The sequence below is a fragment of the Antedon mediterranea genome, chromosome 1, assembly GCF_964355755.1.
Source record: "Antedon mediterranea chromosome 1, ecAntMedi1.1, whole genome shotgun sequence".
NCBI classification, from domain to species: domain Eukaryota; kingdom Metazoa; phylum Echinodermata; class Crinoidea; order Comatulida; family Antedonidae; genus Antedon; species Antedon mediterranea.
The window spans coordinates 32,619,903-32,764,081 of NC_092670.1; the positions used below are offsets into that span (position 1 = coordinate 32,619,903).

Below are 144,179 nucleotides of genomic sequence, written 5' to 3' on the forward strand. Positions count from 1 at the left end.
CTGCGAACAAAATTCCGGGAAAGAAAGAAGAATAAGATAGAAAAAAAAAAAAAAGAAAAAAAAAAAAGATCCTGACAATAACAAGAGGTTATCCGCCAAGTGCGGATAACCAAAAAAAGATCCTGACAATAACAAGGGGTTATCCGCCAAGTGCGGATAACCAATAATAATACTAATATACGTGGTGTACCGCAAACTTTATAACATCATTATCCTCCAACACAAAGAATTGAATTGTCTTGATAAAAGTATAGGAAATTATAATAAATTACCGCCACTCTGGATTTAGGGAGCTGGCGTCGGAAACAGGGTAAACATCGGCCCTTATGATTCTCAAAATGATCTTTCACATGAGAAATGTATTAAGCAGATCGTGTCACTTACGCGCATTAATAGAAATTGTTACCAGGTGGCGCTTCAATTTCCTAGATTGCAGGATGTTCCGGTTCATTGATGGTTGAAGCCAGCTCCGGGTGATACATACTCCGTATCTATATATAAATTATTAACATACCTTATGCAACTGAATCATGCTACTGGGACCACAGAACCGGAAAGTCCTTTAACGTTTTCGTAATTAATGTTGAGACAATATTATATTTTTCATTTTCTTTATTGTAATTTCAACACAAGTCAACTTTAAAAATCGTCAAGATAATTGTGAAATGCAGAGGAAAAAATATAGTATCATAATTCTCAGAAACATTGCATATTCATTATCTTTGTTTTACCATTGTAAAAATGATGAATTAATAACTAATAAATATATGCATTTAATTTTACATTGGCTAGGTTTAGAGACATTATATAAGCCTACCATGCCTAATTACAATAAAAATATGATGAGTTGAAATGTACATAGATAATATACGGACAATAAACTAAAATTAATCTTTACATTAGGCCTATACTATGTGTCAAAACACTTACTAATATTTTATCTTTATTACTAATAATTTTGGTCCAACAAAAACCAATTTTGATTTGTAAATATAAATAGGCCTACATTCTACACATTTTAGCTTTTTGAAAAATATTCTTGTGAAACCCATTTAAAAATAGTGCCACGTTGAACAACAAATACATTAATATATATTATCCTGTTAAATTAATCAATCAAGTAATCTAAGCAGTGATTTTGTTTAGTACAGTAGCTCTCTAAATCTATTTTTTTATGATTAAGCAACAATCATTTTTAAATACATCGTTACATGGCTCAGGTTATTTCAAACACAACCAGAGTGTACTGCAATTGTTACAACATGGACCTACTGTATAAAGAGTCCATGGTTACACACAGCACACTTCCTTTAAATGTGTTAAATTTCAAACACATTTATAAAATTAAATGTTTGCTACATTTTTTAAATGTTTATATTTCATTCTAATTTTTAAATCACGGACAATATATATAAAGTATCATTTTCATTTTTTACCTTATAATTATAAGTATGTATAATTATACATAAGCAATTTAAATGTCCACTAGTATTCATAGCATAAATTAAAATTAAGCATAATAATTCAGTTTACATTTTGCTACTTGTTACCAGATTTACAACGTTTAGGTCAAGTATTTTTTCTTTAAATTTCTATATTCTTACATCACCAATGGAACCTAGTCTTAAGTAGTAGAATGTGGGCAGCATAAATGTGGTATGTTGGTAGATTACATGTTATGAATATGGCATGTAAGCAGTACATGTGGTATGACATGATATAAGTAGCCATTATTTACCATGACTGTGTGTAATGTAAAGTACCACATATATATGGTGTGTAAAAGTAGCACTTATATACTACAGTGGCATGTAAATAGCACTTATACAAATATGGCACATATACTACTAATGTGAGATGTAAGTAGCACTTATGGTAGCATGTAAATAGCACTTACATACTATAAATGTAGCATGTAAATAGCACTTACATACTATAAATGTGGCACAAAATAGCACTTATATACCACAAATGTGACATGTAAGTAACACTTATATTAGCATGTAAATAGCACTTACATACTATAAATGTGGCATGTAAATAGCACTTATATACTACAAATGTGGCACAAAATAGCACTTATATACCACAAATGTGACATGTAAGTAACACTTATATTAGCATGTAAATAGCACTTACATACTCCAAATGTGGCATGTAAGTAGCACTTTTATACTACAAATATAGTATGTTAGTAGCATGAAAGTGGCATGTACGTATCATGAAAGTGGCATGTAAGTATCATTTACGTGGCATGAATATGGCACGCAAGAACTGTAGTTACCATTTCCAATTATATTAGTTTCAAAATCTGTTTACGCTTTTACATAAGCAAATAACAAGGCTCCTCCAAGAATAACTGCTGGGACACCAAACTTCCAGTAATTATGAAGATTTCCATTTGATTGCGATACACCACTGTATGGTATGTGACCTTTCTTCGTACTACAACCTTAAATATTAAGTACATAGATAATAATAGTTGAGTAGATAGTGAGTAATGGATATGGTGTGTCCATTGGGGAACACACCGGTTATAAAATGTCAATATTTCTTGATTCAACAAATCACATCAACACTAACTGCCACTTGGAACCCTAATTTCAGTCCTTAAGACCAATTTAAACAGACGAGAGTTAATGGTAATAAGTAGAAATCATAATTGTAGAATCTGGGGTGCGGACAGGCAGTGCGGAAAAGATACAGATTTTATGTGGTACAAGCTACATACTTTTCCAGTTACCATTACCTCTCGTCGAAATAAATATTATGCAAATTAGGTAAGCTGGACAAACATAGAAAACTTCTACAAGGCGTAAGAAAAACAAAAGCAATTTGAAAAGGATGAATGAAATAAAAAATAGAAAAAAAACCTAAGTAAAGTTAAAAAGGACACACTACTGAAGCTAGAAAAAAGGTTAGATGATTTGGAAAATTGATCTAGGCAAAATAACATAGTTCTATGGGGTGTGCCTGAAGGCTTGGAAAACTTCTTTATTTATTTTTAGATATCCTTAAATCGTTTAAAAAAAATGATAAATATATATAAGTTGAAGTCGAGCGCGTCATAGCCCTATGGGAAAATTATCCTGTGCTCCAGCCGCTTCCAGGTCAACACCATAACCAATTCATGTAAAACTCCTTTGGTACACAGACACAGATATTTGAACATTTAGAATTTCTTTAAATGGTGCTCAACTTTTAGAATTACCGTTAAAATTTTAATGTACCTCTTCAAGTTTATAAATAAAGTTAAATGTTTATTATTACAAAAATATTAAGTTTAATGTTAGCCCTTGATCCTTATATTTCTTTTAAGTTTTTATAAAGTTGTTTCTTTCTTATTTAATTATTGTTGTTAGACCAAATATCCATTGACTAATTTATTTTTGTGACAGGAGTAAAACTTTGACAATTTAAGAGATAGCTATTTTTTGGGTCCTTTTCATATATTGTATTGTATATTGTGAATAAAGAATGATTACTATATTCTTTCAATTTTAGTGGCTGCAAAAGAAGAATTATTATTGTTTAATGTTGATATAAGGTTTACGGTACACCACGTATGTAGTTCTGAAAAGACAGAATGCTTTCTCACTCATTTTCATTTTTTCATTTCATTTTATTTATTCGACACAATCAACACAAATATGCACCATGACATGTGAGTGTCCGCAACCCTCCCCCCCCCCCAAGGATGATTGGAGCATATTGATTGCAAAAGTCGAGTACCGCAACAGTTTTTTTTCACAACTACGTATGTGGTGTACCGCAACATTTGATTTCACCGTGCAAACCTTCAAACAAGTGTGCAGAGGGTTAGAAATTAGTGATAAATTGTAAAGGTTGCCCTGTTTAGAAAATTGAACCTAAAACTCCATAAACCGTATTATGTAAGTTAATATTAATGAAAGACCCATTCCCTATAAACGTTTTGTAAAAATAATGCATATATATTACTTTAAAAACATTAAACCAGGTCATTCAAAGAAACAATGTACTACGTAAGTAGCTCGCCGTAAATATCGTCTCGTGGACGGTCTTTAGGCGTAGCCCAGCTAGGCTTAATTTTGCAGACATAGCTGGTAAACAGAAGTAACGTACTGTACGAACATCGTACGCTAGCTATTGCGACCTTAAATTAGAACTTAAAAAACATAGGGAATGGGACTTAGCTTAGCCTTCAAGACACCAAACAAAAATTTACTTTACCACATACAGTAGAGTATCCAGAATGTTATCAGAGCAAACACTCTTTAACTAAAAGGCATGACAGAGTAGTACCTGTGCAACAACATTACTTTTTTTAATAAATGAAGCAATTTTGTTAATAATAGTAGGCCTATAAATACATGTTTATCATTTTTAGATAGCCCAGTTGCTTCAATTCTGTCCCTTGCTCAGTTCTTGTATACTCCTCAGAACATGTGCTGTATGCCTCATGCCTTCTAGCCTTTCTGGCCATCCTCATTTGTAAACACACTTAGTTATTCTTAAATGATTTGTCTGCAACTTATTAAAAACATTGCTCGTTAGAGTAGCCAGGCTAAGTTGTAGGCCTAGTTAGCAATTGAAACTGAGCCTGGCCAGGTCTTGAAATAAAAACAAATATTTTGGCCTTATTTCTTCCAACAATTGTATGACAGCAGCTGGTGAGTCATCTCCCCTCCCACCTCCCCACACACACAAACAAAAAAACACAACCCTTTTTTATAATACCAAGGGTATGACAGGAGGTAGATTTGGGGCTTGTTTGCAACACTGGAATTGGCGACTTGGACATTTTAAACATGGCAGAACATGCATGATACTATCTCAAATGCAGAAAACGAAAAACTAGATTTTGATATTTGTTGAGAGATTAAATTTCTAACCCTGCCCATAGTGTAAAATAGTTGTAAAGCAACATGGATTACCTTTAAGAGCTTCTAATCCACCAGATGGCTTCCATACAGGTTTTCTCTTCGCTCCTTTGGCACGTTGTTGCTCAAGGAACTCATCCCAACGTGGCAGATCTTTCTTCAAAAGAATCTGCATGTGGTTCCAAAATCTGAAAAAAAAAACAAAAAAACATTGTTAACTTAATGTGAATAATGTGAGTTTAAAACCTTCTCGTTCTTAATCTAATCTAAGGTTGGCATAACAGTGCAACAGATGCTATGCGATCAGTTCAGTGGGTTCCGATTTCAGTAAGTTTAAGGATATCTAGACCTACATTTTTTTTACCTAATTTAAGGGCACACACTACATTTACGATTAGCGTACGCAATGTCTACTCAAGACGAATAGCGTAACGGATGATGATGATGATGACACTACATTTTATGTAAAAATAAAAACTATATGGACCTATTGCGATATATTTTCCGTCTTTAAACGGTTAAAAATGTGAAAAATAAGTAGATTCTAATAATGTTAACGGCCTGCTATAAATCCCAACATGCATCGTGCACAGATTGATATTTTCATATTGTGATGTAATGCACCCACTTCGACCAATCGCGTGAAAGGGTAAACAAATAAAAGGACCATAGAACAGCGAAAATACCAGGTCTTCCCCAATTTGTATTAATGGATTCTGCCAAAGAAAAAAAGACAAATAATTCAATGAGACAACGTCAGACTAGGCCTATAGCTAGCGTACAATGTTACCGCTCTTTACCAACTAATCAAGGTCAACAATTGCAGGTCTAGTGTCTTTAAAATAGCATGCCTCATTTGCCGTTCACTTTAGTTCCGCACCTAGTTACTGAAGAGATTTACTTTCTAAATGGAATGTAGGTTGCAGTACACATCCTAGTATCAGTGATATTTAACAGTCCCACAAACTAAATGAAAGACATTAGCTGACCACTCATTTTCCGTTGCTGGACCAAGAAGCTTGAACAATTTGCCAAATTACATTAAACATTTGGATGACTATAAAATTATCATAGAAATGGGCGGTATATAAATGTTAATCTTAGGCAAGATTGCTATGCTGTGGGCATGAAGATAATCCTGTGCCACAGAAATTGCACAGTAAATCTACTAGTTCTACTAAGCTGAAATGAAAAGAAACAGGGACACTCAGTAAAAGTTTCAATTTTACCAAATAACAAAAAGAAATGATAGTTACAGATAATGGAAAGTATCCGGTTCACGAGAGATTCGATTGTTGAATCCGATGTAGAGGTTGTCCCAAAACAGACCATGTACAACAGTCTCTCGATGAACACCCATTCGATTCTTCATCTAAAATAAATTAATAATTAAAACCAACTATCAGTTTCAATTGTTTACATGGCCGTTTGTGTAAACACTAGTACAAAGATTCCAAAAAGAAATAAAAGTTTAACATTTAGAATAGTGACTGGGCTTTTGCATCGAGACGGTAGATGAAATACAAAACATTCATCTGGGCGTGTATAAGCTAAGTACAATAGGACCTTTATTTTATGTACGGTACGGGACCAAATGACTACGTAAAACATGGGATTTGTAAAATCAAGATTGCTTAAATTGACCCCCAAATACATATGATCATAGCTAAAAAGGCAGACGTAATTGCCTACTTTACTTGCTGCATGCTAACTAATCTAGGCCTAGCTAGATATGAGGCCTAGCTGTGAGGCCTAACTATAAAAGTATATGCAGGCTGTGTGATGTTTAAATTAAGTGTTATAAATAAAAAATTAATGTTCTTGCTTTTTCTATCAGTAAAAACAGTCGCTGCTGTAGGAGGAATGCCTGTATGTGGCATGCGTTTGTTGCTAAATTGCGCCTCAATGTAAGAAAATAACACTATTTATGCCGAGTCAAATGGTCGAGCGGTTAAGGCAGGGGCGCTGTTTACCGTACCTAAAGAGCCAACAACATCGGCAAGGGTTCGAGGTCGACTCGCTCCTAGTTCTGGTGGTGGAACAAGTCTTCTCGGATAAGGACTATAAACCGTAGGTCCAGTGTACACAGTTATAACTTGTGTGCACTTTAAAGAACACAGTTCATTATTCGAAAAGAGTAGGGGGTTACCCCGGTGAACTAGTTCGCAAAATAGCCCCTGTATCAGGGGATTACCACCTATCTGATAGGACAGTGATTAATTCACTATTGGTAATCCTTGGCCACATTGCCTAAAGACATAAAAAAAAAAAAAAAAAAAAAATTACTTAAAATTATGACGTCATCGGTCATTTTATGCGTACGTAAAATCCAGGGAATGTAAAATCATGGTATGTAAAACAGAGGTTCTAATGTATATACCATTCTGTTCCATTATCGGGGACTATATTTTGGCTGCAATGTTTGATCTGATAGACGGAGCAAAGTTTATGCCACCATTTTGAAACTTTTCAACAATAAAAAAAACTTACTTCAAGGTAGCTATGCTCTCGTTGTGGTCTTTCTGTTGGATATGTTGGTTTTCTACCATTAAAATCAACAAGAAAATTATAACCACCTTCGATTGGTTCAAAATTATCGTCCGTCTCAATCATCTGAAAAAAAAAAAAAAATTTAAGTTTTTTCACCAAACACTCTTGATTAAGACTAAATCTTGCTTTCCACAATATAATCAAATGTATCCAACATTCCTGAACTGTGATTGGTTGGAAATGGATATAAATATGCAGCAACAAACTCACCCTTTTCAATCCGCCTAGTGAAAAATTGTATCACATAGTAGAAAAGAATATGGGACCTTTGGTAATTTAAATTTTCTGCTATATAAGCCAAAAGTATTACGTCTTCAACATTATGATGCTGTACTCGAGCTGTTTGACCGGGTTTCAGCCATTAAAAACAATTATTGCAGGAGATAAGTAAATGTGAAGCATCCTCATATTATTGTGTGCGGGTATTTTTCAAGATGGACATCCATTGGAAAGTGTATACCACAATCGGAAAACACCCCCATTTGGGGAAAATTGTTGAACCTAAATTCGTTTTCATTGTCAATAACTAATTATCTATATTATTATTATTATTATAACGCAATTTCATTAGTAAACAGGGCTACATCAGGTGGTTAAAATCAGTACCGAAAGTATGAACCAACTTTATGTACCATCGAGTAAAAATTCTAGAAGTAACGCACAATTTATCGAATTTTGACCTTACGTAAATTTATATATAGATATGATAATACTGCAAAATATATATAACAAATAACAATTACAGGGTGGGAAAACACACGCCCATGCTTACTGTGGTCATAAGAAAAAATTATGGTAGTAGTATGTGTCAATATTTGAATGACAGAACATGGGATTGGCAAGCAAGCTTGTCAATGAGCCACAACTTACCCTAATGACAAGGTTATATTCGTTAAAGCCTGTCCAATTATAATAAAATTGAATCCACTCTGGGTATGCGAAAATTTCGTTGTCATAATTCTTGTTGATTTCATTTACATACAGGTCAAAATCCCATCTGAATAAAACACAACAAATATTCATAACAATAATGCTACATTACACATATATTATATGAGTGCAAAATAATTTCATGAAGTGAAAATACCCTCATGAAATTATTTATTCTATTGCACGAATACAATATACAAATACAGTATTTACCAGGCTGACGGGGCATGGTTACCAATATAGCTCAAGGTGGTCTGGAGACTAATACTATATCCGAGGGATAGTATATCTCTAGATCACTGAGGGCTATATTTTTACCATGCCATGATGAAAGTCTAGTAAATATTTCTTTTATATACGGTACCATCAGATAAGAGTGAAATTACTTAATCTCACTCTTGCATGGTACCACACAATACGACTGTAGGCTAGGCCAATGCGAATGCACAACATGGACTTAGTTGGAGTAGGCCTAACTAGTAGTGCCACAGTTTTGCTGTGAAGAATCAAACAACAACAAAAAGGCCTACAGCACTCCTGCTTTTTTTGACAGGCTAAGCCAAGACCTAAATTATTTGAAAAGGCAGGTTGTTCTTCAAACATGATCAGTCCACAGCCTAGCCTGATGTCATGTATGAAAATGTTATCAAAATGCTTGGTAAATTGTACATTAATTCTACTACAAATAGAAATATGTGTTGGGGATGGAGGCCTGTATTCAATATCCCCTTGAATAAATGCCCCCTCAGGGGGCATTTATTCAAGGGGATGTTTATTCAAAGTGGGGAATTTATTTGAATATAAAGAAAGTAGGCCTATATAAAATAAATGCTAGCTACATACCTGTCTTTCATTACTTTGGTACCTTCCTTTGGGTAAGTCACATAATCACTGAAATTTGTAAAAATAATAAGGGTATAAAGCTCTGTCTAAACTATCAAACTAGTTTGAAAAAAAAAAGTGTGATGTGCCCAAATATGGTAGTGATATGATCATATTTGTCATCATGTCCATATTTGGACACATCACATTTTGTTGTCGCATAAAGTTTCATAGTGTAGACTGAAATTTTAACAATTCCTTCCTATGATTATGAATATTTTAGGAAGACCTGGGGTTTATAGGTAGCCTGGAAAGCAGTACAAACTGTACTACTACAACTGTATCTACTGTTTTAAATAGTAAAAGTTACATTAAATTGTGTGGCTATTCTCGGATATTAATTTTCATGTCAAATCACTATCATATTTGGGCATATCACTATCATATTTGGGAACATCACTTTTTTTTGGTTAAAATAGTTTGATAGTGTAGACAAATATCTGACTGGCTACTACTACTCCGAAGTGCCGAAGAAGACCAAGATGTTTCCTAATGAAGCTTTTGATTTGCAACAAACAACCACCTGTACATTGCGGTAGATCGTCACCTGTATTTTTACCCTTTTTACGATATTTTAATGACTATGTTTTTATTATTATTATTTCTATTTTAAGATGTTGACAATTAGTGTTTTTTTTTCTGTTTTTACATTGTTATCTATGACAATTTCCAGCAATGTGTCAAACGGCCAACTAAAATTAAAAAGTAGTGAATTGCCATAAACAGACAAAAATGGAAAAAAATTGTGGAAAGAATGTCGGAAGACGGAAAACGTTAAGAAGCAGTCCATTACCTGTCACCCGTGATAGCTTTTGCTAAATCAAGTACGGATCCTGGTTCAGGGGTCCAGGTATTAATCTCAGGGGAGTACTGCTTGATTAGATTATTCAAAGTAGCGGGTCCATTTTTGAAATTTGTTTCTTTGACGTATCTGAAAAAAAGGTTTATTTGAAAGATAAAAATTAGCGACAAAAAGACATTACAAAAGCTCTGTTTACAAAATGTATATTTACTCTTTAAATAGCACTCTCTCTATTGAATATTTCAATTTTTGTAAACTGTTTTGTTTTTATGTAAAAAAACTATATGACATGTTTATGAATTTAAATGTATTTTATTTATAACCGTTATTAATAACCTTATTGGTTGCATAGTATTTCCTTGAAATAAAATAAATAAAAAAAATTATTTTACATAAAATATTTATTTTTTCTTCAGTATAAAATATTACAATTTACAATGCTTTTGGTTTGGATCAAATAAATGTTCTTTGTGATTCTCGATTATCGATTTGGTTTCAGTTTCTGCTCTTAATTTATTCATTATTTTAAGGGATCATGTAAAAAATATTCTACTAGAGTATAAACTACATTTTTTACTGATATGAATTTTTATGTTAGGTTGCTTATTTACGTAGAATTTTACGTTACTATAGTCAATGCAATACCATCAACAAATCTTGCTAGATAATTGCACAAACAGGAAAAGAGTGAACACAATTTAGTAACTACAGATTAGAATAGTTTCGACATGGTCCCTAAATAGAAATAAAGTAAATACTTACTTGTCTGATGGATGTGCTTCCACAAAGTATCCAGCAAAAGGGCAGTAAATCTTAGGAGCAACATCTCTCACCACTTGAGTCTTATAATACAGTAGTTTCTTGCGTTCGTTCTTAACAAACTTTGCTTTCCATTCCTCTGAAATATGTAATTTTTCATGTGAGGTGATCGTAAAATCAAAATGATTCTGGGTATGATCATGGTATGATCAACTAGCGTTCCTGTTCTCAACAGAACAGAACATCTATTCATAGAAGCAATTTTTCTTTTGATTTTTTAAAATCAGTTTTGTTAAGGTTTTTCACATTTCAGCTTGTAAATTACTTTTAAATTGGTAATAACATTTACACAATTTATATTAATTTATTTTTTATTAAAGTAGCTGTAAACTAAAGTCATAATATCCAAACAGGTTCAAGTTTTTCCAAGACCATAGTTCTAGTGTTAAGCTCTGTGTACACTTATTAAACTTTATGTGACAAAAAAATGTGATAGGCCCATATATGGACAAAATGATGTTATATCACTACCATATTTGAGCATATCACTACTATATTTGGTTGGCACATCACACTTGTTGATAGTGTAGACAAAGTTTTAGAACAGGTCTTCTCGAATAACTACTTAAAATGGAGGTCCACTACATATACTGTATATGGTTTATGTGCCCTCCTAACGAACCCAGGAAATCTATGAGTAGAGGATATCCCAATTATGGGGCCTGCTGTATCTGGTTCAACCTCACCTAATCCCAGTATAGCTTCTTTTGAGCTGTAATAGGGATTATCAAACCACGAAACAAGAATAGTTGAACATTATCATCTTCCTGTAATGTGCAGAACGTGTGAGTCAATTTCAGCTTGAGCTCAAAACTTTGATTTGATTTTGGTCTTATATTATTATATAGTTATTTATTATATTATAGTTTATTCTTCTGTTCTAATTTCCTTTTACTTTGATAACCGCTGAACAAATGTTTTTGAATTTGGGACAGATATCTGTTTGTCATAATATCATTATAGCAAACACAGCAATTAGAACATTTATTGAACAGTAGGGGTTATCTCAATTACGGGGCCTGCTGTATCTGGTTCTCCCACACCTAATCCCAACATATGCTGAACTACAGATGAATGAAGTCAATAAAGAATTGATTATTATTATTCAAGTAAATTAGTAATTTGTAGGTTGTAATTTAATACTAACCGTCATAAGAAAAAAAGAAAAAAAAGAAAATTTCTGCCTAGGGTAAATAAGTGATTGACTTGCCTAAAATGAACCGTTTGCTGTCACGTTGTATAAACAAAATGAGGGGAAATTTAACTGACAGCAAATTTTTTTAAATTGTTAAGTCTTGATTAAATATTATCCTGTACTTTACAGGAAACAAAGATTACCATGGCAAATAGTTGTTGAATACATTTCAGAGATTTATTTCAAAGTAAAGAGTAAATAACAAGAGTTCACTGATTTTATTTTATGCATTTAATATAGCCTAAAAATGCTGAACAAAAGCAATGTGTTGCTGTTTAGGAGCTACAGGCTATTGCATTATCATATAACTTGTAGCATGTATTTTTTGCTAAGAAAATATCTAAAATAATAGAATTCTTTTTATTTTGTTTATTCAACAAAAATTGCCTGAAACCAAAAAATGCAAATGTAATAATAATAATAACTCCCCCAGGGCTACAGTATATTATAAGCATAAACCATTGTTAGAGAATGTTAAAAGCTTATAGAGGAATAAGAGAATTGTTTTCCTTTTGTTTATTAAGCATAAAATCTCTGAAGCATAGCCTAAAAACAGTAAATGCTATTGTGTATGTATGCATACATTGTCATTACAATACAATGTTGACCCAGTTGCTGAGAAATTTCAAAAATAATATGGTAATACAATCTAGTACAGTATGAGAACAATTGTTTGTATTATGTTGGCAATTACAATGGCTATTGTTAGATGCCACAGAGAATGTTTAATTATAAAGCATCAACCTTGATAATGGAATAATCCGCCTGTACATATCTGTAAAAATTATGAGACATTTAGTCAAGTCAAATTTAAAAATCTTGTATAACTTTTATTGTACAAAGTTTTAAAGCTTTTTTACTTTATTTTTCTTGTATTTTTTCAAATATGGACGTCTCAGGAGACCAGTACTTTTATTGAAGTAGCTATTCCAGAAAGATTTGTATTGTATTGTATCTATAATGATGTGCTCTAAAAAGGGTTTCAGTGAAAGTTCACATTGAGGTTCTGTAAAATTTAAAGTCCGGAATTTAATTTTTATTTATTACTGTACCGACAACAGCTATAACATAACATTTTCCACACCTATTCTTTTGGTTCCGTCTTGTCTGCAATAGCAGAAATAAAGTCTCCTAATCCCTCCAAACACCAGAGGGTGCTAAATAATCATGTTACCCCAATGGTAAAAACCAAATAAACGTGTATTTCAATCGCCGTACGAACACGGTCATAGTTGCACAGCTTCTTATCATTGGACACATGTGATATAATCATACATGTGATATAATCATAAATGTGTATACTCGTCTTGTCATGCAGGTTCAAAACTTGTGGCTTAGCTAACCATACTCCACCATATTGACACTGGATTGTGTAATAGCCATAGCTGCCTGAATTTCTGCACGTAAACCTTACATTATACAATGATTGACAATGTAATATGATTCCATGTTCTACTAATCATATAGACAAACTGACATGCAACAGATAAATGGTAATATTAAACATACCACATGCTATGGTTTTGTATACCTAACACAATATAAACAAAGTAATCAAAATAAAAGTGTGTGGTATATGATGTTGTTAAGGATGTGTGAGTAGGACTTATACGATGTTTGGAAACTATGACAGCAAATAAGTGTGGGGTCAGTGGCGGATCTAGGATCTGACGAGGGGGGGTGGCCACGAAAGTGGCGGTCGAGGTGCATTGCACCGAGCGGGGGTAGGTTTGGAAGGGGGTGTCCCCCTACCGAGCCTCAGAAAATTTTGAAAAAATAGATGCCTATACACTGTTTAATAGGCTAGAGCAACTGTTTCCATCACATTTAATAACAATTTACTGTTACATAATGTAAATTTAAATAAATCCTTCCCAAATACTGTACGGGTCTTTTTTTCGACGAACTAATAATAAACTTTGATCAAAAAACACTTTAAACGAAATGAACATTTGGTAATGCGGTATTCCAAAAATGCCTCGATAGCGAATGTTGTGTTGTGTACCATGTTTTGGTGGTCTGTTAACCTCCGATATATACCGTACAGCCGGGTGAATAACTCAATGTAATTTAGTATACAATGATTGCAGTAATCGCCGTGTCTATAACACAAATCAATAAAACGCCAAATACGTCACACACTTTTTTTCGGCCGTGTACATACAAGACATTTCATGTTTATTGTATGCCTATGAAATAATAAAAGAACACAATGGGTCTTGTTTATTTTAATCTTTTATACTGCATACCATTATTATATAAAAAAATCTTCATACGCGAGAAAAAAGTTCACGATATTACACTCCACTCAGGGGTGTAAATATACCACGCTAACGCTTGCAGACACGGAGGGCCAAGGCGTTAATTAAAACTGAAATGGAAAATGGTGGATTTTTGGAGCGCAACTAATGACATCAGCATTTACACGAGGCACGAGCTAGGCAAGTGATGCTGCTGGTAGTAGAGGAGTGCGTGTGTTTTGAAAATAACTCAGTTGTGGGTATTTTCCGAAGATTTTATATCGCGTTTTCTTTTTAAACTCTTGAATTCATAAATATTAATTACATTCTTAGCTCTTTCACAATGTAGGCCTATTTACACAACTAATGCTAACATTAGCTCTAGGCCTAGGCTACTCTTCTTAATTAAAAAAAAGTCAGGTGAGTCGAATCCACGTCTAGCGACAGTCGTGGGTATGTTGCATCTTTTTTTTTTTTTTGGAGAATTAAGGGGGGTGGCTAGCCCCACCCCCTAGCTCTGCCACTGGGGGTATGATGAGGAGTATATGAGTAGAATTTTTATCTATAGACATCCTGTAATATGTACAGTGGAGGTGTGACAAGGGCTTGATGATTTTATATATTACTGTATGTGTACAATTCCCTTCATGGCCTGACCCCTGACTATTTGTGTAATTTGGTCTCAAAATACTACTTGGGTAGACAAGGACTTAATTTAAAATCAATGAATAAACTAGGGCTATATTAGCACACTTTTTATAAGCAGGGCCTTCAATTTTCAATTCAATCAAGCGGTGAATTTTTATGGATGAAATAGATAATTAAAAACTTCTAATTCAGATAGTAGATAGTGTAAAAAAGCACACAATACTTTTATTTGACACAGCAGAGCTATATTAATATAATATTTATTAATGAAGTTTTATGCATTTCTATTGAATCCAGATGTGTTTCAAAATCTTACTCCTGATATTAATTATAACATCTTAACCAACATCAATTGGTAATACTAATCAAATATTTATTTTAATTATTGATCGAATATATGAAATATCATAGACAAGCTGGGGTTTAAAAACCAGCTGGCACAGTACTATGTGCTTCCGCTGTATGTAAGAATAATAATGATTAATATAATTAAAGATATTGATATATTACGAACTAATTAATTTAATCATCCTTAGTTTGTGTTATTTAATAAAAGTACTTTTCCTGCCATGCATGGTAATGTTGTGTATACTTTACAAGGAATTTGTAAAGTCAAATGGTCTGAACGCCACTCCTTAAAGCCTCTTTTCTTGTCGACACTATAATTGCCGATTGTTTTTTTTTTTATCTTGTGTGGGTTCGTCCCACTTTTATTATAGTTCTCTGTTATAAATATAATAATATATGCACATTTATATATTTTTCTCTTATTTATAAGGTACATTGCTCAAAAAATACATATCTTTTAAACAGTATAAACATAGGCTAAGATTATTTTGATGTTAAAAAGAAACCACATTTACATTCATTTACATTTTTAAAAATACAATAGTTAAAATATATAGATGGCAATATGATCAAGTGTAGGAGATGTAGGCCTAGGCATACTACTATCTCTATATTGATGGTTCTTTGTTCTCAGTACTATTTATTTATTTTTATTTCAATATGACATGAATAGGAAAAAGTTCACCTAATAGACAATAAAGCAACTAGAATCATATTGAGGATCTATACTAGAAGAATAAATTATTCTTGTCACGTATAAGACCCTTTTCAAATCCTAGTCCAAATAGCATTTGGACTAGTCTGAAGACTTAGACCACAGCTACTTTCCGGAACATCATTTTATAGTCGTTTTGGCTAGACAGGGCCTAGCTTTGACCGCGCTGTGATGCAACAAAAATAAATGTAGTCAGCACTCAGCAGCATTTTTCCATCAATTATGTGACGTAATGTACTGTTCTTGCGTTTTAATGTTGTGATATCCATAGAGTTTAACTGGATTCAACTCTATTGTCAACGATCGCGACTTGTAGCGGAGCAAGGGTTACTGATAGTTAGATATTAATGTGCCATCAAGTAGAAGAAATACTCAACGGCATGTGACACAGAATTAACCAATGAAATTGCAAGGATACATTCATTTGTGTTATAAATATGAAAAAGTTAACTTACCTGTATATTTTCCACCCGAGAAAGTCATAGGAAAGCCAGAGGCACCACCAGCAAAGTCACTCATCATTACATCCACATTGTGTGGAAGTTTACCACCATTTGGATTCGTACAATCCACTGTATTTAAAATCAGATGACCTGTACAAACCGAATAAATATTATTTACAATCAAAGCTTCTATCATATAAAATATTTTATCATCTAAAGCTCTGTCTACACTATCAAACTGGTTCCAAATATGGTAGTGACATACCAAAATATGGTAGTGATATGACATCATGCTGTACAGGAAAACTAAATCCCCTAAAAATATGTGTAGTAAACTACAAGAAGAAGGATGTGAATATAGAAAAAGATAAAATTTTAGTCCCAGAAGCCCACCTCCAAACTTTGATCAAACGGTGCCAGAAAATAGATATATATAAAGGGACTAGTGCTGTTCCGCCATACCACGCCGAGAGTGTTATAGAGTTGCTATCCAATCGAGTTTGAACAATACCATGAAAGCCCCAGTGGTCTAATGGTGATAAAATCTGCATATATCAGGTAAAATGTTTTGGGTTCGAACTCGGTTGGGGCGACTTTTTCCTCATTCTCACAAATTTCCTCATCTTATCGTTTCAAATTAATTAATACATTTTCCGTATATCCCAGGCGGTTTTAATTTGTTCTATGCCTATGGTGTTTTATGTATATTATAAAATGGTTACTATTTGAAAGCATAAAAAAAAAAGATTTTACTTATACCTTTATAATCTATGAGAAGGCAAGTATCCATATCAGGGTGAACCCCATCCATCATAATCATAAATCGCAAATCCTTGTTGACCTGTGATAATAGAAGATTGTATATTGTAATTGTAGTTTTGTGTCAGGGAGTTGAGTAGATGTTTTGCCCTACTCTGACGTAATTTGTACTTTATACTAAGTACATTTGAGAATACTTGCGAAAAAATTCGCAAGTAGTTCTCGGGTGGGACTCGAACCCACGACCTCCAGATCACTAGCCTGGCGTTCATACCTCTAGACCACCGAGCTTGCGCTGATGGCTAGTGGTTAGATTCGAGCCCAAGTAAGCAGTGGGTACTGCACCAAAAGGATTGTTGGAAATGAATATGTTTCAAGAAATGAATATGTTAAGAAATGAATGTTTCCAGAAATGAATATGTTACGAAATGTCATTATGAAATGAATATATTTTAGTAAAAAAGACTAAAAAGAAACTATTTTTTCCTCCCAAAAAATTATAACCACAAATATAAACCAAAATGCCTAAAAAACTGAGGAGACATTTTCAATTTATAATGTAATAACAGGGAAGAGTTAAATTTTTAACTCTTCCCTGGTAATAATAACCAGAAAACCAGTAGGTTAAGGAGATAATAGAATTTGGAAAGATCAATAGAGTAAACATGAATACCACTACTGAATGGTATGAAAAACAAACATTTGATAAATCATAGTATCCCATTAACTGTTATTTTAACGTAGGTACAGGAGAGAAGAGGATTTGAACAGATCAATAGAGTAAACAAAGTTAAAACCATAGTACACAGTAAGAAAATACACTTGACATAAACTACAAGCATATAGCTTAGAAGTCATTTTACAGTAGGTTATGGAGACAATAGAATTTGGATAGATCGATAGAGTATACATGTAAAGTAAATGAATACTACTACAATACTCAGTATAATAGGAAACGTAACTTGTGAAAAACAAACATTTATTAAGCAAAGTCGTTCATAAGTTAATTTACAGTATTAAGGAGACAAATATTATACTCTTCTAGCATATTTGCTAACTAAATCAATATCTGTCATTCCTTGAATGATGTCATGTTTAACGACGTTAAATGTCCTGCTGTGTTACGTCTGCCCACAATAGCAGGTTCATACTGTACCATAACATCTACAGTAACTCCTAAATATTCCTTAACCTAACCTAATCCAAACCTCAACAAATTAAAATTGAATTATTAAAATGTTATAATTTTACGAAGGGGCTGCATCTACGCCTATATAGCATCCGCTATGGCTTTTGATAAGAGATTAATGTGTTATTATATTGGTGAATTGTATGGTCAGATGGCTGCATGGGTCTTGCAATGTCATGCAGTCGCAAAGGCTAGGGTTCGAAAGCCCATTGGTATCATTTTTTAAAAACTCACCACCTTCCCAATTGACCATCTTTTCTCACCATTTTCCTAGAAGGATATTTCGAGAGCCAGAGGCCCGGTCTTCTCAATAGGCGTAGATATAGCGAATATAGCATGTAGATTGCATCTACACCTAGGCGTAGACGTAGCCACTGCGTTAATTTTATTATTTTTAAGCAATTGTTTTTCTTACTTCATGCCAGGATCCAAACTCAAGTACGTTGATGTTGTTGAGTTGCACTCCGCTGTCCTCTAGTTTACAGAACACTGGCATAGATGTATTGCCAACATAGATGGGAATATTTGGGTTCTTCTCAGATAGAAGCTTTAAGGTTGGATAACTGATGGAAAAGATATGAAAAATATAATATAACAAATACACATATCACTTATTGTTGACAATGAAAAGCTATTTCATTCATGGCCTTGCACCGAGGTACATCGACAATGTTCTTACTCCACAATCCTCTTGTCGCAGTCTTTGTTCCAATTCTCAGAATTGTCTTGTTCCTGCTAAAGTGAAGACCATCTCATATGGTCACCGTGCATTATCTTATGCAGTTCCTATGCTTTGGAATTCTCTTCCAAAATGCATTAAAGATGCAGAGTCGGTGGCTCGTTTTACGAGGCTTCTTAAGATATACTTTTTAATAAAGCATATTAAGCCCCCTTTCTCCTTTACCATGCCACCTAGATTGTTTTAGATCTAGTTTAAGTAGGGCAGGACGCACCCGAGTCCGGGATGACCGAGACACAACTGGTGCTGACCACTGAGGTTCAATTAGACCGATGATCCCTGGTAAGCGACAAAGGCGTATCCCCTTACTTCGGTTTGGATTTTTTTTTGCCATGGTTGAAATCCCTTTTATCGTATTAATTTATGTACAGCGCTTAGAGGTTTCACAACATTAGGCAATATATAAATCCAGGATATTATTATTATTATTATTATTGAAATGGCAGAATGTTATTTGAACCATTCAACAAAATAAATTTTGTTTATTATCCTATATACAATTACAAAATGGTGCAGATGGCCTGCTTGATGTACTGTAATACACTATATTCATTTGATAACCTCCGAGAGAATATCAATGTTATATTACAAAAAAAACAAGAGATTTCCATGTAAAAAGAAGTGTATTTAACAAAAAAATTCAATTTGTACTGTTGCTTTGTTGCCAATGTTTACTTACACAATTGAATTCATTCAGTTATTCATGGCGAGTGTAATGTAATCAGTCAAAGATACACCAACGCATTGTAATCTATAGTACAAATATTGAACTTTGAATAAAATTGATTTAAGACACGTAATAGCAATAGTACACAGAGAGTACAAATAGGCCAAAAGCTTAAAAGAATAATTCCATCCAGTTTACTAGTCATTCTAAACCAATTTTTTGTTTCTGTGAGAATTTATTTAAAGATATATTATTTTTAAATTTTTGTTGTTGAATACGCCATTTTAATAATGTCACAGAGTCATATTCACTTTGACCAAAAATTGGATTGAAAACCGTAATTTAAAGCAAAAAATAGTCAAATTAGCTGCCTGCCAGCCAATAGGTTTCTGGTGAATTTAACTGTTAATTTTGTTTTTTTATTAAAGTGAAAACATTTTTTTTTCTATGGAAGTGAATAACTTCAAATAACTACAAAATTGCCTATTCAAAGTCCAATTATTTTTTTCATTTTTCAAGTTTTTGGGGGACAATACATCTTTAAAGTTATTGTCCCCCAAATAATGTAAAGCTTTTTTTTTTAATATGCCATTTTAATGTCACGTCTTTAGTTATTCACTTTGACAAAAAATTGGCCTGGAAAACATTATTTATCTGAAAAAACTGTAATTTAAAAAAAAAACATTATAGAAAATATTAAAATTGTATTTCAGACAATGGGGTTTCAGTGGCGGATCTAGGATCTGACGAGGGGGAGGCTCCCCCTCCCGAGCCTCAGAAAGTTTTTGAAAAAATAGATGCTTACACACTGTTTAATAGGCTAGAGCAACTGTTTCTATCACATTTAATAACAAATGTTACATAATGTAAATTTAATTAAATCCTTCCTAAATACTGTACATATCTTTTTCGACGAACTTGATAAATAATAAATATTTGATCGAAAAACACTTCAAACGAAATGAACATTTGGTAAATGCGGTACTCCGAAAATGCCTCGATAGTGCATGTGTTAGTGTACTGTGTTTTGGTGGTCTGTTATTTGTTAACCTCAGATATACCCTACAGCCGGGTGAATAACTCAATGTAATTTAGTATACAATTGCAGTAATCGCCGTGTCTATTATAACACAAATCAATAAAACGACAAATACGCCACTTTTTTTCGGCCGTGTACATACAAGACATTTCATGTATATTCTATGCCTATGAAATAATAAAAGAATACCATATTTCTAGTTTATTTTTATCGTTTATACTGCATACCATTATTATATAAAAAACATTCATACGCGAGAAAAAAGTTCACGATAATACACTCCACTCTGTACAGGGGTGTAAATATACCACGCTAACGCTTGCACACACACGGACCAGGTAGGGTGGTAATTAACGTTAACTGAAAATGGGGAATTTTTGGAGAGTGATGACATCAGCATTCACACGAGGAGCGCGAGCTAGACAAACGTGACGCTGGTAGTTAGGGAGTGCGTGTGTTTTGAAAATAACTCAGTTGTGGGCCCGGTTGTGGGTATTTTCCAAAGATTTTAAAATCGTGTGTTCTTTTTAAACTCTTAAATTCATAAATAGTAATTAAACTCTTAACTGCGTCAAATCCACGTCTAACTAGCGAAGGTCGCGGGTTGGTTGCATCTTTTTTTTTTTTGAATTAAGGGGGGTGGCTAGCCACCCTATTCACCACCCCCCTCCCCCCTAGATCTGCCACTGGGTTTTAGTTAAATTTAACCTTTTATGTTGTCATTATTTTGGTTTCTATGGAAGGGAAGTGAATAATTCTTTTAAAATTGCAAAATGGCCTTCACAGTCTGACCTCATTAACCTTCATGTTTCTTGGGATTCAATATTTTTTTAAGGCTCAGCATTTTCTACTTTTAGCAGACATCTTTAACAACTATATACATTTGGTACTGCTGTATGTTCAAGTCTGATTGGATAAGGCTGAATATTAAAAAGCCTATAGTTATCATACTGTTTAATAACACAGGATCAAACAATGGAAATTGCATGGCTAATTAGACATTATAATAATAATCTGGATATTAAACATGCATATTAGATTTTATTGATTGTTTGTTTGTTCAAAATTGACTATTGGACTACAAAATGAGATAAAACGGTCTATACGTCACACCCATTCAAAAGATTAGGAAGATCAATCCATACAACAGGTGCCCAACATTATGAAACAAATTTGTCCGCGCATAAGTGTTGCTGTGGTCTTAAGTCAACAGTCTGAAGACACTACAATTTGAATTAGGAACATCTATAATAATTTACTAAATATTGGATTTAGAATGATGATTTCATATCTGAAAGTGCAATATGTTCAGATTGTTCCAAAACAAAAGACATACCAATAGTGCATTCATTTAATATTACTATAAAACTGTACTATTTCCCCTCTCACCCTCCTGAAATAAAAAAACACAACATATGCCACACTTAAACAGCATCTGGCATATGCCATTGTTATACTACAATTTATAGGATGCTGATGCCAGAAATTACAAAGGAAACAACATTATATATTAACAACCTCTATGGTTTGCCAACACTTTATAAAAATTCTTGGTATTAAATTTTTGCAGCCTGGGACCTCTGGCAAAGTGTGCTTACAAAACAAGAATATGAAATATTTTCTTACTTTAAATGATCTGAATGTAGATGACTTATATAGATAAGGTCAGCTTTAGCCAGTTGGTCAAGCCAGTCGGCAGGAGGCTCATGCATCAACCACCAACCGCGAGCAAACGCTGGACCGGTCAACCATGGATCTGTGAAAAAGACTGTGTTTTGGAACTCAATTCTCATACAGGCATGAGTGAAGTACGTAATCTGAAAAAGAGAAGAGATTATTAAAGATATATTATCCCCCTAAAATCCTCCATTTTTTGTTGAATATGCCATTTTAATGTCATGTAATAGTTATTCACACAAAAAACTGGATTGAAAAAAAAAATTATTTACTTGAAATAAATGTAATTTAAATTAAAAAATTTTGTCTGTCAAACAATGGTTTTTGGTTAAAATTAACCATTTCGTTTGTCTTTTTATAAGTGAAATAATATTTTTTTTTTTTACAGAAGTGAATAACTTGATAAAACTGAAAATTGCCAATTTAAAGACTGATTTTATTTAAACTTCATTTTTCATGTTTTTGGGGACAATACATCTTTAAGCATTATTTAATTATATACATTTAATTATACTACTATTGGTATGTGAACAATTAAATTTAATTATCGACAGTTTTCTGGTATAATACAATGGTGTGTTGATATGTGCCAAAAAAAGAGCCAAAACCATATTATATTATAAAAACAATTTAAAACAGGGAAGTTTCTAGTGGAATAACTCACCTTCACTTCTCCAGGTACAATTGGCTGCATGTCACGTTTATTGGTTTCCCACGGTTGAGGTGGTTTTAATTCTGTCAAGGTCAAACAGCCATCATCATCTATTTCAGTAACTGTAAAGGGCAGAAAAAACGATTGTTGCACCTTTGTTTAACAAGCACGAATGTGCGATATTCGGGGTACAGCAAAAGAAGCTGTAATGACGTCATAAGACCGGATGTGACGTCACATACACATCAATAACCTCGCTGCCAAATACGGCTATATGGTACCATCTTCGAGACGTCATATGGCTGCATCCGGTTTGAAATTAAAAAATCCGGCTCTATAACTTTGAGGAGGACATGTCTCTATAGCAGATTCATGGCAAATCCCAACTCAATACTACAACGAATAAGGGAGGAGTAGTACTTTATAAATTGCACTTTTTACTCAATAGTGTCGGATGGAGGAGAAGATGAGAGAGTCCTAGATTCGGGTACCCCAACCCAAGTAAAAAGCATAATAGTGGCTCATTTAAACAGGGTGGGTTAAGCAATTTCAGGACCACAGATTAGTGATTTGCATCACTATTCAATCCCTTTTTCAATAGCCTTCTATTAACCGAAGTGAGTAATACAGAATTAAATGTAGAAAATAAGGCAAAGTCTCAATACTAGGCACTCACTATCAGTATTCTTGAGAAACTAGCCATCAAAGTGATTATGATTATGTTGAAAAATCACAAAATTTAATTTACAGCACAGAAATTACACACAGGCATGGAATAAATTCTACACAGCCTGGTGATATACTAAAATTTAATCAATTAATTTGAAATGATAAAGATGAGAAATCTGCAAGATTCGAACCAGGAACTTTCTACTTGATATGCAGACGTCCTAATTAGACAACTGGGCCTTCATTGAAATTGTCCAAATTTGATTGGATAGACTCTCTTTGACACTCTCGTTAGAGGAGATTCCAGATCTTCGTTAAGGAACAAAACCGGATTGTGGTGGCGCTGCTTTACGCAGCTTCATCTTTGTCTAGTCTGTTTCTCGCTACAGCTACATCTCCATAATGTAAAAAAAAACCTACCAAGTTGATCTTGCCTAAAACTGTCTGGAGGGTTGACGTAACGCATTGTACTAGGGTCCAGCTTCCATCCATGCTTTGTACATTTTAAAACACTGAAAACAAGAATGATGAATGCCTTAATTACAAATGATGGGGAAGGGGATTTGAAAAAAAAAAACACCATTTATCAGACATTGCAGATATTTGGAAGCTCTTTATTCCAAGGAGTTGGAAAAATTGGATTTTGTCAAATAGGGGTACAGTATGCTAACAAACCCAATTGGTTTGGCAGTGATATAGCCACGAGTAAAAAAAGTGGCCTAGTTTTCGCAAGAAAAGGGAAAATCTCTGTTCAAACCACTGGGTTATCAAAGGCCAGCATCCAGAGAAAGGAAAAACCAAAAGGAAGGGAAAGCTCTAACAACTGTAAAACATATTTCTATCGCTGCAGTATAGAAATACTGTTTAAAGAGCTTTTGAGAATACTGTATTTCAAGAACTTTAAGAAGGCAAGGGTGATAAGAACATTAGGAAGTAACAGTGAATGGTACAGTAGATGAAAAGATGACTTGAAAGCTCTTAAAATAAAATTGATGGTTAGTTCCTCCCTGAGCCTCCAATAGTACTGCCAATATGACTGTATTTGTCAATTGTATGACCCACTATACGACCCCCAGGAGAGGTGGGTCATTTGTCTGATGTGCATCATATCTGCGAATACCATGACGCACATGTGCATCAAAAATATTACTTAACTTAAGGTGACTGAGATACACCCATTTTGACGCACTGTGACCATGTTGATTTTGATATGGTGTGTAGTAAAGTGATGGACATTGACACACCATTGTTCATTAATGTGATGTACCATTTAGGTTTTTTGACTACATGGGTTCGTATAGTGGTTCATATAATTGACAAGTGCATTACATATTATGCTTTACCAGTTACTACTGTCTTCAATATCCTTGATAAAAGTTCCTCCTTGATGTTTACAAACATTCTTACAGGCTGTAAATTCATCAGAATCACGGAATATTATGTATTTTTCATTTTCGGACTTGTTTATCAAAGTCACACCTTCTTCAATCCGAGACGTCTCGGTTCGAGACAACTTCATTAACTCGACACGTATCTGTTCCATATTTCTTTGTCTTTCCTTTTATATTTCAGAATGTAATCTTAAAAGAAAAAAGTTTTAAATTACATTGGAAAGAACAATATAACTCAATTAATGACTAAGGATATTAATAGCATGTACTTTACATCATTTTATATTGTTGTGAAAGGGGTCTGATGCTTGATGCACACACTGTACTATAAACTGTATTACCCTAAAGAGGTACTGGACATTGAATCTTTGTAGTGGTCTCAATTAAGGGCATATGACCGATTGGGCCACCGACAAGTTGAGCCGCCGAAAATTTCTATGAAACGCCCAGTCCGTTTACGACATTTTGCTTAGTATTTAGAGTGGTGTCCTAGTACATAAGTTCATGGTCTTTATTAGGTTTATTGTGTCATAAAAATAAATAATATATAATTACATACAGTACTATAACTTTGTTGGTTTGAACCGCCATAACAACACAAAAAAGGAAAGTAGTCTATTTAATAATTTAATTGTTTTTAATCTTTCAAGCTAAAAATGCAGTGCACTCCATAATATTTTTCTCGCGTGTAGGCCTACCACGAAAAGTCACATTGTCTCTCAGGACTAATAGAGTATTGATATTCTTCGAATGAGGTTAAATAATAATTATTTTGTTACAATGTTATTAATTATTAAAATGTTAATTAATTTTACTAAAAAAAAGTGATTTTATGTAATTATTTCTTTAACCGAAAAATGGAGTAGGCCTAGTTCATACAACGGTTCACTCATACAACATGTTTACGTCATTTTTGGCTAAAAACGATCATTTTCGGTGATGTTTTAGGAATCTACAAGTCAGATTTTCATTTGTAAATATTCCTTTAATTGTAATATTTAATATTAGGGAGTTTTCGCAACCTTACGAATACGTCACTCACACATTTGTGAAATTTTTGAGCTGATCCCCATTTCATATTCGTAAAACGTATTCGTGTTGACGAATATCACCTGTCATATTCGTAACAAAACGAGTATAGTTTTTAGTCGCGTGGAAGCGACTTTATAGTTCACTATGTCGGTCGGTCGGTCTGTCTGTCGGTCCGGTATAACTATGCGTTTTATCGCTTTCTGACCTTATCTTGATATCAGTTTAATCTAGCTAAGTCAATTTTTCACAGTATATTCCTTATGGCCAGGAATCGATGTGGTTATGTTTTCACGGTGCGCAATAAAAAATTACGCGGTCTACGCACGATTTAACGAAATCACGTTTGTAATCATATCTTCACAACCATAAATCACAATTAAATAAAATTTGGTACTCATAAATTTCAGGGCATAAATCATCATATGGCAATACAATTACGTGCGTAGCGCATGTAACGCATGCGTACGCGCGCTTAAAATTTTCAAAATTTATTTTCGAAATAAAAAAAAATGAAATAAGAGTACGTTTCAGGCAATTTTAAGCGTTTACAAAATTGCTATGAGTCACAAAGCCACAAAGTTACGCGCGCACGCGCATTTAAAATTTTAAAATGCGCAAAATTCATTTTTAATCAACTTTCTACGCGTTTCTTGTCATTTTGAGCATGTCAAAAATTCCCATACGCGCGCAAATTTTTACGCGCGTGGTGCGCACGTAGCGTTAAATACATACTTTTTTCGCGTGATTTATGTTTTTGCAGCCTTTTCTAATAATTTTACCATCTTTTAAACAATTTCGACTTAAAATTACGTCATACGAGCACGTCGAATTGGATAATTTGCGCACGTTTTTGATGAAAAAGTTAAAAAATTCGTCAAAATTATGCCTTTTCAGTCGCGTGGACGCGACTATAGTTCACTATGTTGGTCGGTCTGTCTGTCGGTCCGGTATCATTATGCATTGTAGCACGCGACTTAATGGCTGTTGGCCTTGTTGATCTATTTTGCACATTTTGCATTTGAATCAGGAATGATTCATGATTATAATATAATTATACTTTTATTGAAATGAAAGTAATTTACTAAAGTAATTTACTAAAGTAATTTACTGAAACTAGAGGGTGAGCTCGCTTCGCTCGCTCCCCCTCTAGGAAGTGTAGACGATGGTTTTCGGAATGATAATGTTATCCTTATACGTTTTCTGTCGGTTACCATTATTGAAAATGCTTGACATTCGTAAAACTAAACTACTTTGTTTCACAGTGTTTTAGATGATTAATAACATTTTAAAGTACAGTTTTTATTGTTTGGTAGGGCCCTTTGGGGAGGCGGAGGTCATTTGAGGGAGGTGCTTATTCGAGGAATATATGTTAAATTTTGTAGTTTTAATAATATGGTAACATTTATAATCAAATGAAATCCTCTAATAGATATGAAAAGTGCTAAAAAAGAATAACAAATGCTTGGTAAATTGTAGATAACAGTGCGGTGAATTCTACTACAAATAGTACCGTATAATTGTGTTGTTATAAATATGTGGATGGACGTTTATTAGATAGTTGGGTTGGGGGGGGGGGGGGTTTATTATTCAAAGTGATGTTTATTGGAGAGGCGTTTATTCAAATGAATACCATCCTAATAATTATTAATACATTATCTAATTTAATCATCTTTTGAAACTAACTGCCGTGACAGAGTGGGCCCAAGAAAGAAGACATTATGGTACGGTTTGCAACATGGGCAGACATCTCGGTCCTAACGGGACACAGGAAGATAGCCTACAGTTATTCCTGCAAGCTTACTCAATAAAACTAGGCTATCGGGATTTCACTCAAAAAATGTCTTATCATCAAATCTCCCTATGTAATTTTATAATACTATTCCCCACAATATATTCTGATTCTTTATGGCGTATAGTTAATTTGATCTATATTAATTTGCAGTATAATTCCTATTATTTAACTACTGTACCTTCACACACGCGAGGTATGTTTTAAAATAAACCAAAAACTGAAATGGCTATGATTAATGGTCAACTTAAGCTCCAGTCCTAATATATATCTGATTTTCTTTTCCGTCTTCCAAAGGGACACTGTATTGATTGATGGAAAGTGCCTGTTTCCAGTCACCTTTAGGGTCAAATCTATTATTTTAACTGCTCCCTTGTGTATAAAAGAGAGAAAATATTTGAAACCAGGTTGTTGCAAGGTGAACTTATCTTAAACCCGGAAATTACTTTGACTGGGAAGAATTGAAATTGAGATGAAAATCTAATGTTGAAATCATAAATTGTGTTAAAAAACTCTTTATAATATCTTCCTAAGATAGAAATATGGAACAATAGCGTCGCTGTGAACACTAATGTTATCAAATCTACGTTTCGCGGTACATCTCAGATAGATAAGGTAGGTATCCAAGGCGGAGATTTGTACCGAAGTTTTTCCATTGTGCTCGCCTATGTCAGAATTAACCATAATTTATATATAGATGCCAGGTCAATTTTGATAAATAGCAGTTTTTAAAGTCCTCACTTGCTTTGATGTTATGTTAGGCCTAGGCAGCCAAGCAACACAGATCTGCGCTTCGCTCAAATTTACCGCAGTTATATTTTGGACGGCGCCCTCAATATTTTGTTGCCAAGCGAAACATATTTTTACTGGCTTACGAAAAAGGAATACGTGTGCGTGACGTATTCGTTTTCGTAATCGTAAGATTACGAAAACTCCCTAATAATACTAAAAACGTGATATATAAACTTTTGAATATAGGCCTACATCGTTATCCTTAATAATATAGATAGAAACAAGCCGGCGAAAGTTAGCATTTGGCGTTTCATAGAAAATAACGTTTTTCTGGCGGCGGCTCAACTTGGCCTAGGCTAGGCCTAATCACAATGATGTGTGCTTTTTGAAAATAATTTAAAACATGCAAGTTTCTGAAAGGATTGCACTGTTTTTAAAGTTTCATCTCATCGTAAGCCGACAAGGAATAGGAATAGCGTACGTATTTACCTAAAACTACGAGGCTAACCATACCTCCCTTGGCTAACCGGATCAACTGCCGTTTTGGCTCCGGAGTTTTTTTTAGGGTTATTCCATTATTAAAGTGGGGGTGTGTGGTTATGAATATTGTGTGCAGGTACGTCAATAGAAATGACATTGAGAGCCCTCTTCTGTCAGTTGACTGGTTCCCGGTCTACCGCCTTGTAATTGACTTAATCATGATCGAATTCCAACAACTTAAGAATATACAAAATGTTTACATAATTATATAACAATGTAGACCTATCTAATAATGTTTTTACTTTTTTGCAGATAAAGGAAGATTATCAATAAAATAAAATGATAAAAATTCCAGGCATTTAATATACGGTTTACTGATAAAATATAATGTACCAATGAAATAAACCTGGTGTTCTGAAACATATTTTAATAACTTTTGCCGGCCTAGCGCCTTTGTGTATCTAAATCTATCTAAATAATTAAGTTAGTACAGTATTAACAAATAAAGGGTTAGGGTTATGTATAATAAAATGATAGAAATGAGGCATTATCTAATAATGTTTTTATTGATTTTTTTTCAGATTTTTATAGTTTTAAAATTCAAGTACCGTTTTATAGCGTTATGTATCCTGTAAATGCTAACCTAAAAACGTTATCTGAATGTTTCTTTTTACGTTATAGAAATGTAATAAAATAACGGTTATTAGTGAACCTAAACATTAACCAAACACTAACGTTAGAAAACCACTATGTGATTGCTGGACTGCCACAATAGAACAATAGACCTAGGTATGTTAAACAAAGAAATCACGTCAAAGCAGGGTGGAGACGGAATTTGAAGACAAAGGCGTTCTATACAAATGCAAATCTGGTGGTGGAATACAACACGATCAATGCTGACAGAAATTCACGTAAACTCTGCAGTAAAAAAAATGTATTAACATTATTTGCGTATTAAATCACTATATAAAAGCTTGTTTAATTAATATACTGTACAATAATAACCGTACTATGATTTTCTTTTTTAACCTGTTTTGAACGTCTCTTTTATCTACTACAAGGAATAATTTCGCCAGTGTGGCATAGCAAAAAAGCTATACAAAACAACCTTATTGCTACACATTTCGAAAATTGTGTAGCAAAAATACAATACAAAACTATGTTTCCCGACTAAATCAGTTTGATTAGCAATTTTGCTAAAATTTTGAAATGAAATTTTTCACTGTACTACAGACTCCCACTTGTAATTTTAATGCTAGTCGATATATGATTTCTATACTGTACTTACTGTTTATTACAGCTCATACATAGTTGCTATTCTCTTGAGGCTCAAGACGACCAAATAGACAGTTTGATATCCAAGTACAACTTGTAACTAGAATTTAATTCGTCACTTTGACGAATTATAGGTGATCATTTTTATCATTTTATTGACATTCATATTTTTTAAACATGCACCTACGTTAACATACAATCGGAAAATGTTGATGTATGCCATCCTATTATACGCTTATAGTGCTGAGTTGTGCCTAAGTATATGCCATATACAATATGTACAGTATTTACTGTACTGTTCGTATATCTATATACAGTGTAGCATAGGTGAAATTACGGGACCCACATCATGTTCTAATTTTTTGGTATGATGACGTTGTCAAAATAAACTTGAAGATAACAATATCGAAAGATAATGAATTGAGTAATAAAATATAACAATTGGAAGAAAATTTGGCACGTAGAAGGGCGGTGCGCGCTATTTAAAAATTGTATAACTTTTACGAAAGCGATGAAAAAAATACTTTTTAACTTCAACTGGCCATACGGTAACGTCACAACATCCGATAGGCTTAATTTTTATATGAATTAATATAAGCTTCGCTTGACGACGTTACATAAATGTCAAAATGTTAACATAGTTCACAAAATGTTATGTTTGCAAGTTTCGTTGCGGATAACCAATAAAGATTTGATACAATAACAATAGGTGATCATTTTATTGTAAATGATCACCTAATTATGAATATTAAATTCCTGCTTCCAGACGACGTCACACTTGGGTTTAATCAGACCTTAAAAAACCTAGTATTCGATTTTCTTTACCAAAATGATTATATATTGTACCGTTACTACTGTATTATTCCAACACGTAATTGCTATTCTCTCTCTCTCTTTTATTTCTAGGCGTTTTTTAAAGATAAATCAGTCCTTAAAAACCTAGCTATTTTGGTTTGAAATAATCATAACCTATTGTACCGTTATGTTGATTTGTTAAACAGTACAGTACATAAAATTTCATTAAATTCAATCTTCAATTTGAATGAAAAAGCTAAACGGTAGTGTTTCAAATTTTGAGTTTAAAAAAAAATGGTTGGAAAGAATAAATATTAATAAAATATATGTAATCAGGTTAAGAAACAAAAACCGCTGTAGCATAGTTTTACTTTTTTTTATCGCTGCACAAAGGTGTCTCATTGAAGCTTACAATATTACATAATAAAGCATATAACAATATCACTCATGCCGACATGGAGCTATGTATACAAACTAAAATATGGCACAGCGTTCTCGATTTGATTTTACTGCGATTTAAACCAAGGACCATGCTGCCGAAGATAGGACCACATTTGTTTAATGGATTTGATGACTACCTGGACTTTTTCCAACGAAGGGGTCTTTATCCAACTGCCAAGGATTGCTCGTACTGTAATGTACCAATGTACATGTCTACTCGTAACCGTAAGTGTTCTCATCATTAATTATTATAATTACATTTAAAAAGCGTAATTTAAATATTTATAACCTGTACCATTATATGTATACTTATGTCTTTATTATAACCTGCATTTTATGTGCAATTATTTAGTAATTTTATGTACCATTTATTCAGTTACTGTAATGTAAGTTAAGTAATTAATTAATTGTAAGTAAATAATGATGTAATTTAATAAAAAATATTTATATTATTGAAATGAATTTCTAAATAAAAATACATTGTCAATTTAATTTTGTTGTTGTTATGTTTGGTTTATTTTTTGCTATCCTATGTATTATGATAATTTTGCTATTCTATGTATTAGAATATTTATATATAACATATCAAAATCTTTTAATAAAGAAACTAAACAAAATTTGTAAAAAGTATACATGAATGATTTGCATTTGTATAGAACGCTTTGGTCTTAAAATTCCATCTCCACCCTGCTTTGATGTGATTTCTTTGTTTAACATGCCTAGGTCTATTGTTCCATTGTGGCAGTCCAGCAAACACATAGTGGTTTTCTAATGTTAGTGTTTGGTTAATGTTTAGGTTCACTAATAACCGTTATTTTGTTACATTTCTATAACGTAAAAAGAAACATTCAGATAACGTTTTTAGGTTAGCATTTACAGGATACATAACGCTATAAAAACGGTACTTGAATTTTAAAACTATAAAAAACTGGAAAAAAAATCAATAAAAAAATTATTAGATAATGCCTCATTTCTATCATTTTATTATACATAACCCTAACCCTTTATTTGTTAATACTGTACTAACTTAATTATTTAGATAGATTTAGATACACAAAGGCGCTAGGCCGGCAAAAGTTATTAAAATATGTTTCAGAACACCAGGTTTATTTCATTGGTACATTATATTTTATCAGTAAACCGTATATTAAATGCCTGGAATTTTTATCATTTTATTTTATTGATGATCCTCCTTTATATATTCTTAAGTTGTTGGAATTCGATCATGATTAAGTCAATTACAAGGCGGTAGACCGGGAACCAGTCAACTGACAGAAGAGGGCTCTCAATGTCATTTCTATTGACGTACCTGCACACAATATTCATAACCACACACCCCCACTTTAATAATGGAATAACCCTAAAAAAACCTCCGGAGCCAAAACGGCAGTTGATCCGGCTAACCTAAATTACGCCGCCTACTAGGACTAAGCCTAGGCTACTACACTACGTACGACGCCCCGGCAAGGTTTACAGGAGGCATGTCTGTCTATATGAGCAGGGGCTCCGCGCTAACCTTTTATACTCTCTCTCTGCCTAGCTAGCTAGCCTACACTATCACTACCCGGGCCTAGCTAGTAGGCTATAGCTTATGCTAGGTAGGCCTAGCATTTTTGGGGGCATTTTATTATCAAAGTGTAACAAAAAAAATTATTTTGTTCGGAAATAATAATAATGAACCGAACTTTGACTATTAGGCCTAGGCCCTAGGCCTACTAGCCAACAAACCTTTTATACATCAAACACACTTCTCCCCCGATCTTCCCAGGCCCACTGAGTGCATGCACACCACACACAATGATCGAACGACGAATGATTGACAGCAAAGATAGTGTAGTATAAAATATAGGAAGATGTTACACTTCCTATTCGATCAATGCACAAAAAAAAGCAAGATCGACAAGTTACATGGAGCTAAATTTAAAGGGCGCCTCGCACGTCGAGTAGGAATACGGAAGGTTATTGTATAGGAAATAGGCTGTATAACAGAAGAATAAATGACTGTAAAATTAAGATTTAAATTAACTTTTTTTAAATTATTATTTACATTTATTTGTTTATCATAATAATCAATCGCTTGTGATTGGTCAAAACACTTGCGTTTCTAGTAATATGAAAACGAAATTAAAGTACAAACGGGGTAGGCATACAAACGGAAATAGAATTAAGTTTGTAGGTATTGATGAATAGGTTTGGAGGTGGGAATGTGCCGGCCGGAATGAGGCAAATGACCGGATATGCAAAATCGCCACAAAAAAAATGTATATTCCCCATAAGAGGTGGTGGAAGTTGTACAAAGTGCTCTGAATACTATTTAAATGTGGCGTTTGATAACTCGTCGTTAGAGTGTTTCAGGAGACTCTATGTTAATTCCGAAGAAGTGGTAGTAGATTGGTCCGATGACGTCGCCTTTACTGCAATAAAGATCCCAATTATTACATGATAATTATACGAATTTGACAAAAAAATAAACGTTTTGGAATAAATAGGCCTACATGCAGCGCAATCGACGGATATCCAGACCTTTGTGGATCATTGTCCCAGTAAAAAATTCGAGATATAGTATTAGTGCAGTTGTTTTTGCAACTTCTTGCAACAGGGAGACCAAGAGTTATCTGTGTTGACAGGAGGGGGGTGGAGAGGAACCAAAAACTCTTTGATAAGTCTCATTCAAATGATCGCGATGTCAATGCGTGGTACTGATAACAGTTATCAAAATGCATAACTTTTACTAATCCCTCACTATATTCTATTGTTATTGTAAAGAGTGTGCATTGTCAGATTTGTTTGTTTGTTTGTTTTATCTTTATACTGGGTGACCTCTTCAGTCAAAGACTGATCTCCCAGAGAGCCCAGTTGGTGATCAGTGGCTGTGATGTACTAATACACCGGGGTAACCCCTACTCGTCTCGAAAGATGTAGGCCTACTAGGTTCTTTAAAGTGCACACGAGCAAGTTGTGTATACTGGACCTACGGTTTTTAGTCCTTATCCGAGAAGACTCGTTCTACCAGCAGAACCATAGAGTGAGTGAGCCTCGAACCCCTGCCGATGTTATGGCTACGTGATTACGGTTCCACTGTCTTAACCGCTCGGCCACTCACTCAGATCAATTCAACTTTTATTAATCTCTATCAATGGTACAATAATGTCTTTTGCTGTTAACTTGTTGTTTTTGTCTGCACCAGAAGGAGGGTACTCACATAGTGACTTAGTCACTTTTCTACAATCCGCCAGACTGGTGTCAGTTTTCCTGTGTTTGTATTCTTTATTGTATTATATGTTTTATATGTCTTCTGGAAAAATAAATAAAATGAATTGAATTGAATACAATTACACAATACAAAGTTACAACCAGAGGATCTTGCAAAGAAGACATTTCTTGTCACACAAGCCCCATAAACGAAAAGTGCATTTGTACATAATTATAATATAAAAGTAAATAAGGTCCAAGCCCGTAGCCAGGATTTTTAAAGGGGGTTCTTTTTTCCCCAAAAGGCCCCTCTTATGGGAATTACCTCCGGTGGTGTAACCAGCTTATATGATTAAATATCAAACGATCAAAACACCAATGATATTGGTCACCAGCCACAAGAGCACCCCCTCTCCTAAGAGTTTTCTGCCCCAGGATCTTTGCCTCGTCATGGTTGGGGAAAGGGTAAGAAAAATTGGAAAAGATAGAGCGCTACAGTGGCGGTCGCAGACTCGCAGGACTATTTTAAGAGAATTGCCCAAAGACTCCAGTGCTGTAGACAATGAGTATTTGAGCAAGATAATTGTTAAATGACACCCCTACATGGTACTCTCGCACGTAAAATTCATAATAAATTGCACCTCTAGTTCGACGGAAATGTCACTCACTCACTAGCAAACAGAGGATCGTAGCATAAATTAATGTTATTCGACCGGTAATAAAACATACGCGACTAACAATAGGCCTATAGGATAACATTCTTGTTTTCGTTCAATGCGAAAATTCACGGGGAAGTTCCCGATGAAGGTACTTCTGGTACGGTATTACATTCTAATAACTGTACTCAATTATTGTAAATTTATTAGCAATTAATAATTGAAAAAAGTTATACAAAAAATCCGAAGCTGCTGCTGCTATAAATATATTGCGCAAAACGTTAAATTGTGTTATTTTCAATTAAATGCTAAATAAAGTCAGATGTTAAAACTACAATTTCAAAAATTCATTTTTTATTTATCTACTATAAACTTTAAAAAAGTGTTGTTTAAACCACACTCCAAAATAAAACAAAGACAATTATGATATGACATTTGCAGAAAGAAGCAAACGTTGCTCTGCTACCGGTATAACGTACACGGTTCAAATTTCGGAACTTCCATAAATTACTACGGAAATTCGGCCTAATATTTACGGACGTATGGAAGTGAAGATAAATAGGGCACTACACGCATCGGAAAAAAACTATACGCACAATTATGATTTGGCCTAAAAATTGGCCTTAGATTATGGAAAACCCCCGGCAAAACGCAATAATTATGGACAAATCGATTATCAGCCTTGGTAATATGCCTGATATTTAAAAGGAATGAATATAAGCTATATTTTTGTTTTGTCGCAAAGTTCATATGTGAATGCTTGATCCATTAAGAGGTAATCTGTGATAGTTTGTATTGCTTGTATTATAACACAAGTTCATTTTGGATTTTCAGTAAATTACCAATGGTTTATTTAAAGTCAACACACTGTAACTAATCCCTCACTATTCAATCAAAAATTATTATACTACCATTGTGGATTGCGTGATATCAAAATGGATTGATTTAAAACGTAACAAAGATACGACCTTGTCTGGTATTTATGCAGTGATGAAGCGGAGGATTGTTTTTCCGACATTACGCTTTCCACAAAGTTTTTGTAGCGTTCCATTTAAAATAATTTTTGTTACAAAGAAATATTTTGGCTGTGAAGGTCGCCAGACTTACTTCTTTTACCAAAAAGCTAACAACAAAACATTGAACAATGATAAAATGCCGTAAAACTCTGTAACTACTTTATGACTAAGTCTATCAAGTTCCGAGTTTGCTCAGCTACCGACGCGGTATAATAATTCTCTGTTAATTCTGAAATTCGCTCTAATTACGGACGTATACGGAAATGAAGATAAACTGGGTACTACACGGAAAAATAAAACTATATACGCAAAACTATGATTTGGCCTTAAATTATGGAAAAACGCAATAATTATGAACAAATTGACGACCCATATGATGGGTTTTTCCCGAACACAGTGTGTGTTGGCCTCCTTTCGTACCTCTCATCAAGAGAGAGAGATACATCTCCCTGCTCTCTGACGCGCGCACTACAAGAAACTAGTCAATCAGAAATTTGATCTGCGTATGCTCAGAAACTTATCTACTTTTATAAAAATATCTGTGCGCGGTATAGTAGGCCTATTGGTAACTGCTGTGCCAATTTACAAATATTCTCTTTCAGACTGGACTTCTATAACGTATAAATATGGATATTGTATACGAAGAAATGGGACTCAATTTTAATTTAGTGGCAGAAACAACATTTAGTATGAAATTAAGGGTGTTGCCCTGGCCACTAAGGCAACACCACTGGGTCCTCTCCTGCGCTAGATGCTTGGAAATTAGTGTTATTGAAAATATCAGGATGTTTGGTAGAAAATATTCCTGATACTGTACACCGCACCGCGGCACCATACCAAACTGTTGCTGTTCGTATAATACACTAGATATCAGCCAGTAATCTAACCTTCTATATGTATTTTTACGTCGCCAAGTAAATTGGGTTTTTGTTTCATGACTTATTCTCCAAATATCACAGAGCTTTGATTTATTATTATTATAGTACTATATTGTTGAAAAATGTATTGCGTGATATCAAAATGGATTGATGTAAAACTTAACAAAGACAACGATCTTGTCTGGTATTCATGCACTGATGAAGCGGAGGATTGTTTTTGTAGCGTTCCATTTCAAATAATTTTTGTTACAAAGAAATATTTTGGTTGTGAAGGTCGCTAAATTCGTTGGCGCCAGACTTACTTCTTTTACCAACAATAAGCTAACAACAAAACATTGAACAATGATAAAATGCCGTAAAACTCTGTAACTACTTTATGACTAAGTCTATCAAGTTCCGAGTTTGCTCAGCTACCGACGCGGTATAGGCTTAATTCTCTGTTAATTCTGAAATTCGGCCTAATATATTACGGACGTATACACGGAAATGAAGATAAACTGGGTACTACACGGAAAAATAAAACTATACGCAAAACTATGATTTGACCTTAAATTATGGGAAAACACAAGAAACTAGTCAATTAGAAATTTGTTCTGCGTATCCTCAGAAACTTATCTGTGCGCGGTATAGTAGGCCTATTGGTGACTGCTGTGCCAATTTACAAATAATCTCTTTCAGACTGGACTTCTATAACGTATAAATATGGATATTGTATACGAAGAAATGGGACTCAATTTTAATTTAGTGGCAGAAACAACATTTAGTATGAAATTAAGGGTGTTGCCCTGGCCACTAAGGCAACACCCCTGGGTAGGCTCCCCTGCGCTAGATGCTTGGAAATTAGTGTTATTGAAAATATCAGGATGTTTGGTAGAAAATATGCCTGATACTGTACACCGCACCGCGGCACCATACCAATCTGTTGCTGTCCGACATGACTGTGCCCTACACACACCTGGCATATTTTCAGTTCATCACGTCTCCTTGTGTTTTCGAGGAAATCATGACCCCCAACCCCCATCCGGGGGTGGGGGCTGCAGGATAGTTACAGTCCAACAGTATAAAACAAGAAATAAGGCCATGGCCTAACTTGGCTGGGAGCATTGGACAATTAGGTCTACTTGACCTGGCTGGGCTAGCTAAAGTAGGTAGGGGATAGCCTAGTAGGCCTAACAAATCGGACAGAAAATGTGGAGTTATTTACATGTATTTGACTAATACAGTACAAATATAACAACATATAGCAAAATAGTCAACAAAATATTGATAATAAAATACAATCATTTTGAAGTTAATATTGTGCCTTAAAAAGGGTTATTTGATTGTCAATTGGCTGTGTTTACAAACGGCTGCCAAACACGCTATGCCGGCTATGGGCAAAGATAGTGTAGTAGCAAAGAATATATATCACAAGAATGAGTAATCCGCGATTTTCTCTGTAACAGTAATATTGTCCATGTGGTAGGGCGCCGCCATAAGTGTGGATGTATCTGGGATGTATACAACTTTTTGTGAAGGTTTCACTAATCAAATGCTGGACCACCGGAGTATTTTCCGATGATAAAAATGTTATCAACTACATGCCAACATCATGTTAAATACTATTTGAATATTTAATTGTTCGTTTTATGCAATTTATTTAGTAAAAACTGCCGTATAAACAGTTTGATTTATCAACCGGGCGCTACGATAGCGTGACCGGGCGTGTTGGTGTTTACGCGTTTTCACGAAGGATAGTTTAATAATATTCCTATATTTAACTTGTTTCTGGTAAAACAAATAAATGTTAATGACATTTAACATTTTCTCCTATTAATAACATGTTCTTTTATACTAATTTATATCATAAAAACAATACTTAATTTACCGGGCGTACAGTACTACACGGCAATGGTACAGAATAGGCCGTGCTGAGTAATATTCGTTGATTTTTGGTGTTGCTGTGTTAGGCCTTTTTTGTGAACTAACTTAGCATGTTAGTAAATAATTGTCTGTAAAAGTGAATAAACACTAGTTTGTTAATAAATATGTATTATAAAATAGTTTACAATTGCAAAAACTATCATCATAATTCTATTTAATGTGACATGTATCATGTCTATTAAATAAAGTCTTATTTAGTATGTATACATCCACCCTTATGAGGGCGGGCATCACTCACTGGAGCTCTCTGTTACAAATTTCTCATGCAAAAATCGCGGAATACTCATTCTTGTGATATATATTCTTTGGTAGTAGGAAGATGTTACACTTCCTATTCGTTCAATGCAAATAAAAGCGAGACAACATGGAGCTAAATTTAAAGGGCGCCTCGCACGTCGAGTAGGGATACGGAAGGAAATGTATAGGAAATAGGCTATTATTATAACAGAAGAATAATATGACTGTAAAATTAAGATTTAATACGAATTAATATATAAATTATTTAATTAATTTATAGAAAGTGCAAATGAATCATATTTTTATGTTTTGGAATACAAATTTGTGTTTCAATTACTTGGAATTGTTTAGGTACCTGGAATATCTACCATATTTTATTTCTTTTATTTTAATGTTTTTATTTGCAAATCAACTTAACTTTTTAAAAATTATTATTTACATTTAATTGTTTATCATTGGACAGAGATAGAGAATTTAATACCTAGCTTTAGAAACACTTTTTATCAGAGTGAATAAATATATTAGGGGCCTATTACTGTAGTGGTAATAATAATAGGCCTACAATGTGTATGCCTATATAAGACAAGTTCCATTTCCTCTGAAATATGGTGTAAGAAGCATTTTTGGGTAGAAGCTGGGATCCACTTCATTTAGGATATTTCGACCTCGCTGATTACGAATATGGCGGATCCCAAGCAAAATTTGCATAATTAAAAATGGCGGCCATTTTTTATAATTACCCTATATCTCGAGAACCACTAGTCACAGATAATTAATTTTGGTCTCAAAATGTTTTAAATATATGTTTTTATATTCACTTTAATGACACATTTTCTCAAAAAATGGATGCAAGTCTTATTTCTGACAGTTTGACCTTTGACCTTGATTTATCGTATCTCAGTAACCAATAATCGGAGAGACATGAAATAGGGCTCAAATTGTTCAGAAACTATACATTCATATTTATTATAATGAAATGTTTTTACAAAAAATGGCCGATTCTACAACTATTGACCTTTCAACTATTAGTCAAATATAATAATATTATAACTTTGAAAATTGTGGAAAACATGTGTGTTTCTATCCAGTTTAATGGCACATTTTATACAAGAATGGCCGATAGTATGGTTATTGACCTTTAAACTACAGCATAGGCCTACTGTATACTAAATCTATATTATAAGTGAGAGAGTTTGTCTGTCTGTTTGTTTGTTTGTTCGTTATACACATTTTTGTTACTGCACATAATCTTACATATGGGGTATCAAAATGACCACAATTGTACCGGGAATGTTCTAAGCTATATTTCAACATCATCCGCCACCTAGGATCCAAGTTAGGGACCAAAATGTGGTCAAAACCCCCACTTTCGATGTTTGTTCGTTATACAAATTTCTGTTTCTGCACGTAAACATACGTATGGGGTATCAAAATGATGGAAATTGTACCCGGAAGGTTTTAAACTACATTTTAAAAAATTCTCCCGACTCCTGGGGTTTTTGTGGGAGGGGTGGGGGGGGGGGGGTGGTTGTGTGGTGGTTTGTGATGTCATTTTTGCTAGGGCTCGGGGTTGTAGGCTATCGAATTGTAAAATTATACTACAAAAGTTTTACAGTATTTGAATTATCCTCAGCATGGCGTTTGGGGAAATATAGATATAGATATACATATTTTATTCATTAAACAATATGACACCTATTCAATTACACATTTAGCAAAGTACTTTAACCATATCCAACTATTTATTGGTCTCTTGGATTGCCTCATTACAGACATCCATACCTGTGTGAACATACACATGTTGTTTACTGTTACTGTGTTCAACTACATCACCAATCCTCCAAGGAAAAAAACGTACATTGTGGGAGAGTGGGGTTGGGAGATAGGGTTTGGGAGTTTGGTTTCAGGAGAGAGTAGGGATTTTGCTTACACCAGAATTGTGGTTGGAAACTGTTAAAGTATTTAATCATCCCTGGGAAGCGGATGGGAGTTTGGGGTGGGGATGTGCATGTAGGCCTACCATGACCGAAACTGTATTTGGAATGTTTTAAACTACACTGAAAACTGCCACTGAGGGATTATGGGTTGGGAGTGATAATAATATAAATTGTACTGGAACCGGCTTCAACACATCACCCAGTGTATCTGGGGTGTGTTTTTTGTAGGGGGAGGAGGAGCGAAAATACTAGCGTAATGAAGTAGCCTATATGATTGGATTGTACTAGGAAAAGTTACTAAATTTGAACTGTCCAGGAAAGGAGTTAAGGTTTGTTGATGGTGGCTGGGGTGGTGAAAGGAGAAAGAAGGCTGGGTGCCCGCAGTATCTAAATTACAAATTTTAATTATCAGGCAATATGACACCTATTCATTTACACAATTTACAACGTACTACAACCATTATTAGATCCATCGTAGCTATGAATACTTCTCTCAATTCGAAGCTTAGGTTGAATTGAATTTGTCCATCACTGGGAAGAATTTGTTTTTAAGAAAGAGTATGGGGTGTTATTGAGGGGTGGATGTTGGTGAGTATAGACAGATACTGGCGTCGGGTGTTATGTACTGAGAAGGCTGTAAACTAATTTTGAAACCCGCCCTGGGGCGGGTATAATTGCTAGTATAATATAATTGCATAACTATGAAATTATTTATACACAATAATAATTAGTAAAATTATAAGATTCACTGCCATCAAATATGATGTGTTATGATTTATATAGATTAAAAAAAAAAATTGAACACGCAAGTTACATTTGTTGAAATTTGAAGTTTGAAATTACCTGCCATCAATATGATGGATTATGATTATAGATTTAAAAAAGAATTTGAACACGTCAGCTACATTTGGAAATTTGGAAATTACCTGCCATCAATATGATGGATTGTGATTGTATAGTACCTGCCATCAATATGATGGATTATGATTATAGATTTAAAAAAGAATTTGAACACGTCAGCTAAATTTGGAAATTTGGAAATTACCTTTCATCAATATGATGGATTATGATTGTATAGGTTTGAAAGAAAATGTGAACACGTAAGCTACATTTGGAATGAACAAGGGCATCAGTTTTGATCATTCATGCAAAGGTTTCCGTCATCTTTAGCGTTGTTACAGCGGCATAAAGTTGTACATAGTAGTTTTGACTTCTTGCACCTACATCTATTGTTGGTTATGCATCGTGTCTTGCATCCACAATAAATCATCTCTAACGAAGCAGCAGGAATAGCTTCATTTTTCAGAAGCACTGGTTGAAGTTTACCATTAGATAGCTCCCAACCAAAAACTGTTGGTGATGGCAAATGCTGGATTGCCGATACAGTTTTTTTCAATACGAGTGCTTTTGGAAGTGTGCTCTTTTTATGCTGGTGCACTGCATCACTTTCTATTGACTATGTCCTACTACACTATCTTTGCTAGGGTGTCACGAAACCTAAGATCACAAAAGCTAAGACCCCCTAAGACCTAAGATCACGAAACCTAAGACCCAAAACCTAAGATTACAAATTCTACTATATACGACAGATTAAAAACAATAATTGTTTATCTATACACAATTTTAAACATAGTATGCTTCTTTTATTAATGCTTTTACCATAAATTTAATTACAAGCAACAACATCAAAAGCAGAAATATAAACTCACAATTTTTTCGCCCGTTGAGTTTATACCTTTGTTTCACAACAAATAAACTGGACCGTTTGTTTGTTGATATTTTACTTCATTGTGTTGGTTTCAGGAGGTGTTTTTTTCCATTTCTCATCTGCATTGTATTTTGACTCCTAATTAATTCAACTAACTTTATTCTGAATACCATACCTTTGGAATTAGGCCTCATAAGTACTTTTATGAAAGAGATTCACATAAAGAGTAACAAATAAATACTTGGAATTATTTGTAAATAAAAATGTGTGATTTTACAGACGTGTTTCTTGCACTCTCGCCTACTCAACTTTCAATATTTTCGTTTCTATGGAGCGCCAAAAGAGCAACAATAGAGAGTTAAAAACTCGATGAAATGAGTCTACATTTAATGCATTTATTAGTGAAATGCACATTTAATTTGTTCAATATATTTTGTCAATTTGTCAATAAAAATTCTGTAATATGTTACTGCTGATACTTTTCTATTTTCAAAGAATATTAATCGATCTTAAAATCAGCATCATTACTTACACTAGGCCTAGTCATAAGGGCTACCTAAAGGGATATGATGAATTTGTCGATTTTATTCTTAAAGTTAACAAAACCGTCGTGTAAAGTATCAACAGTAACATTTTATTTGTATTAACAGTGACAAAATATATTGAATTGAACAAGATTTTCACCAAAAAAATTAGTTAAATAGATGGATTCCACCACATAGTTTTTTGCCGTCTATTAATGTTGCTCTTTTGGCGTTCCATAGAAACAAAATATTGAACATAGAGTATATGCGAAATTCGCATGAGAAAAACGTCTTTAAAGATTGCTTGAAAAAATTGTCGTTGTCATATAGCCGGGTGAATATCCGACCTAATTGCGTTGCGTCCAGGGGTGGCGCCAGGATCTTCCCGACGCGGGGGCTACATTCCCCGACGAGGGGGCTATGCGAGCGAAGCGAGCATCACTAGGCTGGGGGCCAGGGGGCCGCCAAGGGCCCCCGGTGGGGGTCCAGGGGGCGAAGCCCCAGGAAGCAACGCGTTCTAGCGTCATTTGAGGTCATTTTAATCAGATTTAGGGTAGCCATTTTTTCCATTTTTTATAATGCATAAATAAAATACTGCGTGCAAAAAAACGATGCGCGATGACTGTTTCAATCCATATTTTTCAATTTAAAAAATAAAAGTTCAAAGAAAATTTAGAAAAATAGAGTTGGAGGTCCCGGAAATTGAACTTATTATACTTCAAAACATGAAACAAAATATATAAGTCCTTATCATGGTTGTGACTGAGCTAAGAAATGTTTGAAAAATAGAGATGTTAGGTCCCGGAAAATGCACTTCTTGTACTTCGAAATATGACCAGCTTTATTGTTGGGGCTGAGCTAAGAAACTGTTTAAAACTAGAGCTGCAGGTCTTCAAAAAATAGCATTTTATACTTTGGAAACATCAGGCCTAGAGGCTTAAAAAACGCAAGCGTAGACCTTTTTCAGTCGGGGAAATAAGTTTATTCCTCCCAAGTGTATGCGTGCGTACCATCTGGACTTCCGAGTGGTGAGAAATTCATGACATACAGGACATTGAAAATGTAATAACTTAGCTATAATAAGATGTTGGCTAAGCGAAAATGGCATGTTTTTTTGTTTAGTAATGGATGAAAAATTTATTTTAGGTGCCCCACGGTAAAGAAGGTTACTTGTAAATTAAAAAATTGGTGAACATACGAACAATTAACATAATTCGTTTTTGCTGCTGTAGTGTAGCGTACGTCGACGCAGTACACGACGTAACCGTCAGTAAACTTCGCCTGGAAAATAACTACAGTACACATTTTGGTCCCTGGATGGAACATAATATCACGCGTCTCGACCCAACGTTGAACGATTCGTACAAAGGGATACCGACAGACAAGTGCGAACCTAGCTATTGTTTAGGAGTAAGTTAGATCGCTGGCAATAATGAATGCATATAAAGTGCATAATATCACTCTGACGTACTCTCACGGTCAATGAAACGTCGCGGTTTTCTAGGCGCTGAAGCTAGCTACGAAGTGAACGCGAACGCTTTTTACTGTATATTATAATTTATTCCCCGACAAAAAGTACCCGTGTTCCCTTCGGTAACCGTCGGTAAACTTCGCCTGGAAAATAACTACATTACACATTTTGGTCCCTGGATGGAACTTGATATCACGCGTGTTGACCCAACGTTGAACGATTCGTACAAAGGGATACCGCCAGACAAGTGCGTACCTAGCTAATGTTTAGTAGTAAGTTAGATCGCTGGCAATAAATGAATGCATAAAAGTGCATAATAGCCCTCTGACGTACTCTCACGGTCAATGGAACGTGGTTTTCTAGGCGCTGAAGCTATATGAAGTGAACGCGAACATTTTTTACTGTATATTATATTCCCCGACAAAAAGTACCCGTGTTCCCCGACGGGGGGGCTAGGCTCCCCGACGAGGGGGCTAGAGCCCCCGTAGCCCCCCCGCTGGCGCCACCACTGGTTGCGTCACCAGCTTTGTGTCAGGGATGGACATTCCTTATTAACTGACGACCAGGGCGAAACATATTCATCACGATCACCACGCTTACTTGCAACTTAAGCCAGACTCTAGCCACAATTTAGATTAGTTCCTTATATGTATTTCAAGCTTTATTTGGTATTCAGCCAAGTGGGGTGAAAAACTAAATTGCTGCTAGCTATCGGTGTGTATAATTAGTTTAACAATAATTGCTATAAATGAATGGGATTGCTTGATAAAAATAGATTTAATATAATGTTAACCAATAAAGCATGACTGTTTGCGAACTCTTAGTATAAAATGAATTGTTTAGGCCTACAAAAGAACGTTCAATGCACGCAAGAGAGGACATTATTATCGAGAGCAATATGAATGAGTACTTGATCTTTTCATCCGGCTTATAAAATAACTTCCAACCGAAAGAATAGTATAGCCTTGACCTAATAACAATAGAATTTCAATACTGTATAATGAATTCTATACAGAGGTATATGCGAACATTATTATTATTATAGATTTTTTTGCAAAAAAATCTGTCCAGTAGTTCAAAAGTTATGTTAAAATATCTAATTTTTCTGAGATATCCTTGTGGCTTTTCTAATTATTACACACACCCCACTGCTCAAATGCATGTTGGCTATTCCAAACTTGCTGGCTAGTCTGAAGATAGTACAGTTGGTAGGGATTCTCATAGAGATATTTTCAATATAATATATCTATGGTATTCTCAATGTGTACACATAAGTAATTAAATAACTCCTAATATTAATATAGTAAAAAGCTAATATATTAACAAAGTAAATAACAAAATAAAGAATTAGCTATAATTATAACACATTTAAAATGAATGCCTTTTATAATTAGTTACCTAAAGTAACTTTACTCCACTTTTTTTACATATAATATAATAATTATTTGGAAGCTACACTTTTGAAACAGTGGCACACTTCTTGAATGAAGGTGCGTCCAGAGTAAGTAAAATAAATAAATATTATTTAACAATAGGCCTATTAGTACAAGGAAACATACTGGAGTCAACTTATTTGACAAAACAACGCATTTCAATTGGGCAATTTACATGTTGAAAATTAATCAAAATATTCATTAAGCACCTGATATAATTACAATTTTCACTTGAATGTGTTTTTATTATTCTGTGCCTGCTAATTTTTTAAATAGACAATATAATGAACAAAGAACAGAATCCAATAAACATTAAAGGAAATGAACTACAGACCTATTGTTAATTGTAGACTCCTATGAAAAGAAGTTTGAAGAACAATAGGCATATGGGTGAAACCATTAATATACAGGATATAATAGACGATATCAGTAATGTGTAAATGTACTGGTGGTGTAAAGAAAGGGTAAAACAAAAAGAGATGTCCTTTGATTTGTTAAATCTAGGCCAGTAGGTAGGTCTGTTACCATGTTTGTTTAAAACAATCAGGACTGACGATGGACAGCCAGGCCCATAAATAAAATAGGAAGAGGCTTAGGCCATCTATATAGACCTAACCGCAAAATAATCAATTAAACTCCTAAAAATCAATTTAACACTAATAAACTGAACTTAAATAATCTTTTCTATATCAGTAAAATCGTGCGTGAACTAGTCAAAGCCCTAAAAACTAGGGCCTGTCGCGTTGGCCCGATCTTGGTAGCAGGCTACTTATCCATGTGTGGTATTGGTGTAACATAGTTGACATTTCGTTGGCGATTTTCAGGTTCACGCAATGTCAAATAAAACAGTGTAGTTTTGAAAAGAATTGATGTTAGTCTTATACCATGGAGAAAACTTATTTCTCCATGCTTATACTAATACTAAATTAATTAGATTATTTTACGGAAAATATATTTTTATTAAAATTATAATTTTAATCGCAGAAAATAAATTTTGGGGAGTATAATATAATTGAAAAGCCTGATTGATAACAAAATAATTTCATCATCTTTTATTTTAACCTCGTGACATGCGATCGTGTTTTGAAACTAGGGTGGGTGTTTTCCAAAGTTATTTTAAGTGTGCATATATTGCTCACCACCGGCATATGTGCTTATTTTTTTGAAATACTTAATAATAGATAAAATACATTTTAATATATAATAATATAAAATAAATATTATATAATATAATTTTTATTTATATGAATTTTATTGCGTATTTATTTTAAAATACGCAAATATGCCTCTATTATTAGTCACAAAGGACAAGGAAGCCTGTAGACCGGGCGCCCGGAAGATTTATTCATGTGAAAAGATACAAAAGGTTTGATGATGTAGTTAGGTGCGTATTAGGGCGAGATACAATATTCGATATTGCTGCCGGGTCACAGCCTGTACATGGGGCCTGTGGGGATCATAACATAGGGGAGTAAAAATGCATTTATTCATGTGAAGCGATACAAGGATAAACTTTTTTGGATATCATTCGCAGTGGGCTACTAATGATTACATCACCAATGACAGCAACTTTATCCTGTACGGGGCGCCAAACAGCAACATTTTAGGGCCACACCCAAATGGGTTTATTCATGTGAAGCGATACAAGGTTGAACCTTTTTTTAATGGCAGCAGTACATATTGGGGATGACAAAAACACCAATGACAGCAACTTTATCCTGTACATAAGCTCAGACAGCAGCCCTAAAGGTCCGTAGATTCCCCCTATTCGGTTATATACTCGGCGCGTATGTCGTCTTATGGCGTTCAGCTGAGTTCGAAATACGTGATACGGACTCGGACTGACAATAAAAACACAGCAGAATGATAAAACAATAAATAAAGAGAGCAGTTGTTTCCTGTACCAAATCATCAAACATCAAACTCTTAGGAACTCGCCCAAAATGGGTTTATCCATGAAGTATGAATCGTTTTTTCTTTCTTTCTCTCTTTTTTGCTCCATTCGTGATCAACAATGTCGATAATACAAACACATTTACGATAACGAGTGACTTTTATTTTATAATTGAAATATATCTTTATTTTGGAACACCAACAAAAACACTTAAAAATAACCAACAGCAGATTTGTATTTTAGGGTAACATTTTGAACAATCAATATTATATCAAAATCATTATTTCGATCAAAATAATATAATTTAAGAATATTTATATATATAATATATATAGAATAATTACACTCATAATGATTGTCACCGGTACCTATTAGTGTACATTATTATTATAACTCGATTTAAATATTGTTTTAATTACACACTAGACACTAGTGATATGTCTATATGAAAAAAGGCAACGAAATCTAAATTTGCAACATTTTTTAACATAACATAACATAATAGTAAAGTAAATAATAGTTCGAATTCAACATAATCACTTAGAGAATTGGTAAGGTATAGATTAGACTATCGATTGCACACTATTACTAAGGAAAAAGTAACCGTTTTCATGTGAATTAGACTGATAAAAACCAACAAAAAACTTAATCTGCCAACATTTTTAAACGTCGTTACTTGTCCATAATGGATCGACTACTGTATCGATTATTGCACATTATTTTACTGCCCAACTGCCCAAGTCAAATTTAAAATTGTTACATTAATAACACTGGACCAAATTAAATATCGTTACTTATCTCCAACTGAACCCAGGTCGAATATTTTGACAACGAGCAAAGACATCGAGTTTACTGGCTGTATGCATTAAATAACTAAATATTGTACATTCCTCATATTGCATTACTAGCTGAACAGAAAACACGATATAATAAAACCAATAGGGGCTATTGGATTTTTTTTTACATGATTTGTTATTTAATGCATACAGCCAGTAACCTCGATGTCTTTGCTCAATGTGCTTTTACAGTGTGTCGGTAGTTACACTGCATGTAAAATATTCGACCTGGGTTCAGTTAGAGAAAAATAATGTGCAATAATCAATACAGTAGTCGATCCATTGTGGATAAGTAACGATATTTAATTTTGTCCAGTATTATTAATGTTGCCTTTTATCAGATATCACTGTATAATGTTAGTACAGTAACAATTTTAAATTTGACTTCGGCAGTTATAGTAAAATAATGTGCAATAATCGATACAGTAGTCGATCCATTATGGATAAGTAACGATATTTAATTTGGTTCTGAGTATGTTGCATTTTATCAGATATCACTGTATAATGTTAGTACAGTAACAATTTTAAAATTGACTTGGGCAGTTATAGTAAAATAATGTGCAATAATCGATACAGTAGTCGATCCATTATGGTTAAGTAACGATATTTAATTTGGTCCTGAGTATGTTGCATTTTATCAGATATCACTGTATAAATGTTAGTACAGTAACAATTTTAAATTTGACTTTGGCAGTTATAGTAAAATAATGTGCAGTAATCAATACAGTAGTCGATCCATTATGGATAAGTAACGATATTTAATTCGATTCAGTTTGTTGCGTTTTATCAGATATCACTTTCTTATGTTAGTTAGTAAATAATGTGCAATAACCAATACAGTAGTCCAAGAAAGAAAGTAGTCGATCAATTGTCGATAAGTAACGATATTTAATTTGGTTTAGTATTATTAATATAGTATTTAGTATAATTAATGTTGCCTTTTATCAGATATCACTGTCTAATATTAGTACAGTAACAATTAAAAATTTGACTTTGTTTCAGTTAAAGCAAAACAATGTGCAGTAATCGATAAAGTAGTCGATCCATTATGGACAAGTAACGATGTTTAAAATGTTGGCAGATTAAGTTATTTGTTGGTTTTTATCAGTCTAATTCACATGAAAACGGTTACTTTTTTAAAATTTAAATTGAATTAAAAATACAGTAATAGTGTGCAATCGATAGTCTAATCTATACCTTACCAATTCTCTAAGTGATTATGTTGAATTCGAACTATTATTTACTTTACTATTATGTTATGTTATGTAAAAAATGTTGCAAATTTAGATTTCGTTGCCTTTTTTCATATAGACATATCACTAGTGTCTAGTGTGTAATTAAAACAATATTTAAATCGAGTTATAATAATAATGCAAAATAATCGGTACCGGTGTCGATCATTATGAGTGTAATTATTAATTAGTTTATCTGAAAAATATTCTTAAATTATATTATTTTGTGTTGTGAAATAATGATTTTGATATAATATTGATTGTTCAAAATGATACCCTAAAATACAAATCTGCTGTTGGTTATTTTAAGTGTTTTTGTTGGTGTTATTTATTAATCCAAAATAAAGATATATTTCAATTATAAATAAAAGTCACTCGTTATCGTAAATGTGTTTGTATTATCAACATTGTTGATCACGAATGGAGCCTCGGGCTGCTGTGTACCGGAAAAGTGAAAAAAAAAAACCATTTTTTCACAAATGATTACACACTTCATGGATACACCCATTTTGGGCGAGTTCCTAAGAGTTTGATGTTTGATGATTTGGTACAGGAAACAACTGCTCTCTTTATTTATTGTTTTAGCATTCTACTGTGTATTTATTGTCAGTCCGAGTCCGTATCACGACGTATTTCTAACTCAGCTGAACGCCATTAGACGGCATACGCGCCGAGTATATAGCCGAATAGGGGGAAACTGCGGACCTTTAGGGCTGCTGTCTGAGCTTATGTACAGGATAAAGTTGCTGTCATTTGTCATCCCCAATATATACTGCTGCCATTAAAAAAAGATTCAACCTTGTATCGCTTCACATGAATAAACCCATTTGGGCGTGGCACTAAAATGTTGCTGTTTGGCGCCCCGTACAGGATAAAGTTGCTGTCATTGGTGATGTAATCATTAGTAGCCCACTGCGAATGATATCCAAAAAAGTTTATCCTTGTATCGCTTCACATAAATAAATGCATTTTTACTCCCCTATGTTATGATCCCCACAGGCCCTATGTACAAGCTGTGACCCGGCAGCAATGTCGAATATTGCATCTCGCCCTAATACGCACCTAACTAGGCCTACATCATCAAACCTTTTGTATCTTTTCACATGAATAAATCTTCCGGGCGCCCGGTCTACTGGGTCAAAAACATATTCACACGTCGTCCACGATAAACACATTTTAAATTTAAAACAAAACGTAGTAATTATTGTAATTTTGAATTGGTATAGGTCACATCTTTAAAATATAAGTTTCCTATTAATTATCTTCTAATGAATTATTATTAAAATACAGTATACATGTCACATGTCGCCCTGCCAAACTAAACTTTATGAAAGGAGCTTTGCGCTGGCGTCTGTAAACTCTCCAGAGTCAGGAGAGTTAGCCTGCTAAACTTTACATTGGAAGAATAGGGATGGAGCTTTGCGTCCACAAACTCTCCAGAGTCACGAGAGAGAGTTAGCCTGCTAAACTTTACCGGAAGTCGATCGTTTCGCCTGAACGGTTTTCTATTCAAAGCATACAGGCAAGCATTGCACTGGTAGGTGGGGGGAAGACAACAGACAGAACAGCATTCGTGTTCTAAGGTCTTGGCTCTAAGAAAATTAAATACTTTTCTAAGTTTCAAAATACTTTATATTTGATGGATTTTTACAAATCAAAGATAAATTTGTATGTTTTAAATACTTTTGAACACATTTATCTTGTTTAAAGTGATGAAATATGTTTCTGAAAAAAGTTAGGATATGCTGAAAAAACTTGTAGTACACATTTTATCAGTTGATTAATCTATTATGTAAACAATGCTAATTACTTGTGCAAATAAAGTATAGCAGGATACCTGCTATAATTTAGCAATTTTGACTGGTGACTCTACTTGTAATGAACAATAGAATTTCAACATATGAATTCTATACAGAGGTATATGCGAACATTGCAGTTAAAGTAATCAGAATGATGAACGAATTTCTATTTTCTAAGTAAGCTATTAGGCCTATATTTCAGTAAAACATTTTTGATTAAGTGTAGGCCTACATAAATTAAATACGGTATGCAGAAATTACTAATTATTCAAGTTTACATAGTATTTGTTTTTGTTTTGCTATAAAAAATCGATTATTTATTGGTTAAGTGTAGGCCTATATAAATTAAAAAAGGTATGCAGAAATTACAAAAAATATTATTCAAGTTTACCTAGCTTATAAAATTACTTCCAACCGAAAGATCAATAGAATTTGAAATCTATTAACAACACATTGAATTCTATACAGAGGTATATGCGAACATTGCAGATAAGTAATCAGATTGATGCAGCGAATTTCGGTTTACTACTTAGTAAACGTTTGTTCAAAGTTAAAATTTCACATTCAAAGGGTTAACATTTTTTGATAAAGAGAAGTTTGCAAAGAATAAGAAAGACAAATACGACAAAACCTTGTGTGTCTGGTTAGTTGCAATAAAAGCATGCATGTTAATATATCATAAGAATGTTGAACACTTTGTGAAGGAATAAATTTTATTTCATGAAATTAATTGTTTATGAGGAAAAGAAGTTGGCAAAGAATACGTTGTAAAATATGACAAAGCCTTATGCGTGGTTGGTTGCAATAAAAGTATGCATGTTATATCCTATATTATCAATTCCTGGAGAAATTGTTTTCTCTTTTTGTTTTGTCTGTTTTTATATGGATGCACTATCCCAAATAAAGGAAATTAAATGAATGAATAAAGTAGGCAATGGGGATTCACCAGTTTAAATCTTGTTTTTTATTTCAGTATTCATTTATTCATGTTGTGTTCAACAGTAAAACATAGTAGGCTTACATGATTTGGAATTATTTTCGTTTGTTCAAAGTTAAAAATTCACATAAAAATGAGTTAAAACGTTTATCATTTATTGATAAAGAGAAGAGAAGATCTGGAAGAGAATATTTGTAAATTGGCAGAATGCTCAGCAGTCACGTACCAATATAGGCCTATCCGCGCACAGATAAGTTTCGTGTGCAGATAAGTTTCTGAGCATGCGCACAATGAATTTCTGATTGACTAGTTGCTTGTGGTGGTGCGCGCGTCATGAGAGCAGAAAGATGTATCTCTCTCCTGATGAGAATAATTTATTGTAATCTATAAGTATTGGTACTTAAAATAACTATTTTAAATTCAGTTTGCAGTATTTATACAATAGAAAGGAGGCCAACACACACTGTGTTCGGGAAAATCCCGTCATATGTGTCGTCGATTTGTTCATAATTATTGAGTTTTTTCCGTAATTTATTCCACAAACCATAATTTTGCGTATAGTTTTGTATTTCCATGTAGTACCCTATTTATCTTCATTTCCGTATACGTCCGTAGTATTACGCCGGTAGCAGAGCATATGTTGCTTCTTTCTTCTGCATATTTGCTATCATTATTTTTTTTGTTTTATATTTATTATTTATTGTACAGTTTATAGTAGATAAATGAAAATGAATTTTGGAAATTGTAGCTTTAATTAACTGTTGTTTATTTAGCATTTATTTCAAAATAATACATTTTAACGTTTTCCTCAATATTTATAGCAGCAGATTCATATTTTTTTGTCTAACTTGTTTATATCATTATTTGATAATAATGATTAATTTACATTTATTAATAGTTATTAGAATGTATTACCGTAGTACCAGAAGTACCTTCATCATTCGCACCGATTGAACGCAAACAATGCCATCATATTTTTAATCGCGTGTGTTTAGGGAGGCGGGTCCGGACCCGGATCTTGATAGTCATGAAGTAGTTACAGAGTTGCAGGGGATTTGTTATCATTGTTAAATGTTTTGTTGCTACTAGCTTTGTGAAAATTAGTAAAAGATGTAATGCTGGCGCCAATGAATTTAACGACATTCAGAACCAAAATATTTCTTTGTAAAAAAATTAATTTTAAATGGAACATTACAAACATAATCATCCGCTTCATTACTGCATGGATAGCTAATAATCAGACTAAAACGTATCATTCTTAAGTTAGTATCATTATTTATACCACGTAATTCATTTTCAACAATATAAAAGTATAATAATATAATTTTAATTAAATGGTGAGGGATTAGTTGAATTTGGATAAACCATTGGTAGGCCTATAACATTTTTCAATTTAATAAAAATCCAAAATGAACTTGCTGTTATAATACAAAAAAAATTATTAAAGCTCAGGTACAGGCATGAATTTTAAATATAATATCTGGTTAATTGTACATAAATCAAATACTTGTAACAGAAATCATGACAAAAAAACATGAATTTCCCTTTATATGGTCAAATACAAAGTTTGGCATAATTCTGCCATAAAACCAGGAAGTAGTTTTTCAAAACTTCGGGTAAATGTCACTTAACCTCCTACTGTGACATGTGTTTATATAAGTCCAACTTTGATAGACAGGTCGTTAAACCTTTTGATCATCACCGACTTCTGCTAGTTTTTGCCTGACCATTGACCTTGCAATACTGAAGAATGTACCTTTTCCTAATCAATCAATTACAAGAGAGCTAATAAAATCACAGGGGTATAAAAGGATTTAGGTCATTAATCACCTGCTTAGTTGATTTATCTGATAAGGATTTTGACCAAAAAGTTATAATGGGTGTTTGCGAACTCTTAGTATAAAATGAATTGTTTAGGCCTACAAAAGAACGTTCAATGCACGCAAGAGAGGACATTATTATCGAGAGCAATATGAATGAGTACTTGATCTTTTCATCCGGCTTATAAAATAACTTCCAACCGAAAGAATAGTATAGCCTTGACCTAATAACAATAGAATTTCAATACTGTATAATGAATTCTATACAGAGGTATATGCGAACATTGCAGTTAAAGACCCCTTCCCTGCAATTTTGGACGTTTTTTGGAAAATAATACATATATATCACTTTAAAAACATTAAACCATGTCATTCCTTGTCTTAAATGTACGTTTTATGGTAAATTATGATAAAAAGTGAGAAACAATACACTACCTAAGTAGCTCGCGGCGATCGACCTCTCGTGGACGGTCTTAGGCCTAGCCTAGCTAGGCTTAGTTTTGTAGGCCTAGCTGGTAAACATTGGTAACGTACGAACATCGTACGCGAGCTATATACATTCATCTATTAGCATTCGAATGCTAGGCTAGCATTCGAATGCTAGGCTAGCATTCGAATGCTAGCCTAGCATTCACCTACTAGCATTCGAATGCTAGGCTAAGGCTTCCAGATTTAGCATTCGAATGCTAGTATAGCATTCAACTAGTAGCATTCGAATGCTACTTTTAGCATTCGAATGCTAGTGCTACCATTCACATGCTTAGCTCATTTACATAATTCGGCTCCCTGGAAGGCTTAGCGAAGGCTTAGCGAAGGCTTAGTGAATGCTAAGAAGCATTCGAAGGAAGGCTTAGTGAAGGCTTAGCGAAGGCTTAGTGAATGCTAAGAAGCATTCGAATGCTAAATTCAGTCATTGAATGCTTATATACCACTAGTATTCGAATGCTAAGTATAGCCCTTCGAATGCCAATAATAGCATTCCAGGAGTAGCATTAGAATGCTTTGTGAATGGTAAGCGAAGGCATTCAGCTTTGGCAAGGGTAATCAGATTGATGCAGCAAATTTCGGTTTACTAAGTAAGCTTAGTAAACGTTTGTTCAAAGTTAAAATTTCACATTCAAAGGGTTAACATTTTTTGATAAAGAGAAGTTGGCAAAGAATAAGAAAGACAAATACGACAAAACCTTGTGTGTCTGGTTAGTTGCAATAAAAGCATGCATGTTAATATATCATAAAAATGTTGAACACTTTGTGAAGGAATAAATGTTATTCATGAAATCAATTGTTTATGAGGAAAAGAAGTTGGCAAAGAATACGTTGTAAAATATGACAAAGCCTTATGCGTGGTTGGTTGCAATAAAAGTATGCATGTTATATCCTATTGTTAATTCCTGGAGAAATTGTTTTCTCTTTTTGTCTTGTCTGTTTTTATATGGATGCACTATCCCAAATAAAGGAAATTAAATGAATGAATAATGTAGGCAATGGGGATTCACCAGTTTAAATCTTATTTTTTATTCAGTATTCATTTATTCATGGTCAACAGTAAAACATAGTACATGATTTGGAATTATTTTCGTTTGTTCAAAGTTAAAAATTCACATACTAAATGAGTTAAAAAGTTTATCATTTATTGATAAAGAGAAGTAGGCAAAAAATAAGAAAGACAAATATGAGATATGATGATATAACATGAAACATGCATGTTATATCATAAGAATGTTAAACACTTTGTAAAGGAATAATGTTATTTCATGAAATTAATTGTTTATGGCGAAAAGAAGTTTGCAAAGAATACGTTGTAAAATATGACAAAACCTTATGTGTGATTGGTTGCAATAAAAGTATGCATGTTATATCTTAAGAATGTTGAACACTTTGTAAAGGAATAAATGTTATTTCATGAAATTAATTTTTTATGAAGAAAAGTTGGCAAATAATAAGTTATAAAATATGACCAACACCTTATGCGTGGTTGGTTGTAATAAAAATGTGCATGTTATATCATAAGAATGGTAAATACTTTGTGAAGGAATACCCGTAAATGTTATTTCATGAAATTAATTGTTGGCAAAGAATACGTTGTAAAATATGACAATAAAAGCATGCATTAAGTCTCATTTCATCGTATACATTATCAAAATATGTACAGTACATGTTATAGAAGTCCAGTCTGGAAGAGAATATTTGTAAATTGGCAGAATGCTCAGCAGTCACGTACTAATATAGGCCTATCCGCGCACAGATAAGTTTCGTGAAGATAAGTTTCTGAGCATGCGCACAATGAATTTCTGATTGACTAGTTGCTTGTGGTGGTGCGCGCGTCATGAGAGCAGAAAGATGTATCTCTCTCCTGATGAGAATAATTGATTATAATCTATAAGTATTGGTACTTAAAATAACTATTTTTAATTCATCGTATATTATGAAGTTTGCAGTATTTATACAATAGAAAGGAGGCCAACACACACTGTGTTCCGGAAAATCCCGTCATATGTGTCGTCGATTTGTTCATAATTATTGAGTTTTTTCCGTAATTTATTCCACAAACCATAATTTTGCGTATAGTTTTGTATTTCCATGTAGTACCCTATTTATCTTCATTTCCGTATACGTCCGTAATATTACGCCGGTAGCAGAGCAAATGTTGCTTCTTTCTTCTGCATATTTGCTATCATTATTTTCTTTGTTTTATATTTATTATTTATTGTACAGTTTATAGTAGATAAATGAAAATGAATTTTGGAAATTGTGGCCTTAATTAACTGTTGTTTATTTAGCATTTATTTCAAAATAATACAATTTAACGTTTTCCTCAATATTTATAGCAGCAGATTCATATTTTTTTGTCTAACTTGTTTATATCATTATTTGATAATAATGATTAATTTACATTTATTAATAGTTATTAGAATGTATTACCGTACCAGAAGTACCTTCATCATTCGCATTGATTGAACGCAAACAATGCCATCATATTTTTAATCGCGTGTGTTTAGGGAGGCGTTCCATAGGTCCGGGCCCGGATCTTGATAGTCATGAAGTAGTTACAGAGTTGCAGGGGATTTGTTATCATTGTTAAATGTTTTGTTGCTAGCTTTGTGAAAATTAGTAAAAGATGTAATGATTTTAATTTATTTAACGACATTCAGAACCAAAATATTTCTTTGTAAAAAAATTACTGCATGGATAGCTAATAATCAGACTAAAACGTATCCTTCTTAAGTTACTATCATTATTCATACCACGTAATCTATTTTCAACAATATAATAGTATAATAATATAATTGTAATTGAATGGTGAGCGATTAGTTGAATTTGGATAAACCATTGGTAGGCCTATAACATTTTTCAATTTAATAAAAATCCAAAATGAACTTGCTGTTATAATACAAATAAAATTATTAAAGCTCAGGTACAGGCATGAATTTTAAATATAATATCTGGTTAATTGTACATAAATCAAATACTTGTAACAGAAATCATGACAAAAAAACATGAATTTCCCTTAATATGGTCAAATACAAAATTTGGCATAATTCTTCCATAAAACCAGGAAGACTTTTTTCAGTAGTTAGGTAGTTTAACCTAATGTAATAACATTTCTGGTGACTCCCTAGAAGGTGAAAAAAGATAGTGGATATACGGTGGATAATAAAAATCTGAAGTTGAATAAAAATACCAGAAATGTAAAATTCAAGTTATATTACCTATATTTAGTCATCTGATAACATTTTTTACCACACCGTTTATTTTTCATAGCTTTTTAAAATGCCTCTCTCTTTACAAAATTACAAAAGAATAGAGATTTTACTGTGTAATTTGAACTGATAAGAAAGTGCTTATTTTTAACAAGCTCGTGTAACACAAATAAAATCCTAAAAATTATGAAACATAGGGGAAACTATAGATCGCTAATTATTGGAATTTATGATTAATAGAAATGTTTTTCCCGCACCTGGCCTTTAAAAGAAACGCTACACATTAGAAATATATGTCGGTCAATAAACTTCTGACTACGACTAAATCAGCTACTAAAAATGTATTCGTGTGGTTTTATTTCATCTTTGGCTTGTTCACATTACTTCCCCCTCCTCTCACAATGAACAGCAGTACAGATCTTCCCTAACTGTGGTCATGTGTGTTGCCTACTACGTAATTCACAAATTGCTCAGTAGCAGTGTTACTGTTACTAGCGCCATCACAGATTACCTTTAATGGATCAAGCATCCATTCACACATGAACTTTGCGTCAAATAAAAATGCATCGAAAAACGAAATATAGTCTATTCATTCCTTTTATTAGGCATATTGCCAGGGCTAATTTTAATAATCGTTTGTCCTTAATTATTGCGTTTTGCCGGGGGTTTTCCGATCCATTTAAGGCCAAATCATAATTTTGTTAATATTGTTTTGTATTTCCGATGCTTGTCGTACCACCTTAATTATCTTCATTTCCGTACGTCCGTAAATATTAGGCCGAATTTCCGTAGTACTATGGACGTTCCGAAATTAGAACCGTGATATACCGGTAGCAGAGCAAAGTTGTTTGTTTCTTTCTGCCAATTTCTTATCATTAATGGAGTGTGGTTTAAACAACAATTTTGTACAGTCTATAGTGGAAATTGTGGTTTAACATCTGACTTTATTTAGCATTTAATTTAAAATCGTTTTGCTCAATAAATTTATAGCAGCAGCTTCATATTTTTGTATAACTTTTTTTTAAATTATTGATAATTAATTGGCATTAATTGATTACAGTTATTAGAATTTAATACCGTACAAGAAGTACCTTCATCAGGGACTTTCCCGCTACGTTCGCATTGAATTGAAAAAAATGTTATCTTACTGTTAGTCCCGTATGTTTTATTACCAGTGGAATAATATAGGCTACAATTAAATTCTCTGTTTGCTAGCGCACCAAGATTGACATTCCGGCGAACTAGAAGTGCAATTTATCATGAATTTAATACATGCGAGAGTACCATTTGATTGAGGCCATCTAGGGTGTCATTTAACAGTTTACTTCGCCACAGGCCCCTGGCTCAAATACTCACTGTATACAGCCCTGAACACTTTGGGCAACCCTCTTAAAATAGTCCTGCGACCCTCCCTGAAATCTCTATTCTTTTGAACACAATGTTGTAAATATTTTTTTTTAAAAATATGAAAAATAAACGGTGTGGTAAAAAATGTTATCGGATGACTAAATGTAATTTGAAGTTTACGTTCCTGGTATTTTTATTCAACTTCATAGTTTTATTTTCATGCTGTAGCAAACATTATCGACCGATATCCACTATCTTTTTCCACCATTCTAGGGAGTCAGACATTTTATTACATTAGGTTAAACTACTAAACTACCTAAAAAATGTCTTCCTGATTTTTTTTTTTGCGGTATTTGTATACAGACAACCAAAACAGCTCAGCCATGGTTTACACTAGGACGCAACGATAGCAAGCACAACACAAGCGAGTTTAGGAGCACAGTAAGGACGCAACGATAGCAAGCACAACACAAGCGAGTTTAGGAGCACAGTAAGGACGCAACGATAGCAAGCACAACACAAGCGAGTTTAGGAGCACAGTAAACACAAGGGTATCTCTGGTGATTGGTCAATTACGCAATTTTACCAATGACAACCAACGGGTTATTCAATTCTGGCTTGTAATTGGTCAACTCGCTTGTAGCATTGCTACGTCCTTTATTTTGGACAAGAAATATGACCAATAACGAAGCGATGGACCGTCTGAACTGCTTGTGATTGGTCAACTCACTCAACTATCCTTTGTAAGTCCTTAGTGTAACACCAGTTTCTAAAGTTTTTAGTATTATAAAATATAAACTTTCTGCTTAACGATGTATTGTTCCTCAAAAACATGAAAAATGAAGATTAATTAAATCAGATTTTGAATAGGTTATTTTGTAGTTTAATAAAGTTAATCACTTCAGTAGAAAAAAAAACTAAAATAATAATGTTTTCACTTATAAAATCAAAAATCCATTGGCTGGCAGCCAATTTAGCCATTTTTTTTGCTTTAAATTACATTTTTTCAGGTAAATACATTTTTTTTTCCGATTTAATTTTTGGTCAAAGTGGATAACTATTATGTTACATTAAAATAGAATGTTAAAAAAAATTGTTTAAGAATTTTTTTCAGGGAGACAATAACATCTTTAACCATTAGCGAAAAATAGAAGTCATTGTCAGTGTTTGTGACGTGCAAAGGTTTGTATTTTATAATAAACATTTAAAAAAATGGATCTTACCCTTTAAAAGACACCGCCGATTTTGTAGATGTGACGCGAGACAAAATCCCCACCACGCTGCAGAGCTTCCGAATTTAGAGAAGTTTTTTTAAATGAAAGTGATCGGCGGATCAAACAGGTCATTTTGAACATGGATTAAAGAATTCTTTAATCCATGTTTTGAATTACATCACGTTATGCTCCAATAACTTTTGCCACCAACCACTAAAATTAGATAGAGGGCGCTAGTTAATAATATATAAAGAGTTGTGACTTTAAATGGAGTAGAAGCCATGTATGGAGTTGAGTCAATATAAAAAATAACAATTTGTTTAAAGGTTTTTGTTGAAATTATAAAATTACTGCGAACATGATTTTAAATAACAAAAATAGCAATTTCGGAATGGCTCTGGCTGTGCGCTCCTAATGCATTGTTTTTAAATTTTGTTGTTAAAAATCATGTTCGCAGTAACTGATTTCGTTTTTATCTTAACAAAAACATTTAAACAAATTGATTGTTTTGATATTAAATTCGATATTTAAAGCCTTGTGAATGTTATACATTTTTACAGCAAATTACTCGACACCATACTCTACATAACCATAGCTGGACACAAAGATGTGACTTTTTAAAATCCGTGAACGCAATGCCGTAACTCTTTATATATATTTCTCTGATTATAAATATCACCATTTATTTTATTTTATGTCTTTAGGCAATGTGGCCAAGGATTACCAATAGTGAATTAATCACTGTCCTATCAGATAGGTGGTAATCCCCCTGATACAGGGGCTATTGTGTGAACCAGTTCACCGGGGTAACCCCCTACTCTTTTTCGAATAATGAACTGGGTTCTTTAAAGTATACACAGGTTATAACTGTGTACACTGGACCTACGGTTTATAGTCCTTATCCGAGAAGACTTGTTCCACCACCAGAACTAGGAGCGAGTTGGCCTGGAACCCTTGCCGATGTTGTTGTTGGCTCTTTAGGTACGGTAAACGGCGCCCCTGCCTTAACCGCTCGGCCATCCATCGGCTGTGAATAAACAGTAAGCAGCATTACATCATCAATATTTTGTTAACCATTTGTGGCACAAGTTATGTTTAAACAAGAAATATTTCTTACAAAAAACGCTGCTCGCTTATTGATGTAACAGTTTTAAAGATATATTGTCCTCTAAAAAAATATTTTTTATTTCAAATTTGTTTTTGAATGTGTCATTTTATTGTCACATAATAGTTATTTTACCTGAAAAAATGTAATTTAAAGCAAAAAAATACTTAAATTGTCTGTCAGACAATGGTTTTGAGTTATAATTAAACGTTTCTTTTCTCTTTTTATATGTGAATAAATTAAAATTTTTATATGAAACACAGAATCAATTTCTGTCACTTTAGTTTATTTTATTGCTAAGGTCAAGTCTGGGTGTCACTTCATCACGTCTAGATACTTCAAGTGTGAAGTATCATATTACAAAAAAAAAACTTCAATGGACTGTTTTGATAATAATTCAATGATTATCTGACAGCGAATTACAGTATTATATAATATCATGGGACTCATAAATACCAGAAATGCTTTGGGATTTGTCATTCTACTGTTTTCCCAGACGTTTTTTGGGTCCAGCAGCTGGTACCCATAAATTAAATTCAAGAATCCTTTTTAGCAAAAACATCAGTGTCTAGTACAATAACTGCTGCTTGCTTTCAGTTGATAACGGGATGTAGCGGGCTAAAACAGCAGCGTGAAAAAAGCTCAAATACAAATTGAAGTGATTTATTCCAGGAGTTTTTTTCCAAACGATGTACTATGGGTGGCGTTTATTTGAAGAGGCCGTTTATCCGAAGAGGCTGTTTATTGGAATAAATATGGTAACTATTAATATTATACTAGTAATTGTAACAGTTCTCTAGTTAATAATGGTACTTTCTTTTCTCGTCGTTCCTTCTCTTGTCACTCTTTTTTCGCTTCTTTCTCTCTCTCTTTGGTGACGAGCATGAATCACTGTCTGATTTATACTCCCGTCGCAATGTCCTATAATGTTTATCATTCTTATTCTGCTTGTGACCAAGATCTCTATCTTCATTACTTCTAGGTTTCTTACTCTCATCCTCGGTTTTGTAGTTTTTTCTTTTCTTTAATTTTCTCCTTTCTTCGGAATCTGTACTATCATGATACTCGTGTTTATGTTTTCTTTTCTTTTTTGTTCTTTTTTCATCCTCTTCAGAAGAACTGTCGCTTGTTTCTACTCTAACTTTCTTCTTCTTCTTCTTTTTTTTCTTTGAACTGAAACAAAAAAGTGTTATTTCCAATAGGGTTGGTGAAATTCAGTCCAAAATACGCAGAATTTTTTCCAAAATACGTCAACTAGAGGGCGCTATACTAAATACAAAATACGTCAACTTGAGTTATCCAACTTAAAACAACTTTTGTAGCGCTATTAATTTTCTACAATAAGAAAGTTATCCGACATACCCTCCAACTTGAAGGCACAGTTTTCCAAAATACGCAAATTTTCCCAAAAAAATATTTGAACCTTCAAAACGCGAGGCTGTTTTAAAAACTACTATAAAGGATTGTATCTTCAACATTGAAAAGATGAACCATTTTGGTAAGTTTTAAGTTCAGTTTGTATCATATTAGATAATAGTTCTTGTAGTACGGTAGTCCATTGGCAATATATCAATATTTGTTGTATGTTAGGATCTTCTGCTTGATATGCAGATGTGCTAACCATTAGACCACTGGCGCTTTCATGGTATAGTTCAAACCCGCTCTGATAGCGACTCTTTATATTCTCGGCGTGGTACTGCGGAAAAGCACGAGTCCCTTAATTGTATGCACGCGCACCAGAGATCAAATTGATACGCCCCATCTTATATATATATATATTATTTATTGTGAAAAATTAAGGTGCAGTTGTGACTCTAAACTAGTCACATCTTTTTTCCCCCTCTCGAATTCATCATTTTATTTCAGGTATTTTTAAACAATTAAACACCCTAAAGTAAATGTAATCATATGTATATAATATAATATAAAAACATTTTTATTTTGCCGTTTTGGCGTAAAAAACGATTACTTACTACTTATATAACCAAATATTAATATTATTTTAAACATTTTAACACTAATGGGTTTTAATTATTATTACTTACTTTTCATCAAGATTGAAGATGATATTATAGTTCAGTTTGAGGATCATAATAATGTTACATTTAGATCTCTCTCGCTTAGCCGAACCATTTTGAACTTTAACTGTTTTAACTATGGCTATTTTGCCGTTTTCGTGAAAAAAAAAAATAATTACTTTACTTCTTCTAACTAATTATTGATATTATTTTAATTACAATACCATATTCTTGTTATTATTATATATTATATGAAATAACTATTATGTTAGATTTCAGATAAGGTGACTTGTATTATACCATAAGTACATTAAATTGAAAGCGATGTTGGGCTGTCGAGCTCGGGAAAAATATCAATTTTGTAGATCACCAAATATATAACACATCACCTATGACTATACTATGCGTTTTTGTAGCCGGTTTATGCCTCATTTCTAGCTACGTCTGGCAATGCAATCGTACATCGTTCAGACATTATTATATTATAGGCACTGTCTATTGACTGATGTTGGCACATATTTGTTTTTATTCAGTAATAAATGATTACATTGAAAAATAATAATTGGCTACTATATGACATTTTATTTACAAAAAATTCTGCCTTCCAATAATTTCATTTATAACTAAAATGTACTTGTTTGTTTTACATTAAATTGTAATTTTACCTTACACTCTCAATATGACACATTTGGAAAGGCTCTCGTATTTTGGAAAAATACTAGTGGTCCCAAATTGACGTATTTTGGACAAATCGCGTATTTTGGATAATTTATAGCGCCCTCAAGTTGACGTATTTTGGAAAATTACAAGCGGTTCCAAATTGACGTATTTTAGAAAATGAATAGCGCGCTCACGTTAACGTATTTTGGACAATTCGCATATTTTGGAAAATGAATAGCGCCCTCAAGTCGACGTATTTTGGAAAGACTCGCGTATTTTGGATTAGTATAGCGCCCTCAACTTGACGTATTTTGGAAAAAATTCTGCGTATTTTGGATTAATGTTCACCAACCACACTCGTTATTTCTGACAATGATTTTATGGTTTGAATTATTTTGTTTATATTATGATGAAGATTATATTATATTTGATTATGCCATTTCTGTGACATAAAATGTTTTTACCTTTTGCTTTCAGATGTTCTTTTCTTCAACTTATTTTGAGACTCCATGTCAAATTTCTAATTGAAAAATAAAATATATATACATACTTTATAAATGACTATGCACTACAGTATTAGTATTAGAAGAAGTACTGTATAAATGATGCATTCATTTACAATATACAATTTGAATGTACACTTGTAAAACAGGAGCTGAACATTCAAATTTCTAGTGTTATTTTAGTATGACAGGATGGGTAAACCAAGATTCTTTTAGCTATTTTGTCATACATTTATATAATTTATTACTTTTTAAAATAGTCATCCAATAGTAATTCTTTAAAATTTAAGTTAAAAAAACATATTCTATTGTAATTAGTTCAATCATATACCCCTTTCACACCAACTATAATTCAGTATGTGCCCAAATATGGTAGTGATACGCCCAAATATGGTAGTGATATGCCCAAATATGGTATTGATATGACATCATTGAGACCATTATGGAGTGATCTCCGGAGACAACCCGGGGTTTATGACCATTCAAAACGTTAAGAAACTCCGGAGATACCCCTTTCACACCAAACTCCGGAGTGATCTCCGCCGGAGACAACCCAGGGTTTATGACCATTCAAAACGTTGAGAAACTCTGGAGATACCCCTTTCACACCAAACTCCAGAGTGATCTCCGCCGGAGACAACCCGGAGTTTATGACCATTCAAAACGTTGAGAAACTCCCGGAGATACCCCTTTCACACCAAACTCCAGAGTGATCTCCGGAGACAACCCGGAGTTTATGACCATTCAAAACGTTGAGAAACTCCGGAGATACCCCTTTCACACCAAACTCCAGAGTGATCTCCGCCGGAGACAACCCGGAGTTTATGACCATTCAAAACGTTAAGAAACTCTGGAGATACCCCTTTCACACCAAACTCCAGAGTGATCTCCGGAGACAACCCAGGGTTTATGACCATTCAAAACGTTGAGAAACTCTGGAGATACCCCTTTCACACCAACCTAGAAACACCGGGGTTTATAAAATAAAATTGTAAATGTCGCCCTCTATTTTGTTTGTTTACATAGCGACAATCATTAGAATCATTTTAATTAACAATATTTTTAATTTAATAATACTTTCAAAAGTCTCAAAAGTAATATGTTTTATTGATACTACTTATTATTTTCTAGACCCGCTATATAGTATTTTGAAATAAAACTAAAGCAATGAGTGATTGTGTGAGGATGACCTTTTGACCTAAAACTCCGGAGTTTTGATGTTGGTACCTTTCACACCAAAACACTGGGGTGTCCCCGCAGTTCGCTCTCCAAAGAATGTTCAGCTGTTCAACCCCGCAGTTTTAAACTCCGGAGTTGCTTGATTTTACCTTTCACACCAAAACTCCGGAGTTTTGCTTTTTGTGTGAAAGGGGTAGAGAAAATGTAATGTTTTTATTTACTTGTTTTTTAATTGTAAGGAGTTTAATTTAGTTAAGTTAATATTTAAAGAGGGCCCCTGGATGTCAACTAGAAGGGTTACCCTTTCTAAATAAAGTGTAAAAAAAAAAAAAAATCATAATCATCATGATTAAATTTATTGTATAGTCTATGCCAAAGTCAATAACTTGGACATGATGGTAATATACTTACAGGATTATCAATTGCTTCAGTATTTGTTTGCTTTGGTGGAGCTTGGCCACTGTGAAAAAAGAAATACACTTATTATTGAAATATAGATGTTTGCAAATACTGTACTGTTTTTAATGACCAAGCACACACACCACTTATGCTGTGGCCCAAATGACCACGAAGTAGGCCCTACATGTCAGTGGGGTAAAAAATTTGGTCCCGCAATGTGAAGCAATCCTTGAATGAGCATAATTATGGTAAGTGCAGAAGATAGTCGACCTATTTCCGAAATATTATTATTACTGAAACTAACCTCTAAATATTTCTATTAAGAAACCAGGCATTAACCTAAACTTCATATCCATTCAGCTAGAACTGGCTTGCAGAAACCTACAGACATAACTTATTTCATTTACGTCCATTCTTACAGGCACACTATTCAAGATTCCAGTCATATTATATTTGGACATATTATTATTAAAATATTTTTAGATATTTATTTATTTAAAAGCCCTGTTTAAAGTTATTGCCAAGAAATACAGGTACATATTCATTGACAGACAGATCAAGCAGAAATTTATATTGTGAAATCTGTCATCATGTGAACTGTACAATATACAAATTGTGGAGTTGTAGCTTTGTGGTTAACATGCTTGCATCCAATCCAAAGGTCTAGGGTTCAATCCTGACATAGTGCGGGGTTGTAACTCACAATCTCTTTCAACTCCACTCACTTTAAGCCTTACAAATTATAAGCAAACAAATTATAAAAAAGGTTTATCCATCCTATAATTGGTGAGTTGCTCACTGTTGGATGCGTATGAAAAAATATATAAACACAACAGGCATACAACATGAATTCTAAACCACTTTGTGATATATTGAAATTTAATTAATTAATTTGAAACGATAATGATGAGGAAATCTGTGAGAATGACTCCTGAGAAAATGAACCTGAAACCTTCTGCTTGATGATCGAATATATAATAATTTCTGCAATAAAACACATATACTTACAGAGCAATCATCATAGCTTCCTTCTCGGCATTTTTGACAGAATTAAATTCTTTCTTTAATTTGGACTCTTTTTCATTTTTATCTTTCGCATACCATGTAAGGTCCTTTCCTTCTTGCCATCGGCCCACTGGTGCTTTCACAGAATGTCCTACAAAACAATGTTCATTGTCTATCATCATTATTATTAAATAACATATTCCTAATAAACTGTAATTAGCAATACAAAAGTTGAAAATACATGAAATTAGCTAATCAAATTTGAGTGGCGTGTATTTTCATCACTAAAATAATCAACTACAGCGCATCTTAATTTAATCAACCTAACCCCTATTATTAATTGTACTCAAGTAATGGGTCAGTTGAAAACTAAACCAACTGTGGTTTATTTATTGAATTCTATTTTTAAAAACATTATTATTCTCCCAAATTAATTAAATGCAATTCTATCTTAATTATTACACTTTCTGATTCTATTATGATTCAAATTTTCGATTGATCACTAGGCCTAGGTAGGCCTATATTAAATAAATATATACTGTATTAATATATATTTTTTTTTAACCCTACTACTACTACTAGGCCTACTTACTCTAGCCTGATGATACTTATTAAAATGTTTAGGCCTACTTCTACTAGTATAGGGAACTATAGCCTATTATAAGTATTATTATTAGTAATACAGGTACTAGCCTAAGGGGATATGACCGGTTGGGCCGCCGACAAGTTGAGCCGCCGGTGATTTCTATGAAACGCCCAGTGCATGCGTCTTTTACGACATTTTGCGTAGTGATTAGGGTGGTGTCCTAGTCTAGCAGGACCTAGTACATAAGTTCATGGTCTTGGTTTATTGTGTCATGAAAATAAATAATATATAATTACATATTACAATTAACAACACAGCAAAGGAAAGTAGTAATATTTAATAATTTAATTGTTTTTAATCTTTCGAGGAAAAAATTCAGTGCACTCATAATTTTTCTTGTGTGTAGGCCTACCACGTAAAGTCACGTTGTCTCTCAGGACTAATTAATAGAGTATTAACATTCTTCGAATGAGGTTAAATAAATATTATTTTTTATTTATTATAACTTTTAATATCATATTTTATTGAATTTTACAATGTTAATACACAAAATATTTTACTAAAAAACGTGATTTTATGTAATTATTTTACAGAAAAATGGAGTAGGCCTAGTTCATACAACTGCCGACTGAGGGGCAACATGTTTACGTCATTTTTGGCTAAAAACGATCAATTTCGGTGATGTTTTATATTTTGGAATCTACAAGCCAGATTTTCATAATTATTTCTTTAATTATAATATTTAATAATAATATACTAAAAACCATGATATATAAACTGTTGAATGTACATCATTATCCCTAATATAAATACTTTAGAACGAGCACCGGCGAAAGTTAGCATTTGGCGTTCCATAAAAATTAACGTTTTTCTGGCGGCGGCTCAACTTGGCCTAAGCCTAAAGGGCCTATAGCTAGTACAGTAGGCTACTAACCTACTACTACTACTACTACTAGGCCTAGCCTATTTAGGCCCTTTAGTAGTAGTACTATATTAAATTAGCATCTGAAGTTGGTCCAAATATCACTCGAGGCTCAACTTTTAAATTAAAGAAACCTAGATGGAACTCAACTAAACGGAATAATTTTTTTGATATAGAGTAATTAACAAGTGAAACTCGCTGCCCGAATCTGTTGTCAATAGCAAGAGTGTAAATTCATTCAAAAACAAACTTGACAAATACACACACATACACACATATGAGAGAAGAGGCTCCCTACGAGTTTAAAAACTCATTGCCTCTTAACTTTACGAAAGGTAAGAATTACTAAAGGTAAGATTAGTTTAGTTTAGTTTAGTTATAATGGGAAATTTTAGGCGAATGCCTTTTTAACCCCATATCAACTATATTGTGTCGATGCGATTCTTGAAGGTGTTAGTGGTCTCAGAATTAACAACGTCGGCTGGTAAACTGTTCCAATGGTTTATTAGTCGTTGCGAGAAGGTATGTCTTCTACAGTTTAATCCTTTATGGAAAATAGGCTTGAAAAATCTCAGGTGATGTCCTCGAGTAATTCTGCTAATGTTACTTCTCATTTGGAAAAAGTCATCCTTGGCTACACCCTCGAAATCTTTAACAATTTTATATGCTTCAATCAGGTCACCTCGAATTCTTCTGTCGTACAAGGTTGTAGGCCAAGAAGCTTTAATCGATCTTCATATGAATATGAACGGATACATGGAACTAATTTAGTCGCACGACGTTGTACTCTTTCAATTACATTTATGTCCTTTTGAAGATACGGATTCCATACTTGAACACAAAATTTGAGATGTGGTTGTGGGCGTACATAATGCTTGTAGATGACGTTAAAACAATCCTTATCCATATATACGAACGAAAGTCCTTCTAATACTTCTTAAACAGTTCATGGCCCGCGGAGATACTTTGGCGCAGTGTTGGCTTGGTTTTTACAGTCATTAGTAATTTATACTACTGCTGTACTGCGTAGCCCTCAACAACCAAACACGTATCTAGGCCTAGGCTCGCTTGTAGGGCCTACGTTACAGCTAGGTCTAACAACTGTGGTCATGATGGCATGGCCCGCTAGCTGCCTTGCTTGGTGGGCCTGGCCTGACTTTCCGTCTAGCCTAGGCTCTAGCTAGCCTAGCCTAAAAAATCCCTTATTTTTTTACCAAGATAAAATTCTCTATGTTTATCTGTCTTTACATCATCCCACTTAAACTGGTCTGAGCCGCCTCTATTTCCTCCACGTGGAAAATAAAACATTATTGTTATACTTATTAGGAAGAAGTTATATTAGAAAAGTACAAAAAGCTGAATTTTTTAAAAGCGAACAACTTTTAATCACGTCACGCCTCAGCGGTTTACATGTATGGACAGCAGATGGTGCATCCTGCATCTGCATCATAAAGATCGATAGGAGGAAATGTACAGTTTTAGTTTAAAATTAATCCTTTGTCTTATTTTATTAATTATTAGTATAATTAAAATGAAATGTAAATAGTACTACTATCACTATCATTTTGTTTTTTCTGTTTTGCACTGTATTGTGACATGAATAAAAAAAGAACATTGCAGCTCTCTAATTTAATCTAATCCTAACATTTCACGCCAACCTTCTAACGTTTATAAAATGGATCTTCTGCAATAATGCATATTATCATTTATTAAAAAAGGGACGCTCACTGTATCCGATATTCTATTTTCTTACGTGGTCTGATCAATAATTTGTGCGTGTGTTTATTCGTTACTGGTGGTACTGCTCTAGATGCTAGCCTAGCCATAGCCTAGGCCCAGATGTACCATATTATTCAAGACTAGTATACAGTATTTTTTATTCCGTACAATTGATTAATTTGCACAGCATAACATGCAGTCAAATAACGGACTTATGTGGCAGTTGAGGCAATTTGACGCCTACCCCAAAACACTAGAAGATTTTAGAGTAAAAACATTTGGTGGTGCAGCTGGTAGGTTACCCTACGCGAGACTAGGCTAGCCTTGCTTATTACCAGAGCCCATCCTTCTCTGCTCTTTCCGGAGTTGATCCATTAATTGCTACATTGACTAAAATATTAGGCCTAGCCTAGGCATGGAGTGGCCTAGGTCTCTGTATCTAATTTAAAATGGCAGGAGGAAGTTAAAATAATTTTGAAAAAAGACGAGGCGGGGATAATTTTGCTGAAACATATTAATATTTGTAAAATAATAAAAAAATGAATGAAACCAATATAACAAACATATCCGTGATACCTTGCTTGTTGTTCTTTTTTTATAGTGACACTTCTCAGTGGTTTACTGATGTTTATCTTATTCGTTTCGGAACTGAATTTTTATCTTTCAAAAGAGGTACTGTATTCAAAACAACAACATGATTTTTTTTAAACATATTTCGTCATTAAAAAAAAAACTTTGAAAGTTTATAATTATTATGTGAAATTTGTTCAATATGTTATATCAAAAATGCTAAGTTTGTTTAAAAATTCATTACTTTAATTCTTAAGGTTATACCAGAGTTGTATGTTGATGCAAGTCGGGGAGAAAAATTGAGAATAAACATGGATATAGTTTTCCCAAGAATGCCATGTGCCTGTAAGTATACACAGGAGCGTCTAAGACTAATATAAATTGATTCTAATCTTTTAGTGGATATCTCTATTTACAACTACTGGCTTGGTTTTTACCAATTGAGAAATACACTAGATGTCACTATGTCCTAATTTTTAGTGTACTCTGTATTTTATTTATCACATTTCCTAAATCAGATTTAAGTACGGATGCGATGGATATCTCTGGAGAACAGCAGCTTGATGTAGAACATAATTTGTACAAAATACGTCTAGATAAATCTGGCAACAAAATTTCAGAAGATGCAGAGAAACACAATCTTGGAGAAGGAACTGAAGAGAATGAAAATGATGAAGAAAAGGTTTGTTTTTATTAAGCATGTCAAACTCATTTTTCTTGCCATTTCTGAAAAACACATCCCCTGCCTTCCTTTAATGTGTAATGGTGCCCAATAAAGATAAATGTCTGGTAACATTCGCTGACGGTTATTAAAAGGTTTTGTACTATTTTCAGAAAGAGGAACTTGATCCAAATAGATGTGAAAGTTGCTATGGAGCTGAAACAAAGGATTTAAAGTATGTACACAACTGTGACAGATGTTAGAAGAATAATACATAATTTACATATGGGTGTTACATCATTTGCATACAGGTGTTACAAGCTAGTTTGAGGCGTTACAATTTCGTAATATTATAATGCACATCTGTAGGACCAGGGAGGATTGAACTCTATCCTTCCTAGTAGTACAGTAATAACACATAATTTGTATTCATATTTTACCTCATTTACATACAGGTGTTGTAATAATTGTGACGATGTACGCGAGGCCTACAGAAGAAAAGGATGGGCATTTAACAAGCCAAAGGGAATCGTTCAGTGTGAACGAGAAGGGTGGTCTGATAAGATGACCGCTCAGAAAGATGAGGGATGCAATGTTTTTGGATATTTAGAAGTTAACAAGGTGAATAAAAAATTACGATAGAGTTTTACCTTAATTGGGTTCTATTCATGGAAACATGATTGATTTCACTACCACTATAAATGTCCATATTTCTGTTAAATAATAAGTACTTAAAATATTCCAGAAGTCTCATTATAGTATTAAAATATTTCAATATGGAAATATAAAGAAAACAAGGCCAACAGCCATTAAGTCGCGTGCTACAATGCATAGTGATACCGACAGACAGACAGACCGACCGACCGACATAGTGAACTATACTGACCGAAATTACTGAACATGTTTAAAAATGTTGAAATGTTTAAAAACATTTATATTTTTTTAATTTACACGTGCGTAGCCTGTCACTTTTGACGTGCTCGTATAACGTAATTTCGAGTTGAAAAGTAAGTCAAGAAAACAGAAATCGGGCAAAAAGAGTGCGCAATAACATTTAATGCGCAGTGCGCGCCGCGCGTAAAAATATGCGCACTCATGGCAATTTTGTAAACGCTTAAAATTGCCTGAAACGTACTCTTATTTAATCGAAAATAAATTTTGACAATTTTAAGCGCGCGTACGCATGCGTTACATGCGCTACGCACGAAATTGTATTAATTTACGAGTACCAAATTTTATTTAATTGTGATTCATGGTTGTGAAGATATGATTACAAACGTGATTTCGTTAAATCGTGCGTAGACCGCGTAATTTTTTATTGCGCACTGTGAAAACATAACCACATTGATTCCTGGCCATAAGGAATATACTGTGAAAAATTTACCTAGCTAGATTAAACTGATATCAAGACCGACAGACCGACCAACAGACAGACAGGCCGACCAACCGACCGACATAGTGAACTATAGAGTCGCTTCCACGCGACTAAAAACAACATTATCTGTTCTAGTAGAAAGTATTTGAATTTTTTTTTTTACTCCCTAGGTTGCTGGTAATTTTCACTTTGCACCTGGAAAAAGCTTTCAACAACACCATGTTCATGTACATGACCTGCAACCATTTTCAGGAAGCAAGGTATAAGCACCCCAAGAGTGCGCAATAATTACAATGAATATAAAAAAAACATTCTAATTTGAGATTTGTGGGCTACCAACCTCCAGAGAGAGAGGAATACAGTAAACTTCTCATGTTTTCTCTTTTCAGTTTAACACGTCTCATTTTATAAAAAGTTTGTCTTTTGGTATGGAATATCCAGGAATGGAAAATCCTTTAGACGGCTTAAAAGTTACAGATGCCAAAGGTAGGTACAGAGTATATAGTACTGTATTAGTATGAATTTATTTCTACATATGAGGCCAAGCTGGTCAGGCTTCCCTGCTGAAGCTACAGTATGCATAACAAATAAATGACTTGTAGTTTATACATTCTGTAATGTATTAGTGTTATTAGGTGATCATTTAGAATAAAATGATCACCTATTGTTATTGTATAAAATCTTTATTGGTTATCCGCAACGAAGTTGCAGGATAACCTCTTGTGATTGTACGAAATCATCAACATCAACTTTTTATTAGTTATCCGCACTATGGCGGATAACTCCTTGTAACTGTCCTGTTTCATCATCTTTTTTTTTTTTTTTTTCGGTATTATTCTTCTTTCTTTCTGTCATTTTTGTGCAGAGCGTATCTCTAAAACGTGTAAAGTTAACATTTTATAACTTTGTCAACATATGGGCAATCACATGAAGTTGTGCTTTCCTATAATTGAATGATGTCAGAGTTGCGCAACATGACTTACGCGCGTTTTTATGAATTTCGCGTATTTAACATAGATCGAAAACCATATAACAATTTAAATTGAAACTTAGCAAAAGTCTAAGTTATATCGTGCGCTAACTTTTTGTGCACTAAAAATGGCATGTTTTACACGAAGTTACGCACGCGCGTTTAAAATTTTCCAATGCGAAAAATCAATTTCTAATCAACTTTCTACGCGTTTCATGTCATTTTGAGCATGTTAAAAATACCCACACGTGCGCAAATTTTTACGCGCGTGGTGCACACGTAGCGTTAAAAAAGTCATTTTTTCGAGTGATTTATGTTTTTCCAGCCTTTTCTAGTAATTTTACCAACTTTTAAACAATTTCGACTTCAAATTACGTCATACGAGCACGTAGAATATGATAATTTGCGCGCTTTTTTGATGAAAAACTTCAAAAATTCGTCAAAATTAAGCCTTTTTTTAAACAATCGTAGTTTCTAAACTAAACGGTAAAAATTATTTTTATTACATATTCTGGAAGTTGATGAGTTGTAGATATCAGATCATGCATTAATATGGCTAACCGGACATTGTGACGTCATCGTATGGCCACGCGAATATGAAATTTAGGATTTTTGTATCTTTCTTCATAACTCCTCACATTTAATAGAGCGCATCTCCACTTATCCGTTTTCCATTTTCACCCCGATTTTGATATTGTCTAGGTCAATCAACTATATTTAGCATGAGTTAAAAATATTTTAATTTTTATGACGTCATCATGCCTAAAAATTTAAATTACGTGTGGCATTAATTTCATCTTTACAGTAAATTTCAATCTGTTATAGCTCGTAAGAATAAAATGTGATAATCACGATTAAAACGTTTTCTTGAAGCTATTGGATTGTAGATACAAAATCATGTGAAAATTTTGCCAATCGGATGTGGTGACGTCATCATATGGCCAGTTAAATAAAAAAAGTCGTATTTTCATATTTTGCATCATAGTTCATTACATTTAAAAGAGCGCGCATTAATATTTCACGTATTCAAATTTCTTCTACACGTTAATATGTTGTTGCTGAGATAATTTCCTTCCAAAATTTCTACCTTCGCGTTTCATTTTAAAACCATCAACATGTTAAAAATTGCAATAAATAGCGGGTCCCGTAATTTCCCCTATTCAACACTGTATGTGATATGTATACAGATTACACTGTGTATACTATATATGAATCAAAATAATAGAATTCAGCAATAACAACATATCATAGTCTTCAGTTCAGGTCATAATGCCATAATCTTTTTCCGTGTGCAATATTCCAACGTATGGCGTGCATGTGGCGTTTGTCGTGCGGATAACTAACTCGTCAAAGTGACGAGTTTCATGTCTAGTTAGTTATCCGCATTTAGCGGATAACTCCTTGTAACTGTCCTGTGTCTTTTTTTTTTTTCATTATTCTTCAGTCTTTCTCCCTCACTTTTTGTGCAGAGCGTATCTCTAAAATGGGTAAACATAACATTTCATAACTTTGTCAACATATGGGCATTTACGTGAAGTTGTGCACCTCCTATTTTTGAATGACGTCATAGTTACGCAACGTGACTTACGCATGATTTTATGATTTGTTTAAATTGATCATAGATTTAAAACCAAGCGTAATTTTTTGTTTACACTTTGTGAAAATTTAAGTCATATCAAGGGCAAACTTTTTGTGCACAAAAAATGGCATGTTATACAAGAAGTTACGCGCGCACGCGCGTTTAAAATTTTAAAATGCGAAAAATCAATTTCTAATCAATTTCTAATCAATTTTCTACGTGTTTCTGGTCATTTTGAGCGTGTCAAAAATTCCCACGCATGCGCAAATTTTTACGAGCGCGGTGCGCTCGTAGCGTTAAAAACATACTTTTTCCACGTGATTTATGTTTTTTCAGCCTTTTCTAGTAATTTTACCAACTTTTAAACAATTTCGACTTAAAATTACGTCATACGAGCACGCCGAATTGGATAATTTGTGCGCGTTTTTGATGAAAAAGTTAACAAATTCGTCAAAATAATGCATTTTTTTAAACAGTCGTAGTTTCTAAACTAAACGGTAAAAATTATTTTAATTACATATTCTGGAAGTTGATGAGTTGTAGATATCGGATCATGCTTTAATATGGCTAACCGGACATTGTAACGTCATCGTATGGCCACACGAATATAAAATATAGGATTTTTGTATCTTTCGTCATAGCTTATCACATGTAATAGAGCGCATCTCCACTTATCAGTTTTTCATTTTCACTTTGATTTTTATATTGTCTAGGTCAATCAATTTTCTTTCGCATGAGTTAAAAATATTTTAATTTTTATGACGTCATAATGTCTAAAAATGTAAATATCCTGGGTCACATATTTTCATCTTTACAGTAAATTTTAATCTGTTATAGCTCGTCAGAATAAAAAGCGATAATCATGATTACAACGTTTTCTGGAAGCTATTGGATTGTAGATACGAATTCATGTAAACATTTTGCCAATCGGATGTTGTGACGTCGTCATATGGCCAGCTGAATAAAAAAAGTCATATTTTCATATTTTGCGTAATAGTTCATCACATTTAAAAGAGCGCGCATCTATATTTTACGTATTTAAATTTCTTCTACACATTAATATGTGGTTGCTGATATAATTTCCTTCCGAATTTGCTATCTTAGTGTTTCATTTTGATACCGTCGCCATGTTAAAAATTGGAATAATGAGCGGGTCCCGTAATTTCACCTATTCTTCACTGTATGTGATGTATACAGATTATACTGTGTATACTATGACACAAAATAACAGAATTCAGCACTAACAACATATCATATTCATCAGTTCAGGTCATAATGCCATAATCTTTTTCTGTGTGCAATATTCCAACGTATGACGTGCACGTGGCGTTTGTCGTGCGGATAACTAACTCGTCAAAGTGACGAGTTTCATGTCTAGTTTTTCTTCTTTCTTTCTGTATGATTTTTGTGTAACGCTTTTCTCTAAAACTTGCAAACATAACATTTTGTTAACTATGTTAACATTTTGACATTTATGTAACGTCGTCAAGCGAAGCTTTTCATGATGTTTACAATTGCGCAACGTGACTTACGCGCGATTTAACGATTTTGTCGTATTTAACATAGCTCGACAACCAAATAACATTTTAACTTGAAACTTTGCAAAAGTTTAATTTATATCCTGCGCTAACTTTCTGTTGAAAAAAAATTGCGTGTTTTACACAAAGTTACGCGCGCACGCGCATATAAAATTTCAAAATGCGCAAAATTAATTTATAATCAACTTTCTACGCGTTTCATGTCGTTTTAAGCATGTCAACAAATCCCACGCGTGCGCACATTTTTACGTGTGCGGTGCGCACGTAGCATCGAAAACGTATTTTATTCGCGTAATTTATGTTTTTCCAGCCTTTTCTAGTAATTTTACCAAATTTTAAACAATTTCGACTTAAAGATACGTCATACGAGCACGTCGAATTGGACAATTTGCGCGCGTTTTTTATGAAAAGGTTAAAAAATTCGTTTAAAATATGCCTTTTTTTAAACAGTCGTAATTTCTAAACTAGACCGTCAAATTTTTGTGGATGACATATTCTAGAAGTAGATGAGTTGTAGATATCGGATCAGGTATTAATATGGCTAACCGGACATAGTGACGTCATCGTATGGCCACGCAAATATAAAATTTAGGATTTTTGTATCTTTCGTCATAGCTCATCACATTGAATAGAGCGCATCTCCACTTATCCGATTTCCATTTTCACCCCGATTTTGATATTGTCTAGGTCAATCAACTATCTTTCGCATGAGTTAAAAATATTTTAATTTTTTTGACGTCATCATGCCTAAAAATTTAAATCACGTGTGGCATCAATTTCATCTTTACAGTAAATTTTAATCTGTTATAGCTCGAAAGAATAAAATGTGATAATCACGATTAAAACTTTTTCTGGAAGCTATTGGATTGTAGATACGAAATTATGTAAAAATGTTGCCAATCGGATGTTGTGACGTCATTATATGGCCAGTTAAATAAAAAAGGTCGTATTTTCATCTTTTGCGTCATAATTCATTACATTTAAAAGAGCGCGCATCAATATTTCACGTATTCAAATTTCTTCTACACGCTAATACGTTGTTGCTGAGATAATTTCCTTTCGGAATTGCTATCTTCGCGTTTCATTTTAAAACCGTCAACATGTTAAAAATTGCAATAAATAGCGGGTCCCGTAATTTCACCTATTCTACACTGTATGTGATATGGATACAGATTATACTGTGTATACTATATATGAATTTAAATAATAAAATTCAGCAATAACAAACATATCATATTCTTCAGTTCAGGTCATAATGCCAACGTGAACACTTCCTTTTGTCCTCAACCTAACCCCTTAGTGTTAATGTTGCACCACTTGCGCGGCGGATAACCAAACTCGTCAAAGTGACGAGTTACATGTCTAGTTCTTATGATTCTTCTTTATTTCTCTCTGTACAGATTTTGTGTAACAAATATCTCAAAAAGTTTAATGTTAATGATTACCAAAATTTCACAATGTCTTTCAAATACGTTAACTTAGTCCTAATAAGCTTTTCAGCGTGATCACTCATACGTGACGTCATTTATACGCCATTTTGTGAAATCACATTATCAATCATATCTCCATAATTCATTATCACATATTAACGAAATTCACAACACGTAAACTTCAGGTCAAAGTTAAAAATATTAGCAAATAAAAACGCACGCGCACGTAGGGTCATGCGCGTGAAATCGCGCGTTAAAAATTTAAAAGGCTCAAAATTAAGTTTTCATCAATTTAGAGCATGAATTGGGCCATTTGCGTGTTTCAAAAAATTACTGCGTAAAAATACAATTTTTTTTTACAAATCGCATTCTACTCACCATCCTTAGTACATTAACCAAATTTGAGTCAGTTCTGACTTAAAATAACGCTATACGAGCAGGTTCAAAATGTCAAAATGCGCAAATTAATTGCATCAAAGTGCTGAAAATGGTGAAAATAAGGCATTTTTAAAATGAAAATAATTCTTCAGAATGCACGATGACCCCTAAGTTTTTTAACTTATTCGGGAAGCCATTGAGTTGTAGATATAAATGTATATACACATTAGACGTACAAAATGGTATTACGTCATCAAATGGCCACTTGAATAAAAAAATTAGGATTTTTTTCCGTTTTTTGTAGGTTATCACATTCAATAGAGTGCATCTCCGCTATTTGAGCTCGATTTTCGCACAAATTTCAGTGTGTGCTTGCTTAATTATTTATCTTTCTCATAAGTTGTCAGCGTTTTAATTTTGATGACGTCATCACGCGTAAAAACTTGAATAACGTAGGTCGTGTAAATTCACCTTTGCCGTAAATTTGAATATCTTACAGCTCTTCAGAATTGAAGGTTACCTTGAGGATTATAATTTATTATGAAAGCTGATGAAATGTAGATATGAATTCATATAAAAATCAAGCCTATTGGATGTTGCGACGTTAACGTATGGCCAGATGAAGTTAAAAAGTAGTTTTTAAATTTCTTTAGTCAAAGTTATAAAAATTTCAAAGAGCGCGCATTGCGCTTCTACGTGTCAAATTCTCTTCCAATCCTTATATTTATTTGCTCAATTCATTATCTTTCGAAATTGTCATCTTCGAGTTTATTTTGATAATTCCATCATACCAAAAAATTTGAACATGATGTGGGTCCGTAATTTCACCTATGCTACACTGTATATAGATATACAGAATATACTGTACATATTGTATAACGTACGTGCATGTTTAAAAAATGTTAATTTCATTAAAATGATAAAAATGATCACCTATAATTCGTCAAAGTGACGAATTAAATTCTAGTTGTAACATATTATTACTTTGGCTTGCTTTTTACATTACTTGATTTATTTTTAGTTGAAGCGAAACCATTAGTTTAAGAAGAGAATGAACAAAACATGATTTAATAAATGGATTTTAAAAATCAGATGCGTACAACTTTACTGCAAAAATATGAGCTGGGCCGGAAGATGCTATACAGATTTTTACTAGAACTTTCTTTTTGGAAGTAGAGAGATCCATAGAAGTGAAACAATATTTCTGGTACACTGTGTACCTAATATATGTCAAAGTGGATGTTTATGGCATCGTTAAAGAAATGGTATATAGCGGATATTGTGGTTATAAAAAATACTGTACAGTTACCAGCCTACAAATATGATTCAGATTTCATTTATTTATTAAATTGAAATTCTTTCATTCACTCCCAAAAAAATATTGTTCCCCTGTATACAGTAGATATTTTGTATTTAAACTAAAATTATCAGGTTCATAAGGTGGATTGCATTTATTCCTGTAGTAATTAACAGCTGTTCTGTAAAGACTTCTTCTGTACACTTTGAATCGGAAGTGAAGTGTCCTGTAATATATTTACAGTATTTTATCATACTACTGTACTAACAGTTCCTGCATATTGCTGCTCCACAAGATATACACTTTGTACAGTGTTTGGTTAGCATCGAATGCCTGTACCGATTGACATAAAAAGGCCAAATGTTCCACCACCTTGTACCATCGTTTTACCAACTTGTGAAATTAACTCTCTTCCTCGTAAACCATATCTAAAAATTGTGATTGAAAAAAATTGTTATGAAATCTATAAATATGGTATTCACGTTTTTTGGTCATATTATAGTCTGGTGATATTCAGAATAACTTTTGCCGACTAATCAGAATCTGGATTTTACGTAAACTAAATCCAAGGAGAGAGCGCTGGGAGGAGACGCTGTAAATTGACTTGCTCTCGATCCTAAAAACGTGCTAGATTTAAGAATCACTGGTTGCAGCATAAAATAATGATTTACACAACAGGCATTGAACTTATTCCCAACCCCCTGTGATACCGAATATTACTTAATTTTGCATCGATAAAAATGAGGAAATCTGAGAGAAGATTTCTATTCTATTCTATATAAAAATGAATTTGTAGAATTCAGTTATTGTTATAAAAATTAAATGTTTGTACACATACCTTAATGCTGAAAATCCTCCAAAAATGGCCCCAGAGCCCATACCCACAGCAAACCCCATCATAAAACCCATCTTTACACGATCAAAACAGCTTGGGCCATGACCCATACGACCTGCTGGTACTGGCATGGTTATCCTTTTAACTTCTGTGCTTTGAAACTATAAAATTAATTTAATTAAAAATATGTCAAGCTAGGCCTGGTAGGGGATAGACTCTGGTAGAACTAGCCTAGGCTAGTAATTGTTCAATTCAATTCAACGTAAACATTTATATTTTCTTTTTTTCAATCAATAAATAATAAAATTATATAGGCCTAATAATTTATATGAAATAGCCAAACTGAGCTAATGACGAATAGAAAACAAAACTAACTAAACCTATCCAAAAAAATTACTTGTAAGGCCAGGTCAGGAAAAAAAAAGGAAAGCTAGGCCTAGTAGGCCCCACTAAGTATTACATTCTTCTTATCGGCAATAAAAATGGGCGAGTCAGTAGGCTGAGTTCAGTGATAAAACGAGTCGTGTCCGGGCCTAACTAAGATGTATAGATTTTTATATTACTATTGGATTATTTTGAATTGTCTACACGAAGAAAATTAATACATAATAAATTATTTCTTATTACGGTAATGCAAAATTACAGTTTATAGTATAAACTCGATAAAACATAGGAATTAAAATTACACTTACCGGCGACACGGCACACCACACGGACAGTTTAGTATCGCGTGCAACTTGCGCTGGAAGTCTTGCCAGAAAGGCGGTCGTGTTGACCTGGTCGTTTTCGACTCTGGTGGTTGTTTTCGACTCTGGTGGTCGTTTTCGACTCTGGTGGTTGAGCCAAGTTAAAGATGATACTGTATATTCATTATGATTCTGTGGACTGTTGTTTTTATCCTTATAACTTATTAATTCAATTCTCTTTATTTTAAAATGTATATAAATTAGATACCTCCGTGATGTAATGTTTGTATAAATCGAATCAATGCGTTAATTTCTTCTAGAGAAACACATGTCATGGTACCAGTGATCGGGTCCATTAAAGTTTACTTGATTATCCTACAATCAATTGTTTATACCTCCATGAATTGATGGTACAATCAGGGAGATGTTACATTTTTAAAATTTTTATTTTATCTTCCTGGTACAATACTATTAACTTTACTTAATGTTTTCTTTGTAGGCTCTACAATGTACCAATACTACGTAAAAGTCGTTCCTACAACTTACACAAATTTAAATGGACAAACGACACGAACAAATCAATATTCTGTAACTAAACATGAAAAGCAAGTATCTACAAGTATATCCAGTAGTGAACAGGGTTTACCAGGAGTGTTTCTTTTGTATGAACTATCACCGCTAATGGTCAAATATACAGAAAAAAATAGGTAGGTTTGGCACACGGTATTCTATAGATCTGCCTCTAATTTGAGAAATTTTCATGAATAACTCTATCCAATGAGTCCAGTATCGATGGAATATATGCCTTATCAAGAAAAATAATATACATAATTTAGCGAACGCCTAAAATGCAAATGGGTTCATGGAGTAAGGTCCAGTCAAACACAACTGTGGCAGTGCGGAGGCCTGGAACATTATGGGAGTGTGTTTCAATTATGTCTGATCCAAAAATGACCGGGTTAATAGTATGTGAATTGCTTGGCTCTGTACATTAAGCTATGTTATTGCCTTCAATTAAAGACCTTTTCATAAATATTTAACCTTAATGTAGAGCCTAGAGCTTTACCTACTGTCGCTACTAGTGGTTTGTCCAAAATGTTAATTTTAAAAAAGAACAATATAAAAAAGGACTGTATTTATATTAATATAACTTACTTTACAGGTCTTTTATGCATTTTCTAACGGGAGTCTGTGCTATAGTCGGAGGAATATTTACCGGTAATTATTCAAATTTGATTCTTTCCACTCCAGAACAGGTTTGTTGCCTTTTGTGTGAATGAATCTATAATAGGGACCCAGAGCTTATTTGCGATGATTGATGACGTAACTATTGTTGCAAATAAAAAGCTCCCTAATAGCGAGCTTAAAAAAAAAGCAAAAAAACATGCATACATAATTCTTGTAAATAAAAACTAATTAAAAAAATAATTGGAGTAGATGCCATGTTTGTGTCCAACTATTCCTATGTAGAGTATGGAGTTGAGTCTTTGTTTTAAAAATGTAAATGAATTTATTCTTTGTGAATTAAGTTAAGTTATGACTATTTTGTCTTTATTTTTCAGTTGCCGGTTTAATTGATTCAATGATTTACCATTCAGCAAAAGCAATACAAAAGAAGATAGACCTCGGAAAAGCGTTATAGTACAATACTCTGTTAAATACTCGTTTCATTACTTTATTTATTTATACAATTACATTTTGACTTCGTTTTTTTATGCAAACGATGTGTTTAGTTCCAAATAATTATTGTGGGTTGTTGAAGTTTGTTTTAAAGGGTGGGTATAAAAGGCTGGACCTACCTATGTGGTCTCCGCCTTTTAGCGCATCACCGTATAAATGCCTTCTTATTGATGAAGAGTAGTAGCCCACAGTGTAGGCCTACTCCTTTGTCGTAAAAATTATTTACAGAAAGAACTTATTGATTATTATAGATTTTCAATTTTTCTTCAAGAATATATTTCAAGGATATTATAATGAATAGGATTTATTTTATTTGTTTAAATAATAATAATAAAGCTTTTTTTTTTATAGTATTAGGAACTTGTTTTATTTAATTATGAAAGATAAAAGCATACAATTGTGAACTATTGAATTTCTCATTTGATAAGCAATGCTAGTTTAAAAAACACCAGTTTTCTATTCTAGTCTGGTCTGAATATTTATAAAATTAAACCTATGCTTCCTTTTATACGCGTACTGTATCTACCCGAAATATTCGAAAAATTCACAAAGTCAAATGTTCTTCACCCTTGAATTACATACAGCAACGACATTTTCCCAGTGCGGCAGAGGTAAAATCTAAAATCAAATTTGTTGACAGGCTATGAATATGTTAAATGTTAGCACGGATCTGATCCGTTACCACTGCTCATTTGAATCCTGGAACCGCCCCTGTGCGTCACATGTACGGCTGTATCACGGAATGTGTCTATGTTACTGGACACATTGTAGATACAGTACCGAGAATCGGCTGCGAAATCAAATAATATTAGCGCACTGAACCCTTACTTGTTCGCTTATAATCGTTTCAACAGCAAAGGGTTTCTACCTAGTCTATATTTCTAGACGGCGAACCACCTATTGGTAAAAAGATTAACATTTTGACACCCATGGCATTTCATACGTATAATACATTAGCTGGAAAAAAAGAAACGTCGACTGGTCAAGCCTAGTATAGGTTTCGACAAAAGAGGTATAAAAATAAAATACCTTCCTGTTTTGACCATGTCAATCGTGTCTGCTGCCAAACTCTTTGTTCTCTTTTTGTAACAAAAACAAACAGTATTTGTAGTTTTTAAATGTTGCAAAACGTAGCTATTGTTAAATGTTTATTGTTGGGAATTTATATTGACGACTATTATATTATTCGTTAGCTTAATAAAGATATTAATAAACATTTTTTCAAATATTATATTTTGAATTTAATTTGCTTTTACAATACAGTACTCTACTCTGCATACAATTAGAATGTTGTAAAATGGTATATTTGTAGTAATACAAATAATTTGTATTACAAACTTAATGAATGTTAACTTTATGTGGTACTTTTAACACTACATATTTTCCAAAGCGCTGAAAATAAAAATAAAGATTGGAGAAGTAGTGTGGATTTTATAGGCGGATCTATGATTTCCTAAAGGCTAATAAATAGACTTGAAAAAGAGGCAACTCCTACTGTAGAAGCTAACAACTCATTTATAAAGCTCTGTTCCCACTAGTGACGCAGTGCAAGGACGTAGACGCAACTCAAGCGAGTTGACCAATGACAAGCGATTGTTCGAATAATCTATTGTTTGCGATTGGTTAAATCACTTACGTTGCGCTTGAGTTGCGTCTAGTGGGAACCAAGCTTAAATCTTGGAACTCAAAGTAAAGACATCAGCGGAACTCAAGTAATTTGACCAATCACAATGGATTATTCGAACTGTCGCTTGTGAATGGTCAACTCGCTTGCGTTGCGCTTACGTCGTTGCGTTAGTCCTAGTAGTTAAACGTACCCACTACGTTTCCTGTCGACGTAAGCACATCACTTTTGTTGCGACTACGTCGATTTGTCGTAAGAAATGCAGATTTTACAGGAAACCGATTACGATCGAAAATTTATAAAATCGACGCAACGTAAGAAAAATGGTAACGACAAACGATTTTACAGGAAACCGATGACCTAACAATTGTTGCGTTACGACGTTTTCTTCCGATTTTACAGGAAACCGGGATTTTTTATCTTACGCTTGAATGAACGCCCTTGCGTCACGTTTCTTACGTCTCTTACGAAAGTTGACTTGAAAGGCTGGTTTCCTGTCGACGTAAGAAGTCGAATTTTGCAACGATTCTTGCGTTTCATACGTTTCTTACGTCTCTTACGAAAGTTGAGAATAAATTAACGTCGTTGACGTTAGTCAAGATCGTGTCGGGCCACAGAGAAACATCTGTAGTTATGCTGCTCCCGAAAGTTGAAATTTTGGCTGTGAAACACACGTCGTATGCCAGAGGTATGCTTACGTCGATTTTAGTGTTGTTACGAAAGTTGAAATTTTTTTCTTACGTCGGTCAGATTTATGACGTATTTGAAACAACATCTCTGATTGGTGTTTCTTTTTAGAGCGGGTTTTATCATTTTTCGCGCGAAATATTGAATGATGTTATTGTACCTGTAGCTACTCAGCAGCAGTGTCAGTGCAGCACACCAACATATTATTTTTAGTAGATAGGCTAGGCCCTAGTATTAGTAATAATACTTACTCCATGATTAATACTGTACTAATAGGAATTTATTTGACCAAAATCTAACCAAACTAGCCTAGGAGCCTAGGCTAGTAGGCCTATGTACTATTGTATGAATCAAAATATGAATGAATTATTCTGGCCTATAGCCTTAAATAGTTTTCAAAATTAAAAAAAGGCAAATCATTTCGGGATTCCTATTATTATTAGACCTACTTATGCCCTAGGCTAGGCCTTGGCCTATGGGCCCAGGCATACTCTAATCGAGCATGAGATAGTACTACCGCAGTAAGATACCCATTATTTACAGGCCTATAATAAGAATAAATTTAACAAAACAATATAAATTATACAAAATCAAGCAAACATTTTTTTTTTAAAGTTACATAATAATATTATATTGCTTACAAAGGGGCTTTCTATATCTTATCTTGTTGCAAATGTTCACCTTTCGCGACGTTTCTACCGACAAATAGAACAGAAGAATGTCGGTTTCTTTGAAATGCTGATTGTTTATTGCACGTCCATAAATAAGTGTATTATATTTTGATATGAGTTGTAAACTCCCTGATTAGAACATTGTTATATTGAAACTATACTGTGCATTTGTAAAGTATGTGCAACATTGTAAAGTGGGCTAAAATTATAGTAGTAAATACATACAAATGTTATTGTCCGGCTTTATTTCACTATAAGGTCATACACATTACGTCATAACTCTTGTCGCTTATTGGTTGCTTGTTACGATTGCGCTTACGTCTCTTGCGAAAGTTGACTTCAAGTCAACTTTCGTAAGAGACGTAAGAAACGTGACGCAAGGGCGTTCATTCAAGCGTAAGATAAAAAATCCCGGTTTCCTGTAAAATCGGAAGAAAACGTCGTAACGCAACAATTGTTAGGTCATCGGTTTCCTGTAAAATCGTTTGTCGTTACCATTTTTCTTACGTTGCGTCGATTTTATAAATTTTCGATCGTAATCGGTTTCCTGTAAAATCTGCATTTCTTACGACAAATCGACGTAGTCGCAACAAAAGTGATGTTCTTACGTCGACAGGAAACCAGCCTGAAGTCAACTTTCGCAAGAGACGTAAGCGCAATCGTAACAAGCAACCAATAAGCGACAAGAGTTATGACGTAATGTGTATGACCTTATAGTGAAATAAAGCCGGACAATAACATTTGTATGTATTTACTACTATAATTTTAGCCCACTTTACAATGTTGTACATACTTTACAAATGCACAGTATAGTTTCAATATAATAATGTTCTAATCAGGGAGTTTACAACTCATATCAAAATATAATACACTTATTTATGGACGTGCAATAAACAATCAGCATTTCAAAGAAACCGACATTCTTCTGTTCTATTTGTCGGTAGAAACGTCGCGAAAGGTGAACATTTGCAACAAGATAAGATATAGAAAGCCCCTTTGTAAGCAATATAATATTATTATATAACTTTAAAAAAAAAATGTTTGCTTGATTTTGTATAATTTATATTGTTTTGTTAAATTTATTCTTATTATAGGCCTGTAAATAATGGGTATCTTACTGCGGTAGTACTATCTCATGCTCGATTAGAGTATGCCTGGGCCCATAGGCCAAAGCCTCGCCTAGGGCATAAGTAGGTCTAATAATGATAGGAATCCCGAAATGATTTGCCTTTTTTTAATTTTGAAAACTATTTAAGGCTATAGGCCAGAATAATTCATTCATATTTTGATTCATACAATAGTACATAGGCCTACTAGCCTAGGCTCCTAGGCTAGTTTGGTTAGATTTTGGTCAAATAAATTCCTATTAGTACACAGTATTAATCATGGAGTAAGTATTATTACCTAATACTAGGGCCTAGCCTATCTACTAAAAATAATATGTTGGTGTGTTGCACTGACACTGCTGCTGAGTAGCTACAGGTACAATAACAACATTCAACATTTCGCGCGAAAAATGATAAAACCCGCTCTAAAAAGAAACACCAATCAGAGATGTTGTTTCAAATACGTCATAAATCTGACCGACGTAAGAAAAAAATTTCAACTTTCGTAACAACACTAAAATCGACGTAAGCATACGACGTGTGTTTCACAGCCAAAATTTCAACTTTCGGGAGCAGCATAACTACAGATGTTTCTCTGTGGCCCGACACGATCTTGACTGACGTCAACGACGTCAATTTTTTCTCAACTTTCGTAAGAGACGTAAGAAACGTAAGAATCGTTGCAAAATTCGACTTCTTACGTCGACAGGAAACCAGCCTTAATATGACCAATACAACGAGATGACGATGATGCATCGCCGCCTCTTAAAGCTCAGGTACAGGCATGAATTTTAAATATAATATCTGGTTAATTGTACATAAATCAAATATTTGTAACAGAAATCAAGACGAAAAAACATGAATTTCCCTTAATATGCTCAATCAAATACAAAATTTGGCAAAATTCTGCCATAAAAACCAGAAAGACTTTTTTTTTCAGTAGTTAGGTAGTACGTTTAACCTAATGTAATAACATTTCTGGTGACTCCCTAGAAGGTGAAAAAAGATGGTGAATATACGGTGGATAATTTTTGCTATAGCATGAAAATAAAAATCTGAAGTTGAATAAAAATACCAGAAATGTAAAATTCCAGTTATATTACCTATATTTAGTCATCTGATATTTTTCATAGCTTTTTAAAAAAGGCCTCTCTATTTAAAAAATTTGTGTACAAAATAATAGAGATTTTACTGTGTAATTTGAACTATCCTCCCACTTATAAAGAAAGTGCTTATTTTCAACAAGCGTGTGTAACACAAATAAAATCCCAAAAAATATGAAACATAGGGGAAACTATAGATCGATAATTATTGGAATGTATGATCAATAGATTTTTTTTGCCCGCACCTAGAAACTATAAAGCTTGAGTAAGGTAAAATAAGCTTATTATTGTCTTTTGTTTCTATTTTGAATAATTATATTATCTATAATTTTGAATCTTTCTTTTACAATTTGTATTTCGTATCAATCTTCTTATTATGATCCCTAGCAACTCATTTGCTTTAAAACGCCAAATCACAGTCTTTGTTATTTCTCATTGGTTCTTTTATAAAGATAATTATAGTTCCAGCATTGATATTGTTATTTGAAATTTCTCTCTACATTTTGCACATGCGTAAACATGCCACTTGTAGCCTACTCAGTAACAAAAAAACAAGAAAATAAATCGATGCACTTTGTTGTCAAAAATGAATTCGGTGTTTAGTATTCAATGATTTAAATGATTATTATTTTCCTTTATTATCATCTATGTAAAATACAATTATTACATATAGCGTTTAGTGTAATTACAGGATTTCAGGGATTCGAACGTACAAACAAGTATCATTTACTTGATTTACTTGATGTTGAGACTTATAAAGCCGAAGCTTGTGTGTCCCGCGACGTGTTTCTATATATTATCAATTGTCTTCTATAGGGGGCAAACTTGCAGAAAGAAGTAGACAAGTGTTTTTCCAGCCTTGACTTTTGAACTGGTTGATTGAGTCAGATTCTATGACGGTTGACGGTAATTTGTTCCAGACATTGCATATGTTTTGAGTAAAGAACTTTTGTCTAATTCTTAGATGAGATATGTCTTTATTCATTTTCCATTTATGGCCTCTAGTTCTCCTACAAAAGTGAACAGATTTCTGGCATCTATATCATCAATATGACTGCAAATATTAAAAACCTGGATTAGAGCAGATCTCAGCCTTCTGAAATAAAGAGTAGGTAGTTGTAGTTGTTTCAATCTATCCTGATAAGCATCTCTTCTAATTCCTGGCACCATCATAGTGCTATACAGAAATTTAATACGATTTGTACTAAAGGTCCATATTTTCAAAATTACCTCAGACCCCAACGGGGGTTCAGCTTCTAAGATTTGTGACCAATTGTTTTTAATGTAAAAAGATAGCTGTCTTAGCTAAATCATAGTATCCATTTAAACAGCTAAAGCAAGTCAAAGATGAGCTTGGGATCATAGATAGAAAGACAAGCTAAATAAAATAAAAATACAGAGAAGGAAATTAATCGTCACTTTTAGTAGACTGATGAAAAGAAGAGTGTAAGTGTAAATCACCGCTTTTAGTAAACACATAAAAGTAATCCACACGATCGTCACCGAACTGGCACAATGCTCAATCATTTCTTTGTCCTAACGTTTAGAAGAGTATCGATTTCAGTACTTGATAACATTCTGTTAAATATGCTTAGTTCGTCTATTATACCAGTGAAGCCAGCAGAAGAACACAATTGAGCTACTGAGATGTTGGGAGGGTCAGTGACAATGTCCACAACAAGACAACATGAGACGCAGTTTACTGGTATTTGGCCGTTTAAATGAATTATAAACTGTTGACCGTCATTGGTGATAGCTATGTGGTGCCATTCATCGAATTCACCAATTGTCTCCCGACACCTGACTTCTCCATTGAGATAAAAATACACACCAATATAATTATACGAGATTGTCCGGGTTTCAATTCTCCAGCCTGTCTCACATCCATTACTAATAATAGTTTGATCACTGATGTAGCCGTCTAAACGAAGAAACCACATGCTAATGGTAAATCCTTGACGAACCTGACAAATACTGAGAGTTGGCAAATCGATTTGATACCGATAGTCATCGTTGATCACTATTCCTTCCCCCCTAACACCTGTATCATATGCTGCAATAATTTCAAATTCTCCCTCATTATCGTCAGATAACAGAGAGGTTATTCCGTTTCCGGATGCGTCTTCAATATTGCCTTCAAACGTATAATGAGAAATCATATATGGACTTATGTCATAACTACGACAGTCATCACTTTCCATAGTAGTCATTTCCTCTTGGATGTTGTTTTTGGTCGTTGCTTCAGATGTCGTAATTTCCCCTTGGATGTTGTCGATGGTCGTTGCTTCAGATGTCGTAATTTTTTGATCTGTCTCATTACTCTTTTCATACCTTATACATGTCGTTTTCCCTACAATTTGAACACATTGATATCCTTCAGATAATCTAATCAACGTTTGGTTTACGCGACATATTCTGTCAATGAAAGGAGCTTGTGTGTTTTGAAAAGATCTCTCTTCCATTGCTATTCCCTACAAGTAAAAATAATGGTTTTTTTTCTGAGGTGTCAGAAATTAAGTGGTTTCTTTAAAGGAACCATCAGTTAAGTATATAGTTACTATTTCACTTTGTTTTAAGCCTGTGAAATGATACTGTTAAGACTACTGGTAAATGTGAACGGCCACAATTACTCACTATAGACTACGTATGCTATCTGTGTATGTAAACATTATTTGAACTACACTGAGGGCTAAAGCTACAAGCAAAATAATCTGCGTACAGTAAAGACAACAAAATAAACTCATACTTACAGTACTCAGTATGGTAAGTATGAGTGTATATTTAAATAATCTTTTAGAAAACATACTTCTTAATAAAATTACAATAGTCTTTTATAATAAGTCCTTAATAGTGAGATGATTTTGTGCAAATAGAAGTTGACAGACATAAGTAAGTGATCACATTTGAGTTTTTGTATACGTCACGTATTATTGATTTTTATTAAACTAAGTTTTGATTACAGAAAATAATTTGATGATCGTTGGTTCTTTCTATTTTGAATATTAGTATATTATCTATAACAGTCATTCTTTTACAATTGTACTTCGTATCAAATTATTTCTTCTTATAAAGATTCCTAATAACAACTCGTTTCCTTTCTTATTTCTCAATTGGTTCTTTTATAAAGATAATTAATGTTCCAGCATTGATTTGTTATTTGAAATTTCTCGCACGTAAACTGAGCTAAAAAAACCAAACAAGAAAATAATTCGATGCTCTTTGTTGTCAAAAATGAATTCAGCGTTCAGTATTCAATGATTTCAATGATTATTATTTTCCTTTATTATTGAAATCATTTAAAATAAAATGATTACACATCGTTCAATGTAAATACTGATGTCGTCTTACACAACCCCCCAAACACAACCCCCCAAACGAACACGATTGTTTATTTTTTTAATATTACTTTTATTTACTTATTATTTGTCATTACTATTGAAATGTGTATTGCAGTGTGTCGTAATTACATTTTTTCTAAGAACAAAGGCATGTTTTCTTCTTCAAGTTTATTTTGCCAAAACAACATATTGTAAAATTAAACAAGCAACTGACTTCAAATGAATAAAATACTGTATGTATCAAGATGAAAAAATGCATTCTTGCCGGGTAGGGACAAATTAAATATTAAGTTACTCCCGGAACCAGCAGTTCCATGATATTAACTAAAATCTATAATCATAAACATAATATGAGTGAGTGGCCGAGCGGTTAAGACAGTGGAACCGCAATTACGTAGCCATAACATCGGCATGGGTTCGAGGCTCACTCACTCCATGGTTCTGGTGGTAGAACGAGTCTTCTCGGATAAGGACTATAAACCGTAGGTCCAGTGTACACATCTAGCTCGTGTGCACTTTAAAGAACCTAGTACATCTTTCGAGACGAGTAGGGGGTTACCCCGGTGTATTAGTACATCACAGCCACTGATCACCAACTGGGCCCTCTGGGAGACCAGTCTTTGACTGAAGAGGTTACCCAGTATAAATATATATTTCAATATTTCAATATTCATTAACTTAAGTGAGGCCAATCTCTCCGTTCGTCTCGCTGCTGAGGTGAGGCCTAGGCTGAGTTTACACCTTCTGATGATGATTCAATAGGCCTACTGTATAGCTTCTGGTCCAAACGCATAACCATGCCTTTTTTGGTCTAGGCCTACGATTAAACATTCCCGTTTTGATCCGTCTATTTGTCAATAACCATGCAAAACAATCTTCTTTCTCTATCTTTCGTATTACAGTACAGTATTTTATATATCGCGAGGATCCAGGAAGCGACTCGTGAGAGATCTGAGACAGAACGAGAGAGGAAGCCAGTCATAAGCAGGCGCTTGCGCAAATTGATTTAAAATGACCCACTTGGCCCAAGTGGGCATTTTTTTTATTTACGTTAAAAAACAAAAATGAATAGGTTAACCTCTAAAATATTTGGCTTACGAATACTCTGAAAACATATTTGTATAATTTTTAGGAACTTACATCTATTTTTTACGATTTTTTTAAAACGCATCGATGGCTTTTTTGATGTTTTTCATAATAAACATGTAGCATATTATAAGAAAGTAAAAAAATACTTGAATATAGGTGAAATTAATTATGAACTGAATAAAACAAAAAGGTGAATTTGTTTGTGTGTACCTTGTGGAGCCGTGAAATGTGCAAAAAGTCACATTTGTGCAAACATTTTACCTTCAAATGCAAATCTGTAAAAATTCATAATGTGCGAACATATCGCCGTTAAATGTAAAAACGATAAGTTTTGACGTTAAATGTGCAAAAGGTATTCTACAAATGGGCAAATCATCTCTTCAGTCAAATTCCTATTACATTTTATATTTTTTGTTCGGTCTTTCAGAGTAGAAATAACAATAGGAAAAAGAGTATAATAAATTTAAAATGTTCAATATTATAAAAACTAATTATACTGTTGTATTTTATTATGATCAAAGGCTTTAACCCGTCTAAGCCAAATTCAAGTCGACCCCAAGTCATTTCGTCTTTAATGTCACCGGTTTCTCAAAACCGTTACAGACTAAAGATTTCAGGCCATTAATGTACTACAGACTGTTATTTTGTCGTAACAAATTTGAAAAAAAAAAATCCTTTTTTTTTTGCAATGCAACTATTCTCGCATAATAAATTACAATTTTTTATTAATCGGCCTTACCTATCTACACATCAATATAATCAATATTTAACTTTAGAGAGTACAACAAGTATTTTTTATGTTTAGGCCTATTATAAGGGCATTAATAACCGCTTTCAGTAGACTGGAATTAACTTGGTAGTAATGCGGAGAGACAATCGTCACCAAGTAGACACAGATGCTGTAGAAATATTAATAATTTCTGAAATGGAGACAATATATAATGTCGATTTCTAACTTGATAATATTTGTAGTTGTTCTATCATACCAGTGAAGTACGAAGAACACTTTCGATCTACTGAGATAAAGTGCGGATGATTTTCACCGCCCCAATCAAGACAACACGAGACGCAGGTTTTTGCTATTTGGCCGTTTAGATAAATTATAAACTGTTAAACATCATAGGTGATAGCTATGTGGTGCCATTCATTAGAACCTCTAATAGTTTTCCGACAGATTACTTCTCCATTAAGAAACAAATATACATAAGTAGTATCCCTAGATCTACTTGCCATGTTTTCAATCATCCAGTCTGTCTTAGGGTCTGTTTCTGCTGCATAACGCAATTTAACCGGTTATTTTAAAATAGATTAAAAATAGATAACAATAACAAGACCGCGTTTCTGCTCAATTTGTGCTCCGAAATAACCGGTTAAATCTATGGGTGGTCGTCGAGCAAAACGTCATCATTACCCAAAATGCAATACACTCAGACGGAAGTAGTAAGTTGGCTGTTTGTTCACATCGACGTCGTCAGTACACACGTGTGTATATCGCCGAACATCTCAAACATGTTAAAATAATAAAATGTTGTCTACAGGTCTACAAGTTTTGTTTTTTGTAAAGCCTACTTACTGATCGCTAATAAAATTAATTCTCATGGCGCCTTCAATAACATGGGGAGGGTCGTGCAGCGCCCGATCGCCTAGGATAATTTTTATCTAGCCTAAAATTCATCAACAAAGGCGATGATGATACGGCCCTTACCACGTGAACGACTGTTGTCTTTCGCGAGCGCGGTCCTACAAAAAAGCAAACGGAAACAAAAACGAGACTTAGAATGTTGCAATACCTACCAAACGAGAGTAGATAATTGTTAATTAATTATGATTCATGAAACCCTAACTTTTATAGCAAAAATCGTCCGAATTTGTGTTAAAAACGACGAGTTTAGCCACAAAAACTTAAATCAAACGAGAGTATCCAAGTCATAGAATATCGCACGCACATAGTGCCTTTAATAGAATAATGAGTATTAAACATTGTTTCGCATAATATTATGTACTAACATAAATAATAACACATTTCTATGCTTAATAAAATCATATTTAATATATTATCAAAGGCTCTCATAACCTTTGTTTTCGGTCGATGTGATGTTTTTCTAAAAAAAATTTATAAAACGATCAAATTAAGATTGTTCATTGTTCTCCTATTAAAGGCACTAAGGGCGTGCCATAAATACGCTCGTTTTTAAATTGGTGTTTTTAACCGGTTATTTTGCGCTGCCTTTTAACCGGTTACCACAAATTTGTCCTGTTTCTGCTGCCAAGAAAATGGAGTTAATTTATTCACACCAATTTTAATTTATTCACACCGATTTTAACCGGTTATTTTTAAAAAACACCAATTTAAATCGGTGTTAGAACGCCGTTTAACCGGTTATCGCTGAGCAATTCTTAGCTGCAACACGAAATAACGGTTATTTGATTGACAGTTGTGACCCCGGGTCAGATACCGTCGCATACGATGTGTGTGTTTTCCTCGTGGTTTTGACAGTCGAACGAAGAAGTGAACATGTATGTGGATGAATGAAATCACAAGATATGTTATTCAGTTGTGGGGGGAGAGAAAGTACGGGGAAGGATGGCAGGGAATAGAAAAGAATCACAGATAATAAATAAGAGCATTTTTGCGAAAGTAAAAGAGGAGTTTGGGGTGGAGTTCCGGGGACTACCCAAGCTAAGCAATTTGAGGCGTTAGTACACGCTCGCGAAGGGTATGGATGGTCCCCTATATAAACACCAAAACGGAAACAAAAGGAACTCAGAATGTTGCAAATACCTACCAAACGATAGTAGATAATGGTTAATTAATTATGAAAACCCAAATTTTATAGCAAAAATCATCCGAATTTATGTTATAAACGATGAATTTAGCAACAAAAACTTAATCCAAACGAGCGTATTTATGGCATGCCCTTAGTGCCTTTAATAGGAGAACAATGAACATTCTTACTTTGATCGTTTTACATACTATAATTTTTTAGAAAAACATCACATCGACCGAAAACAAAGGTAATCAGAGCCTTTGATAATATATTAAATATGATTTTATTAAGCATAGAAATGTGTTATTATTTATGTTAGTACATAAATATACGAAATAATGTTCAATACTCATTATTTTATTAAAGGCACTATATGCGTGCGATATTCTATGACTTGGATACTCTCGTTTGATTTAAGTTTTTGTGGCTAAACTCATCGTTTTTAACATAAATTCGGACGATTTTTGCTATAAAAGTTGGGTTTTCATAATTATTTAACAATTATCTACTTTCGTTTGGTAAGTATTGCAACATTCTGAGTCTCGTTTTTGTTTCCGTTTGGTGTTTTGTAGGACCGCGCTCGCGAAAGACAACAGTCGTTCACGTGGGAAGGGCCGTATGTCATCGCCTTTGTTGAGGATAAAAATTATCCTAGTTTAGGCGATCGGGCGCTGCACGACCCTCCCCATCATGTTATTGAAGGCGCCATGAGAATTAATTTTATTAGCGATGTAAGTAGGCTTTACAAAAAACAAAACTTGTAGACCTGGAGACAACATTTTATTTTTTTAACATGTTTGAGTGAGATGTTCGGCGATATAATACACACGTGTGTACTCACGACGTCGATGTAAACAAACAGCCAACTTCTACTTCCGTCTGAGTGTATTGCATTTTGGGTAATGATGACGTTTTGCTCGACGACCACCCATAGATTTAACCGGTTATTTCGGAGCACAAATTGAGCAGAAACGCGGTCTTGTTATTGTTATCTATTTTTAATCTATTTTAAAATAACCGGTTAAATTGCGTTATGCAGCAGAAACAGACCCTTACATCCACTAGTAATCATGCTTTGTTTTACTTCGCAGGGGTGGCGCCAGGATCTTCCCGACGTGGGGGCTACATTCCCCGACGAGGGGGCTATGCGAGCGAAGCGAGCATCACTAGGCTGGGGGCCAGGGGGCCGCCAAGGGTGGGGTGGTGGGGTGGGGGTGGGGGTCCAGGGGGCGAAGCCCCCGGAAGCAACGCGTTCTAGCGTCATTTGAGGTCATTTTAATCAGATTTAGGGTAGCCATTTTTTCCATTTTTTATAATGTATAAATAAAATACTGCGTGCAAAAAAAACGATGCGCGATGACTGTTTCAATCCATATTTTTCAATTTAAAAAATAAAAGTTCAAAGAAAATTTTGAAAAATATAGTTGGAGGTCCCGGAAGTTGGACTTATTATACTTCAAAACATGAAACAAAATATATAAGTCCCTATCAAGGTTGTGACTGAGCTAAGAAATGTTTGAAAAATAGAGATGTTAGGTCCCGGAAAATGGACTTCTTGTACTTCGAAATATGACCAGCTTTATTGTTGGGGCTGAGCTAAGAAACTGTTTAAAACTAGAGCTGCAGGTCTTCACTTCGGAAACATCAGGCCCAGAGGCTTAAAAAACGCAAGCGTAGACCTTTTTCAGTCGGTGAAATAAGTTTATTCCTCCCAAGTGTATGCGTGCGTACCATCTGGACTTCCGAGTGGTGAGAAATTCATGACATACAGGACATTGAAAATGTAATAACTTAGCTATAATAAGATGTTGGCTAAGCGAAAATGGCATGTTTTTTTGTTTAGTAATGGATGAAAAATTTATTTTAGGTGCCCCACGGTACAGAAGGTTAGGCCTACTTGTAAATTAAAAAAATTGGTGAACATACGAACAATTAACGTAATTCGTTTTTGCTGTAGTGTAGCGTACGTCGACGCAGTACACGACGTAACCGTCAGTAAACTTCGCCTGGAAAATAACTACAGTACACATTTTGGTCCCTGGATGGAACATGATATCACGCGTCTCGACCCAACGCTGAACGATTCGTACAAAGGGATACCGCCAGACAAGTGCGAACCTAGCTATTGTTTAGTAGTAAGTTAGATCGCTGGCAATAATGAATGCATATAAAGTGCATAATATCACTCTGACGTACTCTCACGGTCAATGAAACGTCGCGGTTTTCTAGGCGCTGAAGCTAGCTACGGAGTGAACGCGAACGCTTTTTACTGTATATTATATTCCCCGACAAAAAGTACCCGTGTTCCCTTCGGTAACCGTCGGTAAACTTCGCCTGGAAAATAACTACATTACACATTTTGGTCCCTGGATGGAACTTGATATCACGCGTCTCGACCCTACGTTGAACGATTCGTACAAAGGGATACCGCCAGACAAGTGCGTACCTAGCTAATGTTTAGTAGTAAGTTAGATCGCTGGCAATAAATGAATGCATAAAAGTGCATAATAGCTCTCTGACGTACTCTCACGGTTAATGGAACGTCGTGGTTTTCTAGGCGCTGAAGCTATATGAAGTGAACGCGAACGTTTTTTACTGTATATTATATTCCCCGACAAAAAGTACCCGTGTTCCCCGACGGGGGGGCTAGGCTCCCCGACGAGGGGGCTAGAGCCCCCGTAGCCCCCCCGCTGGCGCCACCACTGTTACTTCGCTGTAGCCGACATGACAAAGAAACCAGAATGCCACACAGAACAAGGCCATATAGATGGCTGCAGTCGCGTGCTGAAGGTATTGTTTACCGACCGACCAACCGACCGACATATGGAGCTGAGAGTCGCGTTGCACGCGACTAAAAACATTGTCTGAGATGACAAACACTGATGGCTGGTAAATCTATATGATAGCGGAAATTGTTGACCACAATTCCCGGACCATCTTGCTATGCTGTAGTAATTTTATTTGGCATCATACTATAGTCGAAATCATTATAAAGCGAGGCTCTTCTTAATTAATTTATAATGAATCTTAAAGGTTGTCTTCGAACTGATATATTTCAACTACAAATTCAAAGTTTGTACCGCCATCATTAAAGCGTTTGGTCGTAGTTCTTTCTACTTTGTTGGTGTTGGTCGTCGTTACTTCAGCTAGCGTCGTTTGTTCTTGCATGTTGTTGATGGTCGTTGCTTCAGCTAGCGTCGTCTGCTCTTGCATGTTGTTAATGGTCGTTGCTTCAGCTGTCTGATTCCTCTTTTGATATGTATGGCATTTAGCTTTTGATACAATTTGAACACATAGGTATGCTTCTAATATAGTAACCAAAGTTTGGTTAACGATACAGGTTTTGTCAATTGACACGGCCTCTGGGTTTTGATAAGATCTTTCGTCTATTACTAATCCCTACAAATAAAATAAAAATGGAGATTTGACCTAGAAATTCATCATGTCTCCTTGGAATAAAATGTGACATTTTGACAGTCAAATAGTCAATAAAAATTAATAGCATCTCATTTTTATAAGAATTAGCAACGTATAAATTATGGTTTCAGTTAGTTCCAACCTCAACTTATTTTTTTTTCTTGCTCCTAATTTGTGTAATTTAGGTATCTATACTTTATACATTAAGGTATCGGTAGCAACTGTACAAATCAATACAAATCAAATTTCTTCTCCAATTTTCATCAAAAAAAGATTTCATATCATCAGACTTATATCATAATAAAACATTCCTAAAACCAGTCAATCTCACACTTCCCAGATACTTTATGCTTCGGTTGACCTACTGCTGCTGTACTCTCAATATATTGGATTCGAGTTTAGTTATTATGTAATAAAGCAACTCATTTTTATAAGAATCATATTCTGATTGGAGCTAAGTTTCAACCTCAACATATTTGTATTCAATTGCTCCTAATTTTTATAATCTAGGTATCTACTTTATACATTACGGTATTGGTAGTAAGTGTCCAAATCATATTTCTTCTTTAAACTTCATCGAAATAAACTGATATCATAATCATAATGTTTTTTTTGTACTTCAATTCAATTATTCGAAAAAACTTTCAAATTCCTAACCCTAAAATGAGTTTAATATTACTTTTTCCTGATTAATGTTGTGTTGTATAAGATGTTTTATTTACATATATAGAAAAGAGATAGACAGAGTGAACCACTTTTCAATGAAGTCGAAAGTGGCTGGTTTTGATGTTACTAACATTTATTTATTTATTTATTACCATCTTTACTGAGGGCAGCCTATCCAGTTCCAATAGAACTGATCATTTAGGGCCCTTGATAAAGCATACATACAGTACAACACATAAAATATTAAATATTCAAATGACATAATATAGGCCTATAAATTTACAATGATTATATAAAATTCATATAGAAGTTAAAATCGTTGACAGATAAAAAATATATATACACAGTACAAACAATATTAACTGGAAATAAATTCTTTAAGTTCACGTTTAAAGGAAATAATATTTTCAGATTGTCGAATGATTTTAGGAATCATATTAAAATACATAGGCGCTTTATAATTGAAACATTGTTTAAAAATCTCTAATGAAGGTCGAGGAATAATATAATTACAATTAGAGATAGATATGGTTGTTGGTAGACCTCCGGGAGTCCTGGTTAACATGCAACTGATGTAATCCGGAACGGTATTGATGGTGGAAGCCCGATAGGCGAGACAACCAAGTTGAAACTGATAACGTTGATAAACGGATGATGCTTCACTATTCACTGTTTTCTGCTCTGTTCCAGATTTTCACACTACTCACATTTTGATGTCACTAATGAAAATTACATAATAAATTATCTAATGCCATTGTTTAATCTAAATGTGCTTTGTTATGTATATGGCAGAAATTGAATAAATAAAAAAAAAATAAATAAAATTAAACATGATGTATACTACTGTACTCTATACATACGTTATCGGTAGTAAAGCTTGATTCCCACTAGAACGTAACGCAAGGACGTAAACGCAACGCAAGCGTTTTAACCAATGACAAGCGAAGATAGCACTCACAAGCGAATAAGCCATCGCGTTGCTTTACGTCCTTGTGTTGCGTCGCTAGTGGGAACCACGCTTAACTGTACAAAACATGAATGTAGAATGTGGTATTGATTTAACAATAACTATACTTGGTTTCATTATTTACAAAGTACATCCAGGGTACGTTATCTGCAAAAAATATCCAGGGGACGTTATTTGCGCAAGATATCCAGGGAACATTATTTGCTTAACGTATTGCGAGATTATTATCTGTGCAAAATATCATAGAAACGTTACCCGCTAACTACCTATTTATCTCTCCTATTTCGATTGCCATGTTCTAACATTATTATGACAATACAATAAAAAAAATAAGCTTTGCTTGTCTCGTTTGGTTCATTGTGTGTAGTTGGTCGCTTTCTTGTCGATGCTTTTATTGTAGAACGTAATTGATTTATTTTTCTCTGTTCTGGGTTTACCAACTAGCATAGGTGTTTAGCACCTGTTTGGTCTTTCCGTGTCTCCTTTTATAATTGTTTTGTCTTCATTGTTATGTATATGGCAGAAATTGAATAAATAAAAAAAAATTAAATTAAATTAAACATGATGTATACTACTGTACTCTATACATTACGTTATCGGTAGTAAAGCTTGATTCCCACTAGAACGTAACGCAAGAACGTAAACGCAACGCAAGCGTTTTAACCAATGACAAGCGAAGATAGCACTCACAAGCGAATAAGCCATCGCGTTGCGTTACGTCCTTGTGTTGCGTCGCTAGTGGGAACCACGCTTAACTTTACAAAACATGAATGTAGAATGTGGTATTGATTTAACAATAACTATACTTGGTTTCATTATTCATAAAGTACATCCAGGGTACGTTATCTGCAAAAAATATCCAGGGGACGTTATTTGCGCAAGATATCCAGGGAACATTATCTGCTTAACGTATTGCGAGATTATTATCTGGGCAAAATATCATAGAAACGTTACCCGCTAACTACCTATCTCTCCTATTTCGATTGCCATGTTCTAACATTATTATGACAATACAATAAAAAAAATAAGCTTTGCTTGTCTCGTTTGGTTCATTGTGTGTAGTTGGTCGCTTTCTTGTCGATGCTTTTATTGTAGAACGTAATTGATTTATTTTTCTCTGTTCTGGGTTTACCAACTAGCATAGGTGTTTAGCACCTGTTTGGTCTTTCCGTGTCTCCTTTTATAATTGTTTTGTCTTCATTGTTATGTATATGGCAGAAATTGAATAAATAAAAAAAAATAAAATTAAATTAAACATGATGTATACTACTGTACTCTATACATTACGTTATCGGTAGTAAAGCTTGATTGCCACTAGAACGTAACGCAAGGACGTAAACGCAACGCAAGCGTTTTAACCAATGACAAGCGAAGATAGCACTCACAAGCGAATAAGCCATCGCGTTGCTTTACGTCCTTGTGTTGCGTCGCTAGTGGGAACCACGCTTAACTGTACAAAACATGAATGTAGAATGTGGTATTGATTTAACAATAGCTATACTTGGTTTCATTATTTACAAAGTACATCCAGAGTACGTTATCTGCGAAAAATATCCAGGGGACGTTATTTGCGCAAGATATCCAGGGACTTTTCTAAAGATCATCTATAATCAAGATTTATCATTTTAAATTTATGAAAACTATGATACAGGATAACTTTTAATTAATGCCCATGTAATTTGTAAAGTAATAAAACCATAATAATATATTAATAAAGAGTCAAGAGTCCACAGTTGATTGTTCAATCGTATACCTAAATGGTTGAATGATGATGAAAGGGGAAATCGTTCCCAAAACAGGCAAATAGTTCAGCCATATTCCTCTTAATATTATGATGAACAATGGGTTTTCTTACGGTAAATAAGTACTGCTATATATATGTTCGATTTGGCGTCTTGTAAGGGAATGTTGAAATATTTTCAGTTCATCTATTTTGCCATAGAAGGAGTTCTGGTCGCAATTCGGATGATCTTGTCCAATATAAATAGAAGACGTCGCAACAAGAATAGTACCCGTACAACAGCCATTGCAGTCTTGCACCTCACTGTCTAAGTAATATAGAGCTTGATGACCATCGTACGTGATAACAGCGTGGTAAAACTTATCAAAGGTATCAACACGGCTGACGCATCTGGTATTGCTATTAAGCTGCCATGAAACAAATCTAGTTTCGTTAACCATAAATGTGCCAATGCTCCACCGACCACCGCCACATCCAGACCAATTAGTAATCACAGTTTGACTGGTAGTGTAATTAGTATCACGATAAAACCAAACACTGATGGCAAACTCTAAGCCTAGATTAACATGAAATGCTTCCAACTCGACCGATTGGTTTCCATCAAAATATACACTTTTACCGAGCACACCGTCTTCCTGTATCAATAGACTAAATAAACTGAACTGTGAATGAACAAGAACTTTTCTTTCAATTCCCAATATCTCAAATGTGTCATTTTCAAAACCGTAATAAATAGAGATCTCAGTGGGCACCAACGTATATGTGGTGGTACTAGATTTTGTTGTATATTTGATATCAATGGTCGATGTATCAGCTGTCTGGTTACCCTTTTTATATTTAACACATTTTCTTTCTCCTACAATTTGAACACACCGATAACCTTCCGATAATTTTAGCAATGTTTGGTTGACGCTGGGACAGATGTCTCTAGAAACAACCGCATCTGCCTTTTGGTATGTTGAACCAATTGTTATAAATATCTACAATAAAACATTAATATCATTTAAAAAGACAGAATTATAGTACAGTTTTCAAATAAATTAGTATTTTACCATGTTTTATTTAAAGATGTAGTGCCTCAAAAAAACATGAAAAATAAAGTCAAACTTTAAATAGGCCATTTTGGAATTTATTTGTTATTCACTTCTGTAAAAAAAAACCCAAAACAAACCTAAAAAAATTATTTCACTTATAAAAAAACAAAAGAAACGATTTAAACAAACAATTTGAGGCCTTTTTTGCTTTTTAGATCCAGTTTTTGGTCAAAGTGAATAACTATAATTATTACGTGACATTAAAATGAGATATTAAAAAAAAAAATTGAAAAACAAGGCCATATACTGTACATGGCTGCAGTCGCGTGCTCATTGAGTTAGTGTTTACCGACCGACCGACCGACCGACCATCCGACCGACATACTAGTAGTGAGATGTAGAGTCGCGTTTCAGGCGACTAAAAACCCCAACATTTAGGGGGACAATTTGTTCAACATTTAAAAGATCATTTTTATATTATTGAACAATATTTATAACTAAAATATCCGTAAAATTAGATTTTAACTTACCCAAACGATGGAATATAAGATTGCACAATTGGACAAATTAATCTTAGCACAAAACATACTTGTGTTTGTCTGGTGATACAGTGTTGTATGTATATGTCACTAGCAATCATGCATCGATTCAATGGCCTGTTTACCGCTTCTGCTCGAATTTCACACTAATCAAATTTTGCTTCCTTGATATAATTTGGATGTTACTAATTAAACGTTTAGATTAATAAATACATTATCTAAACATATTGCTATTTCTAAATAAAAGTTTTGATTGTGTTTTAATAAAAAGTAATTAGTTTCAGTATTTACATTGTGCAATAATATTATATAGTAGAACGTTGAGTGTACCCTTGTCATTTGGTTGGTTAATTTCATATCACGTTCCGTTTAGTATTATAATTTAGAATTTAAAAGTTCTAGAATGCGGAGAACTTTACATTAAGTGTGTCAATTGTGCTCGGCTATGTCAGAAATATAATTTACCTCCGCCAAATAGGTATATATAGTCGATCGCGTGTGTGTTTTTCTGTTTGTTTGTTAGCCGGATTACTAAAAAAATAATTACAATATCTTTACCAAAATGCATCATTATAGATATGTGATCAAGGACCATTCAATTAAATTGGAGGCAATCCGGACAACCAGGGTCCCAATTCTGGAACTCCTTTTAGTATTATTTTTAGACCTGCTAGTGTTAAAAGATTGGAGAGAATTTTCAAAAGACGACGAGCAGTCTTAAAGTAATAAGTAAGCTTTATTTGCATTTTCTAACTACTTGTCCAAAAAAGGCACGAATTATAATTTGTGATTTGTAACTTTAAAACACAATTTTATTTGATTTACTGTTTTTTGATACGAGCAGTTTTAAAAAAACCTATTTCTTTTCAAATTCACCCGTTTGTTTTTTGGCGTTGCTTTTCTATTGTTAACTGAACTGAAAATATTGTTAGTTGAATGGCTGGTTACATAACCATTAGACCAACTTCTCATACACATGCTTGTAGTGAAATTAGCCTGAATCACACACAGCATTTTCCCGGATAAATTTTACAGTAGGCGGAGGTATGGGTTCCAGGACGATTCGGCACACTTTTGTGGGCCGAAACATCCCACTTTGTGTGCCGAACCTCTCACTTTTGACCAAATTCATATTCATTTTTTGGTATTTATCAAGTTTTTAAAGGTGCTTAACAATCCGTATTTTGACAATGTTGATATAATATATATAATAAATTACTTCAAAAACGTAATTTTATATTCAATTCATTACTTCGAAAACCTTGTTTATTTCGTGCATTTGCCAAGCGGCCAAAAGAGGGCGTAACTTGTTTACATCGTTCGCGTGACTAAAAAATGATTATTTTCGACAATGTTTTCAAAATGTTTGCTTTGTTGCATCTTTATCCCTAGTAGTACTACCCCATAGTATCTCTGAAAATAAAGTTTGGGGAAAAAAGCAATATTTTGATGCTTATAAAATGCATTTCAAAGCCGATGAATTTAAGTTTGCAGAATCGTCTCAGGGCCGAATCAATTCCGGACCTACTGTAGGCCTACACCCACAGATAATGCCACAATGGATTCTTAACTTATACGCAACTCAATAAAACATTTTAAATTAGAGGGTACTCCGAGAGTACAAACCTGCGCCTACTGTAAAATTCCCCTACATAAAATATCCCCGGAAAATATATATACATTTTAAATTTTTTTCTGTAGTGTGCTAACTGCACACTACAGGTGTGGATGAGAGTTTGGTGTAATGGTTATGTATCCAGCCTCTCACAGATCCCTGGTTCAATTCTCGCTTGGTTTTTTTAAAATTATTATTTTTTAAATTTTCTTTGACCCTGACCCTTCAAAATGTAACTACAATTATATGATGAGTCATTGATCATTGTGGCTAAGTTTGTGAGAATCGAATACAAACTGAGTAAAATATTTTATTGTTAGTTTTGACCTATGACCTTTCCCCCTCCTCAAAATCGAACTTGTCTGAGCTTTTGGGGCATATATCATTGTGGCTAAATTTGCCAGATTGCGAGAAAAACCGTGGCCTCCAGGCTGTTCACAGACACACACACGAACATACATACAGGGGTGAAAATATAACATCCTTGGCGGAGGTAATTAATACCAACAGACAAATCAATAATATAACAAACCATCTATCCAATTGTAATGAAGAGGTAAATGTTAGATTTGATTCTTAATACCTAAACAATATAAACGATCAATATCTAATATATAAATTTACGTAAGGGCAAAATTCGGTAAATTGCGCGTCGCACTACCAGATCTTAAGGCAAAATTAGATAACAATATTATTATTCGTCTTTCTCCCTCTTGCTGGATGCCCGCAAAGTTGATTTTAACGATTACAGCGATTTCAGAACAAAGCAGAGCGGCTGGTCTTTGCGTGTGGACGGGATCAGCCCTCGGATGGTTTATTGAAAGATCTCCATTGGCTTCATAAAAAAAAAAAAGAATTTTGTACAAAGTTATTGTTTTTATTTATAACTGTATTTACTCTGTTGTTCCTTTGTACATGTTTGATTTAATTAAGTTTAACCGTGACCATGAGCTTTCATTTTATTACAGGTGTCGAATTCGCTCCTCTAATGACCCCACCCGACTTTTCGTTCCACGATCTAATCGGAAAGCTGGTGACAATGCGTTTTCTGTCGCCACTCCACGGATCTGGAACGCGATACCTGTCGATTTGAGAGGAGCGAATTCGGAACCTCTATTTAAACGTCAACGTAAAACTTTTCCTTTTAATTAATTACTTAGTATTGTTAGGCGCTCTGTTCTTTGTAGAACGCCATATAAAAACCTGTATAGAATAGAATAGTTAATTAAGGAAGATGCGAAGTTTCATTGAAATAAAACAATTAGAATACCTTTGTATTAAGGCGTGAACTGAAACGCCCTGTTTATTTGTTTGTATTTGTCATTTCCTGTTACTTAAATTTAAAAGCATTTTTCTCAAAACACTGATTGTAACAGCCAAACCTTTAGACTGATATATCTCTGGAAGTAGACTTGGTATCAAGACAATTTTTTCATTAATTTTTACTCTTAGCGTCTACAATAGTAACAATCCAACAAATGTATATTATATCATTGTTCTATATAGATATATTTGTATAATAGCTTTGGTGTAATTAAACTTGTGATTAGGCCTATATAATTGTTTAAAAGAGAAAGAATAAAATAGTTATTGTTGATAACAACGGAATGTTATCAGTATCGGTGTAAAAATAATAGGTTGATGTTTGATGATTAACATTTACTTTAGATTTTTTTTTTTTTTTAACATTAATTTTGTAGGCGTTTGGCGTATTTATTTTAAGAAGTTGTTAAATTTCCAAAACGTAAAAATTTAAGTTTTTATAATTAACAACTTAAAAAAAAAATATCTTCACTCAAAATCAATTTCAATTAACAATTAAAAAATAATAGATTAAAACAATACATAGAAATAAGAGTTTAATCAGATAAAACTTCCAAGAAAATCAAATTAAAAGGCAGAAAAGACAAGAAATTCAAATTATGGACTTACGCTCTCAGATTAGACTGGCAGCGAATTTAAACACTTCCAATTTGATTTGATTTGATTTGATTTATTTTGGCATCAGTACATAAAATATCACAGACATACAATTAAAATTAGCAAATATAAAAATACCAAAATAAAACAAGGATAACTCATAAAAGTCCTCTACGGACTTGTTTCCAATGAGGTCCTTTGAAAGAACAGCAAAAGACAAACAATGCAACATATAAAAATTACAAAAAAACAGCAAAAATGACAATCGAAAAAAGAAGAAGCGCTTATTAAATAGTTTCTAGAGCTAGTGAACGTTCATGTAGATACTTTTTAACTTTACTTTTAAAACAACAAACAGTTTGTGATTCCTTAATGTTAATTGGTAAATTATTCCATTCTTTAATAGCATTGTAAAAAAAGGTCACATGTGCCATTGGCTTGATAGTTGGAATTCTAAAATTAAAATTGCATCCCCTAGTATTGTAATTATGACTGTATGAAATTCTAATAAAACGATTGCATAAATAAGGTGGACAACAATGATTATATATTTTAAAAACATGACAGACTCTAAGAATTTCGACACGGTCTTGGACTTTTAACATACCAACGTCGTTTAGCTGAGATTGACCAACATGAGATCGGGGACCTAACTTTTTTATAAAACGAACCATTTTGTTTTGAGTCGTTTGTAATTTTGATTTTAAATTTTTATTTACCGTAGAAGACCATGAGCAAACCGAAAATTCAAACATCGGTTGGATTAAAGCAAAACTAAGAATTTTGCGACAATGTGAATTAAGAAATGATGATTGGCGGTACAGAAATTTCAGTCTGCCGTTTGCTTTGTTTATAAACATAAACTTATTAATCTTTTTCGATCTGCTTTTTTAAGTTGTTACTTTTCTTGAATGTAAGTAATTCCAAATAATTTAGCAACAATTTCGGATAATAAGAAACAACGGTGCATCAAGATACATCTTTAAAAATTAAAACGCAGTGGTGACCATGGTTACTGTGAGTATTGTATTGAAGGGCAATAGTTGAATTTGTGACCTATTGTGCATATTCTTAATCAAAGATGAAGAATTGGTTAAATTGATAGACTTGCAATGAAATTGTATGTTCTCATCAAATGGAATAATTTTAATTAAAATTGACATTAAATAGTTCAATTATTCGTTCAAATATAAGAGAAAATCCCCCAAAAAACTTAGCTTCACGTGTATTTCATAGAATATAAAAATAAAAAAATGAAATATTATTATTTGAAAAATTGAATTATTTAACCGCCTTTAGGAATACAAGTTATATTATTTTAGTTTAAAAAAATCTGCCCATGACTACTAAATAATTAGCACTATAACGATTTCCGTATACCTGAATTTGGCGTAGTCGCAAAAACTCTCACAACGCTGATTGATTTGTAGGTGTGCGTGCTTGTTCGTTACTTCGATTGCTTTTCTGTCTTATACCGTGTCGTAAATATATAAATAGAGTTCGCAATTGACACGGAATTATGATTTTGACATGTTTTATTGTATGATTCCCTTTGATCATGGCTGTTTTCTCATTATTGATAATTCGAAATACCAATGTATTATTCTGATGAGATTACGTACTACAGTACGAAGATGATTTTTCAAAATCATTCAACCGCATTTAAAAGTGAGACAATTACGTTTTATGAAATATGACTTCTTATTTTTATGAGCGCATGCGCTGCGTAAACGTTGTTTTCATTGTGCTTCTGTCAAATTGAGAAACAATATGTGATGTTTATTATACATTGTTGTCTTTATTTCATTCAAGTAAACAATGGTGAAGTTGACAACTATTCATAAATAATAACAAAGAAAAAATATACACAGTATAACAAAAACAATCACGTTACCAATTTAGAAAACAAAAAAGAACAATACCGTTGAGCTACTGGGGTCTTACGCTAGGCAAATGTAAAAAATAAGGTGGACACGAGTCGACCTTTCCAAAATTCAGTACAATATTCTGCTGGCATTTACTTTAGAATCAGTGGCACACACCTTTTGGTGTAGTCTGGGTCCCAGACGGAGTTTTGATTTAATTTAGTAAAAAGATAAATATTTTGGCACATGTGGCATTTCATACGTATACTACTTGATCTTGTATTTTCAGACAAAATCGAAACGTCGACTGATTGACTAACATAAAAAAGACAATAAATATAGACTTGGGGCAAGTCTACTTTCGGCGATGCGTCCATACAATAAACAACAAAATATACAAAGTATAAAAGGAAAATATATATATATATATATATATATATATATATATGACAGTAGGCCTATTCACAAACCATTTCGCACGTACAGTAAATATGGTATAATAACCCATAGCTGTTTATTTTTTAATTTTAATGTCAATCAATGAGAAATGATTATGTAAAGAAAACAAGATAAATCGCAGTAATTAACCTTGGATACTGTGATTAATTTTATTAAACGTCAATCTTTTGTTGTGTGTACAAATTCTTAATTAAAGATAACGTATTGATTATATTTTATCAAATTTTATTATAATTGTATGTTAGTTAAATTGACATGATTGAATATTTCAATTATTCGTTCATATAAAATTTACACTTATAATAAGTATATTAATAAATCTAGTTCAAACTAAAACGAGCGAAATGCATAGACCAAGCAATCTGATTTGGATGCATGAGAGGAGGTGACACAATAACACTCTCTTGCTATAACCTAACCTTACATGATACAGGCAACACATGTGATACAATTGAGAAGCTGTATTACCGAATATTTCTATGATATTGAGCAATACTGTATGTTGAGAATCGGGTAAATATCCCTCAAATGAAAAAGGTCGGACAATTTCAGAGACTGGAATCCCAAGGACTTACACAAAGAGATTGTGTGCTATGACATAAAACATTAAAAAAAATGATAAATTCAAATTTAAAATGATGGTCCTATACTTTTACTATGGTTCAATAATAATTTACAATTAACTAGTACATTCTTTGTCTTGCTGTTATTTTTTCTGGCAATATTTTAGTCACTAGTTTCGTTTGTTGGACGTATAAGACCATCCTTTACGTTGCTCTGTCACTACTAATAAAGCTTGGTTCCCAATAAGATGCAACGCAAAGACATAACGCAACCCAAGTCATTTGACCAGCCAGGAAAGAGTGAAATTTCCCTGATTTGACCCATTCATAAGCGATGGATTATTCCAACAGTCGTTTGTCATTCAGTTCAACTCGACTGCGTTGCGTCTATGTCTTTCGCTCTGAATATAGGCCTACTATGTTATATATGCAGTAAATAACAACTTATTTGTTTATTTCAATGTATTCATAATGCTTGTATTGGTCATCATGATTGATTTTACTTTTAGGAATCTCCCTCGCTGATTGACTATTCAATGAACACGACATCAGATCGTTGACACTTATTGATTGACACTCTTCAATCCACTGGCATAATCTAAGACACGTGAGTAAAGACTTAACTGGCAACGTTCTTATCACATAATCAGACATGAAAATGTTGTCGAAGAACTGCATTAATCCAATTATCTTCAGGCCTGAAAGAAGAAACCAGGGGAACCAGTGTCAGTAGTTGACATACCAAAGTACAATTGGTACAATTTAGGTTACGATATCCAATAAATGTTCATTAATTTACTGTTAAGTTACTGTAGGTAAATGATTGAAATACCTGTACATGCTAGTGGTCCAATTGTGCTATTACCATATTCCCCATTTAAGCCCGTGTCACCATGCCGTAACTCCGTCACTGGCAGGGTAGATATATCGTCAACATATCCATCATCGTATCTCATATTTCCATCATTTCTGCCACATTCACAAGTTTTACTTGGATCGCTGCAGTCGCCTTAAATAATAATTCCGTGTAGTATAAATCAAATAAACTATTATAATAGCGATATGCAAAATTAATTTACATACGCCTTCTTCACAAAACACCCAGTGATGTAGGTTAATCTTTTAAGAACAAAGTTTGTTACGAATTTTTGTGTACCTTGTCCTCCGAAAATATGCTCGCCGCGCGCTATGTAATTTCTGCTGGTTACGCTTCCTTGCACAACATTGTTTTTCATCGATCGAAGATGTCTCCTGTTACTTGAAAAAAGGCCTATTCTGACTCTGATGTTCATTTGGGTTTGACCAAACTGCTTTTTCAATTGTGCATTATGAATGATTTTATATACATCCAATTTTAAAAACAGCAAGGCCTGTTTGATAGCTTTGGGTAGTAGTCGCAACTTTTAAAGACTGGAAAACGTAAAATAAACTGTTTTCCATCTCCACCACACGACACAAAAGTCAACAAAACAGAATACTAAGCTTACCTCTGTATCCGCATGCACAGCCATGGAAACCAGTTGGACTTGCCCAGTTGTACATAGGGGTACCGTTACGTGATACCCAATAGCCAAACCCTACGATGTTTGAATGACGGCAATCATACTGTAGAAAAAAAAAGATTGGTTTGCGAACATTGTATCGCATGTTTAGGTGACTACTAGTTTGTGTACCTTATAAAGCATATCGATACCTCCATGGGCAAAGTTTTCTAGACATATAATAAACAAAACAAACGTTGAAGATACCATAATAAAAAAAATACAAAATCATCCTACTCTAATATATTGTCGACATGAGGTTGATGACTCCATTAACGCTACAATCTGCGCAATAGACATCTCGTACGTAATGTTGTGTACGAACGAACCTTTAGGTTCATATCCATTGACCTCCTCAACAAGATTACATGTCGGTGTTATAATAGTTTTACCTGTGTAAAGGAAAATAATAATAAATTTACTTTAGTATTACTATCCGTATCAGTCATGAGTTACATAGTTTAAATTATTTTTCAAAAAGTTGCCGGAGTTTACACACACCATAAAACGCCGGAGTTTACACACGCCACAAAACGCCGGAGTTTACACACGCCACAAAACGCCGGAGTTTACACACGCCACAAAACGCCGCAGTTTACACACACCACAAAACGCCGGAGTTTACACACGCCACAAAACGCCAGAGTTTACACACACCCAAAAACGCCGGAGTTTACACATACCACAAAACGCCGGAGCTTACACACGCCACAAAACGCCGGAGTTTCCACACACCACAAAACTCCGGAGTTTACACACACCACAAAACTCCGGAGTTTACACACACCACAAAACCCCGGAGTTTACACACACTACACTGATTTAGCAATGTGTGAGAGTATGTTAAGATTACCAGTCAACTTTCCATCTATAACTTCGCATTCTACATAGAATGGTTCAACACCTCGCTTAAGTCCATCCGGATCAACAAGTAATAGACCGTTGTAACTTCTTTCATCGAAAATAAGATGTTGGCAATTTTGTGGAACATATGAGGTGTTTGCCCTTAAAGCCAGATGGAGGCATACCAGAACTGTTGGAAAGTGTACTATATACATCGCTATGAAAGACAGAGGAGTAAAAATGGAATAAATTATGTTTATCAAAAAAAGTAATTGGAACTTTTAACAATGTGTCATATTAAGCGCTTCCAAGACCAATACAACACATGCTGCATTTTGAAAACTAAATGGTCGTCCCCACAGATGTTTTTCCAATACACAGTAATTTCAGCGTTTATTTAAATGTAAAAACCGCAGAACTATAATTAATACATTGTCGAAACGATAAATACGAGGATTTATGTACGGTAGTCAACTAAAATTAGCACCCTGGGCATTACTTCCGATAGAGAAACTTGTCACAAAATGAGTCTAAATTTTGGATTTTTACTCATTTAAACAAACCTAATTTGTGTTTTGTATATAACAAAGAGGAACAATTTTAAATATATTCTTTATCCACGCAGAAACGAAATATGTGTTCATGATTTATAGACCTATAAATAATATACTACTAAATACAGTAAACATTTGCGAGTTAATACTTTGTTAAAACTCTCAATGTCATATGCATAGTCGATTAAAGTACACGTAACATATATACACCACTATGACGTTTATATTTTTGAAATTATTAATTAATTAATAATACAAACGTTGAGAAGCAACTGTAAGTAATAAAGTTTATTTGTATATTATGTGTCTATTTATTTATTCGGGTATAAAACTTACAAGTAGCAGCAAGGCTAAACAAGTTGCATTTACAAAATTACTGTAAAATTTACTTACATAACAAAAGAAAAAGGATGTAATAAAGATGAAATAAAAAGTACAACAATATCACTCTGCCTCTTTGGCTCTATGAACTACAGTATTGTTTAGCATATTAATTATTGTAGGGATGGGTGAATTTTTAAATCTTTCGGTTCTCGGTTTCTATTGTTGATATTTGACATTGCCATTGCTTCAGAGAGAACACGAGAAATACTACGGATAACTGAATTTGTCCGAGTTCGACAGCTTCTTGCCAAAAGTCAGTACTAGATTATCACGCCTGAGTGAAGGTAAATTTAAAAATTCTAAAGCTAAATTGTAGGAGTTGTAATTAAGGCCAAGAAGAATTTTAGGGCCCTTTTTTTTTTAACCCTTTTAATAAGTTGGGTATGAAGTATGAAGCACCATGCCATATATACAGGGCAGGCGTACTCCAATATAGTGCGAAAGTAACTCAGATAAATACATTTCATATCGTCAACAGCCTACCCACACCCACAGTAATAACGTTTATTTGTATATGTGTTTACACTCACAGTAAGAAATTTGTGATTCAAATTGCGACAAAAAATGGTTAATACGTATTTACAGTATTGTTAATGTATTAAAATACATATCTAAAGGTTTTAAATTTATCCCCCACGACCCATAAATATTTATCTACTTGTGTTAAACCAAATAATTTATACTGAGACTGAGAGATTGGAATTTTCAAATATCAATGCATTTGTATTATCGTAGAAGGAGATAGGTAAATGCGTATCCTCAGATTATGTTCGTGTGTTTTTCAAGATGGACATCCATTAGAAAATGTATACCACGATCGGAACACCCCTATTTGGGAAAATCGTTGAAACTAAATTCGTTTTAATTGGTAATAACTGATTATCTGACTAAATTTAATTAGTAAACAGGTTTACATCAGGTGGTTAAAATCATTACCGAAAGCACGAAACAACTTTATATACCATCGAGTAAACATTCTAGAAGTAACGCGCGATTTACCGAATTTTGCCTTTACGTAAATTTACATATAGATGGTACCGTACCGTACGGTAAGGTTAATAGAACTAGTAGAAATAATCGGGAAAGTGGCAATACATTTCCATAATCACACATCGGTTAGAAAAAATATTTGCAATGCAAAATAAGAAGTAATAAGTCCAAAGAAACGAATTTAAATATTATTTACTTGGACTGTAGTCATAAAATGATATTAAGAGTTTTATGGTGCACAGTATATTGAAATGTAGGCGAACAAGAATGTATAGAAAACTATTTTTTAAAAAGGATTGCATAAAACACTTACATCAGTAAAAGGTAATACATTCAAGAATTGGTTTAAGAATAATTGTACTATCATTATTATTATAATTTAAAAATGGTTTTTAAAAAAGAAGAATATAAAAACATACATGAGAATGTTACATTAGTCAAAAGAAAGAATTTAAGTGATGGTATTGGATAATTCCATCCATTTTATGTTGAAATGAAACTATTAAATTCTTTTTTTTTTAAACTTACCCATAACAGCAACTTGGTAATTGGATATTTTGCCAGATTAAACAAATTACAGGACTGGTATCTGGCGAATCTTGTATAATGTAATGTATTCTGTTTATTTCTAATCTTCCGGTACGCAATTATTGCAGTTCACCATACAGTAATTATAAAGTCATAAATCATACATTTTATTTAATCCATCAATCAATATGTGGCACATGTTAGTGAACATAAGTCGCATTTGTAGATTTGTAGAGACAGCCAAAAACAATAAAAAGGCTGAAAAAATACATTTTTTATTTTTTTTTACAGAAAATGATAGATGAAACAGTATTTATTTACATTACCTTGGTGTTTTTCTATTTTTAGACAAATAAGTAAATAAATATCAACATTTTGTGTGGTATGTTGGTTAAAAGATGGTGTAAATTATGTATGATTTTCATTAAACCAATCATGTTTTATGCTTAAATTCAAAGTGATCTAGTGGGTTGATTTTAATGAAGATTTTGCATAATAATAGAACAATAGTTAATTAAGGAAGGTGCGAAGTTTCATTGAAATACAACAATTAGAATACCCTTTTACTAAGGCGTAAACATAAACGCCCTGTTTATTTGTTTGCATTTGTCATTTCCTGTTACTTAAATTTAAAAGCATTTTTCTCAAAACACTGATTGTAGCAGCCAAAACTTTAGACTGATATATCTCTGGAAGTACATGGTATCAAGATAATTTTTTCATTAATTTTCACTCTTACCGTCTACAGTAGTAACAATCCAACAAATGTATATTATATCATTGTTCTATATAGATATATTTGTATAATAGCTTTGGTATAATTAAACTTGTGATTATATAATTGTTTAAAAGAGAAAGAATAAAATTGTTATTGTTGATAACAACGGAATGTTATCAGTATCGGTGTAAAAATAATAGGTTGATGTTTGATGATTAACATTTACTTTAGATTTCTTGGTTTTTTTTAAAACATTAATTTTGTAGGCGTTTGGCGTATTTATTTAAAGAAGTTGTTAAATTTCCAAAACGTAAAAATTTAAGTTTTTATAATTAACAACTTTAAAAAAAAATATCTTCACTCAAAATCAATTTCAATTAACAATTTAAAAATAATAGATTAAAACAATACATAGAAATAAGAGTTTAATCAGATAAAACTTCCAAGAAAATCAAATTAAAAGGCAGAAAAGACAAGAAATTCAAATTATGGACTTACGCTCTCAGATTAGACTGGCAGTGAATTTAAACACTTCCAATTTGATTTGATTTGATTTGATTTATTTCGGCATCAGTACATAAAATATCACAGACATACAATTAAAATTAGCAAATATAAAAATACCAAAATAAAACAAGGATAACTCATAAAAGTCCTCTACGGACTTGTTTCCAATGAGGTCCTTTGAAAGAACAGCAAAAGACAAACAATGCAACATATAAAAATTACAAAAAAACAGCAAAAAGGACAATCGAAAAAAGAAGAAGCGCTTATTAAATAGTTTCTAGAGCTAGAGAACGTTCCTGTAGATACTTTTTAACTTTACTTTTAAAACAACAAACAGTTTGTGATTCCTTAATGTTAATTGGTAAATTATTCCATTCTTTAATAGCATTGTAAAAAAAGGTCACATGTGCCATTGGCTTGATAGTTGGGATTCTAAAATTAAAATTGCATCCCCTAGTATTGTAATTATGACTGTATGAAATTCTAATAAAACGATTGCATAAATAAGGTGGACAACAATGATTATATATTTTAAAAACATGACAGACTCTAAGAATTTCGACACGGTCTTGGACTTTTAACATACCAACGTCGTTTAGCTGAGATTGACCAACATGAGATCGGGGACCTAACTCTTTTATAAAACGAACCATTTTGTTTTGAGTCGTTTGTAATTTTGATTTTAAATTTTTATTTACCGTAGAAGACCATGAGCAAACCGAATAATCGAACATCGGTTGGATTAAAGCAAAACTAAGAATTTTGCGACAATGTGAATTAAGAAATGATGATTGGCGGTACAAAAATTTCAGTCTGCCGTTTGCTTTGTTTATAAACATAAAATTATTAATCTTTTTCGATCTGGTTTTTTAAGTTGTTACTTTTCTTGAATGTAAGTAATTCCAAATAATTTAGCAACAATTTCGGATAATAAGGAACAACGGTGCATCAAGATACATCTTTAAAAATTTAAACGCAGTGGTGACCATGGTTACTGTGAGTATTGTATTGAACGGCAATAGTTGAATTTGTGACCTATTGTGCATATTCTTAATCAAAGATGAAGAATTGGTTAAATTGATAGACTTGCAATAAAATTGTATGTTCTCATCAAATGGAATAATTTTAATTAAAATTGACATTAAATAGTTCAATTATTCGTTCAAATATAAGAGAAAATCCCCCAAAAAACTTAGCTTCACGTGTATTTCATAGAATATAAAAATAAAAAAAATGAAATATTATTATTTGAAAAATAGAATTATTTAACCGCGTTTAGGAATACAAGTTATATTATTTTAGTTTAAAAAAATCTGCCCATGACTACTAAACAATTAGCACTATAACGATTTCCGTATACCTGAATTTGGCGTAGTCGCAAAAACTCTCAAAACGCTGATTGATTTGTAGGTGTGCGTGCTTGTTCGTTACTTCGATTGCTTCTCTGTCTTATACCGTGTCGTAAATATATAAATAGAGTTCGCAATTGACACGGAATTATGATTTTGACATGTTTTATTGTATGATTCCCTTTGATCATGGCTGTTTTCTCATTATTGATAATTCGAAATACCAATGTATTATTCTGATGAGATTACGCACTACAGTACGAAGATGATTTTTCAAAATCATTCAACCGCATTTAAACGTGAGACAATTACGTTTTATGAAATATGACTTCTTATTTTTATGAGCGCATGCGCTGCGTAAACGTTGTTTTCATTGTGCTTCTGTCAAATTGAGAAACAATATGTGATGTTTATTGTACATTGTTGTCTTTATTTCATTCAAGTAAACAATGGTGAAATTGACAACTATTCATAATAATAACAAAGAAAAAATATACACAGTATAACAAAAACAATCAAGTTACCAATTTAGAAAAAAACAAAAAAACAATACTGTTGAGCAGCTACTGGGGTCTTACGCTAGGCAAATGTAAAAAATAAGGTGGACACGAGTCGACCTTTCCAAAATTCAGTACAATATTCTGCTGGCATTTACTTTAGTGGCACACACCTTTCGGTGTAGTCTGGGTTCCAGACGGAGTTTTGATTTAATTTATTAAAAAGATAAATATTTTGGCACATGTGGCATTTCATACGTATACTACTTGAGCTTGTATTTTCAGACAAAATTGAATCGTCGACTGATTGACAGACTTGGGGCCAGTCTACTTTCGGCGTTGCGTCCATACAATGAACAACAAAATATACAAAGTAGGCTATAAAAGGAAAAAAAAAAAAATATATATATATATATATATATATATATATGACAGTAGGCCTATTCACAAACCATTTCGCACGTACAGTAAATATGGTATAATAACCCATAGCTGTTTATTTTTTAATTTTAATGTCAATCAATGAGAAATAAATATGTAAAGAAAACAAGATAAATCGCAGTAATTAACCTTGGATACTGTGATTAATTTTATTGAACGTCAATCTTCTGTTGTGTGTACAAATTATTAATTAAAGATAACGTATAGATTACATTTTATCAAATTTCATAATAATTGTATGTTAGTTAAATTGACATGATTGTATATTTCATTTATTCATTCATATAAAATTTACACTTAATAATATGTATATTAATAAATCTAGTTCAAACTAGAACGAGCGAAATGCATAGACCAAGAAATCTGATTTGGAGATGCATGAGAGGAGGTGACAGTAGGCTTATTCACAAACCATTTCGCACGTACAGTAAATATGGTATAATAACCCATACCTGTTTATTTTTTAATTTTAATGTCAATCTTTGTTTGTTTAGTAGTTACGGTATAAAGTTTCTTCTCGCCAACAGTTGTTATAAGTACTAACGACATAAAATAAATTCAACAATAACACACAATACACACATCACAAAACTCCGGAGTTTACACACATCACACAAGGCCGGAGTTTACACACACCACAAAACCGCGGAGTTTACACACACCACAAAACCCCGGAGTTTACACACACCACAAAACACCGGAGTTTACACACGCCACAAAAACCCGGAGTTTACACACACCACAAAACCCCGGAGTTTACAAACACCACAAAACCCTGCAGTTTACACACACCACAAAACTCCGGAGTTTACACACACCACAAAACTCCGGAGTTTACACACACCACAAAACCCCGGTGTATGTAAACTGATTTAGCAATGTGTGAGAGAAAGTTAAGATTACCTGTCAACTTTCCATCTATAACTTCGCATTCTACATAGAATGGTTCAACACCTCGCTTAATTCCATCCGGATCAACAAGTAATGGACCGTTGTAACGTTTTACATCGAAAATAAGATGTTGGCAAGTTTGTGGAACATATGAGGTGTTTGCCCTTAAAGCCAGATGGAGGCATACCAGAACTGTGGGAAAGTGTACTATATACATAGCTATGAAAGACAGAGGAGTAAGAATGGAATAATTATGTTTATCAACAAAATTGGAACTTTTAACAACGTGTCATATGACGCGCTTCTAAGACCAATATCACATATGCTGCATTTTGAAAACTAAATGGTCGTCCCCACAGATGTTTCTCGAATACACAGTATTTTCAGCGTTTATTTAAATGTGCATACCGCAGGACTATAATTAATACGTTGTCGAAATAGACACGATGATTTATGTAGTCAACTAAAATTATTACCCTGGGAATTACTTCCGATAGAGAAACTTGTCACAAAATGAGTCTAAATTTTTGATTTTTACTCATTTAAACAAACCTAATTTGTGTTTTGTATATAACAAAGAGGAACAATTTTTAAATATATTCTTTATCCACGCAGTAACGATATATGTGTTCATGTTTTATATGCCTATAAATAATATATTACTAAATACAGTAAACATTTGCGATTTAATACTTTGTTAAAACTGTCACTGTCATAGTCGATTAAAGTATTTAAGTAAACGTAACGATACACCACTGTGACGTTATTAATTAATACCAACGTTGAGAAGCAACTGTCAGTAATAAAGTTTATTTGTATATTATGTGTTTAATTATTTATTCAGGTATAAAACTTACAACAAGTAGCCGCAAGGCTAAAACGTTGCATTTACAAAATTACTGTACAATTTACTTACATAACAAACAAAAAAGATGTAATAAAGATGAAATAAAAGTACAACAATATCACTCTATCTCTTTGGCTTTATGAACTACAGTATTATATATATCATATCATCATATGTAGTTTATTTTAATGTTTATAGTATTCTGGATGTTCTTACATTTTAAAATTTTGAAAATGTAGTCATATTATTTCCATTTCTTGAATCTCTTTCCATAAACAGGGACAAGTGCAAGCATAAAGTTCTGTCTACACTATTTAACTAGTTTGACAAAATGTGATGTACTCAAATATAGTAGTAATATGCTAAAATATGGCAGTGATATGACATCATCATGTCCATATTGGGCACATCACATTTTTTTGTCACATAACGTTTGATAGTGCAGATAGAGCTTAATCAACAGAAGAAAATATAGATGTCTGCTGGCAAGGTAAATTGGCCATTGTCATAAGTTAGGAGGCCTATACTAGCACTTTTGCTTTTTGTTTCTAGTTTGAAAAGGGTACATGAAAATAGCTTGTCTAAGTGTTTTTTTTATACGATGTAATAAATAATAATAATTACAATGTAATTAATGTATCTTTTATTGTGATATAACTTTAAACAATATGTATAATTGTATTTCTATTAAATTATGTTGAATATTTTATCGTTAAAGTTTAATGCAAATGGTCTACCGCTTACAGAATGTAACCTCATCATATTCATAACATGGTTAGTTCATTTGTGTTTATATTTTTATACATGAATATATCTGAAATCGAAACACCAATACGAAAATGGTTTGAGATTTGAAAAAAAATATTATATAATTTGTTAGTGCTATAATTTCACGAAAGCCACAATAAAACAAATGTTACGGAATGTAGCCGAATTTTATTCACCTGGTATGACTCTACCTCGTACAACCAATATAGGTTTATATTATGTTTTACTTAATTTGTGCTAGACTAGATAATGATGAGTCTAAAATCAATACACCAATACAACAATTGTTTGAGATTTGAAATTGTATGACATAATTTGTTATTCAATTCAATTCAAAGACAAAAGACAAAGACAAAATGTATAAATAATCATGTTAAAAAAACAGTATCGCTTTTTGATGATGAACAACTCTAAAATGTATATAGGAAATGTTTTTTTTATTTATTTTGTATCTATTATGTTGTGTTTATTGTTTTATGTTTTTTATGTAAAAGGGTCCTGCGAAAACAGAAGTGTAAACTTCTCTATGCAGGATCCTTGCCATCATTTATGCTATGAAACTGTATTATAAACGATGAGTAAATTCAATTTCTTTATTGCTGCAAATGCCATCAAGGGCTAATATCCGCTTAAACATACTACATCATACAAACATAATTATACATAGGCCTATTTACATTTAAAATTTAAACACATACATTTTAGTCATTACTACTGTAGTAGTTATTATTATTTTTAATTATTGTAATTATTATTAGTCATTTTATAAAGGTTAATATTAAATCTCATTATAAACGAATCAATACGGCAATAAACCAATTTTGAAGCTTTTGCTTTGTTTTTTATAATAGTGCTGTCATTTAACAGTAGGTCTTTCTTCGATAACCGAACAAGACAAGATTAGATATACATGATTGTTGAAACCGGTCATAAATAAATTAGCAGTACCTATTTATTTGAGAAAGAATTGGATATGAAATTTAAAAGAAATTTAAAATGAGTTACCAACGACGCAAAAGAAATGTAAAATGAGTTACCAGCGACGCAAAAGAAATGTAAAATGAGTTACCAACGACGCAAAAGAAATGTAAAATGAGTTACCAACGACGCAAAAGAAATGTAAAATGATTTACCAACGACGCAAAAGAAATGTAAAATGAGTTACCAACGACGCAAAAGAAATGTAAAATGAGTTACCAACGACGCAAAAGAAATGTAAAATGAGTTACCAACGACGCAAAAGAAATGTAAAATGAGTTACCAACGACGCAAAAGAAATGTAAAATGATTTACCAACGACGCAAAAGAAATGTAAAATGAGTTACCAACGACGCAAAAGAAATGTAAAATGAGTTACCAACGACGCAAAAGAAATGTAAAATGAGTTACCAACGACGCAAAAGAAATGTAAAATGAGTTACCAACGACGCAAAAGAAATGTAAAATGATTTACCAGCGACGCAAAAGAAATGTAAAATGAGTTACCAACGACGCAAAAGAAATGTAAAATGAGTTACCAATGACGCAAAAGAAATGTATCGAAATGTACAGTTATCGTCCTGGAATGCAAATTAAACTAGGACACAATTTACTATTAGCTTTTGGTTTCATGCACTTGGTGGATATAATGGTATCAGCATTGAGCAAACGGTGGAGCAAACTGTCTTTAGCAATCACGATGGCGTATTTTCACATCAACGAAACACGACAACGGACAGATATACCACACAATTTCTGGGGAAATATTTCACTCCAAAATATGTGAAAGTCGTGTCGAATACTTCGCTTAATGGCACCACGTAGTAATGACGTATGATGGTAAAACGTTTTTATTTTACGTAAATGGAGAGGTACCAGAAACATGCGTGGATTGCTGTATAGGGAGTTGTCCAATTTCTCAAACGAACATCTACGTCGGACAGTGCTCGGTTCAGTGTACCGAACGCCAGCAGTTTCATGGACAAATAGACGAATTGAGAATATTCAATGTGTCCTTATTTAGAATTGAAGTTAATAACTTACATCAAAAAGATCATCAATGAATATGTTTAATTAATTTGAATTAATTAATGTTTAATTTAATTAAAACTGTTTTTAAAGAATTATTTTTAATGTATGTAATATTTTTTGCCAAGTTGAAAACAAGAAAAAAAAAAATAAAAATTCGGCGTATTCGGTTATGTTTGAAATTTTTAAATACAAGAAATTTAAGCTAATTTTCTAGTCATAAAAAGATAACAAACTTATTCTTATACTTATACTATAAGTCAAACGTCAACATTGGTATATTACAATAATATTGAAATGAATTTGACTAAAGAAAACAGAAACAAAGACAACAAAAAATATGTCAGCGGTAGGACTATGCTCCTATTATCACAAACAATATCATTGATCGATTTCTTGTTATCAAATCTGAATCTTGGTAATAAAGAAACTACTTCTTACAATGGAATATGATTAAGCCAGCCAATTAGAAGTGATACTCGGAAATTTGTTTAATATAAATGGCATGGACCTAATGTTTAACAATACGAAGAGCTGTCATTAGTTATTCAGACAAGTTTATGAAGTGGTCGTAAACAATTGATCACCTAAATAACTAATATCTTAAGCTTCATTCACACTTGTTTTGTTTCCGAAAATCATATTTATATTACACAGAATTGAACGGCGCCTGCTTATGTGAATATCACTGTAGATTAAATGATTAAAATCTACTTGCAGGTAAGAGGGTGGAGAGGTTTCATCAAATTACAATACATTCTCATATATTACAGTTTGTGAAAGCAACAAAGCTTGACAAACAACTGAGAGTAAAGGTCCTAGAATCTTAATCTCTTGTTTCCATTTCCCGTACCATTTCTTTAAATTAATACATATTGTAATTATCGATTAAAAAAATAAACAAATAATTTTCTACTCAGGATTTGCCAGTCGCAGTTATTAAAATTAGGTTTTTTTTATTTGTTTTTTGATATCTTTTCTTGCAGGAACTACTTGTTACTTGCGTTTTCTTAACATACGCTAACTCATGTTCAGTCGATCACACACTGGTGAGAACTTCGGAAGGATATCGATGTGTTAAACTTGTTGAACATAAATGTTTTACACCGTCAAAACAACATACAGTTTATGAAGCAGTATCTGTTCATACCGTGAATAATTCAACATCTTTTACAAATTCACCTTCAACTAAAAATTCACTACCAACTATAAATTCACTACCAACTACAAATTCACAACAAAATACAAATTCACAACCAACTACAAATTCACTACCAACTACAAATTCACTACCAACTATAAATTCACCACCAACTACAAATTCACCACCAACTATAAATTCACCATCTACTAAATATTCACCATCTACTACAAATTCACCATCTACTACAAATTCACTACCAACTACAAATTCACCACCAACTACAAATGCACCCCCAACTACAAATTCACTACCAACTACAAATTCACCATCAACTACAAATTCACCATCAACTACAAATTCACCATCAACTATAAATTCACTACCAACTATAAATTCACCATCAACTACAAATTCACCATCAACTATAAATTCACCATCAACTACAAATTCACTACCAACTATAAATTCACCATCTACTACAAATTCACTACCAACTACAAATTCACTACCAACTACAAATTCACCACCAACTACAAATTCACAACCAACTACAAATTCACCACCAACTACAAATTCACCACCAACTACAAATTCACAACCAACTACAAATTCACTACCAACTACAAATTCATTACCAATTATAAATTCACAACCAACTACAAATGCACAACCAACTACAAATTCACCGCCAACTACAAATTCACCACCAACTATAAATTCACCACCAACTACAAATGCACCACCAACTATAAATTCACCATCTACTACAAATGCACCATCTACTACAAATTCACAACCAACTACAAATTCATCTTCTACTATAAATGTACAGTCTAATAGCATTGGAAACACGGAAGTTGGTAAAGTTACTACATCATATCGAACATGTGATAGCACATCTTATGCTATTTTGGTTCATTTCGCATTTGAAGGTGATACATGGACCAACAATGGCATTGGTAGAAAAATCTACGGTAATATTAGCGGTTCTGGAATTGAATATCAAAATGGACTTCTCGGCCTTGGAATTGTGTTTACAGGTAACCAGAGAATGACGATTCCAATGCAAACATTTGAACTTGGACCTGAATTTTCAGTCAGTGTGTTCTTTCGACGAAATAGCGGTAGTGTTCACACTATAATAAACAATGGGTGTGGTAATGATCGTTGGCACATAAAAGCAATTTCAAGTCCAAGACCGATGTACGTTTTTGTTAAATTTACTAATAATGTAACATGTCTCTGTGAAATGGAAGCTAATAATGAATGGCATCATGTAGTTATGACGTATGATGGCTTTGTGTTTCTATTTTACTTAGACGCTGTAATTCAAGAAGAATGCGTTACATTTGGTAAATTTCCAATATTAAATTCGGATATTTTTGTAGGTCAAGAAAGTGATGACTGTTTCTCTAATGGATTTTCTGGTATGATAGATGAATTGTTGATATTCAATAGTTGTGTGTCCACAGAGCTAATCCATATTTTATATAACAACAGGAATACAAATATTGAATAAACAAAGAAATAAGAATAATTTAGGACTACCTTTCAAATGTTCGAATTTCAATGACTGGTATCATTGTATGCTGTATATGCCACTTGTATCTCCGAATTCAATAACAATCATTTTAATTATAATAATTATTATAGTACAGTATTATAGTTTGTCAAAAATCAAAGCTCGTAAAAGCAATAGTATTAATAATGTAAAAAATACTCTCAAATTGTTTTAAGTAAAATATTAGGAACTTGGGAGTTTATTTCAAAGGTTAATTGAAGAAGAGGTCAATTAGTATAAAGTTAAGCACGGTGGTATGTTACATTAGGTAGGTAGTTTTCTAGAAATTGTGTATTACTTTTGGTGTCTTACTGATGTTGTTATCACTATTGATCGTTATGAAGTTTTTGAATTGTTTCAACTATTATAATAAGAATAAGAAATAAATATTATTTATTTTTACTCATATACTTAAAGTACCTGTCAATAAAGTTGACTATTTTGATTTTCCAGTTGGTAATTGCAAAAATTGATAAGCAATACAGTATAAAATGAACACGTTTTGTCAAAGCGTATTCGTTTTACTGTATTGCTTATCAATGTTGTATTCTCAATTACCAACTGGAAAATCAAAATAGTCAACTAAAGTCAATAAGTAAAAGAAAAAAAAAACAGTAATCGATAGGACTGGGCTTTTTTTACTTATACCAATTTTCTTTGTGTTTCAATCATATAATTAGATATACTGATTTTATGACGTATAAGGACTATGATGTGCACGGAAAAAAGTGAGAAAAGTACTACTTTACGATTTTAAAATAGTGCGTGCTATTGCCCGTCATGTGACCTACAATCGTCCAATGCATTTACATAAATTTGTTTAGGTGTTATATAATTATAATTGTTACATCGCTTTCAAAAATCAACATGGCCCATTCCTCGCTAAAGTAGATGTATATAAAATTAATAAAACAAATTTTATTCGGTAACTCCATAACATTATTTGTACTACTGTATTGCATCCATAATTTATTATTTGTATATTATAGTACCTAAAAACGACAAGCATCTAATTTATTTGTGCTTTAGTTCAACAGTAAGAATTAAAAGTATTAATATTTCAAACAATATTTCGCTATTATTATTTTCATTATTTGTAATAGAACCCGTACATTACTATAAATAACTTTAATGTAATCATTACAAGTACACTATTGACAAATCGATTACTATATATATCGGAACACGTCATCATGAGTGAAATATATTTTTGAGGAAGATTTTATGGCAGAAAATATTAATTGTAGAATATAAAATTAATAACAAAACATATTAAATTATAGGACTACAAATTTGGTATTTGATACAACGTTTAAAAAAGTTATATTTTAGATTGGAGAAATTTGATGTTTAATTAGAGTACACAGTATTACAGTAATGGACAGAATATTGTACAATTTAATAAGGGTACCAAATTCAAGAAACAGATTCACTTAGCTTGCAGGCCACAAAAGAAACGGAGTTGATGCAGTTTGAAGATAGTAGCAGGGAAGAAATTTCAATTTTTCCCTAATAGTAGAATTTTGTACTAAATGAGCAGCGGAAGTGGTCGAAAATGTCTACTAATTCATATTCTATTAATGTGGGTAAGTACATGTGCATTATTAAAAATATACACTATAGATACAGTTGAACCTTTCTGCTGTTTCTCCTGTGCAGAAAACTTTCCAAAAAGGATACTCATCCACCATGGAAATCCTATTTGGTACTACTCTCTGTACATTTTTTGGTTCGTTTGAACATTATTCATTCAATAAAAAAATATTAATATTTTAAACATTCTAAACTTTTTCGAACACGTAATATAATAGTATCCTAAAATATTTGTAAGCATGCATCATGTAAGTGGAAACTTTTACAAATGACAATTTACCTTCTGTAAGTGGAAACCCGGAAAGTTTTTCGAAGAATATAATTTTTACACACAACCCACGTGTTTCTGAACAGAAAAATGTTTAAAGATTCAATGAAATGTAAATAATGTACAATGCTTAAACTATCTTCTGCAGGTCAACTAAGATTTCTGGTCATCTAATCAACTGAAAATCTCGCAAACACTAATTTAGTAGGCCTAAGTGGAATATGATATTACATATGATACCATAAATATAAAACAAATATGAAATTAATTAGATACAATGTGACTATTACCAAAAAGGTTTTCCATAGATACAGTAGGAGCACTTATGAGGGTTTTTACTTACTGTATAGTTTGCAGATGATAAATATATTATTTTTATATAATCGTATAGTAGTGTCATAAGTCATTCAGATATATCATAAGTGGTCATGCATACTTTCATGTATTCTGTCACCTACATAACCACTTATTTGGAGAAGTTTGGTGAACCTTACCGATTATTATAAATAACAAAATTACAGTAACACTTTTTTGAAGAAACATAACTGAGAACAGGCCCTAACATTTTATGTTCTACTATTTTTAATGGATATTGCAACTATCACTTCCGTTTATTTGCTTATTGAATTCTCTTGCAGGAATTACTCGTCATTTGCGTTACCTTAGCACACGCTAACTTGTGTTCAGTCAATCAAACACCAGTGAGAACATTGGAAGGATATCGGTGTGTCAAGCTGGTTGAAAATAAATGTTTTACATTTATAAGAACGCATTCTATTAACAATATTACCACAGTTAAAAATGTATCTCTAATGCTTGACGTGAGTAATAAAAAAATAACACCAGAAGAAAGTGTTATATACAATATAAATGAACATTCAACTGTAAATTCAAAATATACTCAACATTCACAATATGCTATACATCCATCTTCAACTAAAATTTCAACATCTACTATAAGTTCACCATCAACTATGAATTTGCCATCTACTACAGATTCACTATCAACTATCAATTCACCATCAAATATAAATTCTTCGTCCACAATAAATTCACCTTCTACTATAAATTCACTACCAACTACAAATTCACCACCAACTACAAATTCACCATCTACTACAAATTCACCACAAACTACAAATTCACCACCAATTACAAATTCACTACCAACTATAAATTCACAAACAACTACAAATTCACCACCTACTACAAATTTACCACCAACTACAAATTCACCATCTACTTCAAATTCACCACAAACTACAAATGCACCATCTACTACAAATTCACTACTAACTATAAATTCACATTCTACTATAAATTTACAGTCTAACACGGAAGTTGGTAAAGTTACTACATCATATAGAACATGTGATAGCACATCTCATGATATTTTGGTTCATTTTGTATTTGAAGGTGATACATGGACCAACAATGGCATTGGTAGACAAATCTACGGTAATATTAGCGGTTCTTGAATTGAATATCAAAATGGAATTCTCGACCTTGGAATTGTGTTTACATGAAACCAGAGAATGACGATTCCAATGCAAACATTTGAACTTGGACCTGAATTTTCAGTCAGTGTTTTCTTTCGACGAAATGGTGGTGGCGATGTTCAAGCTATAATAAACAATGGGTGTGGTAATGATCATTGGCAAATAAAAGCATTTTTTTTTCAAATCCAGGACCGATGTACGTTATTGGTACATTTACTAATGATGTAAATTGTATCTGTAAAGTGGAAGCTAATAATGAATGGCATCATGTAGTTATGACGTATGATGGCTTTGTGTTTCTATTTTACTTAGACGCTGTAATTCAAGAAGAATGCGTTACATTTGGTAACTTTCCTATATTAAATTCGGATATTTTTGTAGGTCAAGAAAGTGATGACTGTTTCCCTCTAAATGGATTTTCTGGTATGATAGATGAATTGTTGATATTCAATAGTTGTATGCCAACAGAGCTAATCCATATATTTTATAACAACAGGAATTAAAACATTGAATAAATAAAAGAAAGAAGCATCTTACCAACAATTTAGGCCTACATGTATCAATTTGTCGACTTTCAATGACTGGTATCAATGTATGCTGTATCTCCGAATTCAATAACAATCGTTTTAATTATAATAATTATTATAGTACAGTATTATAGTCTGTAATCAGTACTCGTAAAAGGAATAGTATTAATAATGTAAAAAATACTCTCAAATTGTTTTAAGTAAATTATTAGGAACTTGGAGTTTATTTCAAATGTTAATTGAAGAAGAGGTCAATTAGTATAAAGTTAAGCACGGTGGTATGTTACATTAGGTAGGTAGTTTTCTAGAAATTGTATATTACTTTTGGTGTCTTACTGATGTTGTTATCACTGTTGATCGTTATGAAGTTTTTAAATTGTTTCAACTATTATAATAAGAATAAGAAATAAATATTATTTATTTTTACTCATATACTTAAAGTACCTGTCAATAAAGTTGACTCTTTTGATTCTCCAGTTGGTAATTGCAAAAATTGATAAGCAATACAGTATAAAATGAACACGTTTTGTCAAAGCGTATTCGTTTTACTGTATTGCTTATCAATGTTGTTTTCTCAATTACCAACTGGAGAATCAAAATAGTCAACTAAAGTCAATACGTAAAAGAAAAAATAAACAGTAATCGATAGGACTGGGCTTTTATTACTTATACACATTTTCTTTGTGTTTCAATCATATAATTAGATATACTGATTTTATGACGTATAATGACTATGATGTGCACGGAAAAAAGTTAGAAAAGTACTACTTAACGATTGTAAAATAGTGCGTGCTATTGCCCGTCATGTGACCTACAATCGTCCAATCCATTTACATGAATTTGTTTAGACGTTATATAATTATAATTGTTACATCGCTTTCAAAAATCAACATGGCCCATTATTTGCTAAAGTAGATTAATAAAACAAATTTTATTCGGTAACTCCATAACATTATTTGTACTATTGCATCCATAATTTATTATTTGTATATTATAGTACCTAAAAATGACAAGCATCTAATTTATTTGTGCTTTAGTTGAACTGTAAGAATTAAAAGTATTAATATTTCAAACAATATTTCGCTATTGTTATTTTCATTATTTGTAATAGAACACGTACATTACTATAAATAACTTTAATGTAATCATTACAAGTACACTATTGACAAATCGATTTCTATATATATCGGAACACGTCATCATGAGTGAAATATATTTTTGAGGAAGATTTTAAGGCAGAAAATATTAATTGTAGAATATCAAATTAATAACAAAACATATTAAATTATAGGACTACAAATTCGGTATTTGATACAACGTTTAAAAAAGTTATATTTTAGATTGGAGAAATTTGATGTTTAATTAGAGTACACAGTATTACAGTAATGGACAGAATATTGTACAATTTAATAAGGGTACCAAATTCAAGAAACAGATTCACTTAGCTTGCAGACCACAAAAGAAATGGAGTTGATGCAGTTTGAAGATAGTAGCAGGGAAGAAATTTCAATTTTTCCCTAATAGTAGAATTTTGTACAAAATGAGCAGCGGAAGTGGTCGAAAATGTCTACTAATTCATATTCTACTAATTTGGGTAAGTACATGTGCATTATTAAAAATATACACTATAGATACAGTTGAACCTTACTGCTGTTTCTCCTGTGCAGAAAACTTTTCATAAAGGACACTCATCCATGGAAATCCTATTTGGTACTACTCTCTGTACATTTTTTTGGTTCTTTTGAACATTATTCATTCAAAAAAAAAAAATTAATAATTTAAACATTCTAAACTTTTTCGAACACGTAATATAATAGTATCCTAAAATATTTGTAAGCATGCATCATGTAAGTGGAAACTTTTACAAATGACAATTTACCTTCTGTAAGTGGAAACCCGGAAAGTTTTTCGAAGAATATAATTTTTACACACAACCCACGTGTTTCTGAACAGAAAAATGTTTAAAGATTCAATGAAATGTAAATAATGTACAATGCTTAAACTATCTTCTGCAGGTCAACTAAGAATTCTGGTTATCTAATCAACTGAAATTCTCGCAAACACTAATTTAGTAGGCCTAAGTGGAATATGATATTACATATGATACCATAAATATAAGACAAATATGAAATTAATTAGATACAATGTGACTATTACCAAAAAGGTTTTCCATAGATACAGTAGGAGTGCACTTATGAGGGTTTTTACTTACTGTATAGTTTGCAGATGATAAATATATTATTTTTATATAATCGTATAGTAGTGTCATAAGTCATTCAGATATATCATAAGTGGTCATGCATACTTTCATGTATTCTGTCACCTACATAACCACTTATTTGGAGAAGTTTGGTGAACCTTACCGATTATTATAAATAACGAAATTACAGTAACACTTTTTTGAAGAAACATAACTGAGAACAGGCCCTAACATTTTATGTTCTACTATTTTTAATGGATATTGCAACTATCACTTCCGTTTATTTGCTTATTGAATTGTCTTGCAGGAATTACTCGTCATTTGCGTTACCTTAGCACACGCTAACTTGTGTTCAGTCAATCAAACACCAGTGAGAACATTGGAAGGATATCGGTGTGTCAAGCTAGTTGAAAAGAAATGTTTTAAATTTATAAGAACGCATTCTATTAACAATATTACCACAGTTAAAAATGTATCTCTAATGCTTGACGTGAGTAATAAAATAATAATACCAGAAGAAAGTGTTATATACAATATAAACGAACTTTTAACTGTACATTCAAAATATACCCAACATTCACAATCTACTATACATCCATCATCAACTAAAAATTCACCATCTACTATAAATTCAACATCAACTATGAATTTGCCATCTACTACAAATTCAGCACCAACTATAAATTCACCATCAGATATAAATTCTCCGTCCACTATAAATTCACCTTCTACTATAAATTCACTACCAACTACAAATTTATCACCAACTACAAATTCCCCATCTACTACAAATTCACCACAAACTACAAATTCACCACCAATTACAAATTCACTACCAACTATAAATTCACAAACAACTACAAATTCACCACCAACTACAAATTTAGAACCAACTACAAATCCACCATCTACTACAAATTCACCACAAACTACAAATGCACCATCTACTACAAATTCACTACCAACTTTAAATTCACCTTCTACTATAAATGTACAGTCTAACACGGAAGTTGGTAAAGTTACTAAATCATATAGAACATGTGATAGCACATCTCATGATATTTTGGTTCAATTCGTATTTGAAGGTGATACATGGACCAACAATGGCATTGGTAGACAAATCTACGGTAATATTAGCGGTTCTGGAATTGAATATCAAAATGGAATTCTCGACCTTGGAATTGTGTTTACAGGAAACCAGAGAATGACGATTCCAATGAAAACATTTGAACTTGGACCTGAATTTTCAGTCAGTGTTTTCTTTCGACGAAATGGTGGTGGCGATGTTCAAGCTATAATAAACAATGGGTGTGGTAATGATCATTGGCAAATAAAAGCATTTTTTTCAAATCCAGGACCGATGTACGTTATTGGTACATTTACTAATGATGTAAATTGTGTCTGTAAAGTGGAAGCTAATAATGAATGGCATCATGTAGTTATGACGTATGATGGCTTTGTGTTTCTATTTTACTTAGACGCTGTAATTCAAGAAGAATGCGTTACATTTGGTAAATTTCCAATATTAAATTCGGATATTTTTGTAGGTCAAGAAAGTGATGACTGTTTCTCTCTAAATGGATTTTCTGGTATGATAGATGAATTGTTGATATTCAATAGTTGTATGCCAACAGAGCTAATCCATATATTTTATAACAACAGGAATTAAAACATTGAATAAACAAAAGAAAGAAGCATCTTACCAACAATTTAGGCCTACATGTATCAAATTGTCGACTTTCAATGACTCGTATCAATGTATGCTGTATCTCCGAATTCAATAACAATCGTTTTAATTATAATAATTATTATAGTACAGTATTATAGTCTGTCAAAAATCAAAATTCGTAAAAGCAATAGTATTAATAATGTAAAAAATACTCTCAAATTGTTTTAAGTAAAATATTAGGAACTTGGGAGTTTATTTCAAAGGTTAATTGAAGAAGAGGTCAATTAGTATAAAGTTAAGCACGGTGGTATGTTACATTAGGTAGGTAGTTTTTTAGAAATTGTATATTACTTTTGGTGTCTTACTAATGTTGTTATCACTATTGATCGTTATGAAGTTTTTGAATTGTTTCAACTATTATAATAAGAATAAGAAATAAATATTATTTATTTTTACTCATATACTTAAAGTACCTGTCAATAAAGTTGACTATTTGATTCTCCAGTTGGTAATTGCAAAAATTGATAAGCAATACAGTATAAAATGAACACGTTTTGTCAAAGCGTATTCGTTTTACTGTATTGCTTATCAATGTTGTTTTCTCAATTACCAACAGGAGAATCAAAATAGTCAACTAAAGTCAATACGTAAAAGAAAGAATAAACAGTAATCGATAGGACTGGGCTTTTATTACTTATACTAATTTTCTTTGTGTTTCAATCATATAATTAGATATACTGATTTTATGACGTGTAATGACTATGATGTGCACGGAAAAAAGTTAGAAAAGTACTACTTAACGATTGTAAAACAGTGAGGGCTATTGCCCGTCATGTGACCTACAATCGTCCAATCCATTTACATAAATTTGTTTAGGTGTTATATAATTATAATTGTTACATTGCTTTCAAAAATCAACATGGCCCATTCCTCGCTAAAGTAGATTAATAAAACAAATTTTATTCGGTAACTCCATAACATTATTTGTACTATTGCATCCATAATTTATTATTTGTATATTATAGTACCTAAAAATGACAAGCATCTAATATATTTGTGCTTTAGTTGAACAGTAAGAATTAAAAGTATTAATATTTCAAACAATATTTCGCTATTGTTATTTTCATTATTTGTAATAGAACCCGTACATTACTATAAATAACTTTAATGTAATCATTACAAGTACACTATTGACAAATCGATTTCTATATATATCGGAACACGTCATCATGAGTGAAATATATTTTTGAGGAAGATTTTAAGGCAGAAAATATTAATTGTAGAATATCAAATTAATAACAAAACATATTAAATTATAGGACTACAAATTTGGTATTTGATACAACGTTTAAAAAAGTTATATTTTAGATTGGAGAAATTTGATGTTTAATTAGAGTACACAGTATTACAGTAATGGACAGAATATTGTACAATTTAATAAGGGTACCAAATTCAAGAAACAGATTCACTTAGCTTGCAGACCACAAAAGAAACGGAGTTGATGCAGTTTGAAGATAGTAGCAGGGAAGAAATTTCAATTTTTTCCTAATAGTAGAATTTTGTACAAAATGAGCAGCGGAAGTGGTCGAAAATGTCTACTAATTCATATTCTACTAATGTGGGTAAGTACATGTGCATTATTAAAATTATACACTATAGATACAGTTGAACCTTTCTGCTGTTTCTCCTGTGCAGAAAACTTTCCATAAAAGACACTCATCCATGGAAATCCTATTTGGTACTAGTCTCTGTACATTTTTTTGGTTCTTTTGAACATTATTCATTCAATAAAAAATATTAATATTTTAAACATTCTAAACTTTTTCGAACACGTAATATAATAGTATCCTAAAATATTTGTAAGCATGCATCATGTAAGTGGAAACTTTTACAAATGACAATTTACCTTCTGTAAGTGGAAACCCGGAAAGTTTTTCGAAGAATATAATTTTTACACACAACCCACGTGTTTCTGAACAGAAAAATGTTTAAAGATTCAATGAAATGTAAATAATGTACAATGCTTAAACTATCTGCTGCAGGTCAACTAAGAATTCTGGTCATCTAATCAACTGAAAATCTCGCAAACACTAATTTAGTAGGCCTAAGTGGAATATGATATTACATATGTTACCATAAATATAAGACAAATATGAAATTAATTAGATACAATGTGATTATTACCAAAAAGGTTTTCCATAGATACAGTAGGAGTGCACTTATGAGGGTTTTTACTTACTGTATAGTATGCAGATGATAAATATATTATTTTTATATAATTGTATTGTAGTGCCATAAGTCATTCAGATATATCATAAGTGGTCATGCATACTTTCATGTATTCTGTCACCTACATAACCACTTATTTGGAGAAGTTTGGTGAACCTTACCGATTATTATAAACAACAAAATTACAGTAGCACTTTCTTGAAGAAACATAACTGAGAACAGGCCCTAACATTTTATGTTCTATTATTTTTTAATGGATATTGCAACTATCACTTCCGTTTATTTGCTTATTTAATTGTCTTGCAGGAGTTACTCGTCATTTGCGTTACCTTAGCACACGCTAACTCGTGTTCAGTCAATCAAACACCGGTGAGAACATTGGAAGGATATCGGTGTGTCAAGCTAGTTGAAAATAAATGTTTTACATTTATAAGAACGCATTCTATTAACAATATTACCACAGTTAAAAATGTATCTATAATGCTTGACGTGAGTAATAAAATAATAACACCAGATGAAAGTGTTATATACAATATAAATGAACATTCAACTGTAAATTCAAAATATACTCAACATTCACAATATGCTATACATCCATCTTCAACTAAAATTTCAACATCTACTATAAGTTCACCATCAACTATGAATTTGCCATCTACTACAGATTCACTATCAACTATCAATTCACCATCAAATATAAATTCTTCACCCACTATAAATTCACCTTCTACTATAAATGTACAGTCTAATAGCATTGGAAACACGGAAGTTGGTAAAGTTACTACACCATATCGAATATGCAATAGCACATCTCATGATATTTTGGTTCATTTCGCATTTGAAGGTGATACATGGACCAGTGGCATTGACAGACAATTCTACGGTAATATTAGCGGTTCTGGAATTGAGTATCGAAATGGACTTCTCGGCCTTGGAATTGTGTTCACGGGAAACCAGAGAATGATGATTCCAATGGAAAATGTTGAACTTGGACCTGACTTTTCAGTCAGTGTTTGGTTTCAGCGCAATGGTGGTGATGATATTCAAGCTATAATAAACAATGGGTGTGGTGACGAAGGTCGGTTGCAAATAAAAATTTCAGTTCAAAGTACAGGTTTTATGAAGATTATGGGTAAATTTACAAATGAAATAACTTGTATCTGTGTAGTGAAAACTAATAATGAATGGCATCATATAGTTATGACGTATGATGGTTTCGTTTTTCTATTTTACTTAAACGCCGTGATTCAAGACCAATGTATTAAATTTGGTAACTTTCCAATTTCGAATTCGGATGTTTTCGTAGGTAAAAAAAGTGATGATTGTTTTGAATTACGTCCGTTTACCGGTATGATTGATGAACTGTTTATTTTCAATAGTTGTTTACCAACAGAGCTAATCCGAAATTTATATAACAACAGGAATGACAATATTGAATAAACTAAAATATTGAATTTAATTAAGTAAAAAATAATAATTAAAAACGCCATGAAAGAACACAATACAAATTTTGAATTCGGATAGTAGGTCAACAAAGTGAGGATTGTTTATATTTAAAAGGCTTTTCTTACGGATAGATGAATTGTACAGTTCATATTCAATATTTTTATTCCAGCAAATCTTCTATATCAACAGGAATAAAAATATTAAATGCACCAAAGAAAGAAGCCTGTTACTAATAATGTCGACCTCCATGTAGGCCAATCGTTGAATATGTCTGGCAGAATTACTGGCATTACATATACTAGAGATGTAGACGATGGTTCTCGGAATGATAATGATTCGGGTAAAAATGTTTTAGAAGGGCGTTCTGGCTTGGAATTTTTCGGTCGGTTACCATGATTGAAATGCTTGGTATTCGTAAAACTAAACCGACTCTGTTTCACTGAAGGTCTAGATGATTAATACCATTTTAAGGTATTGTTTGGTAGGGCCCTTATAGGGCGGAGATTGGAAGGTCGACTTCATTTGAGGGAGATGCTTATTCGATGGATACGTTTAATTTTTTAGTTTTGATAACAATGGGTATTTATAATAACATAAAATCCTCTAATATAATATATGAAAAGTGGTAACATAAATAACAAATGCTTGGTAAATTGTATATAACAGTCCGATGAATTCTACTACAAAAAGTGTAATATTGTGTTGTAAATATAATACAAAATGTGTGTAAATGTGGATAAATACCATCCTAATTGGTATAATAAATACATTATTTAGTTTAAACATATTTTGAAATTAACTTCCGCGACACAGTGGGTCGTTTTCTGCCTATGAAGGAAGACGTTTTAGACGGCTTGCAACATGGGCAGAAGTATCTCAGGGTCCTAACGGGACACATATAGCTCACAGTTAGTTAGCTAACTAAACAACACGGCTATCGGGGTTTCACTATATACTATTTCCCACAATATATATATATATATATCTGTTGCGCGTATGTACAACTGAGGACCAGTGCTGTTCCACCGTACCACGCCGAGAATGTTAAAGAGTCGCTATACAATCGAGTTTGAACAATACCATGAAAGCCCCAGTGGTCTAATGGTTAGGGCAACTGCATATCAAGCAGACGGTCCGAGTTCGAGTCTCGGTTGGGGCAACTTTTTCTCATTCTCACAGATTTCCTCATCTTTATCGTTTCAAATTAATTAATTACATTTCAGTATATCACCGGGCGGTTTAGAATTAATGTTCTTTGCCTACTGTGTTTATATATATAAAAGTATCTCTTCGGAGATCCCGTCACGTGAATAAAAATACTGTAAGATGAGGGCGTATCAATTTGATCTCTGTTGCGCGTGTGTACAACTGAGGACTAGTGCTGTTCCGCCGTACCACGCCGAGAATGTTAAATAGTCGCTATCCAATCGAGTTTGAACAATACCATGAAAGCCCCAGTGGTCTAATGGTTAGGGCAACTGCATATCAAGCAGGCGGTCCGAGTTCGAGTCTCGGTTGGGGCGACTTTTTCTCATTCTCACAGATTTCCTCATCATTATCGTTTCAGATTAATTAATTAAATTTCAGTATATCACCGGGCGGTTTAGAATTAATGTTCTTTGCCTACTGTGTTTATATATATAAAAGTATCTCTTTGGAGATCCCGCCACGTGAATAAAAATACTGTAAGATGAGGGCGTATCAATTTGATCTCTGTTGCGCATGTGTACAACTGAGGACTAGTGCTGTTCCGCCGTACCACGCCGAGAATGTTAAAGAGTCGCTATCCAATCAAGGAGGCCTAACTAGTCAGAATAAATTCCAACTTTAATATGCAACGGTTTTAAAAATAATATTATGTATTATGTAAATCAAGTGTACTGTGTAAATTATATATAAATCATACTGTCAAATTATAGAAACAGTGCTCATATACGGAACATGATGATCTCATAATCGCGTCGAGCATAGCTCATTGGCGAAAGTTCCATATTGTTTAGTTGTATGAAAAAAATGTCTCTGGCGGGATTCGAACCTGTTACTTCTCGCAGGTTCGAATCCCGCCAGAGACTTACTTTATCATTGTTGTTCAAATTCTCTGTTCATTTTCTATTTTTTCAACGATGCATATCTGAAACTTGGTAATGAAGAATTTTTTTTATTGCAATGAAATCTATGATACAGTATATAGAGCCAGCTAATTGAAAGTGATTTTGGTTTCATGTAAATGGGATAGACTACCGTTTCTTCACATAACATTTTTCAATTTCAAGATTTCGAAATTTGAAAGTATGATAATCATAATCGTAATAATACAGAAAACAGTTTTATAAAAGACATTTCATACATTTTTAGAAAAAAAAGTACAAAATAACTTTGTCGATGTCGATATTGTTTTTTTATATTGATAACAAAGGTTTAACATTTGTATATTACCTGCAAATGACAATCATCTAATTAATATATCCTTTACTTGTGAGGTGGTTTCCCGATTAATCGTACGATCAAAACGGTACTGGGTATGATCAACTAGCGTTCGTGTTCCCACCTAATCATCCATTCATAGAAGTACTGATGAAGATATCAATCATATACTAACAAATTTTATTCTGTTTATATTTTTTCTTTATGTACACGTCAACTAACGATCAAATAACAGTTTTCTCATCGCAACGTGTACAATGTAATTTAGAAAACTACAACCATTTTTCAATAAACATACACATCATACAACGTACATTTCTAGCCTAACAAACTTTTCAAAACTTTCTATTATTTAAAAGTCGAATATAACCAGGTCTTGGATCAATTCTATTGTCGCCACAGATTGATATCTTCATCAGTACTTCTATGAATGGATGATAAGGTGGGAACACGAACGATAGTTGATCATACCCAGTACAGTTTTGATCGTACGATTAATTGGGAAACCACCTCACGAATTAAAAGGTGTATTATAAATTTTATTTTCTTCAAAAAATATTTAGACAGGAGAAAAATCAGGTATTGCACCTGTTTAATGGTCCTGTTTTTGTTAGCAATAGATTAAAAACATTCATGAAAGACATCAACAAATACTTACAATAAAACTTTAAAATCATAATACAAAGACAGACAATATTTGCAATGTTGTAAAAGAAGTGAAACAAAGGAGGGAAATAAAAATGAATTGTTCAGAACATGTTTACAAATATAGTAATACAATGGTCTAAACAGAGAAAATTCCTAAAATACAATTGTAAAATAAAATTGGATTCAAGCAAAATGGTAAAATAGTGAGGATATAACTTGCGAAGACAAATTTTTTATAATTTTATTTAAAATTATTTTGAAGATTCTTTAATTTCTTGCGGTAGAGCAACAGCGAATTTAAGCGAGCTCTTAATTATTTTTACACTTGGCTTAGAGGGAACCATATTCAGTGATTCAGATTACCTAATGTTTTAACCATGTCCGTTAAATACCATTTCTATTTCATTACATAGTCTTAAAGGTGCAGTACCATTAATACATTTAATCATGATATAGAAAAATTTCTTCTTATTTGAAATAATTTCCATGATATCATTGATTATGTCATCACCACGTGTTGTTTTATAATTAAAATTAGTTGTATATTAATATTTCAAACAATATGTCTGTAATATTATTTTCATTATTTGTAATAGAACACATAACAGTACTATAAATAACTTTCATCGTTGCAACTATTGCATTAATAGTAACCAGCGCCTGATTTATATTTTGAGGATGATATTGTAGCAGAAATATTAATTGTAGAATATTGAATTATTAAAAAAACATATACAATTATTGGACTACAAATTTGGTATTTGATACAACATTTTAAAATGACTATATACCTTAGATTGGAGACATTAAATAATGTTAAATTAGAAATGGTACTTGAATAAAAATTTGGAATGATAAAATATTATCGTACAATTTAATAAGGATACGCATTTCACGAAAAGATTCACTTAACGAATAAGAGCTGGTAGAGCCTGAAGACTGTATAGAATGTGGCGAAAATATGTACTAATTCTTATTCTATTAATGTGGGTAAGTATTATGCATTTATCAAGATATTCTTTCGTTATTTCTTTCCATTCCCCAAACAAACATACATAAACAAGCTTAGTATGGATACAGTTGAACTGAACCTGCATTTCGTTCCTCTCGTAAAAGAAAACCTTCTATTATTATCTAACCTGTGCATTTGGAACTTCCTGTAAGTAAGCGGAAACATTTAGATCATAAATTTGGATTAAACAAAAATTCATATTTTACCTTCTATAATAACACTAGGAACACTAGTCTTTGCAGGTATGATTTTATATTTTCTTTTGCGTTGTGTTTGTTTAATTTGTTAATTTTATTATATTTTGTAAATGTATCTTTTGCCTGAATAAATAATAATAATAATAATAAATAAGTATAATGTCCATACACAATCTCTGTAGATCGAATAGAGATATTTTATACTAATTGAAATGAAATTCAAATACATACAAATTAAGGACTATTTGCTGTAGTTCAGTTAGATTGGCCGTTTAATCGACCGGTGGACATTTTGTCAGGAATCGTGGATATATATCTACTTATTGGAAGGGGTGGTGTTTATAATTACACCGACAAAATACTAGGTTTTTTACATAACAGACAACATATAACAACTATAATTTCTCAATAATATATATTTGTTTTCAGGAACTTCTTGTTGTTCAGGAATTGTACCTAACAAAGCATTCCATCATGTGTGTCCAGTCAATGCATCATTGTTGACAACTTTGGAAGGAAATTGATGTGTGAAACTAGTTGAAAATAAATGCTTTCGATATTCCCGAAAAAGTATGTCGAATGAGATAACAGTCGGAGGTTATGAAGTTGCAAATATAAATTTCAATATAATTAATGCTACAAATAGAACATGTGGTACTTTATTTGATGTTTTGCTTCAGTAGGGATTTAAAGACAATATAAAGGGCAGCTCATTAAGTTCAGACTCTTTGGTTATACAAGCGGTTCTGGAATTGGATTTCAAAATGGAAGTGTAGACCTAGGAATGGTGTTTACGGGCAGTCAGAGAATTATGATTCCAATGCAATATTTTGATCTTGGACCTCAATTGTCAGTAAGTGTTTGATTTCGACGCAATGGTGGTAGTGATAATCAAGTTATAATAACCAATGGGTGTGGTACTGACCACTGGCAAATCAAAACTATAGTTTCAAGTCAAATGTTGATGCAAGTTGTTGCTATATTTGCTAATGGAATAGCTTGTATCTGTATGGTTGAAGCAGTTAATGAATGTCATCACGTAGTTATGACGTATAAACCCTGAGCTAATACTTTACTTAGACGCTGTAATTCAAGAACAATGCATCACATCTGGT

The 144,179-nt window shown here is 33.1% G+C and overlaps 5 protein-coding genes and 1 non-coding gene across 12 annotated transcripts; 1 reads left to right on the top strand and 5 right to left on the bottom strand.

The window, feature by feature from the left end:
- Nucleotides 1-492: 492 nt before the first annotated feature.
- Nucleotides 493-61,960, bottom strand: LOC140063695 (cytidine monophosphate-N-acetylneuraminic acid hydroxylase-like). Of its 5 annotated transcripts, none has more exons than XM_072110164.1 (17): nt 61,525-61,960; nt 25,169-25,405; nt 24,246-24,337; nt 23,169-23,278; nt 22,454-22,644; nt 18,798-18,945; nt 17,194-17,275; nt 16,447-16,584; nt 10,789-10,924; nt 10,018-10,155; nt 9,186-9,233; nt 8,283-8,409; nt 7,353-7,475; nt 6,119-6,234; nt 4,917-5,050; nt 4,213-4,284; nt 2,315-2,452 (listed from the first exon to the last, which is right to left on the bottom strand). In XM_072110164.1, exons 2-16 carry the CDS (start codon nt 25,366-25,368, stop codon nt 4,241-4,243), a joined length of 1,827 nt encoding a protein of 608 aa, XP_071966265.1. In that variant the 5' UTR covers nt 25,369-25,405; nt 61,525-61,960; the 3' UTR covers nt 2,315-2,452; nt 4,213-4,240. The 5 variants fall into 5 exon arrangements, with proteins under 5 accessions (XP_071966263.1, XP_071966264.1, XP_071966265.1 ...); XM_072110165.1 differs by having other exon boundaries at nt 2,326-2,452; nt 4,220-4,284; XM_072110162.1 differs by lacking the exon at nt 4,213-4,284 and having other exon boundaries at nt 493-2,452; nt 61,525-61,955.
- Nucleotides 17,410-17,484, bottom strand: Trnat-agu (transfer RNA threonine (anticodon AGU)). Its single transcript has one exon. It is a non-coding gene; the product is annotated as a tRNA-Thr (tRNA).
- Nucleotides 61,961-62,759: 799 nt separating the features above from the next.
- LOC140063697 (uncharacterized) lies at nt 62,760-71,263 on the bottom strand. Its single transcript, XM_072110172.1, has 5 exons — nt 71,107-71,263; nt 68,388-68,535; nt 67,392-67,440; nt 65,763-65,818; nt 62,760-63,793 (listed from the first exon to the last, which is right to left on the bottom strand). The coding sequence occupies exons 1-5, from the start codon at nt 71,198-71,200 to the stop codon at nt 63,421-63,423; spliced, it is 720 nt and encodes a 239-aa protein (XP_071966273.1). The 5' UTR covers nt 71,201-71,263; the 3' UTR covers nt 62,760-63,420.
- LOC140063696 (endoplasmic reticulum-Golgi intermediate compartment protein 3-like) lies at nt 63,317-86,208 on the top strand. Of its 3 annotated transcripts, XM_072110169.1 has the most exons (12): nt 67,524-67,627; nt 70,069-70,227; nt 72,213-72,283; nt 72,439-72,526; nt 72,700-72,863; nt 73,016-73,077; nt 73,298-73,463; nt 74,388-74,477; nt 74,607-74,703; nt 83,430-83,637; nt 84,093-84,148; nt 84,493-86,208. In XM_072110169.1, the coding sequence occupies exons 2-12, from the start codon at nt 70,170-70,172 to the stop codon at nt 84,570-84,572; spliced, it is 1,140 nt and encodes a 379-aa protein (XP_071966270.1). In that variant the 5' UTR covers nt 67,524-67,627; nt 70,069-70,169; the 3' UTR covers nt 84,573-86,208. The 3 variants fall into 3 exon arrangements, with proteins under 3 accessions (XP_071966271.1, XP_071966270.1, XP_071966269.1); XM_072110170.1 differs by lacking the exons at nt 67,524-67,627; nt 70,069-70,227 and adding an exon at nt 63,317-63,378 and having other exon boundaries at nt 84,493-86,204; XM_072110168.1 differs by lacking the exons at nt 67,524-67,627; nt 70,069-70,227 and adding an exon at nt 71,652-71,904 and having other exon boundaries at nt 84,493-86,207.
- LOC140063698 (reactive oxygen species modulator 1-like) lies at nt 81,168-82,989 on the bottom strand. Its single transcript, XM_072110173.1, has 3 exons — nt 82,937-82,989; nt 82,248-82,405; nt 81,168-81,837 (listed from the first exon to the last, which is right to left on the bottom strand). The coding sequence occupies exons 2-3, from the start codon at nt 82,373-82,375 to the stop codon at nt 81,729-81,731; spliced, it is 237 nt and encodes a 78-aa protein (XP_071966274.1). The 5' UTR covers nt 82,376-82,405; nt 82,937-82,989; the 3' UTR covers nt 81,168-81,728.
- A 25,945-nt stretch (nt 86,209-112,153) lies between the features above and the next one.
- LOC140049189 (neurexin-4-like) lies at nt 112,154-113,696 on the bottom strand. Its single transcript, XM_072094016.1, has 4 exons — nt 113,561-113,696; nt 113,270-113,387; nt 112,615-112,791; nt 112,154-112,480 (listed from the first exon to the last, which is right to left on the bottom strand). Exons 1-4 carry the CDS (start codon nt 113,621-113,623, stop codon nt 112,227-112,229), a joined length of 612 nt encoding a protein of 203 aa, XP_071950117.1. The 5' UTR covers nt 113,624-113,696; the 3' UTR covers nt 112,154-112,226.
- Between the last annotated feature and the right edge of the window lie 30,483 nt (nt 113,697-144,179).

Excerpts from the sequence above, each read along its gene's own strand:
- LOC140063695 (XM_072110162.1), bottom strand. The coding sequence starts at position 25,368 with ATGGAACAGATACGTGTCGAGTTAATGAAGTTGTCTCGAACCGAGACG. Across the intron at positions 10,925-16,446 it reads CTCGGGTGGAAAATATACAG|AGGAATGGAAAGCAAAGTTT; the intron begins GTAAGTTAACTT and ends TACATATTTCAG. Across the intron at positions 10,156-10,788 it reads GAAGCACATCCATCAGACAA|ATACGTCAAAGAAACAAATT; the intron begins GTAAGTATTTAC and ends CCTTTTTTTCAG.
- LOC140063697 (XM_072110172.1), bottom strand. The coding sequence starts at position 71,200 with ATGTTTTATTTTCCACGTGGAGGAAATAGAGGCGGCTCAGACCAGTTT. Across the intron at positions 68,536-71,106 it reads ACATAGAGAATTTTATCTTG|GACATTCTGTGAAAGCACCA; the intron begins GTAAAAAAATAA and ends ATTGTTTTGTAG. Across the intron at positions 65,819-67,391 it reads CTGAAGCAATTGATAATCCT|AAATTTGACATGGAGTCTCA; the intron begins GTAAGTATATTA and ends TTTTTCAATTAG.
- LOC140063696 (XM_072110168.1), top strand. The coding sequence starts at position 71,805 with ATGCAGTCAAATAACGGACTTATGTGGCAGTTGAGGCAATTTGACGCC. Across the intron at positions 71,905-72,212 it reads AACATTTGGTGGTGCAGCTG|TGACACTTCTCAGTGGTTTA; the intron begins GTAGGTTACCCT and ends CTTTTTTTATAG. Across the intron at positions 74,704-83,429 it reads AAAAGTTACAGATGCCAAAG|GCTCTACAATGTACCAATAC; the intron begins GTAGGTACAGAG and ends TTTTCTTTGTAG.
- LOC140063698 (XM_072110173.1), bottom strand. The coding sequence starts at position 82,375 with ATGCCAGTACCAGCAGGTCGTATGGGTCATGGCCCAAGCTGTTTTGAT. Across the intron at positions 81,838-82,247 it reads GGAGGATTTTCAGCATTAAG|ATATGGTTTACGAGGAAGAG; the intron begins GTATGTGTACAA and ends CACAATTTTTAG.
- LOC140049189 (XM_072094016.1), bottom strand. The coding sequence starts at position 113,623 with ATGTCTATTGCGCAGATTGTAGCGTTAATGGAGTCATCAACCTCATGT. Across the intron at positions 112,792-113,269 it reads CTGTGCATGCGGATACAGAG|GCGACTGCAGCGATCCAAGT; the intron begins GTAAGCTTAGTA and ends TTATTATTTAAG. Across the intron at positions 112,481-112,614 it reads TGGACCACTAGCATGTACAG|GCCTGAAGATAATTGGATTA; the intron begins GTATTTCAATCA and ends TTCTTCTTTCAG.